Raw genomic sequence first — 144,179 nt, forward strand, 5'->3', positions numbered from 1 at the left:
AGTTCTTCAGGAATGCTTAATAACCAATTGTTGCTGTCAGGATGAGAGCGGCGAAACAGAATATTATTGCATACAGTGTAATGGTTTCTAATGGTAACATTATTCCTATCTTGCCAAAGGTGTTTAATTTCTTTCCACACGTTGTCTTTACTCTGCTCTTGTGCTATGTCTTGTAATGACGACGAAATGAAATTTCCAAATCCAACTTGTTGAATGTACATGACGCTGAAATTTGCTTTGCAGAAGTTGGTTGCGACGTCTTGCTGATTATTGCTAAGAGAACGAGATAGTGCGTCTGCTACAATATTTTGTGTGCCGGGAATGTGAACAATTGTAAAATTAAATTCCTGCAAATAAAGTTTCCATCTACTTAATCTGTCGTGTGTAAATTTAGCCGAAAGTAAAAACTGTATCGCTCTATGGTCTGTGTAAACGGTAGTATGTCTTCCATAAAGAAAATGCCGAAATCTCGTAAAAGCCCATACAACACATAATGTTTCAAGTTCTGTAACAGAATAATAGCGTTCAGCAGGTGACAGAATGCGACTCGCAAAGGCTATGTTTTTTAATTACTTTAGAACCATCTTCTTCAATTTCCTGAAAAATATGTACGCCTAAAGCGGTGTTAGAACTGTCGGTGGCAATGGAAAAATTTCTAGTAAGATCTGGGTGCGATAAAAGTGGTGCATTCAACAAAACATGTTTCAAATAACATTTTCGTGAACAAGATTCTGTGTATCTGAAGTATTGCTTACGTTATTGGAAGATGCAACCTGTAATGTATTTAGTCAAATTCAATCTGATGTGCTATTATTTTCGGGAGGATGCTGTGGCATTTCCACTATTTGAACTGTTCTGTTATTTCTTCCTGACGTATTACGTTCGGGATGATATCTACTGTCTGGTTCATTCATGATAATACGAGGGCAGTTCAATAAGTAATGCAACACATTTTTTTTCTCGGCCAATTTTGGTTGAAAAAAACCGGAAATTTCTTGTGGAATATTTTCAAACATTCCCGCTTCGTCTCGTATAGTTTCATTGACTTCCGACAAGTGGCAGCGCTGTATGGAGCTGTTAAAATGGCGTCTGTAACGGATGTGCGTTGCAAACAACGAGCAGTGATCGAGTTTCTTTTGGCGGAAAACCAGGGCATCTCAGATATTCATAGGCGCTTGCAGAATGTCTACGGTGATCTGGCAGTGGACAAAAGCACGGTGAGTCGTTGGGCAAAGCGTGTGTCATCATCGCTGCAAGGTCAAGCAAGACTGTCTGATCTCCCGCGTGCGGGCCGGCCGTGCACAGCTGTGACTCCTGCAATGGCGGAGCGTGCGAACACACTTGTTCGAGATGATCGACGGATCACCATCAAACAACTCAGTGCTCAACTTGACATCTCTGTTGGTAGTGCTGTCACAATTGTTCACCAGTTGGGATATTCAAAGGTTTGTTCCCGCTGGGTCCCTCGTTGTCTAACCGAACACCATAAAGAGCAAAGGAGAACCATCTGTGCGGAATTGCTTGCTCGTCATGTGGCTGAGGGTGACAATTTCTTGTCAAAGATTGTTACAGGCGATGAAACATGGGTTCATCACTTCGAACCTGAAACAAAACGGCTATCAATGGAGTGGCGCCACACCCACTCCCCTACCAAGAAAAAGTTAAAAGCCATACCCTCAGCCAGTAAAGTCATGGTTACAGTCTTCTGGGACGCTGAAGGGGTTATTCTGTTCGATGTCCTTCCCCATGGTCAAACGATCAACTCTGAAGTCTATTGTGCTACTCTCCAGAAATTGAAGAAACGACTTCAGCGTGTTCGTAGGCACAAAAATCTGAACGAACTTCTCCTTCTTCATGACAACGCAAGACCTCACACAAGTCTTTGCACCCGAGAGGAGCTCACAAAACTTCAGTGGACTGTTCTTCCTCATGCACACTACAGCCCAGATCTCGCACCGTCGGATTTCCATATGTTTGGCCCAATGAAAGACGCAATCCGTGGGAGGCACTACGCGGATGATGAAGAAGTTATTGATGCAGTACGACGTTGGCTCCGACGTCGACCAGTGGAATGGTACCGTGCAGGCATACAGGCCCTCATTTCAAGTTGGCGTAAGGCCGTAGCATTGAATGGAGATAACGTTCAAAAATAGTGTTGTGTAGCTAAAAGATTGGGGAATAACCTGGTGTATTTCAATGCTGAATAAAACAACCCCTGTTTCAGAAAAAAAATGTGTTGCATTACTTATTGAACTGCCCTCGTATGTTGTTGCTGATGTTCTTGCTGCTGATAAGACCGACTGTTATTAAACGTACGCTGAAAATTGTGCTCATTATTTTTACGTCTGTCATGATAGTCATTTCTATACGGTGCATTGCGCTAAGAGTTAAAATGTGTTTTCTGTACGTAGTTATTTCCTTGTTGCTGTGCGTTACTATTTGTTGGAGCTGATGCTATACGTGCACGCGGCGAAACATTAAAGCTTGGTTGACCTTGTAGATTGCATTGTTGGTTAGGTATGCTAACCGATTGGCTTTCATGCTGTTGCGGTGAAAAACGTCTATTGTTACTAAAATGTGTTTGCGACTGCTGAAAATTTTGTACATACTGATGATTAAAATTTTATCTGTTATTAAAATTACGCTGGTAGTTGTCATTTCGGGAGTGTCTAAAGAGAACTGTCACTTTCGGTAAAATTTGTCATATTGGGTTTTCTTTACTCTTTCTAAAACCTAGATAGAGCGATAGTTGAAGAGCTGTTTTAATAGATATAAAGGATAGTAGAAGAAAAGGCAGCAGTGCAGAAAACTAAAGATGAAATAGCACTACTACGGCTCAGGGCCCTGTGCACGCTACGGCACATATTCATTAAAGCGTAATGAATCCCCTGAGGTCTATTACGCGCTGCAAATAAATTTTAGCTTTTGCGTTACAGGCAATGCCGGTGAAAATTCAAAAGAAAATTGTTGTATCCAGTCCAAAGCTAGTTTCTGCATTACAGGCAATGACAGTGAAAGTACAAAAATAGATCGACGTATCCAGTTCAAAGCGTGTACCTGTGCTCTGTCATTTTTAAATACCTCAGATTTTTTTACACATATAAATTGCTTATAATCAACGTTATCGTCACTGAATGTGTGAACAGGTTCACGATTGCATAAGAATCTGTTTGTCTGTGTCTTTTCGGATTTTAAGTCGCGTAGTCTCTATAAATTACTTAAGTTATACTGGCTGTGTGAGTGTGACAAATGTTCGGAATGTGCCGTATGCTGTGACGTGTTATTGACTGAAATATTTTTTATCTCTGTCACTTCTTGCTGTAGAGTTGACAATTTTCTACGTAATGTATTATTAGACGAATCTATCTCACTGATTGTCTGCTGTAGATTTGGGAATTCAGGTGCTTGATTAAACGAAATCGGTGAAGTATCGTCTGATTTGCTGTCATTATTACTTTCAATAACGTCAATACGACTGGCCAATTCATCATATTTTTCAGTCAGTATTTTTACCTGATCATCGTTTTTAGTGTCACAAGCATTAATCTGTTTTTGTATTTTACGTGTGGTTTCGCTCAATCTTTTAACGTCTGCTTTGATGACATCGGGATCCTGTATTAGTTTTAATTGTTCAAGTCTGTCGGTCACTGTCTGAAAGTCTACTGTGTGTGTGTCTGTTTTTGATTTAAGATCGGAAATTTCATCACGCAATTCGGTGTTCAACTGTTTGATAGTATTAATTTCGTCTGATACTGTAGCAATATTGTTGTCTACGTATGTTTTTGCTTTCGTAAACAATTTACGTTTATCTTCCTGTCTCTGTGCCGTAATTGTTTCCATGACTTGTCGTTTAACTTTATTTTGTTCCTGTATGAATTTACGGTAACGCGTTTCACTGTTTTGTAGGTAGTGATTAAAGCGTTCGTCAATTTGGCTGTTCTGTTGGTCGAATTTCGCGTCTACTTTTGCATCCAGTGTGCGTGAAAGTTCTGCTGACATTAATTTAAACTCGTCGCGTAATTGTGTTGCGTTTTCAGAGCATTGTTTACCGACTGCACTAATTTCGTCTCTAAGTGATTCTGTTGTAGCTGTTTGCATATTCCTTAATTCATGAGCAACAGATCTAATTTCTTCACTACTTTTCCTAGCACAAGCCTCAATTTCCACACGTAATTGTTCTTTAGTATCATGACATTGCACTGCAACGGCTGTAATCTGTTCGCTAATCTGTCTGGAATTGTTGTCTAATTTCTCATTAAGGGTGTCATGTTTTTCATTAAGTTGTTTGAAATTTTCATTAAGTTGTTGTTTGAGATTTTCACTAAGTTGTTTGAGATTGTAGCCTTGTTCTTTTTTCTGTTGTTTGGAATCTTCATTTTGTTGTAGCAATATTGCCATAATTTTATCCAAGCCAATATTGCCTACTCTATTCTCTGTACTGTTTGATTGCGTACCTGCTTTTGTCGCGTTTTGTGTAACCATTTGGTCATTCTGTAATTCACAAAAAGGTTTGCCAGTCAGATGTGCACTGTTAGTCACTACCTCGGAATCAAATAAATCTGATGTACTTTGAGTACACAGTTCATTTTCATACGAAAAATTTGTTTGTTCATTACGTAAATTTTGCAAACCGGGTGTGTCAAGCTGGGCAGCGTTCATTGTAACAGAACGTGCCGCATCATCAATAGTCGTTAAATTAACAGAGGACACAACTGAGTTTGTTTGCTCATCACTAGGATAAAAATCAATATTAGTGGTCGGTACGCACTGATTGTCTACAATTAGGGGATTATCATCATTACACTGAGTGTCGCAAATACTATCAGTCAAATTATTCGAGTCGGCTATTTCACTCATTACACATCGCGATGTACTGTTAACAGTTTTTCGCGGCATTTTGACACAAATCAAAATTATTCAGAAATGAAAAAAGGACAATACAAAATGCAAGAACCACAATTACAACAAAGAGCAACTAATTGTCGATGATCTGTGAAGGAAAGGGTGACAAATTAGTAAATGTGTCGTGCCAGATGCAAACTACATTTAAGTAAATAAGAGCAGATATATGACTACTTCTCAGAAGATTCACTTAGAAATACGATCCTGGCAGGGTCGCCAAGTGTAACCTTCCCTCACAGAAAATATTAATGAAAATAATGGACCATGAACCATGAACCAAGTGTAACCTCCCCACAGAAAAATAATAATGACAGTGGACCATGAACCAAATGTAAACTTGCCACAAAATTAATATTCAAATGAATTTTTCTAATATTGTAACCTCTGAACAAAATTGGCTTCCATTTGTAATCTGTGTGCAGAAATGCATTCACATTTAATGTAACCTCAAAATTCAATTGGTAAATCCGTAAATAATAATAAAAAATATTAGTAACCTGGTAAATTTTATAAGGACAGCAGCACTGCCCTTCGGCCCTGTATTCTGAATTTAAAAAAAAAGAAAAGGAAAAATTCTTACCTCAATAAAAACTGCAACTACTTCTGCTCTTATTTAGATATTTTTTTTGACACAGCTTCGTCCAATATATATATATATTATTCTTAGAAGGAATGCATATGAAATATTCTTTATATTGAAATGAATGTTTTTCTTTAAAAAAAAGTTACTTTATATTGTAAAAATTATTATTGGGCGCATTTTTTTTGGAAAAATTAAATGACAATTAACGTACATTATTAGATATGCGCAAGGCTGCTTCTTTACCTTCTACAACAAGACCCATCCTGCAGAGTCCTGACCAGAGTCCCGCCGACTCACGCAGACTACTCAAGACTACTGTCGACTCGGTGGCGCAGTGGCTAGCACACTGGACTCGCATTTGGGAGGACGACGGTTCAATCCCGCGTCCGGCCATCCTGATTTACGTTTTCCGTGATTTCCCTAAATCGCCCCAGGCAAATGCCGGGATGGTTCCTTTGAAAGGGCACGGTCGACTTCCTTCCCCGTCCTTCCCTAATCCGATGAGACCGATGACCTCGCTGTCTGGTCTTCCTCAAACAACCCAACCCCAACTACTGTCGACTCGCTACTGAAGCCGATTGACTACTAAAGCCGACTGTCGACTAGCGCAGACTAGCGACAAGCAACAACTAACGACATACTGCTCTCTGGTCAGACTCTCTGTCATGCCTCGCCCGTCGCCGGCAAAGCATACGTCTTACATAACCCTCCACTTGGGGGGGGCAAAAATTTGGCAGCGATGGTGAGACAATTGGACTTGCCATGAGCAACAAATTTTTCCTAATTAACTAACTTTAAAATCACAGAATATATACATATATATAGGTGCAGAACATGAAATAAAATATAGTGCACTTGTACTGAGTACAGACATATCAGGCAATGACAAAATGTATACACAATGAGTACAAAACATGTTAACAAATGGCAAAAGTGCACACGCACTGTAGTAGTGAACATATCAGGAAATCACTAATGTATAAGCAATGAGTACAAATCATATTGACAAATGACAAAAGTGCACACACACTGTAGTTCAGAACATATCAGAAAATCACAAAATGTATATGCAATGAGTACAAATCATATTAACAAATGGCAAAAGTGCACACGCACTGTAAAACTCTTTAGCATTTTTACAACAAATAAACATATCAAGGAGTGAAATAAAGTGCAAACGCACTGTAGAAGTCTTTATCATTTTTACATGAATTTAAACGCATTGTATAAGTGTTTACCATTTTACAAGAACTAGGAAAGGAATGGGGAGGATTGCGTTATGGTTGTAGCACATTAGGTTGCACGCAGCTGCACTGAAAGTTCATATCTTTCTACAGAAGCACAACACCAAGTGAGACAATCTGAAGTTCTTTTCCTTGAAGTATTAATCAGTGTAGCCAAGACACTAAAATGTCGTAATAATATTCCATGTTATCATTTTGGTAGTACATTAGGTACACCAAACAGTGGGACCATAATAACATCTTCATCGCTCAAGGTGGTGGACAGCATGTCGTGTCAACACCACGTTCTTGTAAAGTACACCAGCGTAGAATTAGTGCAAAAACCAAATATAGTGCTCCATGATCATGAGGATAGACAGGACAAACGGATTTTGCAGTAATTTCTGGTAATTAGGTTGGAAGGTGAAGGACATTAAGTCACATACTAGTCTTCATTGAGAATTGCACTAGTCTAACAACTGATTTGAATAATTGGTGGCACTCATCGCCCAGTTACTGAACATTTCTGTACCATGTATGAAGTATTACAGAATAATGTTCATAAGTAATCTGTGTACAGAGAACATTGGCACTCATTGGCCAGTTACAAAACATCAGAAGTCATCATTCAAAACAGGAGCTAATGAATGGCATAGGATTAACATAATTCACTTAGTTATAGTAATCATTGGCACTCATTGTCCAGTTACAAAACATATAGCAAGTATTGAATAGTACAAAACATTTTTCATCATTCAAGTGACATACGACATATTTAAAATAATTATTGGCATTCATTGACCAGTTACAAAACATATAGCAAGTATTGAATAGTAGAAAACATTTTTCATCATTCAATTGACATACGACATATTTAAAATAATTATTGGCACTCATTGACCAGTTACAAACCATCAGAAGTCATCATTCAAAACAGGAGCTAATGAATGGCATAGTATTAACATAATTCACTTAGTTATAGTAATCATTGGCACTCATTGTCCAGTTACAAAACATGTAGCAAGTATTGAATAGTACAAAACATTTTTCATCATTCAAGTGACATACGACATATTTAAAATAATTATTGGCACTCATTGGCCAGTTACAAACCATCAGAAATCATCATTCAAAACATATTACTCAGAACTGATCATTCCAGTGACATAGGACATATTGAAAATGTAACATACTGTAACTATTATTCAATGTCTGTGACTAGAAACATTACTCAAAATTACTTAGAACTCCCCTTTTTTTGGGCTAGCAATGCATTGCGTTGAGATCGATAATTAATTACCGGGGCATAACAATATTTGCTTTTGAGTTATTGCTGCAAATGAAGATGTGTAACGTCATTCGTCATGAGTCAGCTGTAGCAAGGTTATGAAACAAATAGAGTATATGTGATCACATTTATGAATGACACAGGTTTAATGACCAACTGCTTATAGCACATTAATTTCATGAATAATTGCTCCTGCAAAAAATACAAAATGGATTATTAAACTGAAAGAAGAAACGCATATTATGCTGAAAAGTAGTGAACTTCGAATTAACAGGTAGTGAAATGTGTATAAAATATATATGTTCTCTAGCTGTCCCTTCCAAAACCTTCAGTCATCATACCATGCGACAGAAGACATACTGTCAAAACGAACTGCAACTAATACTTAAATAACTACATAGCATAAATACATAAACTTCAACATTATCCTCATCTGCAAAGAAAAACTTCATTATCGATATCATCATAACTCCATTATTATCATCACCTGTAAAGAAAAACTTCATTATCCATATTAGCATAATCTTCATCATTATTCATCACCATTCATTATCATCTGCAAAAAAGTCACTTCATTATTCATTATACAACTATTCCTTATTTCTATCATATTTCATCACTAAAACTAAGATGTGTAGTTCTGTCTGACAGCCTGCATCAATCGCCCCGTATTCTGAAAGAAAAAATTAGTTGAGACTGCTATTCTTCGATGTGTATAGTATATTCTTGTTAATGGTTGTTAATTCTGATCCATTTACTCTTCGTCACGAGGTATTGCATCTTCTTTCGTTCATTCCGAAGGTGAAATTCCCATTTCTGTTTAATTTATTTCTTTTACACGTTACTTCTTTCTGAAAATGATGAACAAAGATTAATGTCTTGCATTTAAATCATATACCTACTAAATAAAAATTGGTTTATAGTAACATAATTGAGCATACAGCATAGCATGACAGAAAACGTAATATGTCAAAAACATAGACAGTGTGCAGGTGCAAAAAAATGTACACATAGTATCACAATGAAGCAGCAAAAAAAAAGGTGTAAAATAGTCACGATGTTGAGATATCATAAGGCAAAATGTTAAAGTCAGCTGGTGTTTGTTATATCTTAAATATTTCATAGTACATACAAACAAAACAGGAAAACAATCATACATACATGAAAAATGGAGAATATGCACGGTCTGAGGCGTAACGCCAAGAAATGTGACCTTCTTTGTGTTCAGCTTCTATGTTGTGTAGTTAATAGAGGCGAGAATTGTAGACTTTAATGGAGAGAGAATTTAATAAAATTAATATGCCACTAGATAGAATTGCATAATTATTCATAAGATACATAAGTTTATCTGGAAAAATATGCACGGTCTGATGTGTAACGACAAGAAGAGCGACCTGTTAACCTTATCTTGCCGGGCACTTGCCAAGAAAAAATACGACCATTATCAGTAAATAGTCACATAAATATAATTGCATAAGTGGTCATAAAATGTGTAAGTTCATCTGGAAAAATATGCACGGTCTTATGTGTAACGACAAGAAGAGCGACCTGCTAACCTTACCTTGCCAGGCACTTGCCAAGAAAAAATACGATAATCATCAGTAAGTGTTCATGTGAATATAACTGCATAAGTGGTCATAAAAAAAATTAGGAAATGGCATTACAGTGTGATAAATCATAAAGTATGTTCATTCAATAAAAGGTTTGACGTTCGAGACGTGGTGGCTCCCTTTGGTTTTTCTGGTTCTCAAAGTTTCGACGTGTACTACATTGGGTTGAGGAATGCTGCGAATTCGATATGGACCTGCGTATAGAAGCTCAAATTTACTGCACCTACCTTTTACTTTGTTGGATAAATAGTGTGTACGTACTAATATCTTCTGTCCAACGTGAAAGTGACGGCGTATACAAACCTGTTTTTGCTGTCTTCTCCGGCGCTCTGCGGCACGTTTGATGTTGTTCAGCGCAATATCAATTATTTCATGGTGTCGTGGTCGACGAGATGTAGGAAAGGTTACTAATTCTTTAATTTTGTTAGGTGGTTCAACATTTTTCAGAATAACAGACGGAGATAGCATAGTAGATTCATTTGGTATGGAATTAATTACATCCTGGAATGAGAGTATGTGTGTGTCCCAATCAATATGTCTTTTATGGCAGTATATTGTACACAGTTTACCAATTTCTTTCATTAATCGTTCACAAGGGTTCGAAGAAACATGGTACCTGGATATATAGATCGGAGAAATGTTTCTAGCTCGCAACATACGTGTCCATATAACAGATCGAAACTGTGATCCATTGTCGGAAATTACTTTCAACACATGCCCTACATGAAATAAAAAATGTTTTACAAATGCTTTCGAAACAGTGTTAGCAGTAGCTTTGCGTAACGGAGTGAAGGTAACAAATTTTGAAGTGAGTTCAACAGCGACAAAGATGTAGCAAAAACCTCTATTAGTTCTGGGAATCGGACCAAAAATGTCTACAGCGGCCATGTGTCTTAATTTAACAGGTACAATGGGATGTAATGGAGGAATATGTGAAGTCGTATCTGATTTAGCTTTCTGGCAGATTTTACATGACGCTAAAACTCGTCGAATACGCTTCTCCATATTGGCAAAATAACAGTTCTGTCTCAGTACAAGAAAACATTTTCTGGCTCCGTAATGTGCGTAACTTAAATGAGTATACCAGATTAATTTGTTAACAAGTTCTTCAGGAATGCTTAATAACCAATTGTTGCTGTCAGGATGAGAGCGGCGAAACAGAATATTATTGCATACAGTGTAATGGTTTCTAATGGTAACATTATTCCTATCTTGCCAAAGGTGTTTAATTTCTTTCCACACGTTGTCTTTACTCTGCTCTTGTGCTATGTCTTGTAATGACGACGAAATGAAATTTCCAAATCCAACTTGTTGAATGTACATGACGCTGAAATTTGCTTTGCAGAAGTTGGTTGCGACGTCTTGCTGATTATTGCTAAGAGAACGAGATAGTGCGTCTGCTACAATATTTTGTGTGCCGGGAATGTGAACAATTGTAAAATTAAATTCCTGCAAATAAAGTTTCCATCTACTTAATCTGTCGTGTGTAAATTTAGCCGAAAGTAAAAACTGTATCGCTCTATGGTCTGTGTAAACGGTAGTATGTCTTCCATAAAGAAAATGCCGAAATCTCGTAAAAGCCCATACAACACATAATGTTTCAAGTTCTGTAACAGAATAATAGCGTTCAGCAGGTGACAGAATGCGACTCGCAAAGGCTATGTTTTTTAATTACTTTAGAACCATCTTCTTCAATTTCCTGAAAAATATGTACGCCTAAAGCGGTGTTAGAACTGTCGGTGGCAATGGAAAAATTTCTAGTAAGATCTGGGTGCGATAAAAGTGGTGCATTCAACAAAACATGTTTCAAATAACATTTTCGTGAACAAGATTCTGTGTATCTGAAGTATTGCTTACGTTATTGGAAGATGCAACCTGTACTGTATTTAGTCAAATTCAATCTGATGTGCTATTATTTTCGGGAGGATGCTGTGGCATTTCCACTATTTGAACTGTTCTGTTATTTCTTCCTGACGTATTACGTTCGGGATGATATCTACTGTCTGGTTCATTCATGATAATACGAGGGCAGTTCAATAAGTAATGCAACACATTTTTTTTCTCGGCCAATTTTGGTTGAAAAAAACCGGAAATTTCTTGTGGAATATTTTCAAACATTCCCGCTTCGTCTCGTATAGTTTCATTGACTTCCGACAAGTGGCAGCGCTGTATGGAGCTGTTAAAATGGCGTCTGTAACGGATGTGCGTTGCAAACAACGAGCAGTGATCGAGTTTCTTTTGGCGGAAAACCAGGGCATCTCAGATATTCATAGGCGCTTGCAGAATGTCTACGGTGATCTGGCAGTGGACAAAAGCACGGTGAGTCGTTGGGCAAAGCGTGTGTCATCATCGCTGCAAGGTCAAGCAAGACTGTCTGATCTCCCGCGTGCGGGCCGGCCGTGCACAGCTGTGACTCCTGCAATGGCGGAGCGTGCGAACACACTTGTTCGAGATGATCGACGGATCACCATCAAACAACTCAGTGCTCAACTTGACATCTCTGTTGGTAGTGCTGTCACAATTGTTCACCAGTTGGGATATTCAAAGGTTTGTTCCCGCTGGGTCCCTCGTTGTCTAACCGAACACCATAAAGAGCAAAGGAGAACCATCTGTGCGGAATTGCTTGCTCGTCATGTGGCTGAGGGTGACAATTTCTTGTCAAAGATTGTTACAGGCGATGAAACATGGGTTCATCACTTCGAACCTGAAACAAAACGGCTATCAATGGAGTGGCGCCACACCCACTCCCCTACCAAGAAAAAGTTAAAAGCCATACCCTCAGCCAGTAAAGTCATGGTTACAGTCTTCTGGGACGCTGAAGGGGTTATTCTGTTCGATGTCCTTCCCCATGGTCAAACGATCAACTCTGAAGTCTATTGTGCTACTCTCCAGAAATTGAAGAAACGACTTCAGCGTGTTCGTAGGCACAAAAATCTGAACGAACTTCTCCTTCTTCATGACAACGCAAGACCTCACACAAGTCTTTGCACCCGAGAGGAGCTCACAAAACTTCAGTGGACTGTTCTTCCTCATGCACACTACAGCCCAGATCTCGCACCGTCGGATTTCCATATGTTTGGCCCAATGAAAGACGCAATCCGTGGGAGGCACTACGCGGATGATGAAGAAGTTATTGATGCAGTACGACGTTGGCTCCGACGTCGACCAGTGGAATGGTACCGTGCAGGCATACAGGCCCTCATTTCAAGTTGGCGTAAGGCCGTAGCATTGAATGGAGACAACGTTCAAAAATAGTGTTGTGTAGCTAAAAGATTGGGGAATAACCTGGTGTATTTCAATGCTGAATAAAACAACCCCTGTTTCAGAAAAAAAAATGTGTTGCATTACTTATTGAACTGCCCTCGTATGTTGTTGCTGATGTTCTTGCTGCTGATAAGACCGACTGTTATTAAACGTACGCTGAAAATTGTGCTCATTATTTTTACGTCTGTCATGATAGTCATTTCTATATGGTGCATTGCGCTAAGAGTTAAAATGTGTTTTCTGTACGTAGTTATTTCCTTGTTGCTGTGCGTTACTATTTGTTGGAGCTGATGCTATACGTGCACGCGGCGAAACATTAAAGCTTGGTTGACCTTGTAGATTGCATTGTTGGTTAGGTATGCTAACCGATTGGCTTTCATGCTGTTGCGGTGAAAAACGTCTATTGTTACTAAAATGTGTTTGCGACTGCTGAAAATTTTGTACATACTGATGATTAAAATTTTATCTGTTATTAAAATTACGCTGGTAGTTGTCATTTCGGGAGTGTCTAAAGAGAACTGTCACTTTCGGTAAAATTTGTCATATTGGGTTTTCTTTACTCTTTCTTAAACCTAGATAGAGCGATAGTTGAAGAGCTGTTTTAATAGATATAAAGGATAGTAGAAGAAAAGGCAGCAGTGCAGAAAACTAAAGATGAAATAGCACTACTACGGCTCAGGGCCCTGTGCACGCTACGGCACATATTCATTAAAGCGTAATGAATCCCCTGAGGTCTATTACGCGCTGCAAATAAATTTTAGCTTTTGCGTTACAGGCAATGCCGGTGAAAATTCAAAAGAAAATTGTTGTATCCAGTCCAAAGCTAGTTTCTGCATTACAGGCAATGACAGTGAAAGTACAAAAATAGATTGACGTATCCAGTTCAAAGCGTGTACCTGTGCTCTGTCATTTTTAAATACCTCAGATTTTTTTACACATATAAATTGCTTATAATCAACGTTATCGTCACTGAATGTGTGAACAGGTTCACGATTGCATAAGAATCTGTTTGTCTGTGTCTTTTCGGATTTTAAGTCGCGTAGTCTCTATAAATTACTTAAGTTATACTGGCTGTGTGAGTGTGACAAATGTTCGGAATGTGCCGTATGCTGTGACGTGTTATTGACTGAAATATTTTTTATCTCTGTCACTTCTTGCTGTAGAGTTGACAATTTTCTACGTAATGTATTATTAGACGAATCTATCTCACTGATTGTCTGCTGTAGATTTGGGAATTCAGGTGCTTGATTAAACGAAATCGGTGAAGTATCGTCTGATTTGCTGTCATTATTACTTTCAATAACGTCAATACGACTGGCCAATTCATCATATTTTTCAGTCAGTATTTTTACCTGATCATCGTTTTTAGTGTCACAAGCATTAATCTGTTTTTGTATTTTACGTGTGGTTTCGCTCAATCTTTTAACGTCTGCTTTGATGACATCGGGATCCTGTATTAGTTTTAATTGTTCAAGTCTGTCGGTCACTGTCTGAAAGTCTACTGTGTGTGTGTCTGTTTTTGATTTAAGATCGGAAATTTCATCACGCAATTCGGTGTTCAACTGTTTGATAGTATTAATTTCGTCTGATACTGTAGCAATATTGTTGTCTACGTATGTTTTTGCTTTCGTAAACAATTTACGTTTATCTTCCTGTCTCTGTGCCGTAATTGTTTCCATGACTTGTCGTTTAACTTTATTTTGTTCCTGTATGAATTTACGGTAACGCGTTTCACTGTTTTGTAGGTGGTGATTAAAGCGTTCGTCAATTTGGCTGTTCTGTTGGTCGAATTTCGCGTCTACTTTTGCATCCAGTGTGCGTGAAAGTTCTGCTGACATTAATTTAAACTCGTCGCGTAATTGTGTTGCGTTTTCAGAGCATTGTTTACCGACTGCACTAATTTCGTCTCTAAGTGATTCTGTTGTAGCTGTTTGCATATTCCTTAATTCATGAGCAACAGATCTAATTTCTTCACTACTTTTCCTAGCACAAGCCTCAATTTCCACACGTAATTGTTCTTTAGTATCATGACATTGCACTGCAACGGCTGTAATCTGTTCGCTAATCTGTCTGGAATTGTTGTCTAATTTCTCATTAAGGGTGTCATGTTTTTCATTAAGTTGTTTGAAATTTTCATTAAGTTGTTGTTTGAGATTTTCACTAAGTTGTTTGAGATTGTAGCCTTGTTCTTTTTTCTGTTGTTTGGAATCTTCATTTTGTTGTAGCAATATTGCCATAATTTTATCCAAGCCAATATTGCCTACTCTATTCTCTGTACTGTTTGATTGCGTACCTGCTTTTGTCGCGTTTTGTGTAACCATTTGGTCATTCTGTAATTCACAAAAAGGTTTGCCAGTCAGATGTGCACTGTTAGTCACTACCTCGGAATCAAATAAATCTGATGTACTTTGAGTACACAGTTCATTTTCATACGAAAAATTTGTTTGTTCATTACGTAAATTTTGCAAACCGGGTGTGTCAAGCTGGGCAGCGTTCATTGTAACAGAACGTGCCGCATCATCAATAGTCGTTAAATTAACAGAGGACACAACTGAGTTTGTTTGCTCATCACTAGGATAAAAATCAATATTAGTGGTCGGTACGCACTGATTGTCTACAATTAGGGGATTATCATCATTACACTGAGTGTCGCAAATACTATCAGTCAAATTATTCGAGTCGGCTATTTCACTCATTACACATCGCGATGTACTGTTAACAGTTTTTCGCGGCATTTTGACACAAATCAAAATTATTCAGAAATGAAAAAAGGACAATACAAAATGCAAGAACCACAATTACAACAAAGAGCAACTAATTGTCGATGATCTGTGAAGGAAAGGGTGACAAATTAGTAAATGTGTCGTGCCAGATGCAAACTACATTTAAGTAAATAAGAGCAGATATATGACTACTTCTCAGAAGATTCACTTAGAAATACGATCCTGGCAGGGTCGCCAAGTGTAACCTTCCCTCACAGAAAATATTAATGAAAATAATGGACCATGAACCATGAACCAAGTGTAACCTCCCCACAGAAAAATAATAATGACAGTGGACCATGAACCAAATGTAAACTCGCCACAAAATTAATATTCAAATGAATTTTTCTAATATTGTAACCTCTGAACAAAATTGGCTTCCATTTGTAATCTGTGTGCAGAAATGCATTCACATTTAATGTAACCTCAAAATTCAATTGGTAAATCCGTAAATAATAATAAAAAATATTAGTAACCTGGTAAATTTTATAAGGACAGCAGCACTGCCCTTCGGCCCTGTATTCTGAATTTAAAAAAAAAGAAAAGGAAAAATTCTTACCTCAATAAAAACTGCAACTACTTCTGCTCTTATTTAGATATTTTTTTTGACACAGCTTCGTCCAATATATATATATATTATTCTTAGAAGGAATGCATATGAAATATTCTTTATATTGAAATGAATGTTTTTCTTTAAAAAAAAGTTACTTTATATTGTAAAAATTATTATTGGGCGCATTTTTTTTGGAAAAATTAAATGACAATTAACGTACATTATTAGATATGCGCAAGGCTGCTTCTTTACCTTCTACAACAAGACCCATCCTGCAGAGTCCTGACCAGAGTCCCGCCGACTCACGCAGACTACTCAAGACTACTGTCGACTCGGTGGCGCAGTGGCTAGCACACTGGACTCGCATTTGGGAGGACGACGGTTCAATCCCGCGTCCGGCCATCCTGATTTACGTTTTCCGTGATTTCCCTAAATCGCCCCAGGCAAATGCCGGGATGGTTCCTTTGAAAGGGCACGGTCGACTTCCTTCCCCGTCCTTCCCTAATCCGATGAGACCGATGACCTCGCTGTCTGGTCTTCCTCAAACAACCCAATCCCAACTACTGTCGACTCGCTACTGAAGCCGATTGACTACTAAAGCCGACTGTCGACTAGCGCAGACTAGCGACAAGCAACAACTAACGACATACTGCTCTCTGGTCAGACTCTCTGTCATGCCTCGCCCGTCGCCGGCAAAGCATACGTCTTACATAACCCTCCACTTGGGGGGGGCAAAAATTTGGCAGCGATGGTGAGACAATTGGACTTGCCATGAGCAACAAATTTTTCCTAATTAACTAACTTTAAAATCACAGAATATATACATATATATAGGTGCAGAACATGAAATAAAATATAGTGCACTTGTACTGAGTACAGACATATCAGGCAATGACAAAATGTATACACAATGAGTACAAAACATGTTAACAAATGGCAAAAGTGCACACGCACTGTAGTAGTGAACATATCAGGAAATCACTAATGTATAAGCAATGAGTACAAATCATATTGACAAATGACAAAAGTGCACACACACTGTAGTTCAGAACATATCAGAAAATCACAAAATGTATATGCAATGAGTACAAATCATATTAACAAATGGCAAAAGTGCACACGCACTGTAAAACTCTTTAGCATTTTTACAACAAATAAACATATCAAGGAGTGAAATAAAGTGCAAACGCACTGTAGAAGTCTTTATCATTTTTACATGAATTTAAACGCATTGTATAAGTGTTTACCATTTTACAAGAACTAGGAAAGGAATGGGGAGGATTGCGTTATGGTTGTAGCACATTAGGTTGCACGCAGCTGCACTGAAAGTTCATATCTTTCTACAGAAGCACAACACCAAGTGAGACAATCTGAAGTTCTTTTCCTTGAAGTATTAATCAGTGTAGCCAAGACACTAAAATGTCGTAATAATATTCCATGTTATCATTTTGGTAGTACATTAGGTACACCAAACAGTGGGACCATAATAACATCTTCATCGCTCAAGGTGGTGGACAGCATGTCGTGTCAACACCACGTTCTTGTAAAGTACACCAGCGTAGAATTAGTGCAAAAACCAAATATAGTGCTCCATGATCATGAGGATAGACAGGACAAACGGATTTTGCAGTAATTTCTGGTAATTAGGTTGGAAGGTGAAGGACATTAAGTCACATACTAGTCTTCATTGAGAATTGCACTAGTCTAACAACTGATTTGAATAATTGGTGGCACTCATCGCCCAGTTACTGAACATTTCTGTACCATGTATGAAGTATTACAGAATAATGTTCATAAGTAATCTGTGTACAGAGAACATTGGCACTCATTGGCCAGTTACAAAACATCAGAAGTCATCATTCAAAACAGGAGCTAATGAATGGCATAGGATTAACATAATTCACTTAGTTATAGTAATCATTGGCACTCATTGTCCAGTTACAAAACATATAGCAAGTATTGAATAGTACAAAACATTTTTCATCATTCAAGTGACATACGACATATTTAAAATAATTATTGGCATTCATTGACCAGTTACAAAACATATAGCAAGTATTGAATAGTAGAAAACATTTTTCATCATTCAAGTGACATACGACATATTTAAAATAATTATTGGCACTCATTGACCAGTTACAAACCATCAGAAGTCATCATTCAAAACAGGAGCTAATGAATGGCATAGTATTAACATAATTCACTTAGTTATAGTAATCATTGGCACTCATTGTCCAGTTACAAAACATGTAGCAAGTATTGAATAGTACAAAACATTTTTCATCATTCAAGTGACATACGACATATTTAAAATAATTATTGGCACTCATTGGCCAGTTACAAACCATCAGAAATCATCATTCAAAACATATTACTCAGAACTGATCATTCCAGTGACATAGGACATATTGAAAATGTAACATACTGTAACTATTATTCAATGTCTGTGACTAGAAACATTACTCAAAATTACTTAGAACTCCCCTTTTTTTGGGCTAGCAATGCATTGCGTTGAGATCGATAATTAATTACCGGGGCATAACAATATTTGCTTTTGAGTTATTGCTGCAAATGAAGATGTGTAACGTCATTCGTCATGAGTCAGCTGTAGCAAGGTTATGAAACAAATAGAGTATATGTGATCACATTTATGAATGACACAGGTTTAATGACCAACTGCTTATAGCACATTAATTTCATGAATAATTGCTCCTGCAAAAAATACAAAATGGATTATTAAACTGAAAGAAGAAACGCATATTATGCTGAAAAGTAGTGAACTTCGAATTAACAGGTAGTGAAATGTGTATAAAATATATATGTTCTCTAGCTGTCCCTTCCAAAACCTTCAGTCATCATACCATGCGACAGAAGACATACTGTCAAAACGAACTGCAACTAATACTTAAATAACTACATAGCATAAATACATAAACTTCAACATTATCCTCATCTGCAAAGAAAAACTTCATTATCGATATCATCATAACTCCATTATTATCATCACCTGTAAAGAAAAACTTCATTATCCATATTAGCATAATCTTCATCATTATTCATCACCATTCATTATCATCTGCAAAAAAGTCACTTCATTATTCATTATACAACTATTCCTTATTTCTATCATATTTCATCACTAAAACTAAGATGTGTAGTTCTGTCTGACAGCCTGCATCAATCGCCCCGTATTCTGAAAGAAAAAATTAGTTGAGACTGCTATTCTTCGATGTGTATAGTATATTCTTGTTAATGGTTGTTAATTCTGATCCATTTACTCTTCGTCACGAGGTATTGCATCTTCTTTCGTTCATTCCGAAGGTGAAATTCCCATTTCTGTTTAATTTATTTCTTTTACACGTTACTTCTTTCTGAAAATGATGAACAAAGATTAATGTCTTGCATTTAAATCATATACCTACTAAATAAAAACTGGTTTATAGTAACATAATTGAGCATACAGCATAGCATGACAGAAAACGTAATATGTCAAAAACATAGACAGTGTGCAGGTGCAAAAAAATGTACACATAGTATCACAATGTAGCAGCAAAAAAAAAAGTGTAAAATAGTCACGATGTTGAGATATCATAAGGCAAAATGTTAAAGTCAGCTGGTGTTTGTTATATCTTAAATATTTCATAGTACATACAAACAAAACAGGAAAACAATCATACATACATGAAAAATGGAAAATATGCACGGTCTGAGGCGTAACGCCAAGAAATGTGACCTTCTTTGTGTTCAGCTTCTATGTTGTGTAGTTAATAGAGGCGAGAATTGTAGACTTTAATGGAGAGAGAATTTAATAAAATTAATATGCCACTAGATAGAATTGCATAATTATTCATAAGATACATAAGTTTATCTGGAAAAATATGCACGGTCTGATGTGTAACGACAAGAAGAGCGACCTGTTAACCTTTCCTTGCCGGGCACTTGCCAAGAAAAAATACGACCATTATCAGTAAATAGTCACATAAATATAATTGCATAAGTGGTCATAAAATGTGTAAGTTCATCTGGAAAAATATGCACGGTCTTATGTGTAACGACAAGAAGAGCGACCTGCTAACCTTACCTTGCCAGGCACTTGCCAAGAAAAATTACGATAATCATCAGTAAGTGTTCATGTGAATATAATTGCATAAGTGGTCATAAAAAAACTAGGAAATGGCATTACAGTGTGATAAATCATAAAGTATGTTCATTCAATAAAAGGTTTGACGTTCGAGACGTGGTGGCTCCCTTTGGTTTTTCTGGTTCTCAAAGTTTCGACGTGTACTACATTGGGTTGAGGAATGCTGCGAATTCGATATGGACCTGCGTATAGAAGCTCAAATTTACTGCACCTACCTTTTATTTTGTTGGATAAATAGTGTGTACGTACTAATATCTTCTGTCCAACGTGAAAGTCACGGCGTATACAAACCTGTTTTTGCTGTCTTCTCCGGCGCTCTGCGGCACGTTTGATGTTGTTCAGCGCAATATCAATTATTTCATGGTGTCGTAGTCGACGAGATGTAGGAAAGGTTACTAATTCTTTAATTTTGTTAGGTGGTTCAACATTTTTCAGAATAACAGACGGAGATAGCATAGTAGATTCATTTGGTATGGAATTAATTACATCCTGGAATGAGAGTATGTGTGTGTCCCAATCAATATGTCTTTTATGGCAGTATATTGTACACAGTTTACCAATTTCTTTCATTAATCGTTCACAAGGGTTCGAAGAAACATGGTACCTGGATATATAGATCGGAGAAATGTTTCTAGCTCGCAACATACGTGTCCATATAACAGATCGAAACTGTGATCCATTGTCGGAAATTACTTTCAACACATGCCCTACATGAAATAAAAAATGTTTTACAAATGCTTTCGAAACAGTGTTAGCAGTAGCTTTGCGTAACGGAGTGAAGGTAACAAATTTTGAAGTGAGTTCAACAGCGACAAAGATGTAGCAAAAACCTCTATTAGTTCTGGGAATCGGACCAAAAATGTCTACAGCGGCCATGTGTCTTAATTTAACAGGTACAATGGGATGTAATGGAGGAATATGTGAAGTCGTATCTGATTTAGCTTTCTGGCAGATTTTACATGACGCTAAAACTCGTCGAATACGCTTCTCCATATTGGCAAAATAACAGTTCTGTCTCAGTACAAGAAAACATTTTCTGGCTCCGTAATGTGCGTAACTTAAATGAGTATACCAGATTAATTTGTTAACAAGTTCTTCAGGAATGCTTAATAACCAATTGTTGCTGTCAGGATGAGAGCGGCGAAACAGAATATTATTGCATACAGTGTAATGGTTTCTAATGGTAACATTATTCCTATCTTGCCAAAGGTGTTTAATTTCTTTCCACACGTTGTCTTTACTCTGCTCTTGTGCTATGTCTTGTAATGACGACGAAATGAAATTTCCAAATCCAACTTGTTGAATGTACATGACGCTGAAATTTGCTTTGCAGAAGTTGGTTGCGACGTCTTGCTGATTATTGCTAAGAGAACGAGATAGTGCGTCTGCTACAATATTTTGTGTGCCGGGAATGTGAACAATTGTAAAATTAAATTCCTGCAAATAAAGTTTCCATCTACTTAATCTGTCGTGTGTAAATTTAGCCGAAAGTAAAAACTGTATCGCTCTATGGTCTGTGTAAACGGTAGTATGTCTTCCATAAAGAAAATGCCGAAATCTCGTAAAAGCCCATACAACACATAATGTTTCAAGTTCTGTAACAGAATAATAGCGTTCAGCAGGTGACAGAATGCGACTCGCAAAGGCTATGTTTTTTAATTACTTTAGAACCATCTTCTTCAATTTCCTGAAAAATATGTACGCCTAAAGCGGTGTTAGAACTGTCGGTGGCAATGGAAAAATTTCTAGTAAGATCTGGGTGCGATAAAAGTGGTGCATTCAACAAAACATGTTTCAAATAACATTTTCGTGAACAAGATTCTGTGTATCTGAAGTATTGCTTACGTTATTGGAAGATGCAACCTGTACTGTATTTAGTCAAATTCAATCTGATGTGCTATTATTTTCGGGAGGATGCTGTGGCATTTCCACTATTTGAACTGTTCTGTTATTTCTTCCTGACGTATTACGTTCGGGATGATATCTACTGTCTGGTTCATTCATGATAATACGAGGGCAGTTCAATAAGTAATGCAACACATTTTTTTTCTCGGCCAATTTTGGTTGAAAAAAACCGGAAATTTCTTGTGGAATATTTTCAAACATTCCCGCTTCGTCTCGTATAGTTTCATTGACTTCCGACAAGTGGCAGCGCTGTATGGAGCTGTTAAAATGGCGTCTGTAACGGATGTGCGTTGCAAACAACGAGCAGTGATCGAGTTTCTTTTGGCGGAAAACCAGGGCATCTCAGATATTCATAGGCGCTTGCAGAATGTCTACGGTGATCTGGCAGTGGACAAAAGCACGGTGAGTCGTTGGGCAAAGCGTGTGTCATCATCGCTGCAAGGTCAAGCAAGACTGTCTGATCTCCCGCGTGCGGGCCGGCCGTGCACAGCTGTGACTCCTGCAATGGCGGAGCGTGCGAACACACTTGTTCGAGATGATCGACGGATCACCATCAAACAACTCAGTGCTCAACTTGACATCTCTGTTGGTAGTGCTGTCACAATTGTTCACCAGTTGGGATATTCAAAGGTTTGTTCCCGCTGGGTCCCTCGTTGTCTAACCGAACACCATAAAGAGCAAAGGAGAACCATCTGTGCGGAATTGCTTGCTCGTCATGTGGCTGAGGGTGACAATTTCTTGTCAAAGATTGTTACAGGCTATGAAACATGGGTTCATCACTTCGAACCTGAAACAAAACGGCTATCAATGGAGTGGCGCCACACCCACTCCCCTACCAAGAAAAAGTTAAAAGCCATACCCTCAGCCAGTAAAGTCATGGTTACAGTCTTCTGGGACGCTGAAGGGGTTATTCTGTTCGATGTCCTTCCCCATGGTCAAACGATCAACTCTGAAGTCTATTGTGCTACTCTCCAGAAATTGAAGAAACGACTTCAGCGTGTTCGTAGGCACAAAAATCTGAACGAACTTCTCCTTCTTCATGACAACGCAAGACCTCACACAAGTCTTTGCACCCGAGAGGAGCTCACAAAACTTCAGTGGACTGTTCTTCCTCATGCACACTACAGCCCAGATCTCGCACCGTCGGATTTCCATATGTTTGGCCCAATGAAAGACGCAATCCGTGGGAGGCACTACGCGGATGATGAAGAAGTTATTGATGCAGTACGACGTTGGCTCCGACGTCGACCAGTGGAATGGTACCGTGCAGGCATACAGGCCCTCATTTCAAGTTGGCGTAAGGCCGTAGCATTGAATGGAGACAACGTTCAAAAATAGTGTTGTGTAGCTAAAAGATTGGGGAATAACCTGGTGTATTTCAATGCTGAATAAAACAACCCCTGTTTCAGAAAAAAAATGTGTTGCATTACTTATTGAACTGCCCTCGTATGTTGTTGCTGATGTTCTTGCTGCTGATAAGACCGACTGTTATTAAACATACGCTGAAAATTGTGCTCATTATTTTTACGTCTGTCATGATAGTCATTTCTATACGGTGCATTGCGCTAAGAGTTAAAATGTGTTTTCTGTACGTAGTTATTTCCTTGTTGCTGTGCGTTACTATTTGTTGGAGCTGATGCTATACGTGCACGCGGCGAAACATTAAAGCTTGGTTGACCTTGTAGATTGCATTGTTGGTTAGGTATGCTAACCGATTGGCTTTCATGCTGTTGCGGTGAAAAACGTCTATTGTTACTAAAATGTGTTTGCGACTGCTGAAAATTTTGTACATACTGATGATTAAAATTTTATCTGTTATTAAAATTACGCTGGTAGTTGTCATTTCGGGAGTGTCTAAAGAGAACTGTCACTTTCGGTAAAATTTGTCATATTGGGTTTTCTTTACTCTTTCTTAAACCTAGATAGAGCGATAGTTGAAGAGCTGTTTTAATAGATATAAAGGATAGTAGAAGAAAAGGCAGCAGTGCAGAAAACTAAAGATGAAATAGCACTACTACGGCTCAGGGCCCTGTGCACGCTACGGCACATATTCATTAAAGCGTAATGAATCCCCTGAGGTCTATTACGCGCTGCAAATAAATTTTAGCTTTTGCGTTACAGGCAATGCCGGTGAAAATTCAAAAGAAAATTGTTGTATCCAGTCCAAAGCTAGTTTCTGCATTACAGGCAATGACAGTGAAAGTACAAAAATAGATCGACGTATCCAGTTCAAAGCGTGTACCTGTGCTCTGTCATTTTTAAATACCTCAGATTTTTTTACATATATAAATTGCTTATAATCAACGTTATCGTCACTGAATGTGTGAACAGGTTCACGATTGCATAAGAATCTGTTTGTCTGTGTCTTTTCGGATTTTAAGTCGCGTAGTCTCTATAAATTACTTAAGTTATACTGGCTGTGTGAGTGTGACAAATGTTCGGAATGTGCCGTATGCTGTGACGTGTTATTGACTGAAATATTTTTTATCTCTGTCACTTCTTGCTGTAGAGTTGACAATTTTCTACGTAATGTATTATTAGACGAATCTATCTCACTGATTGTCTGCTGTAGATTTGGGAATTCAGGTGCTTGATTAAACGAAATCGGTGAAGTATCGTCTGATTTGCTGTCATTATTACTTTCAATAACGTCAATACGACTGGCCAATTCATCATATTTTTCAGTCAGTATTTTTACCTGATCATCGTTTTTAGTGTCACAAGCATTAATCTGTTTTTGTATTTTACGTGTGGTTTCGCTCAATCTTTTAACGTCTGCTTTGATGACATCGGGATCCTGTATTAGTTTTAATTGTTCAAGTCTGTCGGTCACTGTCTGAAAGTCTACTGTGTGTGTGTCTGTTTTTGATTTAAGATCGGAAATTTCATCACGCAATTCGGTGTTCAACTGTTTGATAGTATTAATTTCGTCTGATACTGTAGCAATATTGTTGTCTACGTATGTTTTTGCTTTCGTAAACAATTTACGTTTATCTTCCTGTCTCTGTGCCGTAATTGTTTCCATGACTTGTCGTTTAACTTTATTTTGTTCCTGTATGAATTTACGGTAACGCGTTTCACTGTTTTGTAGGTGGTGATTAAAGCGTTCGTCAATTTGGCTGTTCTGTTGGTCGAATTTCGCGTCTACTTTTGCATCCAGTGTGCGTGAAAGTTCTGCTGACATTAATTTAAACTCGTCGCGTAATTGTGTTGCGTTTTCAGAGCATTGTTTACCGACTGCACTAATTTCGTCTCTAAGTGATTCTGTTGTAGCTGTTTGCATATTCCTTAATTCATGAGCAACAGATCTAATTTCTTCACTACTTTTCCTAGCACAAGCCTCAATTTCCACACGTAATTGTTCTTTAGTATCATGACATTGCACTGCAACGGCTGTAATCTGTTCGCTAATCTGTCTGGAATTGTTGTCTAATTTCTCATTAAGGGTGTCATGTTTTTCATTAAGTTGTTTGAAATTTTCATTAAGTTGTTGTTTGAGATTTTCACTAAGTTGTTTGAGATTGTAGCCTTGTTCTTTTTTCTGTTGTTTGGAATCTTCATTTTGTTGTAGCAATATTGCCATAATTTTATCCAAGCCAATATTGCCTACTCTATTCTCTGTACTGTTTGATTGCGTACCTGCTTTTGTCGCGTTTTGTGTAACCATTTGGTCATTCTGTAATTCACAAAAAGGTTTGCCAGTCAGATGTGCACTGTTAGTCACTACCTCGGAATCAAATAAATCTGATGTACTTTGAGTACACAGTTCATTTTCATACGAAAAATTTGTTTGTTCATTACGTAAATTTTGCAAACCGGGTGTGTCAAGCTGGGCAGCGTTCATTGTAACAGAACGTGCCGCATCATCAATAGTCGTTAAATTAACAGAGGACACAACTGAGTTTGTTTGCTCATCACTAGGATAAAAATCAATATTAGTGGTCGGTACGCACTGATTGTCTACAATTAGGGGATTATCATCATTACACTGAGTGTCGCAAATACTATCAGTCAAATTATTCGAGTCGGCTATTTCACTCATTACACATCGCGATGTACTGTTAACAGTTTTTCGCGGCATTTTGACACAAATCAAAATTATTCAGAAATGAAAAAAGGACAATACAAAATGCAAGAACCACAATTACAACAAAGAGCAACTAATTGTCGATGATCTGTGAAGGAAAGGGTGACAAATTAGTAAATGTGTCGTGCCAGATGCAAACTACATTTAAGTAAATAAGAGCAGATATATGACTACTTCTCAGAAGATTCACTTAGAAATACGATCCTGGCAGGGTCGCCAAGTGTAACCTTCCCTCACAGAAAATATTAATGAAAATAATGGACCATGAACCATGAACCAAGTGTAACCTCCCCACAGAAAAATAATAATGACAGTGGACCATGAACCAAATGTAAACTCGCCACAAAATTAATATTCAAATGAATTTTTCTAATATTGTAACCTCTGAACAAAATTGGCTTCCATTTGTAATCTGTGTGCAGAAATGCATTCACATTTAATGTAACCTCAAAATTCAAATGGTAAATCCGTAAATAATAATAAAAAATATTAGTAACCTGGTAAATTTTATAAGGACAGCAGCACTGCCCTTCGGCCCTGTATTCTGAATTTAAAAAAAAAGAAAAGGAAAAATTCTTACCTCAATAAAAACTGCAACTACTTCTGCTCTTATTTAGATATTTTTTTTGACACAGCTTCGTCCAATATATATATATATTATTCTTAGAAGGAATGCATATGAAATATTCTTTATATTGAAATGAATGTTTTTCTTTAAAAAAAAGTTACTTTATATTGTAAAAATTATTATTGGGCGCATTTTTTTTGGAAAAATTAAATGACAATTAACGTACATTATTAGATATGCGCAAGGCTGCTTCTTTACCTTCTACAACAAGACCCATCCTGCAGAGTCCTGACCAGAGTCCCGCCGACTCACGCAGACTACTCAAGACTACTGTCGACTCGGTGGCGCAGTGGCTAGCACACTGGACTCGCATTTGGGAGGACGACGGTTCAATCCCGCGTCCGGCCATCCTGATTTACGTTTTCCGTGATTTCCCTAAATCGCCCCAGGCAAATGCCGGGATGGTTCCTTTGAAAGGGCACGGTCGACTTCCTTCCCCGTCCTTCCCTAATCCGATGAGACCGATGACCTCGCTGTCTGGTCTTCCTCAAACAACCCAACCCCAACTACTGTCGACTCGCTACTGAAGCCGATTGACTACTAAAGCCGACTGTCGACTAGCGCAGACTAGCGACAAGCAACAACTAACGACATACTGCTCTCTGGTCAGACTCTCTGTCATGCCTCGCCCGTCGCCGGCAAAGCATACGTCTTACATAACCCTCCACTTGGGGGGGGCAAAAATTTGGCAGCGATGGTGAGACAATTGGACTTGCCATGAGCAACAAATTTTTCCTAATTAACTAACTTTAAAATCACAGAATATATACATATATATAGGTGCAGAACATGAAATAAAATATAGTGCACTTGTACTGAGTACAGACATATCAGGCAATGACAAAATGTATACACAATGAGTACAAAACATGTTAACAAATGGCAAAAGTGCACACGCACTGTAGTAGTGAACATATCAGGAAATCACTAATGTATAAGCAATGAGTACAAATCATATTGACAAATGACAAAAGTGCACACACACTGTAGTTCAGAACATATCAGAAAATCACAAAATGTATATGCAATGAGTACAAATCATATTAACAAATGGCAAAAGTGCACACGCACTGTAAAACTCTTTAGCATTTTTACAACAAATAAACATATCAAGGAGTGAAATAAAGTGCAAACGCACTGTAGAAGTCTTTATCATTTTTACATGAATTTAAACGCATTGTATAAGTGTTTACCATTTTACAAGAACTAGGAAAGGAATGGGGAGGATTGCGTTATGGTTGTAGCACATTAGGTTGCACGCAGCTGCACTGAAAGTTCATATCTTTCTACAGAAGCACAACACCAAGTGAGACAATCTGAAGTTCTTTTCCTTGAAGTATTAATCAGTGTAGCCAAGACACTAAAATGTCGTAATAATATTCCATGTTATCATTTTGGTAGTACATTAGGTACACCAAACAGTGGGACCATAATAACATCTTCATCGCTCAAGGTGGTGGACAGCATGTCGTGTCATCACCACGTTCTTGTAAAGTACACCAGCGTAGAATTAGTGCAAAAACCAAATATAGTGCACCATGATCATGAGGATAGACAGGACAAACGGATTTTGCAGTAATTTCTGGTAATTAGGTTGGAAGGTGAAGGACATTAAGTCACATACTAGTCTTCATTGAGAATTGCACTAGTCTAACAACTGATTTGAATAATTGGTGGCACTCATCGCCCAGTTACTGAACATTTCTGTACCATGTATGAAGTATTACAGAATAATGTTCATAAGTAATCTGTGTACAGAGAACATTGGCACTCATTGGCCAGTTACAAAACATCAGAAGTCATCATTCAAAACAGGAGCTAATGAATGGCATAGGATTAACATAATTCACTTAGTTATAGTAATCATTGGCACTCATTGTCCAGTTACAAAACATATAGCAAGTATTGAATAGTACAAAACATTTTTCATCATTCAAGTGACATACGACATATTTAAAATAATTATTGGCATTCATTGACCAGTTACAAAACATATAGCAAGTATTGAATAGTAGAAAACATTTTTCATAATTCAAGTGACATACGACATATTTAAAATAATTATTGGCACTCATTGACCAGTTACAAAGCATCAGAAGTCATCATTCAAAACAGGAGCTAATGAATGGCATAGTATTAACATAATTCACTTAGTTATAGTAATCATTGGCACTCATTGTCCAGTTACAAAACATGTAGCAAGTATTGAATAGTACAAAACATTTTTCATCATTCAAGTGACATACGACATATTTAAAATAATTATTGGCACTCATTGGCCAGTTACAAACCATCAGAAATCATCATTCAAAACATATTACTCAGAACTGATCATTCCAGTGACATAGGACATATTGAAAATGTAACATACTGTAACTATTATTCAATGTCTGTGACTAGAAACATTACTCAAAATTACTTAGAACTCCCCTTTTTTTGGGCTAGCAATGCATTGCGTTGAGATCGATAATTAATTACTGGGGCATAACAATATTTGCTTTTGAGTTATTGCTGCAAATGAAGATGTGTAACGTCATTCGTCATGAGTCAGCTGTAGCAAGGTTATGAAACAAATAGAGTATATGTGATCACATTTATGAATGACACAGGTTTAATGACCAACTGCTTATAGCACATTAATTTCATGAATAATTGCTCCTGCAAAAAATACAAAATGGATTATTAAACTGAAAGAAGAAACGCCTATTTTGCTGAAAAGTAGTGAACTTCGAATTAACAGGTAGTGAAATGTGTATAAAATATATATGTTCTCTAGCTGTCCCTTCCAAAACCTTCAGTCATCATACCATGCGACAGAAGACATACTGTCAAAACGAACTGCAACTAATACTTAAATAACTACATAGCATAAATACATAAACTTCAACATTATCCTCATCTGCAAAGAAAAACTTCATTATCGATATCATCATAACTCCATTATTATCATCACCTGTAAAGAAAAACTTCATTATCCATATTAGCATAATCTTCATCATTATTCATCACCATTCATTATCATCTGCAAAAAAGTCACTTCATTATTCATTATACAACTATTCCTTATTTCTATCATATTTCATCACTAAAACTAAGATGTGTAGTTCTGTCTGACAGCCTGCATCAATCGCCCCGTATTCTGAAAGAAAAAATTAGTTGAGACTGCTATTCTTCGATGTGTATAGTATATTCTTGTTAATGGTTGTTAATTCTGATCCATTTACTCTTCGTCACGAGGTATTGCATCTTCTTTCGTTCATTCCGAAGGTGAAATTCCCATTTCTGTTTAATTTATTTCTTTTACACGTTACTTCTTTCTGAAAATGATGAACAAAGATTAATGTCTTGCATTTAAATCATATACCTACTAAATAAAAACTGGTTTATAGTAACATAATTGAGCATACAGCATAGCATGACAGAAAACGTAATATGTCAAAAACATAGACAGTGTGCAGGTGCAAAAAAATGTACACATAGTATCACAATGTAGCAGCAAAAAAAAAAGTGTAAAATAGTCACGATGTTGAGATATCATAAGGCAAAATGTTAAAGTCAGCTGGTGTTTGTTATATCTTAAATATTTCATAGTACATACAAACAAAACAGGAAAACAATCATACATACATGAAAAATGGAAAATATGCACGGTCTGAGGCGTAACGCCAAGAAATGTGACCTTCTTTGTGTTCAGCTTCTATGTTGTGTAGTTAATAGAGGCGAGAATTGTAGACTTTAATGGAGAGAGAATTTAATAAAATTAATATGCCACTAGATAGAATTGCATAATTATTCATAAGATACATAAGTTTATCTGGAAAAATATGCACGGTCTGATGTGTAACGACAAGAAGAGCGACCTGTTAACCTTACCTTGCCGGGCACTTGCCAAGAAAAAATACGACCATTATCAGTAAATAGTCACATAAATATAATTGCATAAGTGGTCATAAAATGTGTAAGTTCATCTGGAAAAATATGCACGGTCTTATGTGTAACGACAAGAACAGCGACCTGCTAACCTTACCTTGCCAGGCACTTGCCAAGAAAAAATACGATAATCATCAGTAAGTGTTCATGTGAATATAACTGCATAAGTGGTCATAAAAAAAATTAGGAAATGGCATTACAGTGTGATAAATCATAAAGTATGTTCATTCAATAAAAGGTTTGACGTTCGAGACGTGGTGGCTCCCTTTGGTTTTTCTGGTTCTCAAAGTTTCGACGTGTACTACATTGGGTTGAGGAATGCTGCGAATTCGATATGGACCTGCGTATAGAAGCTCAAATTTACTGCACCTACCTTTTACTTTGTTGGATAAATAGTGTGTACGTACTAATATCTTCTGTCCAACGTGAAAGTGACGGCGTATACAAACCTGTTTTTGCTGTCTTCTCCGGCGCTCTGCGGCACGTTTGATGTTGTTCAGCGCAATATCAATTATTTCATGGTGTCGTGGTCGACGAGATGTAGGAAAGGTTACTAATTCTTTAATTTTGTTAGGTGGTTCAACATTTTTCAGAATAACAGACGGAGATAGCATAGTAGATTCATTTGGTATGGAATTAATTACATCCTGGAATGAGAGTATGTGTGTGTCCCAATCAATATGTCTTTTATGGCAGTATATTGTACACAGTTTACCAATTTCTTTCATTAATCGTTCACAAGGGTTCGAAGAAACATGGTACCTGGATATATAGATCGGAGAAATGTTTCTAGCTCGCAACATACGTGTCCATATAACAGATCGAAACTGTGATCCATTGTCGGAAATTACTTTCAACACATGCCCTACATGAAATAAAAAATGTTTTACAAATGCTTTCGAAACAGTGTTAGCAGTAGCTTTGCGTAACGGAGTGAAGGTAACAAATTTTGAAGTGAGTTCAACAGCGACAAAGATGTAGCAAAAACCTCTATTAGTTCTGGGAATCGGACCAAAAATGTCTACAGCGGCCATGTGTCTTAATTTAACAGGTACAATGGGATGTAATGGAGGAATATGTGAAGTCGTATCTGATTTAGCTTTCTGGCAGATTTTACATGACGCTAAAACTCGTCGAATACGCTTCTCCATATTGGCAAAATAACAGTTCTGTCTCAGTACAAGAAAACATTTTCTGGCTCCGTAATGTGCGTAACTTAAATGAGTATACCAGATTAATTTGTTAACAAGTTCTTCAGGAATGCTTAATAACCAATTGTTGCTGTCAGGATGAGAGCGGCGAAACAGAATATTATTGCATACAGTGTAATGGTTTCTAATGGTAACATTATTCCTATCTTGCCAAAGGTGTTTAATTTCTTTCCACACGTTGTCTTTACTCTGCTCTTGTGCTATGTCTTGTAATGACGACGAAATGAAATTTCCAAATCCAACTTGTTGAATGTACATGACGCTGAAATTTGCTTTGCAGAAGTTGGTTGCGACGTCTTGCTGATTATTGCTAAGAGAACGAGATAGTGCGTCTGCTACAATATTTTGTGTGCCGGGAATGTGAACAATTGTAAAATTAAATTCCTGCAAATAAAGTTTCCATCTACTTAATCTGTCGTGTGTAAATTTAGCCGAAAGTAAAAACTGTATCGCTCTATGGTCTGTGTAAACGGTAGTATGTCTTCCATAAAGAAAATGCCGAAATCTCGTAAAAGCCCATACAACACATAATGTTTCAAGTTCTGTAACAGAATAATAGCGTTCAGCAGGTGACAGAATGCGACTCGCAAAGGCTATGTTTTTTAATTACTTTAGAACCATCTTCTTCAATTTCCTGAAAAATATGTACGCCTAAAGCGGTGTTAGAACTGTCGGTGGCAATGGAAAAATTTCTAGTAAGATCTGGGTGCGATAAAAGTGGTGCATTCAACAAAACATGTTTCAAATAACATTTTCGTGAACAAGATTCTGTGTATCTGAAGTATTGCTTACGTTATTGGAAGATGCAACCTGTACTGTATTTAGTCAAATTCAATCTGATGTGCTATTATTTTCGGGAGGATGCTGTGGCATTTCCACTATTTGAACTGTTCTGTTATTTCTTCCTGACGTATTACGTTCGGGATGATATCTACTGTCTGGTTCATTCATGATAATACGAGGGCAGTTCAATAAGTAATGCAACACATTTTTTTTCTCGGCCAATTTTGGTTGAAAAAAACCGGAAATTTCTTGTGGAATATTTTCAAACATTCCCGCTTCGTCTCGTATAGTTTCATTGACTTCCGACAAGTGGCAGCGCTGTATGGAGCTGTTAAAATGGCGTCTGTAACGGATGTGCGTTGCAAACAACGAGCAGTGATCGAGTTTCTTTTGGCGGAAAACCAGGGCATCTCAGATATTCATAGGCGCTTGCAGAATGTCTACGGTGATCTGGCAGTGGACAAAAGCACGGTGAGTCGTTGGGCAAAGCGTGTGTCATCATCGCTGCAAGGTCAAGCAAGACTGTCTGATCTCCCGCGTGCGGGCCGGCCGTGCACAGCTGTGACTCCTGCAATGGCGGAGCGTGCGAACACACTTGTTCGAGATGATCGACGGATCACCATCAAACAACTCAGTGCTCAACTCGACATCTCTGTTGGTAGTGCTGTCACAATTGTTCACCAGTTGGGATATTCAAAGGTTTGTTCCCGCTGGGTCCCTCGTTGTCTAACCGAACACCATAAAGAGCAAAGGAGAACCATCTGTGCGGAATTGCTTGCTCGTCATGTGGCTGAGGGTGACAATTTATTGTCAAAGATCGTTACAGGCGATGAAACATGGGTTCATCACTTCGAACCTGAAACAAAACGGCTATCAATGGAGTGGCGCCACACCCACTCCCCTACCAAGAAAAAGTTAAAAGCCATACCCTCAGCCAGTAAAGTCATGGTTACAGTCTTCTGGGACGCTGAAGGGGTTATTCTGTTCGATGTCCTTCCCCATGGTCAAACGATCAACTCTGAAGTCTATTGTGCTACTCTCCAGAAATTGAAGAAACGACTTCAGCGTGTTCGTAGGCACAAAAATCTGAACGAACTTCTCCTTCTTCATGACAACGCAAGACCTCACACAAGTCTTTGCACCCGAGAGGAGCTCACAAAACTTCAGTGGACTGTTCTTCCTCATGCACACTACAGCCCAGATCTCGCACCGTCGGATTTCCATATGTTTGGCCCAATGAAAGACGCAATCCGTGGGAGGCACTACGCGGATGATGAAGAAGTTATTGATGCAGTACGACGTTGGCTCCGACATCGACCAGTGGAATGGTACCGTGCAGGCATACAGGCCCTCATTTCAAGTTGGCATAAGGCCGTAGCATTGAATGGAGATAACGTTCAAAAATAGTGTTGTGTAGCTAAAAGATTGGGGAATAACCTGGTGTATTTCAATGCTGAATAAAACAACCCCTGTTTCAGAAAAAAAATGTGTTGCATTACTTATTGAACTGCCCTCGTATGTTGTTGCTGATGTTCTTGCTGCTGATAAGACCGACTGTTATTAAACGTACGCTGAAAATTGTGCTCATTATTTTTACGTCTGTCATGATAGTCATTTCTATACGGTGCATTGCGCTAAGAGTTAAAATGTGTTTTCTGTACGTAGTTATTTCCTTGTTGCTGTGCGTTACTATTTGTTGGAGCTGATGCTATACGTGCACGCGGCGAAACATTAAAGCTTGGTTGACCTTGTAGATTGCATTGTTGGTTAGGTATGCTAACCGATTGGCTTTCATGCTGTTGCGGTGAAAAACGTCTATTGTTACTAAAATGTGTTTGCGACTGCTGAAAATTTTGTACATACTGATGATTAAAATTTTATCTGTTATTAAAATTACGCTGGTAGTTGTCATTTCGGGAGTGTCTAAAGAGAACTGTCACTTTCGGTAAAATTTGTCATATTGGGTTTTCTTTACTCTTTCTTAAACCTAGATAGAGCGATAGTTGAAGAGCTGTTTTAATAGATATAAAGGATAGTAGAAGAAAAGGCAGCAGTGCAGAAAACTAAAGATGAAATAGCACTACTACGGCTCAGGGCCCTGTGCACGCTACGGCACATATTCATTAAAGCGTAATGAATCCCCTGAGGTCTATTACGCGCTGCAAATAAATTTTAGCTTTTGCGTTACAGGCAATGCCGGTGAAAATTCAAAAGAAAATTGTTGTATCCAGTCCAAAGCTAGTTTCTGCATTACAGGCAATGACAGTGAAAGTACAAAAATAGATCGACGTATCCAGTTCAAAGCGTGTACCTGTGCTCTGTCATTTTTAAATACCTCAGATTTTTTTACACATATAAATTGCTTATAATCAACGTTATCGTCACTGAATGTGTGAACAGGTTCACGATTGCATAAGAATCTGTTTGTCTGTGTCTTTTCGGATTTTAAGTCGCGTAGTCTCTATAAATTACTTAAGTTATACTGGCTGTGTGAGTGTGACAAATGTTCGGAATGTGCCGTATGCTGTGACGTGTTATTGACTGAAATATTTTTTATCTCTGTCACTTCTTGCTGTAGAGTTGACAATTTTCTACGTAATGTATTATTAGACGAATCTATCTCACTGATTGTCTGCTGTAGATTTGGGAATTCAGGTGCTTGATTAAACGAAATCGGTGAAGTATCGTCTGATTTGCTGTCATTATTACTTTCAATAACGTCAATACGACTGGCCAATTCATCATATTTTTCAGTCAGTATTTTTACCTGATCATCGTTTTTAGTGTCACAAGCATTAATCTGTTTTTGTATTTTACGTGTGGTTTCGCTCAATCTTTTAACGTCTGCTTTGATGACATCGGGATCCTGTATTAGTTTTAATTGTTCAAGTCTGTCGGTCACTGTCTAAAAGTCTACTGTGTGTGTGTCTGTTTTTGATTTAAGATCGGAAATTTCATCACGCAATTCGGTGTTCAACTGTTTGATAGTATTAATTTCGTCTGATACTGTAGCAATATTGTTGTCTACGTATGTTTTTGCTTTCGTAAACAATTTACGTTTATCTTCCTGTCTCTGTGCCGTAATTGTTTCCATGACTTGTCGTTTAACTTTATTTTGTTCCTGTATGAATTTACGGTAACGCGTTTCACTGTTTTGTAGGTGGTGATTAAAGCGTTCGTCAATTTGGCTGTTCTGTTGGTCGAATTTCGCGTCTACTTTTGCATCCAGTGTGCGTGAAAGTTCTGCTGACATTAATTTAAACTCGTCGCGTAATTGTGTTGCGTTTTCAGAGCATTGTTTACCGACTGCACTAATTTCGTCTCTAAGTGATTCTGTTGTAGCTGTTTGCATATTCCTTAATTCATGAGCAACAGATCTAATTTCTTCACTACTTTTCCTAGCACAAGCCTCAATTTCCACACGTAATTGTTCTTTAGTATCATGACATTGCACTGCAACGGCTGTAATCTGTTCGCTAATCTGTCTGGAATTGTTGTCTAATTTCTCATTAAGGGTGTCATGTTTTTCATTAAGTTGTTTGAAATTTTCATTAAGTTGTTGTTTGAGATTTTCACTAAGTTGTTTGAGATTGTAGCCTTGTTCTTTTTTCTGTTGTTTGGAATCTTCATTTTGTTGTAGCAATATTGCCATAATTTTATCCAAGCCAATATTGCCTACTCTATTCTCTGTACTGTTTGATTGCGTACCTGCTTTTGTCGCGTTTTGTGTAACCATTTGGTCATTCTGTAATTCACAAAAAGGTTTGCCAGTCAGATGTGCACTGTTAGTCACTACCTCGGAATCAAATAAATCTGATGTACTTTGAGTACACAGTTCATTTTCATACGAAAAATTTGTTTGTTCATTACGTAAATTTTGCAAACCGGGTGTGTCAAGCTGGGCAGCGTTCATTGTAACAGAACGTGCCGCATCATCAATAGTCGTTAAATTAACAGAGGACACAACTGAGTTTGTTTGCTCATCACTAGGATAAAAATCAATATTAGTGGTCGGTACGCACTGATTGTCTACAATTAGGGGATTATCATCATTACACTGAGTGTCGCAAATACTATCAGTCAAATTATTCGAGTCGGCTATTTCACTCATTACACATCGCGATGTACTGTTAACAGTTTTTCGCGGCATTTTGACACAAATCAAAATTATTCAGAAATGAAAAAAGGACAATACAAAATGCAAGAACCACAATTACAACAAAGAGCAACTAATTGTCGATGATCTGTGAAGGAAAGGGTGACAAATTAGTAAATGTGTCGTGCCAGATGCAAACTACATTTAAGTAAATAAGAGCAGATATATGACTACTTCTCAGAAGATTCACTTAGAAATACGATCCTGGCAGGGTCGCCAAGTGTAACCTTCCCTCACAGAAAATATTAATGAAAATAATGGACCATGAACCATGAACCAAGTGTAACCTCCCCACAGAAAAATAATAATGACAGTGGACCATGAACCAAATGTAAACTCGCCACAAAATTAATATTCAAATGAATTTTTCTAATATTGTAACCTCTGAACAAAATTGGCTTCCATTTGTAATCTGTGTGCAGAAATGCATTCACATTTAATGTAACCTCAAAATTCAATTGGTAAATCTGTAAATAATAATAAAAATATTAGTAACCTGGTAAATTTTATAAGGACAGCAGCGCTGCCCTTCGGCCCTGTATTCTGAATTTAAAAAAAAAGAAAAGGAAAAATTCTTACCTCAATAAAAACTGCAACTACTTCTGCTCTTATTTATATATTTTTTTTGACACAGCTTCGTGCAATGCTGGCATATATATATATATATATATATATATATATATATATATATATTTATTTATTTATTTATTTATTATTCTTAGAAGGAATGCATAGGAAATATTCTTTAAATTGAAATGAATGTATTTCTTTAAAAAAAGTTACTTTATATTGTAAAAATCATTATTGGGTCATTTTTTTGGAACAAATTAAATGACAATTAACATACATTATTAGATATGCGCAAGGCTGCTTCTTTACCTTCTACAACAATACCCATCCTGCAGAGTCCTGACCAGAGTCCCGAGCAGAGCAGACACCCGACACGCGCCGACTCACGCCGACTCACGCAGACTACTCAAGACTACTGTCGACTCGCTACTGAAGCCGATTGACTACTAAAGCCGACTATCGACTCACGCAGACTAGCGCAGACTAGCGACAAGCAACAACTAACGACATACTACTCTCTGGTCAGAGACTCTGTCATGCCTCGGCCATCGCCGGCAAAGCATACGTCTTACACAGTCCCCTAGAACTTAGAACTACTTAAACCTAACTAACCTAAGGACATCACACATATCCATGCCCGAGGCAGGATTCGAACCTGCGACCGTAGCGGTCGCGCAGTTCCAGACTGAAGCGCCTAGAACCGCTCGGCCACACCGGCCGGCTTTCCCCGAGGACAAGCAGCTCTGCTGTATGGTTAAATGATGATGGCGTCGTATTGTGTAAAATATTTCGGAGGCAAAATAGTCCCCCATTCGGATCTCGGGTCGCGAACCACTAAAGAAGATGTCGTTATCAGGAGAAACAATAATGGCATTCTACTGACCGGAGGGTGTAATGTTAGATCTCTTAATATCGCAGGTAGTTTAGAAAATTTCAAAAGGGATATCGATAGATTGAAGTTCGATATAGTGGGAGTTAGTGAAGTTCAGTAGCTGGAGTAACAGGACTTCTGGTCAGGTGAATATGGGGCTATAATTACATCGTCAAACAGGGGTAATGCAGGAGTGGGTTTTATAATAAGACAACAGGAACGCGGGTAAGCTACTATGAACAGCATAGTGAACGCATTATCGTAGTTGAGATGGGCACGAAGCCCACCCCTATCACATTAGCACAATGCCAACTAGAACAGATAGAAGAAATCTAAGATGAGGTAAAAGAAATTATACAGATAGTTTAAGGAGACGATAATTAAATTGTAGTGGTGGACTGGAATTCGATAGTAGGAAATGGAAGAGAAGGAAAAATAGTAGGTGAATATGGACTGGGGGAAAAGGAATGAAAGAGGAAGCCACTTCATAGAATTTCGGACGGAGCATAATTTAATCATAGCTAACACTTGATTTAAGAATCACATAAGAAGGTTGTACACATTGAAGAGACCGGAAAGTTTCAGATTGATTATATAACGGTTAGACAGAGATTTAGGAATCAGATTTTAAATTGTAAGACATTTCCAGAGGCGGAGGTGGACTCTGGCCACAATTTATTGGTTATTAACTGTAGATTAACACTGAAGAAATTGGAAAAATGTAGTAAATTAAGGAGATGAGACCTGAATAATTTGAAGGAACCGGAGACTGTTGATAGTGTCAGAGGGAGCGATTGACAAAAACAGGGAAAGGAATACAAAAGAAACCGAATGGTTTGCTTTCAGAGATGAAATAGTGAAGGCAACAGAGGATCAAATAGGTAAACAGACGAGGTCTTGCAGAAATCATTGGATAACACAAGAGATATTGAATGTAGCTGATGAACGGAGGAAATTTAAAAATGCAGTAAACGAAGCTGGCGAAAAGGAATGGAAACGTCTCAAAAATGGGATTGACAAGAAGTGCAAAATTGCTAAGCAGGAATGTAGTGTAAGGATTTAGAAGCATATTTCGTTAGGGGAAAGACAGATACCACCTACGGGAAAATTAAATAAGCCTTTTTGGGAAAACAGAAATAGCTGTATGAATATCAAGAGCTCAGACGTTAAACCAGCCCTAAGCAAAGAAGGGGAAGCTGAGAAGTGGAAGGAGTGTATAGAGAGTTTATGCAAGGGAGATGAAATTGAAAGCAATATTATAGAAATGGAAATGACCTTAGATGAAGATAAGATGGCAGATATGATACTCGAGAATAATGTGAGAAAGCTGTGAAAAATATAAATCGAAACAAGGCCCCTGGGGTAGACGATATTCCGTGAGAACAATTGGTGGCTTAGAAAAGCCAGCCATGACAGAACTCTTTCATATGGTATGCAAGATGTATGAGACAGGCGAAATACCTCATACTTCAATAATAATGTAGTAATTTCAATTCCAAAGAAAGTTGTTGCTGACAGGTGTGAAAATTACCGAACTGTCAGTTTAATGAGTCATGGTTGCAAAACACTAGCACGAACTCTTTATAGAAGAATGGAAAAACCGGTAGAAGCCGATCTCGTGGAAGATCAGTTTGGATTCCGGAGAAATGTAGGAACATGCGAAGCAATACTAAACCTACGATTTATCTAAGAAGAAAAGTTAAGGAAAGGCAAACCTACAATTATAGCATTTGTAGATTTAGAGAAAGCTTTTGACAATGTTGACTGGAATACTCTCTTTGAAATTCTGAAGGCAGCAGGCGTAAAAAACAGGGGGGGGGGGGGGGGGAGAAAGGCTATTTACAACTTATACAGAAACCAGACGGCAGTTATAAGTGTCGAGGGCATGAAACGGAAGCAGTGGTTGAAAAGGAAGTGAGACAGGGTTGTAGCCTATCCCCGATGGTATTCAGTACGTACATTGAAGCAGTAAAGGAAACCAAAGAAAAATTTGGAGTAGGAATTAAAGTTCAGGGAGAAGAAACAAAAACTTTGATGTTTGCCGATGATATTGTAATTCTGTCAGAGACCCAAAGGACTTTGAAGAACAACTGAGGGCAATGGACACTGTCCTGAAAGGAGGATACAAGATGAAGATCAACAAAGGCAAAACAAGGATAATGGAGTGTACTCGAATTACGTCGCGCGATGCTAAGGGAATCAGGTTAGGAAACGAGACAAAGTAGTAGATGAGTTTTGCTATTTGGGCAGCAAAGTAACTGGTGATGGCCGAAGATATAAAATTTAGACTGACAATGACAAGAAAAGCATTTCTGGAGTAAAGAAATTTGTTAACATCGAATACACATTTAAGTGTTAGGAAGTCTTTTCTGGAGGTATTTGTCTGGAGGGCAGCCATGTATGAAAGTGAAACACGGACTTACAGTTTAAACAAGAAGTTAACAGAAGCTTTTGGAACGTGGTGCTACAGAAGAGTGCTGAAGACTAGATGGGTGGATTACATAACTAATGAGGAGATACTGAACAGAATTTGGGAGACAAAAAATTTGCAGCACACTTAACCAGAAGAAGATATCAGTTGATAGGGCAGATCACGAGACATCAAGGGATCACCAATTTAGTATTGGGAGGAAGTGTAGGAGGTAAAAAGTATAGTGGGATACCAAGAGATTAATACAGTAAGCACATTCAGCACGATGTGGGTTGCAGTAGCTATTCGGAGATGAACAGGTATTCACTCGATAGAGTAGCATGGGGAACTGCATCAAACCAGTCTTCAGACTGAAGACCATAACAACAAGAAGTCAGGTGAGAATAAGACGGAAATTATAAACATTATAATTGAGGACGTAGGTTGCAAGTGTTTCTCTGAGATGAAGAGGTTGGCAGAGGAGAGGAATTCGTGGCGGGCCGCATCAAACCAGTCAGAAGACTGATGACTTTGGGACAGTTTGATTTTAAAGCAACGCCTTTCAGGCCCTTATTACTGGTAATCACCCCGATGGTGGTGAGACAGGTAGACACCAGTAGTGCAGGGATTTGGAGGTCAAAATCAGGCAGGTAATTGCAACCTACCCCATCTGGAAAATTCCCTCAGAAGTCGCTGGTGAGACACAGGAACCTTCCAGCAGATCGTGCTTGAAATATGGAATACGAAACAATCGGACGTACCCTGGGCAACCTTAGGAGGAGTCCTAGTGGCAGATCCTTCCACGACCAGGACCAAGGTCAAGATCGACCTCAATTACAAGGGCTTTTCCCAAAGCCAACTCTCACAGTAGTATCAATTCATTTTGAAGGCGTATCACCAGGTAAAGAAGTATTATTGTCAGACATCTGCAGTAATACAGCCTGCGACATTTTGCTGCTACATGAGACCTACAGAGGACCACAAGACCGAATGCCGAAAATAGATGGAATGGACCTTATTGTTGAACGACCACATACAAAGTATGGTAGTGCTGTGTTTATCGAATCTGGCCTAAACATCATGTCAACATGCATAATCTCCAAAAATGATATAGAGATTCTGACGGTTAACATCCGGCCATGCGTGGTGACATCAGTGTATAAATTACCAAATGCTGAGTTCATGTTCATGGAACCCCCTAATCTGCAATCCAGTCAAAGCTGGTTGCGGGTTACTTCAGCTGCCATAGCACGTCTTGGGACTACCAGGAGACTAATAAGAATGGAGAAGATCGTGAGAAATGGGGTTGATACTACTGCGTGATCCAAAGGTGCCATCCTCCTTCAACAGTGGGAGGCGGCGTGGATAGTATAACACAAACAACATGTCTGTTAGGACCACATTGCCCAGTAGGCAACGAAAGAAGTTTTGGAGTCTCTCCCTCACTCTCAGCACCGACCAGTGAGCTGCACTGTGGCAACAGTGGCGAAGCCAGAAACTGCCCAATTTAAAAGACGATTCAATTTTAAGCGACTCCACTGAGAGAAGTTCAGCCATGAACTCCATAAAGAAGTCATACAGTTTTAGGCAAACCTGAGATGTATGATACGTTTATCAAATTAGTTAGAATGATCTCTCATAGACATATTCCTAGAGGCTGCAGAACGTGTTACATCCCTCCACTCGATAATGATTCAAGATCCCTCCTACAAAAATACGAACATCTTTTGAAGTTGCTCCACTCTCTGAAAAAACAACTCAGATAGGTGAGGATCTATTGAATGCTATATCAGCAACAAGATAAGAGAAATGGTGTGGTATAATGACACAATGAAATAGGAAACAGAACAGCCATAAGGCATAGAAGCTGCTGAAGGAACTTAACAATGACCTCACATGTTCTCCTCCAAGCCTACTTAATGTAACAGCTGATGAAACAGCACATCAACTGCGTTGAATGGGAAAACTGAAAGAAGAACTGTGAACTGGAAACGTCAAAGAAATACTCATGAGGAAGGCTACATTGGTACTCCCTTCACCATGGAAGAAATAGAAGCGACTTCTCAATCCATTAAGAACAATAAAGCCACAGTTCTAGATGATCTAAGACCAGAGCAAATTAAAATGTTTGAGCCAGTAACAAAGCAAAGGGTCTTAAATTTAATGAACACCTGCTTTTAAAAATTACAGATCTCTAAGATCTGGCGCAAAGCCAAAGTTCTGAAGACTGGAAAGGAACCAACCGATCCTAAGAACTTCCGACCAGTTTCTCTTCTTTGTCGACTGTACGAAGTCCTGGAATGCCTGGTCCTCAATCGCATCTTGCAACATGTTGATAAAAAACTTAGAAATGAGCAATCGTGTTTCCTCCCAGGAATGGGATGCTGTTGTCAAATCCTCAACCTGAGTCAGTATATAGAAAATGGATACGAAAGATGACAAATCACAGGAGTGGCATTCATAGATCTGTCAGCAGCGTATGACACTGTCAACCATAATAAGTTGGTTAGGAAGTTATATTCTGTTACAAAAGACTGCCGCTTAATACAGGTCATCTAGTGTTTGCTGTAAAACAGGAGGTTGTTTTTTGTCACTCTGCATAACAGAAAGAGCCGATGGAGCACCTTGAAGAACGGTCTCCCTCAAGGTAGCATACTGGTACCGCTGCTGTGTACCATCTAGACTAATGACCAATTAATCAACCCTGGTATAAGAACATTTATTTATGCAGATGGCACTGCAACTGCAGCCCAAGACAAAACCTTTGAGGAAGTGGAGACGAAGCTGACAGCAGTCCTCGAAGATCTTGGCAAATATTATGATGATGACCACGTGAAGCCAAATCCCAGAAAGACGCAGGTCTGTGCATTTCGCCTGAGAAACCGGTAAGGCAGGAGGATGTTAAGTGTTACCTGGAGAGGGAAACAACTAAGCCACTACTGTACTCCGAAATAAAGTTGGATCGTAGTCTCACATTCAAAGATCGTTGCCAGGAAACAAGGCTGAAAGTATCTGCTGGGAACAACATCACAAGTAAACGTACTGGGGATGACAGCCTAACGTGCTCTGTACATCCACTCTGCCACTATGCTTCTCTGCAGCAGAATATACAGCACTAGTCTGGCGCAACTCCACACAATCTAAACAGGTGCGCAGGGCACTGAATGAGACTGCATTGTGACCAGCTGCTTACGACCAACTATGGGTATAACGCCACCTGACATGCACAGAAAAACAGCCGCAGAAATTGAGCCTGGCATCCCCTCTTCAGACATGAGGCACAAAGACCTAGGCTGAGGTGAAGAAGGAGTTTCCAGATCTACATCTACATTTATACTCCTCTAGCGCCAAGCGGTGGGTGACGGAGGGCACAATACGCGCCAAAGTCATATTCCCTCCTCCCCACTCGCAGATCGCGCGAGGGAAAAACGACTGTCTGAACGTCTCAGTACGAGCTCTAATTTCCCTTATCTTTAAATGGTGATCATTGCGCCATTTGAAAGTTGGTGGTAATGATATATCCTCTACATCCTCGGCGAAGATCGGATTTCGCAATTTAGTGGGCAGCCCTTTCCGTTTAACGCGTCGTCTATCTGCAAGTGTGTCCCGCTTCAAACTTTCAGTGAGACTTGTAACGCTCTCGCGATGGCTAAATGTACCAGTCACAATTCCTGCCGCTCTTCTTTGGACCTTCGCAATCTCTTGAATCAGACCCAACTGGTAATGGTCCCAAACAGACGAACAATACTCTAAGGCCGGACGAGCTAACGTATTGTACGCAATTTCCTTTGTTGAAGGACTGCATCGCGTCAGGATTCTACCAATAAGCCTTGCCCGTTACTTGTGTGTAATCTACTCATTCCATTTGAGATCACTTCGAATAGTCACGCACAGATACTTGACGGATGTTACCGCTTCCAAAGACTGGGCATTTATTTTGTACTCGTACATTAATGGGGATTTTTGCCTTGTTATACGAAGTAGGTTACACTTACTAATATTGAGAGGTAACTGCCAATCATTACACCACGCATTTATTTTCTGCAAATCCTCATTGATTTGTTCACAACTTTCGTGTGATACTACTTTCCTGTAGACTACAGCATCATCGGCAAATAGTCTAATGCCGCTGTCAGTACCATCAACCAGATCGTTTATGTAAATCGCAAAAAGCAGCGGACCTATTACGCTGCCCTGGGGCACACCTGAAATTACGCTTGTTTCTGTTGAAGTCTCCCCATTCAGGACGACATACTGCTCTCTGTCTGTTAGAAAACTTTCTATCCAACCGCATATGTCATCGGATAGACCGCAAGCGCACACTTTTTGGAGCAAGCCACAGTGCGGAACTGAGTCGAACGCTTTTCGAAAGACGAGAAATATGGCAGCAACCTGAGAGCCGGTATCTAGAGCCTGTTGTATATCACGCACAAAGAGGGCCAGCTGTGTCTGGCATGGCCGCTGATTCCTAAAACCGTGCTGGTTTCTGCAGATGAGCTTCTCAGAGTCTACAAAGGTCATTATGTCTGAACACAAAATACGTTCCGTGATTCTGCAACAAACAGATGTCAGTGAAATTGACCGGTAATTATGTGCATCCGATTTTCTACCCTTTTTATAGATTGCTATGACCTGGGCCTTCTTCCAGTCCCGTGGAACTTTCCGCTGTTCCAATGATCTCTGATAGATGATGGATAAAAATGGTGCTATATTTGTAGCATAGACAAGATATAATCTTATGGATATACCGTCTGGGCTAGATACCTTCCTGGTGTCTAAGGATCTTACCTGTTTTACAATCCCAGATACAATAAACACTATGTCAGCCATCCTTGCGTTTGTTCGATAAATGAAAGGGGAAATGGTGCTGTAGTCCTCTACCGCAAACGAGTTTTTGAAAACTAGGTTTAGAATTTCGGCCTTCTGTTTCTCATCATCCGTTACATTACCCGTACTGTCAGCAAGAGAAGGTATTGCAGCGCTCACAGATTTTACGTGCGAACAAAATTCTTTGGGGTTATTTTTAGAATCTACAGATAAAATACTGCTTTTAAATTCGTTGAAAGAATCTCTCATTGACCTTTTGACAGCTTCTTTCATTCCGCATAATTTGCTTGTCAGCGGGGCAGCCACTACGATTAAAACGACTGTGCAAAATTCTCTGCTTTCTCAGCAACTTCTTTATATGTTTGTTGTACCAAGGTGGATCCTTTCCCTCCACTATATTTTTGCTAGGCACATACTTGGTGCACATAACATCAGCAACTCCGTCACCACCTGGAACTCGCCGAACACAGCTATGGCAAGATTCATTAACTGAAAGGGATAGGAAGAACATCAAAAAGGAACCTATCGCGATCTTTCATCTGCCAAATGTGACGTAGACGGCTGTAAACTGACTGAGGACAGGACTGTCAAGATGAAAGGCGAACCTGAGGAAATGGGGCTACACCACTGAGGAGGAATTATGGCGACCTACAGACATACAGCATCTCCTGGTCTGGAGAAACCTACCCTATCCTTGCATCACAGAAGACCTTTGAGCAGCAAGTTATAAGGCCATAAAAACCGCGGAATTCTGGATATTGCATTCCATTTGATACAAAAATATATGTATGTTGCTGTACTTTCAGTATCATGTATTACTTTACTGTACTTTTATTTTTCACGTTGCATTTTAATTAGTTTGTATATCTAAGTCCTGGGCAAATCTCGTCATTGGCGCCGACGTTTTGCGGTATCGGCTTCCGGCACTCTGCTCAATATATACTGAGAGCCCTTCACCTCGTATCAGGTGACGGAGTACATCCGGCGACACAGGATTTTCAATTGTGTCATCTGCTCAGACTCACTCAGCGCCCTTCAAAATGTTATGTGCGCTGTACACTGCCCATCCCTTGGTGCGACGAGTCCAAGAAAACTGTCACTTGCTCACTCTTGACAGCGCCACAGAGCTGTCTTTGCAGGTTCCTGGTCATGTCGGTCTGACAGGAAACAAGGCTGCTGACGCTGCTGCCAAAGCCGCAGTCCTCGTAGCTCAGCCCAATAGTCCTTACATTCCGTCCGATGATCTCTGTGTAGCCACCAGTCGGGAGGCGGTGTCACTTTGGCATCTTCCTCCCTTCGTGGGAATAAGCTCCAGGTCATTATGCCCCTCCCAGCGGCTCGGACGACCTCCTCTCGACCCTCCCCCCCGCGAGGAGGTCATTCTAACTAGGGCGCGTGTAGGGCACTGCCTTTTTAGCCATCGCTATTTGTTAGGTGGCGCTGCTGCACCACTTTGTATACATTGTGCCCAAGTTTTAACTGTCCGCCATTTCCTGACGGAATGCCATTTTTTAAGCGTTTACGTTCCCGCTTGGCTTTGCCGTCTGAGCTATCGGCCGTTTTAGCAAACAACGCGCGAGCTGTGGACCGCGTTTTTCTTTTTATCCGTCGTAGAAATATAGCGAAGGACATTTAAATTTTAGTTCTGCACCCTGTGGTGTAACAAAATAAGTGATGTTGTTATTCAATGGAAAAGTTGGAATTTGAGATTTAGCTTACTGCTTTATCAATCATAATTGGCGTAAGAATCATGGGTTGACCATTGTCACAAAATATTGCATTATGAAGTGTGAATAGTCTTTACTTGCAGTTTCGCGTTGCTTGAAGCAGTCACAGCTAGCGTGCTATTGATTAAGAAATTGCATTATCGTCTTTCTCTTTACTTCATGATAGTAGATACGGTCATACCCGGTCGTGAAGTTATTCTTATGACAAAACAATTTCCTAAGGGACCAGAAAGTTCTTAAGGGTTGAAACGTCCCCTTTGAACAATTTATATATGACTGTCCTTAAACTGACATACAATATTTTTAGCGCAACGCAATCTGACTTTCAAAAATCCCTGCAAAAGAATGGGCCCTGGCTAACATTAAACTATACCTTTCACAAATCACTTACCTCACAAAAATCTTCGCTGCTCAAGCTACTGCAATACAGCGAGCGCCACTACTGCCAGCTAAATAAAAGATTCAAACTATGGAAGGCACTAACTACTGATAGGGATAGTTAGCAAATGAAAGATATTAATAGAGAACAAACAATGTATTTACCTTGATATCATCATATATAAATATAGCAGTTCATGACAAATTACAAATCTCCGCCATCTCTCTCCCCACATCCACCACTGCTGGCGGCTCACCTCCAACTGCGCAACGCTACGCGCTGTTCACATCCAGCTGCCTAACACTACAATGGCGAGAATTACAACAATGCAAAGCAGCCACAGACTGCACACAGCACAGCCAGTGATTTTCATATTGAGCGCTACGTAACGTTGCCAATAAGAAAACATAAACAGCCTACTTACAGGGTGCAAAAACAACTGTAACATCACACAAGGGGAAATTCAATACTAAAGCTGATGCAAGAAGACGATAAAATAGTTTCCTTTTTGTCAATGTAACACGCGCGTTGGACTGCTGCTGATCTTGGTGTCTGTAATCTTAGTAAAATGCATAATTAAAATGAAAATAATACTGTGGAGAAGATAGGAATGAGCACTGCTAAATGATTCAGTATTCCCAGAACAAATATTTATTATAACCTTAAGCTTAGTACTACAATGACGGTTTCATGTCCATTGAGCGCTCTCTTATATAGCCATTGTACTCGTGAGTCGCTGGTGCGTCGTCACGATAAGGTAAAACAGTTCTTCTTTTCACACTTCACTCAAACTTAGACGGAACACGTTTTTATTTATTTAGTAAAAAATTAGATCAGATCGCCACAAATCTGCGTCCGTCTTACTTAAGAAAAACAGTACAAGTGTTTAGCGCTCAGGGCTTCATTTGTTGTCCAGCGAACAAAATAGTGAAGGATCGCATATCTATCCGTATTTTTCTGTTTACATTGCCGCCCAAAGACGACGAATTACATTATTCAGGAAATTCCACCGTCGCTATGCGACGCCTTATTATACATTAATCATTCTTTATAAACAAGTATTTGTCTGCTGAAAGTGTTAACTATTTGCTATTTTAATGAAGCCAAAAATAGCGAATATGACAACCTCCGTATCTTTATGGTGTCTTCACGTTCCTGTTTTTAGCTGTCTTCTCTTACGTCGATTGGGATTGACGTGTAGCAGTTTCCTAACTGCTGTCTTCGTGTTCTATAGCTTTGACACGGGCGCGTATGACCCTAGTTGTTTCTGCACCCTAAAAGAAAACAAACAAAATAAATAAATAACGTAAAAAGGAGACGAATACCCTGTAGCTGCCAGTTGTAACATCTACATCTACATCTACATCTACATGATTACTCTGCAATTCACATTTAAGTGCTTGGCAGAGGGTTCATCCAACCACAATCATACTATCTCTCTACCATTCCACTCCCGAACAGCGAGCGCGAAAAACGAACACCTAAACCTTTCTGATCGAACTCTGATTTCTCTTTTTTTTTTTTTTTTTTAATGATCATTAGTACCTATGTAGGTTAGGCTCAACAAAATATTTTCGCATGCGGAAGAGAAAGTTGGTGACTGAAATTTCGTAATTAGATTTCGTCCCGACGAAAAACGTCTTTACTTTAATGACTTCCATCCCAACTCGCATATCATATCTGCCACACTCCCTCCCTTATTACTTGATAATACAAAACAAGCTGCCCTTTTTTGCACCCTTTCGATGTCCTCCCTCAATCCCACCTGGTAAGGATCCCACACCGCGCAGCAACATTCTAACAGAGGACGAACGAGTGTAGTGTAAGCTGTCTCTTTAGTGGACTTGTTGCATCTTCTAAGTGTCCTGCCAATGAAACGCAACCTTTGGCTCGCCTTCCCCACAATATTGTCTATGTGGTCTTTCCAACTGAAATTGTTCGTAATTTTAACATCCAGGTACTTAGTTGAATTGACAGCCTTGAGAATTGTACTATTTATCGAGTAATCGAATTCCAACGGATTTCTTTTGGAATTCATGAGGATAACTTCACACTTTTCGTTATTTAGCGTCAACTGGCACCTGCCACGCCATACTGCAATCTTTTCTAAATCGCTTTGCAACTGATACTGGTCTTCGGATGACCTTACTAGACGGTAAATTACAGCATCATCTGCGAACAACCTAAGAGAACTGCTCAGATTGTCACCCAGGTCATTTATATAGATCAGGAACAGTAGAGGTCCCAGGACGCTTCCCTGGTGAACACCTGATATCACTTCAGTTTTACTCGATGCTTTGCCGTCTATTACTACGAACTGCGACCTTCCTGACAGGAAATCACGAATCCAGTCGCACAACTGAGACGATACCGCATAGGCCCGCAGCTTGATTAGAAGTCGCTTGTGAGGAACGGTGTCAAAAGCTTTCCGGAAATCTAGAAATACGGAATCCACTTGAGATCCCCTGTCGATAGCGGCCATTACTTTGTGCGAATAAAGAGCTAGCTGCGTTGCACAAGAACGATGTTTTCTGAAACCATGCTGATTACGTATCAATAGATCGTTCCCTTCGAGGCGATTCATAATGTTTGAATACAATATATGCTCCAAAACCCTACTGCAAACAGACGTCAATGATATAGGTCTGTAGTTACATGGATTACTCCTACTACCCTTCTTAAACACTGGTGCGACCTGCGCAATTTTCCAATCTGTAGGTACAGATCTATCGGTGAGCGAGCGGTTGTGTATGATTGCTAACAAGGGAACCTCCCCATTGCACCCCCCTCAGATTTAGTTATAAGTTGGCACAGTGGATAGGCATTGAAAAACTGAATACAGATCAATCGAGAAAACAGGAAGAAGTTATGCCGACACGGTAGCTCAGCGTGTTCGGTCGGAGTGTTAACAGCCCTCTGTAATAAAAAAAAACTGAGTTAATCGCTCAACAACGAACTTAAACGGATGTCTTACGACGTCCGCCACGAGCAGATACAACGGACAAAAGCGAAGAAAATGAGATTAAAAAAAAAAGTGGTTAGCGTGAGCAGCTGCGGAACGAGAGGTCCTTGGTTCAAGTCTTATTTCGAGTGAAAAGTTTAGTTTTTTATTTTCAGTCAATTATTATCTATCCGTCCGTCCGATGCGAGGTAACTGCACCGTAGTATGGGAACGCTATACCTAAACGGAAAAATTTGAAAACGTTAAAAACATATGTTTTGACAGAGCACAGGGAAAACTGTGCGATTGTGAAACTGTTGCATTCATTTGTTGCAGTTTATGTGACAAACTCTTATGTTTTCATCACTTTTTTGGGCGTGATTATCACATCCACAAGGAAACCTAAATCGGGCAAGGTAGAAGAATCTTTTTACCCATTCGCCAAGTGTACAAGGTAGGTGGGTCGACAACATATTCCTGTCATGTGACGCACATGCCGTCACCAGTGTCGTATAGAATATATCAGACGTGTTTTCCTGTGGAAGAATCGGCTGACCTATGACCTTGCGATCAAATGTTTTCGGTTTCCGTTGGAGAGGCACGTCCTTTCGTCTACTAATCTCACGGTTTTGCGATGGGGTCGCAAAACACAGCACTAAACTTATTATAGTGAACAGAGACGTCAATGAACGAACGGACAGATCATAACTTTGGCGAAAGTAAAAAAAAAAACACTTTTCACTCGAGGGAAGACTTAACCAAGGACGCCGGCCGCGGTGGTCTAGCGGTTCTAGGCGCTCAGTCCGGAACCGCGCGATCGCTACGGTCGCAGGTTCGAATCCTGCCTCGGGCATGGATGTGTGTGATGTCCTTAGGTTCGTTAGGTTTAAGTAGTTCTAAGTTCTAGGGGACTGATGACCACAGCTGTTAAGTCCCATAGTGCTCAGAGCCATTTGAACCATTTGAACCAAGGACCTCTCGTTCCGCAGCTGCTCACGCTAGCCACGGGACCACGGCGCTCGTGATCTAACACTACCCATGATGTTGCCTATGTTGCACATGGACTACTCAGTTCGTATATTTTGCTTATTTTTTTCGTAGTTCCACACAACTTCTTCCTGTTTTCTCGATTGATCTGTGCTCAGTTTTGCAAGGCCTATCCACTGTGCCAACTTATAACTAAATCTGAGGGGGGCGCGATGGGGAGGTTCCCCTGTAAGTAGGGAGCTATTGTATCAGCGTAATCTGAAAGGAACCTAATCGGTATACACTCTGGACCTGAAGATTAGTTGTGCAGCAGGAGACACGTCGAGGGATTTACAGCTGCTGTGACTGTGTGTTTCCTGCAAAGCCGGTTACTGTTTCAGTGAAGGCAAACTCGCCACCGCGTGGGACGGCGGTCTGGCGCAGTTTTGAGGGACGGGGCAGCGCGGCCGCCGCGGACAAACACGCCGGCCCTGGCTGCGCCCGCCTCGCCGTGTTGACCGTGGCCGCGCCAGTGGCGGTGCGCTGGCGCCAGTGCAGACACGTGGCGCCAGCTGTTTACCGCGCGGCGCGCATATCGAATGCCGCAGCTGCGGCGCCCTCCCATACCGCGAGCCGAGCCGTGTGTGGGGCGCGCCGAACGAGAATGGCCCCGCTCTGTTTGCCCTCCGGAGATTTCCAGACCGGCCCGAAATTGCCAGCCCGCCGCCCTCAGTTCCGCTCCATACATTTCGGATTAGAGACCGCGCGTCTGTTCCACACAACAGTGAGGCGTTCGTTAATTGGCAGCGCGGCGCTGCGAGGCTTTACGGCTACAGCTGGCGTCCGAGTCGTCCTTTGCGCGATAGTTGTGCACAAACACTGTGCTGCAGAACAGTGTTCCGCTGTTTGACTATTTGCGTTTCATATAACGTCCAGTCCATCTGCAGTATTTACTTTACTGTTTTCCTCGAACTTCTCCGATGCAGAACTGTTGCCAAGAACTGTCACTTGCAAACGTGCCATTGCGTCTGCTGCACGTAACAAATTATTATGTATCTGAGAGCAGGGTGGAAGTTAGTGCTCTGAAAAGCACTGCAGACACGTCTCTTGTACTGTGACACGCAAGAATTTCTTAGCCTTTACTGTGTTACATTTACACTACTGGCCATTAAAATTGCTACACCACGAAGATGGCGTGCTACAGACGCGAAATTTAACCGACAGGAAGAAGATGCTGTGATATGCAAATGATTAGCTGTTCAGAGCGTTCACACAAGGTTGGCGCCGGTGGCGACACCTACAACGTGCTGACATGAGGAAAGTTTCCAACCGATTTCTCATACACAAACAGCAGTTGACCGGCGTTGCCTGGTGAAACGTTGTTGTGATGCCACGTGTAAGGAGGAGAAATGCGTACCATCACGTTTCTGACTTTGATAAAGGTCCGATTGTAGCCTATCGCGATTGCGGTTTATCGTATCGCAACATTGCTGCTCGCGTTGTTCGAGATCCAATTACTGTTAGCAGAATATGGAATCGATGGGTTCAGGAGGGTAATACGGAACGCCGTGCTGGATCCCAAAGGCCTCATATCACTAGCAGTTGAGATGACAGGCATCTTATCCGCATGGCTGTAACGGATCGTACAGCCACGTGTCGATCCCTGAGTCAACAAATGGGGACGTTTGCAAGACAACAACCATCTGCACGAACAGTTCGATGATGTTTGCAGCAGCATGGACTATCTGCTCGGAGACCATGGCTGCGGTTCCCTTGACGCTGCATCACACACAGGAGCGACTAAAATGGTGTACCCAACGACGAACCTGGGTCCACGAATGGCAAAACGTCATTTCTTCGGATTAATCGAGGTTCTGTTCACAGCATCTTGATGGTCGCATCCGTGTTTGGCGACATCGCGGTGAACGCACATTGGAAACGTGTATTCGTCATCGCCATACTGGCGTATCACTCAGCGTGATGGTATAGAGTGCCATCGTTTACACGTCCCGGTCACCTATTGTTCGCACTGACGGCACTTTGAATAGTGGACGATAAATTTCAGATGTGTTACGACCCGTGGCCCTACCCTTCACCCGCCCCTACGAAACCTTACATTTCAGCAGCATAATGCACGACCGCATGTTGCAGGTCCTGTACGGGCCTTTCTGGATATATAAAACGTTCGACTGCTGCCCTGGCTACCACGTTCTCCAGATGCTTCACCAACTGAAAACGTCTGGTCAATGGTGACCGAGCAACTGGCTCATCACAATAAGCCAGTCACTTCTCTTGATGAAATGTGGTATCGTGTTGAAGCTGCATGGGGAGCTGTACCTGTACACGCCATCCAAGCTCTGTTTGACTCAATGCCCAGGCGTAACAAGGCCGTTATTACGGCCAGAGATGGTTGTTCTGGGTACTGATTTCTCAGGAACTATGCACCCAAATTACGTGAAAATGTAATCACATGTCCTTTCTAGTATAATATATTTATCCAATGAATAGCCATTCATCATCTGCATTTTCTCTTGGTGCAGCATTTTTATTGGCCAGTAGTGTATTAGTTTTGTTGGTGGGCACAGATACTGATTTGGGGCTGTGCAATGCTTGGAGTGCTATTGGAAATCTGGTCTTCATTTATTCCTTAGTCGATAGTATAGGTGAAAAATCACACAGTGCAATTGTTTTCGGTACCATCCACTTCATTACTTACTTGGCCTCCACGAGAACAATGACAACGAAGTGACAGTCAAAGATAATTGCAAGCTTCCGATAGCTGGTGGTTTGACACCAATCCACGGATGCTGGGGTGGCAATCATTAAAAGAAAGGCGTATTTCGTTGCGGCTGGATCTTTTCACAAAATTTCAAATACTTGCTTCCTCCTCCGAATCCAAAAATATTTTGTTGTGTCCCACCTACTTTAGGACAAGTGACGGTCTTTATAAAATAAGACAAATGAGAGCTCACATGGAAAGATTCAGGTGTTCATTTTGCCCAAATTCTTTTCTAGAGTGAGTGTGACGAAAAGTAAAGACCTGCCTACTGGTCCTGGACGGGCCGGTCGAGCCCGACCCACCGCCGTCTAAAGCCCTGCCGCTCTCCTGGTCGGCGCGACCCCTCTTGGCCCTGGAGCCGCCACTAATCGACCGAGCAGCTCCCCAGTTGCCCTCACGAGGGGGAGTGCACCTTGTACCAGTCCCCCAGCTGGCCGACAGCGACACTCACCACTCAGCCACGGAAGCGTCTATTTGAGAGTGGATTGGTCGAGCAATAGTCTGAAAGTGGTCTTGTGAAGCCTCTGCCAAGCAAAAAAATTAAAAATGTTCAAATGTGTGTGAAATATTATGGGACTTAACTGCTAAGTGTTGTTGTTGTTGTTGTGGTCTTCAGTCCTGAGACTGGTTTGATGCAGCTCTCCATGCTAATCTATCCTGTGCAAGCTCCTTCATCTCCCAGTACTTACTGCAACCTACATCCTTCTGAATCTGCTTAGTGTATTCATCTCTTGGTCTCCCTCTACGATTTTTACCCTCCACGCTGCCCTCCAATGCTAAATTTGTGATCCCTTGATGCTTCAGAATATGCTCTACCAACCGATCCCTTCTTCTATTCAAGTTGTGCCACAAACTCCTCTTCTCCCCAATTCTATTCAATACCTCCTCAATAGGTATGTGATCTACCCATCTAATCTTCAGCATTCTTCCGTAGCACCACATTTCGAAAGCTTCTATTCTCTTCTTGTCTAAATTATTTATTCTCCACGTTTCACTTCCATACATGGCTACACTCCATACAAATACTTTCAGAAACAACTTCTTGACACTTAAATCTATACTCGATGTTAACAAATTTCTCGTCTTCAGAAACGCTTTCCTTGCCATTGCCAGTCTACATATTACATCCTCTCTACTTCGAACATCATCAGTTATTTTTCTCCCCAAATAGCAAAACTCCTTTACTACTTTAAGTGTCTCATTTCCTAATCTAATTCCCTCAACATCACCCGACTTAATTCGACTACATTCCATTACCTTCGTTCTGCTTTTGTTGATGTTCATCTTATATCCTCCTTTCAAGACACTGTCCATTCCATTCAACTGATCCTCCGAGTCCTTTGCTGTCTCTGACAGAATTACAATGTCATCGGCGAACCTGCAAGTTTTTATTTCTTCTCCCTGGATTTTAATACCTACTCCAAATTTTTCTTTTGTTTCCTTTACTGCTTGCTCAATATACAGATTAAATAACATCGGGGAGAAGCTACAACCCTGTCTCACTCCCTTCCCAACCACTGCGTCCCTTTCATGCCCCTCGACTCTTATAACTGCCATCTGGTTTCTGTACAAATTGTAAATAGCCTATCGCTCCCTCTATTTTACCCCTGCTACCTTTAGAATTTGAAAGAGAGTATTCCAGTCAACATTGTCAAAAGCTTTCTCTAAGTCTACAAATGCTAGAAACGTTTGTATGCGTTTCCTTAATCTTTCTTCTAAGATAAGTCGTAAGGTCAGTATTGCGTCACGTGTTCCAATATTTCTACGGAATCCAAACTGATCTTCCCCGAGGTCGGCTTCTACCAGTTTTTCCATTCGTCTGTAAATAATTCGTGTTAGTATTTTGCAGCTGTGACTTATTAAACTGATAGTTCGGTAATTTTCACATCTGTCAACACCTGCTTTCTTTGGGATTGGAATTATTACATTCTTCTTGAAGTCTGAGGGTATTTCGCTTGTCTCATACATCTTGCTCACCAGATGGTAGAGTTTTGTCAGGACTGCTAAGTGTAGCGACCCTTTTTTCTATCCCGACTTCCGTATCTTGCATGAAAGTAGGAATGTTAATTTATCCGTACATTGACTGGTATTGAGGGGTTTTGTTTTATCCAGGCTAGTTCTTAAATTAACCCCAGAGAGTCACTACACGTATTGTCTTCTCAGTTCTGAAGGAAAACGCCATAAGTAAATTAATACTAGTGTTTTCAGTAGATTCTCGTTCACTTGTTTCAGTTACTAGTCTGCAGTATATTCTTGGTGAAAATCACGTAACCTAATTATTTATGTACCTAAATCGAAGTAAAGTTCAGGACGAATAGTCAGTTTCAAATTAACACGTTATTTTATTTAACAATGATTATTAATAAATCAGTTCATTCACACGATCGCATTCAAAGGGGTTCTTTGAATAAGTATGTAAACTGGAATCCCGTCAATATCAGAGATATTAAACAATGTTCTGTCACTTTCGATAAAAAGATTGTTCCCGTTCAATATCCATAAACTGTCACGAACTATGATTACTAGTCGCGTGAAGCAAAGCTTTTCCACTATCACAATGCAAAGTCCGAATCTGTCCAAAAATCGTTAGTTCCGCAAAATATTTAAATCTTCTTACGGAGTGACGTTAAAGTCAGAGACATTATTGATCACCTCCCCGTTCCTTTAATATGACAAAAGTTCTAATTCTGATCTAAAATTAATGCTTTCCAAAAAGCAATCTCGTCGCGATTTATTCTTGCGCCCTGGTTTAATATAGCTCCTATTGTTGCTTCCTAAAGCTGTACATCCTAATTGACTTCGAACAGACTAGAGGGTAGAGACTGGAGTATCATAATTGCATTGTATGTCTATTTATACTTTAGTAAACGCTATCTTTGGTGTTCAAGACCTACGTTCTGTGACTAGAATATTGATTTTCTCATATATAAGAATAACTAATAATTTAACCATTTCTATCGTTTTTCCCCCCTCCCATGCTCCCAAAATTTATGATTAAAATTCTTTTCTTTTTCTATTATTTTTCTACTATAGATTTCCATCTATTCGTCTCTTATTTCTATTTCGTAAATTACTACTTGTGGAGGGGCTTGGGACATTTTCTGAATTTATACACTCCTGGAAATGGAAAAAAGAACACATTGACACCGGTGTGTCAGACCCACCATACTTGCTCCGGACACTGCGAGAGGGCTCTACAAGCAATGATCACACGCACGGCACAGCGGACACACCAGGAACCGCGGTGTTGGCCGTCGAATGGCGCTAGCTGCGCAGCATTTGTGCACCGCCGCCGTCAGTGTCAGCCAGTTTGTCGTGGCATACGGAGCTCCATCGCAGTCTTTAACACTGGTAGCATGCCGCGACAGCGTGGACGTGAACCGTATGTGCAGTTGACGGACTTTGAGCGAGGGCGTATAGTGGGCATGCGGGAGGCCGGGTGGACGTACCGCCGAATTGCTCAACACGTGGGGCGTGGGGTCTCCACAGTACATCGATGTTGTCGCCAGTGGTCGGCGGAAGGTGCACGTGCCCGTCGACCTGGGACCGGACCGCAGCGACGCACGGATGCACGCCCAGACCGTAGGATCCTACGCAGTGCCGTAGGGGACCGCACCGCCACTTCCCAGCAAATTAGGGACACTGTTGCTCCTGGGGTATCGGCGAGGACCATTTGCAACCGTCTCCATGAAGCTGGGCTACGGTCCCGCACACCGTTAGGCCGTCTTCCGCTCACGCCCCAACATCGTGCAGCCCGCCTCCAGTGGTGTCGCGACAGGCGTGAATGGAGGGACGAATGGAGACGTGTCGTCTTCAGCGATGAGAGTCGCTTCTGCCTTGGTGCCAATGATGGTCGTATGCGTGTTTGGCGCCGTGCAGGTGAGCGCCACAATCAGGACTGCATACGACCGAGGCACACAGGGCCAACACCCGGCATCATGGTGTGGGGAGCGATCTCCTACACTGGCCGTACAGCACTGGTGATCGTCGAGGGGACACTGAATAGTGCACGGTACATCCAAACCGTCATCGAACCCATCGTTCTACCGTTCCTAGACCGGCAAGGGAACTTGCTGTTCCAACAGGACAATGCACGTCCGCATGTATCCCGTGCCACCCAACGTGCTCTAGAAGGTGTAAGTCAACTACCCTGGCCAGCAAGATCTCCGGATCTGTCCCCCATTGAGCATGTTTGGGACTGGATGAAGCGTCGTCTCACGCGGTCTGCACGTCCAGCACGAACGCTGGTCCAACTGAGGCGCCAGGTGGAAATGGCATGGCAAGTCGTTCCACAGGACTACATCCAGCATCTCTACGATCGTCTCCATGGGAGAATAGCAGCCTGCATTGCTGCGAAAGGTGGACATACACTGTACTAGTGCCGACATTGTGCATGCTCTGTTGCCTGTGTCTATGTGCCTGTGGTTCTGTCAGTGTGATCATGTGATGTATCTGACCCCAGGAATGTGTCAATAAAGTTTCCCCTTCCTGGGACAATGAATTCACGGTGTTCTTATTTCAATTTCCAGGAGTGTATTTCGAGGGCATGGGAGCTAATTTGGGAGCTATTTTGGTTTATTAACACCGAGAGGCGTTGCAGGTGTTACATAAGGTCATCAGTCCCTAAACTTACACACTACTTAACCTAAATTATCCTAAGGACAAACACACAACCATGGCCGAGGGAGGACTCGAACCTCCGCCGGGATCAGCCGCACAGTCCATGACTTCAGCGCCTCAGACCGCTCGGCTAATCCCGCGCTACTCTGCCAAGCACTTAAGTGTGAATTGCAGAATGTTGATGCAGATGTCGACAATAAATAAAATAATGATAATAATAATAATAATAATAATATAATTATTAAAAAATGAGTATAGCAATCTCTCTATATACAAAGGAGAGTATATGCGCGAATGTCTTTATGTTCAGCATCCTCCCAAACCCGTGGATCGATTTCAACCAAATTTGCTACAGAAATAGCAGCCCTCACAACTACCAACGAAGTGGGGTTTATAATTCCTAGCTCCAATAGTAGCAGCGATATTGACAGAAACTAGTTTTTTCCAACCCGTGTTGCATAGGGCTCCCTACATAACTTGTGTGACGTATGGGAATAGTATCAACCTGCCTTATCGACCTGATTTGCAGGGCAGCCTGCATGTCAGAGGGAAGAAACAATTTTGTGGCGCCAGACATATAGGCTGCTGTGCATGACAGGTGTGTTGCATTGGAATAGTATCCGCCTGCTTAATCGACCTGCTTTGCATAGCAGCCTGTAGATTAAAGGCAAACAATGGTTTTCAAAACCTTTACATTTGACGTGTACACTGCCCTCTATGACATAAGTGATGGAGTAATACAGATCTGCTGTGTTGACCTGTTTTGTATCAGCCACATGTGAATATGGACATGACGAGGGGGAGATTGACATGGGTAGCGGAGGGGACGGACAGAGTGAGAGGGGGTCAGGGAGGGATCGACAGAGGGAACAGTAGGGGATGGACAAAGAGAGAGAAGGGTCAGGAGGAGATAGAGAGAGAGGGGGGGAGGAAGAGGAGGAGGAGGAAGGTGTGGTCGCAGAGAGATGGATGTCAGAGGCAATGGACAATTGGAGGGCCAAGGAGGAGATGGAGGATAGAGTGGGAAAGAGGAGATGGACATACAGAGATGGGAGGATCAGGTCACAGAGAGATGAGGCAGACGAGGTGGACACAGAGGGGGAAGATGAGGGGATGTGTGCAATATATGTGTTGAACACTTACATGATCAGAGCCATGAGGAATAGGTTAGTGTATAACATATATAATAATTTTTGTGATTGGGTAGTCAGGGCCAACTTCATATATTGCTTCTTTTAATCTGCAAAAATATAATCTCTGTTTCTCCTAATATTCTAACAGCTCCTGAATTTTCCAGGTTTTATTGGATTTTAATAAGAGGAATAATAACACTATAACACATTATCTGGTTTTCCAGTGTCACGTAAACAAATGAGAAATCAGGGCTGCTTTAGAGCTCGGCTATTTTCTGGCATAACCTGTCTAGCTAGCTAGGAATGAAACAAGAGAGTCCACGTGTGTAAACACTTGGGGACGTAATTTGTTCGGCCAAATGCTTCTCAACGATGGGAAGCTTTCGAAAAGCCTTGTTTCGAACCTGAAGATTTCAGCTACTTGGAGTTACAGCTGCAACCATATTATTCCAGTGAAAGTTATTGATAGGGCATAAGCCCAAAACTGTGAAGTCGATAACTTCGTAGGAGTGCAGTTTTTCATGGATAGCTACGTTTTTGATAGAGCGCAGGAACTTGCTAGATCATCGTTGGAACCTATTTTACTGCTGGAGAAGGGAGAAAGGTTACTGTTTTAATCCTGTCAGTCAAAGCAAAAGTTGATAGAATCGCAAATATAGAATTATCATCTGAATCAGGAGGTAAGCGTCCTCTTGGCGTCTATAAGTTATTTTTGTGCAGAAAATTAACATTACGTGCAAACACAATAAGCGCAAAGGGAGAATTTCTTATCTCTGCAATCAAATAATGCCCCAAAAGGGTCTATAGGAAACCATTTTCATTTCTCCGTTCTTCTGGATGCGGTATTTGGATAAAGCACATAAACGATTGTAACAATTATTGCTGGTTCATACGCATATTGTGATGGTTTAGAACCATTTGCAGACAATTTTAGACACTCCTCCATACGCAACGAACTTTCTTCCATTACTGAATTCACTGTTCATTAATGCATGAGGATTTGTCTTGTCAGCATCTCTCTTCTGTTAGTCAAGCTGTACCATACATGTCTTTTGCCCTAATTCGATACAGCACCTCTTCGTTAGTTGCTCGATCTACACTCCTGGAAATTGAAATAAGAACACCGTGAATTCATTGTCCCAGGAAGGGGAAACTTTATTGACACATTCCTGGGGTCAGATACATCACATGATCACACTGACAGAACCACAGGCACATAGACACAGGCAACAGAGCATGCACAATGTCGGCACTAGTACAGTGTATGTCCACCTTTCGCAGCAATGCAGGCTGCTATTCTCCCATGGAGACGATCGTAGAGATGCTGGATGTAGTTCGGTGGAATGGCTTGCCATGCCATTTCCACCTGGCGCCTCAGTTGGACCAGCGTTCGTGCTGGACGTGCAGACCGCGTGAGACGACGCTTCATCCAGTCCCAAACATGCTCAATGGGGGACAGATCCGGAGATCTTGCTGGCCAGGGTAGTTGACTTACACCTTCTAGAGCACGTTGGGTGGCACGGGATACATGCGGACGTGCATTGTCCTGTTGGAACAGCAAGTTCCCTTGCCGGTCTAGGAATGGTAGAACGATGGGTTCGATGACGGTTTGGATGTACCGTGCACTATTCAGTGTCCCCTCGACGATCACCAATGCTGTACGGCCAGTGTAGGAGATCGCTCCCCACACCATGATGCCGGGTGTTGGCCCTGTGTGCCTCGGTCGTATGCAGTCCTGATTGTGGCGCTCACCTGCACGGCACCAAACACGCATACGACCATCATTGGCACCAAGGCAGAAGCGACTCTCATCGCTGAAGACGACACGTCTCCATTCGTCCCTCCATTCACGCCTGTCGCGACACCACTGGAGGCGGGCTGCGCGATGATGGGGCGTGAGCGGAAGACGGCCTAACGGTGTGCGGGACCGTAGCCCAGCTTCATGGAGACGGTTGCGAATGGTCCTCGCCGATACCCCAGGAGCAACAGTGTCCCTAATTTGCTGGGAAGTGGCGGTACGGTCCCCCACGGCACTGCGTAGGATCCTACGGTCTTGGCGTGCATCCGTGCGTCGCTGCGGTCCGGTCCCAGGTCGACGGGCACGTGCACCTTCCGCCGACCACTGGCGATAACATCGATGTACTGTGGAGACCTCACGCCCCACGTGTTGTGCAATTCGGCGGTACGTCCACCCGGCCTCCCGCATGCCCACTATACGCCCTCGCTCAAAGTCCGTCAACTGCACATACGGTTCACGTCCACGCTGTCGCGGCATGCTACCAGTGTTAAAGACTGCGATGGAGCTCCGTATGCCACGGCAAACTGGCTGACACTGACGGCGGCGGTGCACAAATGCTGCGCAGCTAGCGCCATTCGACGGCCAACACCGCGGTTCCTGGTGTGTCCGCTGCGCCGTGCGTGTGATCATTGCTTGTACAGCCCTCTCGCAGTGTCCGGAGCAAGTATGGTGGGTCTGACACACCGGTGTCAATGTGTTCTTTTTTCCATTTCCAGGAGTGTATGAATCAATTCTCTAGCGTTCTCCTGTAGTGCCAAACTTCAGAAGTTTATGTTATTTTCTCCTTGTCCAAACTGTTAATTGTATGTGTTTCGCTTTAGTATGGTATAATGGCCTATATTACTGAAAAACACTTTCTAAAAACATTTTTGTTCTGTGGTAACATATTCATCTTTATCAGAAAAACTTGTCTTGTTATTCCCAGTCAGCATTTTACACAGCCTTCAATTCTACCGTCTTCATTTACTTTGCTGCCCAAATAGTCTAAGTCTTTCATTGTCTTGTTTCGTAATCTAATTTCCTCAGGATCGGCAAACTGAATTCGACTACACTCAGTTACCCTTGTTTAATCTTACTTTATATCTTTCCAAGACACAGGCATTCCGTTGAGCTGGTGTTGCAACTTCTTCTCCGTCTCTGTCAGGACTGGTCTGTCGGCCCCAAAGCTAAAAATTTATGTTATCCTGTCTGAAAGCTAAATCCAGTCTTAAATCTCCTCTTATTTCCTTTACTACTTCCTTAGTGTACAGACTGAATAACTTCGGGGATAGGTTAAAACGTTGTCTTAGTGCCTTATCAACTACTGCAAACCTTTCATTTGTTTCGGTTCTTGGAAGTGCGAATTACCAATTACGTGATGCCTGAGAGTATGTACTATCAGCTTATCCCTTCTTGCAATCAAGTTGTACCATAAATTTCTTTCCCCTGGTATTCGATCCTTAATTATCCGATTTACTCATCAAATCTTCGTCGTTCCTCAGAAGGACAACATATCAAAAGTTTGAGTTCTCCTCTTATAGATGCTTTTTATTATTTACTTTTCTTTTGTGTGTAAGGCAATTAACGTATGATGTAAATAAATATGGTAGGCAGCATCTGCTTCTTCTTGCTGGCCTTCATCCCATATCTTCACGTGGTCGCCATGTTTATCTAGTTAGTAGTAGAGGATGGCCAGATGCTGTTCCTGTCGCCTCCCCTTCACTCCTGGGAAGGAACTTGGGTAACGCATCTGTCTGTCTCCAGTTTTATCTCTAGTGTGTGAGCGATTTCGAAATGTTTTTGTGGGTATTAGCCCAGTGTTCACCTAACGGGATGTGGGAAACCGCACTGCGGCCGGTCGGTACACTCACCTTCCTCGTTAATTTACCGAATGGATTCGATCTTTTACTGGCACCCCCTTCCCCCCGCCCCCCTCCGTATCATGAAAGTGACGTGCTAACGTGCACGGCTATCCAGGTAGGCAGCCTGAAAGCAGATAATTAGTCTGACTATCTCAATAAATGTTTAAAAAAAATTCTTGATGATCAACTGAGACCAGACCGAAATGCGAGCAAAACAGGTCGTCACCGCAGCTGCCAGCTGTCGATCAAGCCGGCGGGCATCGATGGCGCACCTGTTGGCCATTTATCACTGCAGTGTCCGCCTCGACATCCTCCCCCCCCCCCCCCCCCCCCCCCCCCAAGGTAGTAGCCCAGAGGCAAGCGCAGAGGGAAGAGGCTCTTGAGAAGTGGCAGAACACTCGGCAGAAACGAGCTGTGCTTCAGGACCTGGACCGCCGTCCCGAGCCTCTCTGGTAGCAAAGCCTAGAGGGAGACGCAGGTGAACGGTCTGGTCTCGTGCCTGCAGCAGGAGGGAAAGTAAAGTGAGCCATTAATACAGATAAATTCAACTAGTTGCCTTAGCTGATAATTAGTACTACCGTTCACGTAAAGTATTAACAGAAAAGGGGTACCACAAGAATCGACGTGGCCACAACTCAAGTGAAAGGATTTCCTAGTAGAGAAATTACTGTTCGATAAATTAATAATGAGCTGAACAGTTGTTGTTGGAAAGAATAGTGAAATAATCGCGTAGCTACAGGAGGCGTACGTACACGTAGTTAAAGCTACAAACGAAAGATAGGAATAATTCAATATTGCAATAAGTAACTTTAAATAATATAATCCGGTTAAATAAAAGAAACTGGCATGTGCTTTTAAATACGTGACACTGAATTTAGTGGAACTGAAGCTCACTATTATTACGATAAAACTTACGTAATTACACAATACGTGATTACACAATACTAGCAGTTTTTGATAAAACGCAAATTAATTGAAGTTTAATGAAATAGTTTATGATTCTTTATCAATTTTGAAAGTTAATTTCACTGGAAACTAATCATGTGCTTGATTATGAGCCTTCGAACACGTTACTGATAATGAACTCTGAACCAAGCCAGAACACTCCAGGGTGATAATATTCAGAAATTGTATTTATAATTACTACTTAACTATATTTGCCAGTAATTTACATTTATGTTTTTTTCTCAAACTGAAAGTGAACAGTGCCTCCGATTGTTATGTAAGACGAACAGCTAACTATATGAGGTATTTCTAATAATTGTATTTAATTAATCTCTAACTAGCAGAGCAAACTGGCAGACTTTTAATTTACTTATTCATTTCTTTTCTTTCACACAAGACACTCGGATTAGCACACACGGCGAAGGTTTCGACCCTGTCTAGTTTAAAGAACGTAATAGCAAAATGTCATTGTCTCATTTATTACCTGAAAAATGATAACAATCAAGTAAGGGGGTGATTTTGGTAAACATTTTTGGAATACAGTGATCAATAGATTATTATATTTTAACTAAAGTTCAGTCTTGATCACAACACTTATGTCTCAATAACATAGGTGACTGGCTTCGGTTATATTTATATAACCATCTTCAGACCCATGGCTTCCTTGGAGGATGGTAGGCGGAGTTCTCTTCAGCTGCTACAAAGTCAACTTGACTTCGTAGCATCTGAAGAGAGGTCCGCCTACCATCCTCCAAGGAAGCCATGGATCTGAAGATGGTTATATAAATATAACCGAAGCCAGTCACCTATGTTATTGAGACATAAGTGTCGTGATCAAGACTGAACTTTAGTTAAAATATAAGGGGGTAATGCTTAAGAGTTTCTACACAACGTGAATGATTTTATATGATCTTACAGTTTACTGTGGTCGTCGAGAAGCTGTTGTCGGTGTAGGCGACAATGCTCCAACAACTCCAACTTAATAGCGAGCGCACTTGCAGCAACCACAGCAGATTCAGGGACAGTATCTGGATGTAACACGTGTTTCCTTCATCTGCCCTCACTTGCGATGGAATAGTGCCTCCCAATAGGTATGCATTAAAAAGCTACACATAACCACAGCCACAACCACTTCCATCACACCCAGCTCTCAGTGAACATCTTATCTCGCTCGCTCTCTCTGACGTCACGTCCCACTGACCAGAGACAGTGCTATCTAGCTGGCTGTTACTCTTTTATCATTGGCAACTACCCAGTATCTTTACAATGTTTAACATTAGTAATTCTGCATTAGGTAACACAACATTTGACGTATTTACATTTCAAATAAATAGAAAATTATTACAGTTTCGCTTGATATCGATTCACAGTACATAAAATTGGCGAAAAAAAATTTGGCGTCACCCTAAACTATAAGCGTCATAGGACATTGGAGAGCATGATTGGCACCCATGGTAATCACACACTCTGCTGAGAACCATGTTCCACGTTTTGGAATATCTATGGGAGTGTCGTGAATCGCGGCGGCTTCAGTGCAATTACAGTGTTTGAATAAAAGTGTTATTTCTGCTCGCCTCATTGAGTATTTCTGTCAGGTACGTTCTGTACTATAATGGAGACGTTTTCCTACGTGTGGTCCGAGTTTCATCGAGCTATGCTACTTGGCAGTCGCGTATCATGTGACAGATACCTTTGTTCTTAAGTTTTCCACACCACTATATTTGTGTGACGCCAGGCGTAAGCGTAACACAGCCGCTGTGTGCACTCCCTCTGAAGTCTAACCTAAACGGTGTTCCGCCTGTGTCATGGGTGGCTCTGCTCTGTTCCGTGTAGACTGTGCCCCGTACCCCCTGGACGACAAAGTATATTCTGCGCACAAAGATCCTACAATTTCTTTTTAATCGCATTTTGACGTTGATAGTGTTCTTAAGTGCACAATAACCTACGGTGCGACAAATAATGCGTAAAAACTGGATAAATGTGCTCTGGTATTATGTGTCAGGGTTACATCAAAGTATACAACGGGGAATGCAAGCTTGGTGCCGGCCGGAGTGGCCGTGCGGTTCTGGGCGCTACAGTCTGGAACCGAGCGACGGCTACGGTCGCAGGTTCGAATCCTGCCTCGGGCATGGATGTGTGTGATGTCCTTGGGTTAGTTAGGTTTAATTAGTACTAAGTTCTAGGCGACTGATGACCTCAGAAGTTAAGTCGCATAGTGCTCAGAGCCATTTCAACCAGTCATTTTTGCAAGCTTGGTAATCTCCACAGGCTAGAACAAAATCGACGAGGTGCTAGTAAACAATGAAGATAAAATAGATACTGACTGATGAAACGCTGGCGTCCTGAGGCAACCCACTTCGATTTCTGCTTTATTTCACGTGGGTCTCAAATCGTGTAATCGAGCTTGGTGGCTCACTAGTTAACACAGTGCTCTGGCACACGGGAGGACGACGCTTCAAATTTCCGTCTTGTGATCTAGATTTAGGTTTCTCGTGATATCCCTATATCGCTCCAGGCAAATGTCGGGATGGCTCGTATGAAAAGGACATGGCCGATTTCCATCCCCATCCTTTTGTAATCCGAGCTTCTGTTCCGTCTCTAATGACCACGCTGTCTACGGGACGTTAAACTGTAATTACACGTATATCTGTAGCTTAAACTGGCTGGGTCGCATAAAAAGTCTTACAGCAGCTGAAGAATGACTTTACTGGACACGAAGTGTGTGTGACGGCCTGACGGATTTCGGATGTATTTCCATCTTCAGAAGTCCAAGTGCGTTACCAGTTGTGTACGAAACGTGAGATGACAGGCTAGAAGTGAAGTAGTCTGTGATCTGATTTTGTGTACACAATCGGTAACGCTCTTGTCCTCTTGCTACCTTTGCACTTGGGTTTCTGAAGATGGAAGCAATGCCGAATTGCGTCATACACACGTCGTGATCAGTAAAGTCATTTTTACCTGTTGTAAGACTTTTCATCCGGCCTTGAATGAAAGGCTGACCATAATATTTGAACAGCAGAGAGTGAAACATCTACATCTACATCTACACTCCTCAATCCACAATAAGGTGCGTCGCGGAGGGTACCTCGTACCACAACTAGCATCTTCTCTCCCTGTTCCACTCCCAAACAGAACGAGGGATAATGACCGCCTATATGCCTCTGTACGAGCCCTAATCTCTCTTATCTTATCTTTGTCGTCTTTCCACGAAATGTAAGTTGGCGGAAGTAAAACTGTACTGCAGTCAGCCTCAAATGCTGGTTCTCTAAATTTCCTCAGTAGCGATTCACGAAAAGAACGCCTCCTTTCCTCTAGACTTCCACCCGAGTTCCTGAAGCATTTCTGTAACACTCGCGTGATGATCAAACGTACCAGTAACAAATCTAGCAGCCCGCCTCTGAATTGCTTCTATGTCCTCCCTCAATCCGACCTGATAGGGATCCCAAACGCTCGAGCAGTACCCAAGAATAGGTCGTATTAGTGTTTTATAAGCGGTCTCCTTTACAGATGAACCACATCTTCTCAAAATTCTACCAATGAACCGAAGACGACTCTCCGCCTTCCCCACAACTGCCATTACATGCTTGTCCGACTTCATAACGCTCTGCAATGTTATGCCCAAATATTTAATCGACGTGACTGTGTCAAGCGCTACACTACTAATGGAGTATTCAAACATTACAGGATTCTTTTTCCTATTCATCTGCATTAATTTACATTTATCTATATTTAGAGTTAGCTGCCATTCATTACACCAATCACAAATTCTGTCCGAGTCATCTTGTATCCTCCTACAGTCACTCAACGACGACACCTTCCCGTACACCACAGCATCATCAGCAAACAGCAGGACATTGCTATCCACCCTATTCAAAAGATCATTTAGGTAGATAGAAAACAACAGCGGACCTACCACACTTCCCTGGGGCACTCCAGATGATACCCTCACCTCCGATGAACACTCACCATCGAGGACAACGTACTGGATTCTAATACTTAAGAAGTCTTCGAGCCACTCACATACTTGGGAACCAATCCCATATGCTCCTCGCATTCGGGAGGACGGCCATCCTGATTTAGGTTTTCCGTTATTTCCCTAAATCACTCCAGGCAAATGCCGGGATGGTTCATCTGAAAGGGCACGGCCGACTTCCTTCCCCATCCTTCCCTAATCCGATGAGACCGATGACCACGCTGTCTGGTCTCCTTCCCCAAACCAACCAACCAACCCATATGCTCGTACCTTAGTTAGGAGTCTGCAGTGGGCCACCGAGTCAAACGCTTTCCGGAAGTCAAGGAATATGGCATCCGTCTGATACCCTTCATCCATGGTTCGCAAGATATCATGTGAAAAAAAGGGCGAGTTGCGTTTCGCAGGAGCGATGCTTTCTAAAGCCGTGCTGATGCATGGACAGCAACTTCTGTGTCTCAAGGAAATTCATTGTATTCGAACTGAGAAATGTTCGAGAATCCTGCAACAAACCGATGTTAAGGATATTGGTCTGTAATTTTGAGGATCCGTCCTTCTACCCTTCTCTCATCCTAAGTATTTGGGCGTAACACTGGACAGGACCCTAACCTACAAAGAACACCTTAAAAATGTTGTTCAGAAGCTCAAAATACGGAATAATATTATTAGGAAATTGGAGTGTAGTTCCTGGGGTGGAGATGCATCAACTCTACAAACAGCAGCAACATCAATAGTCTACACCACTGCTCTGGCAGAGAAGTCACCATACCAACATGGTAGACGTGCAGCTCCACGATAACATGCGTATTATCTACCCCAATAACATGGCTCTCCGTCATCGTCAACATAGCACCGCCAAAACTAAGACGACAAAAAACATCTATTAAAGAATGGGAAAAATAACACAAATAGAAGACGTAAAGTGCCTACCTATTGAAGACGTCCTTAGAAATTTACCAAATCACCGATTGAAGTTACGAAACCCGATATGGAATAACAGCTACATAAGAGGATAGGATAGCATCAGCCTTACAGACTCTTGGAAAAAGAAATGGGAGAACTCAGTCAGTAATTATCACCTTATAACAAACACCATAAAGCACTAAAAGGGTTCGACTTTGCTACGAAAGACTGGGTTAAGCTCAATCGAATCAGAAGTGTCCACACTAGATGCAAGGCCACGCTCTATAAATGGGGATTCGTAGATAACCCAAGCTGTGACTGTGGACCACCAGAGCAAACTCTGGATCACATCAGAAAAGTGTGCCCTACTAGGAAATTCAGTGGATCAGAAGAGGTCTTCATAGAAGCCACACCTCGAGCTATGAAGTGGGTCCAAGACCTGGATATCGATTTGTAGCCAATAGCTTATAGTCTCGCATGACAATTTTTTGGAAATTTGTGATAAGGTCTAATGGAACCAAACTGCTAAGTTCATCGGTCCCTAAGCTTACACACTATGTAATCTAATTTAAGCTAACTTACGCTAAGGACAGCACACACACCCATGCCCGAGGGAGGACTCGAATCTCCGAGGGGAGGAGGGGGGGGGGGCTCGCGGACCGTGACAAGACGCCTCAGACCGCGCGGCTACCCCGCGCGGCCTGTCTCGCATGATACATGTCACGTTTCTGTATATCATATCACATTGACCACTAGCACGATAAGAAATATTTTATTCTCTAGTTCATTATTTTCAATATACTTGTATATATATTCTTTTGCAATGAAATGCGGGATGGTCGACCGGTTCTAGGCGCTACAGTCTGGAACCGCGCGACCGCTACGGTCGCAGGTTCGATTCCTGCCTCGGGCATGGATGTGTGTGATGTCCTTAGGTTAGTTAGGTTTAAGTAGTTCTAAGTTCTAGTGGACTGATGACCTCAGACGTTAAGTCCCATAGTGCTCAGAGCCATTTGAACCATTTTTTTAAAATGTAATGACAATTTTTGTAAATATGCTGCTGGCATGTCATACGATAAATAAATAAATCCGACATAGACAGCTTAACTACGTATCTACGCATGTGTTCTAGAATAGTCGCTAGCCCTCTACGTGACTTTAAGTCACACATGTATTAATCTGTGATGTTCCTTCCTCGATTCAGATGCTGCGAATATTGATTCTCAAAGCTCCAAAATTTTCTGTTTGAGATGATGGTTAAGACAATGTATTTATACCCCACGTTCTTAGAGACATAGGCGTATGAAATGTTGCAGTAATCTGTGGTGGCAGCGTAGATATTTCAAAAGCGGTTCAAATGACTCTGAGCACTATGGGACTCAACATCTGAGGTCATCAGTCCCCTAGACTTAGAACTACTTAAACCTAAGGACATCACACACGTCCATGCCCGAGGCAGGATTCGAACCTGCGATCGTAGCAGCAGCGCGGTTCCGGACTGAAGCTCCTAGAACCGTAGATATTTCCGGTACTTGGGTGTAATTAGTGACTGTGTTTTGAATGCGGATGCTTTCTCTGCTAGTGTTGCTGGTCGCTATTCACTATCTAGCAGCCTTCTTAATTAGTGCCAGCCGTGCTAGGAGCGCGGAAAGTTTGCAGGTCTCCGGAAGGGGGCGACGCCGAAAGAGGCGGGCAGCATTTCATGGGATTACCGCGCCGGTGCGGCGTTTCTTGGGCAGACCCCCCGCCCCCCCAGCGGTCGTTATTGCGGGCGGAACAGACAAGCTCGTTAAATTTGTTCAACTCGTGTTATAATAGCGGCGCGCGTGTTCCCTCTGTCTGCTGGTGCACCCACTGCACTGGGCGCGACGCTGTGTTTTCTGGCGCCCCCCTGCGGGGACCAGGGTCTTGACAGGCGTGGAAGGGAGGAGGGTTCCACGCTTTAAAGCTGCCTCTACAAGTCCCGCGACGTACGTCAGTGTGTGGCCGGAACGGTGTTGCCGTCAACGTTGCTTTAATGTGGCTGCAGTATACGGCAGCATCGTAGTAAGGGCCGGCCGTAGATCGCTGATGGAGCAGGCAGTTGCCGCTGTTGTCGACGAAGGGCAGAAAATACCTCTATGCCAGGGTCATATCTACCTCTATTAGTGTCTGTAAATGCTGCCTTACCACTCTCGCTCTTGCTTCCTCTTTCTCATGCCAAGGGCGCTGCAGTGCAAAATCACTGACCAGTGAAAACAGTATTATTTCACTTTAGATCGGACGCTGGCTTTCTTTAGGCCACGGGTGGTTATTTCACTATCGTATCTTGTACTATTCTTTCTCGTATCAATATTAGTAAATAAGTTTTCTCCTTTGCAGGCGTATTGGAACACTGCAGCTGTTGAAATTAAAGGCAGTTTACAATGAATTAGCTGCAACCAGTTGCTTTTGTAGGCATTTGTTTTTCCATGATATCTGAACATGCGTTGCATCCTATCTTCGGCTGTTTACATTCACTCACGTGTCGTGAACATTATTTCGTCATCACCTGTGTTGCAGAATTTTACCACAAAAGTTCTTAAGATAGCTGTTGCAAAATGTAACTAGAGGTACAATGTTGACGACGCGCTAGGGAGGAACGACAATGTGACGGTCAAAAAAACTCGATTTCTTTTATTTTGGAATTCGAATGTATGTACACTACTGGCCATTAAAATTGCTACACCAAGAAGAAATCTCCTGGAGGATTGTCACTGCACTCTTTGTGACTGCCTCTTTGATGCCATGAGTGCAAAAAGTTCAGATGTTGATAAGGTGGATTCATCTGTAATAGGAGGTAGCTGATCTGTTGTTCTGCTGGGTGCATACAAATCCTCTGCAAATATATCTCGGTTAAACGGAAATATTTCAGAAACTTGGAAGCCAGCTATGGCACTTTTAGAGGTACCCCTAGCAAATAGGTTTCCCAGAAAAGCTTGGCAATTTCATAAACTGAAACTACTCTTCCTGGGTTGTTCTTCAGCCACTTCCTCACTTCCAGCTTATATATAGTATGTCAAGTGGTCCAAAGAATGTCAAGTCTAGGGGCTGAAGCCTGTGGGTGCAATGAAGCGGAAGACACAACACAACAACTCCATTTTCTTTGGTTTTTATAAACGGGCACATTGCATTACAGCAATCAATAAGCTATGTAATAGAACGGGACAAAATGACATAGTCCTGTGTCACAAGTGTAATCTTTGGCCATAACCTCGAAAATTAACAGAAACACCATTAAAATACTGCCACAGATTTAAAGCTTTAACTTTCTAAGATGTCCTCCCGATAGTAGATTTTCCAAAAAAATAATCAATGCTGCACAAATTTGAAAGTTTGCTAATAGAAATATTGGTTTCGTCACTTCAAAAATGGCTTCCCGCGTTTCACGTTACCAAATGGAAGCAGACAACGATTAATGGTTTGTGGCGAAAGTCTAGCTACCACAAGCTATCAAGCAAACCAAAGATTATGATCCTGTCAGCTGCCAAATTAAAAAAAAAAAGCACTGTGTCCTTTTGCCCTACTATGTCAAAATGGTTCAAATGGTTCTGAGTACTATGGGACATAACATCTGTGGTCATCAGTCCCCTAGAACTTAGAACTACTTAGACCTAATTAACCTTAGGACATCACCCACATCCATGCCCGAGGTTGGATTCGAACCTGCGATCGTAGCAGTCGCGCGGTTCCGGACTGAAGCGCCTAGAACTATGTCATTTTGGGCCACTTTCCCCTAAGCTTTACATATCGTAAAACCACAGGTGACATCTCTTATGAATAATATTACAATAATTGCATGAAATAGAAATAATAAATGGCTCTATTTTATGCTTTGCAGTAACAGTTATACGAAAACTAATTTACATAACTCAACTGTGAAGTAAGTACAGTTATCGGTACATATTCGACTAAATTTGGCAAAACAAAAGTTCGTCAGGCTGGTAATATATTGCGTAAATATTCAAAAACATGAATCAGATACTACATGTCCGAAATTCGACACAACCTTGACTGAAAATAAAGCGGTATCGTAAATTTCCTTAATCTGAAAAGTTACTTGAAAATCTTGGTTTGTGCAATGTTTAGATACAAGGGAGACTATATGAAAGGAAGAAGTATTTCACGCCACAGGTAAGGTCGTTTTAAAAAATACCAAATATTGCTGGTCCTTTCTTCGAATTCAAGGCAATAAAGTGTATGCCGTGTGCAAGAAGTGATGCCATTAAGGAAAATATATGAATGGTCTTCTATGTAAGAATACGCATTTGTGTATTAAAGGCAATTTTATATAAACCTCCTTAAATTTTGAGTAGAAACTTATTAAACATCAATAACAGTGTCTTTTTTTCTTTATGTTCCCGTGTCAAACTTCATAAGATATTTTTACGTAATCATCATCAGTATTAAAAGCTTACCCACTAACGAGCTACAAAGGAATGTTTCGATCCTTGCTTCGAAAAGAAAACATTTTTGAGACAAAAGGCAATACAGTACTAAACAGCAAACGTTTCTCGACTGAATGTTTTCTCATTGACATGTCCGCTCTCAGACGAAAACTAAATTAAGGTGATGTGCCACCATTTTTTCTCGTCATTGGTGTCCAGGAACAAAAATGCCACTCTTTCGCAGAAATAGCGATGAGGCATTATCTGCATCGAAGAGCAGAATATTAGTTGAATTTTATGAGTATTTTTACAGATATGACTTCGAAGGAACTTTCTATACTTGAACATGTACTAGTTTCATTCCATCTGATACTACACTAAGTTAAAATTTGGTTTAGTTTTTATAAAAATCCATGAGAATTGCCAAGGCTAGCGTTATTGAATAAAAGCTACTATTATTGTCAGAACATTAATAGTCATAAAAGTGAGAGAAAAACTTCAGTTGTAGATTCTTAGTAGCAAGATTTTGTTAATTTGTGTCGATAATCAGAACCGAAATGTGGGATTTATGTGGATCGCCAGATCCAAGATTTAATGAATAACGAAGATTCTGAGGCCACAAAATATTCATTTTATATGACTCGCTACAAGAATTTTTTTAAATCACCAAAGTTTTCTAATATTTTCTGCTTCTTGTGTTAATAGCGTTTTAGTACCTCCACAGTAATCAGTAAATCCATAACAAGTAAACGTTTATTGTGTGCAAAAAGAGGACTTGATGGATGAAAACTCATGTAATTTGTGAAACCAGCATAAAAAAGATTTTGCATGTATTTTTCAAGGTTCGTCTGAAAGTGAAACACCTCTTACTGGATTGACAGATTAACTTCGTTTCCTGTGCGGCCCGTGAGTCAGTAGTCGGACAGTGTATCAAAGACGGGAGGGGAATTCTCTGAAAGAAAGTTAATTCTGGCCGATATGCGAAGTGCATACAAAAAGAACTGTTAGTACAATGTTAAAAGCAAAACGATAAGTATCGCATCAATATTAAGGGTTTCCCTAAAATAAAGTTTATCGTCGTGATACGTAAATACTGTTGCAGCAGGTCGCTCAGATGTGATGTTAAAGCCAGTGCTGTGTTTGTTCCATAAATAAGAGAGCTCAGCTTCAGTAACGCGCGTAATGACAGGATCTCCCCCTTTATTTCACCTGTCACTTGACTTTGATGTTTGTTTCAAAGCTCAGTACGGCAAAGAGAGCTACACGTATGGCTTATCACGTATCTATTATCTAAGTGACGTTTTCAAACGTGAGACCAATCGCTGTGCGTGCGGAAGCGTCAATTTGGTGGAGTCAAGTTATCTCGAATATGCTGTCCTGTGTGTCTGGCGGTTTTGCCGTTGCGAACATGAGAAAACATCGTTCTAACACCTAGTTTTCGTCAGAAAGCATGACGGATGACGAGACAGGGCGTGTGGCTCAAAAAGCAAGCAACAATACATGTGTATTTGTGGATGTAAAGTTACTGCCGTATCAGGAAATAATACGAACCGCAGTAATAGGTTTTATCTTGGTAATACCAACACATTTTCCGTATTATGTACACCAAAAGAAGGGTTACTTTGTGACCACCACAAAAAATTTATAAAAAATACAGATTTCGTTAACTGAAGTGGACGTTTATTAGCAACCTGTTTTTTTTAAAGATATGTAGATGTATAAGAAGGCTCTTGAACCTGAAAATAAGACAACTGTTGTGGAAAGTCACATTCTCACTAAGACTTAAATTTTTGGGTTAAGTCTGGCCGGCCGCGGTGGCCGAGCGGTTCTAGGCGCTTCAGTCTGGAACCGCGTGACTGCTACGGTCGCAGGTTCGAATCCTGCCTCGGACATGGGTGTGTGTGATGTCCATAGGTTAGTTAGGTTTAAGTAGTTCTAAGTTCTAGGGGACCTCAGATGTTAAGTCCCATAGTGCTCAGAGCCATTTGAACCATTTTTGGTTAAGTCTGACTAAAGAATTTAAAACAACTACGGAATCTGGTGTAACAAATTATTAAAAGCAAAAAATTTTTTCCCAAAATTTTGAAATACAGAGAACATGTCTAGATTAGAATATTTCCAAAAGGTGGACACAAACTGAGCGCCATCCTAGTGAAAATAATTGTACTTGTTTCAGGTCTTAATGTCACCTTTTCTGTTGCCTACAGTAGCACCTGAAGATGCTGACCTTTGAAGGCCGAAACCTGTTATGAATTTATCAGAAAAATGTTACGGTCTCAAAAATTAAAAAATCTACAATAACTCATCGCCGTCTTTGCAAACGGCATTTCGTTTTCTCCAAATACTGTTAATCAACGTAGGCATTTCCAATACTTCTAATGTTTCCTTTCACAACTGTCAGATCACACTCGAGGACCATTTCACACATGGAATCCACATTCCCTAGCATGGATCGGTATCTCTAACCGCGTAATTTATGTGAGTCGCCCTTTTGGTTCTATAAGGAGGGTCGATCTTCTTATAGTAGCAGAAACTACAAAATCATGTCTGCTAAGAAATTTTTTTTATCTCACTGAGATGGAGTGCCCCAGGGAAGTGTGATAGGGCCGCTGTTGTTTTCTATCTACCTAAATGATCTTTTGGATAGGGTGGATAGCAGAGTGCGGCTGTTTGCTGATGATGCTGTGGTGTACGGGAAGGTGTCGTCGTTAAGTGACTGTAGGAGGATACAAGATGACTTGGCCAGGATATGTGATTGGTGTAAAGAATGGCAGCTAACTCTAAATATAGATAAATGTAAATTAATGCAGATGAATAGGAAAAAGAATCCCTTAATGTTTGAATACTCCATTAGTAGTATAGCGCTTGACACAGTCACGTCGATTAAATATTTGGGCGTAACATTGCAGAGCGATATGAAGTGGGACAAGCATGTAATGGCAGTTGTGGGGAAGGCGGATAGTCGTCTTCGGTTCATTGGTAGAATTTAGGGAAGATGTGGTTCATCTGTAAAGGAGACCGCTTATAAAACACTAATACGACCTATTCTTGGGTACTGCTCGAGCGTTTGGGATCCCTATCAGGTCGGATTGAGGGAGGACATAGAAGCAATTCAGAGGCGGGCTGCTAGATTTGTTACTGGTACGTTTGATCATCACGCGAGTGTTACAGAAATGCTTCAGGAACTCGGGTGGAAGTCTCTAGAGGAAAGGAGGCGTTCTTTTCGTGAATCGCTACTGAGGAAATTTAGAGAACCAGCATTTGAGGCTGACTGCAGTACAATTTTACTGCCGCCAACTTACATTTCGCGGAAAGACTACAAAGATAAGATAAGAGAGATTAGGGCTCGTACAGAGGCATATAGACAGTCATTTTTCCCTCGTTCTGTTTTGGAGTTAAACAGGGAGAGAAGATGCTAGTTGTGGTACGAAGTACCCTCCGCCACGCACAGTATGGTGGGTTGCGGAGTATGTATGTAGATGTAGAAATAAAAAACAAACACCAACATCGAAGGCTCACAGCACATCTTATTTCACGAAAATTGAGACCTAACGCTTGCGTTTCGAAATATAGTCGCCAGGCAAGAGACGAATGTCGGGGGGGGGGGGGGGGGGGGAGGGGGGAGGGGGGGGGAGGTAGTGGCGTCACTGAGTACCAGCGACTAGAGCTTATAGTCGCGTGGCAGAAAACGGCATTTCAAAAAACGAAAACGCGCAAGCAATATCAGTGATACACAACTATTTATCAGTCAACATCGCAGCGACACCACCAAAAACACACTGCAGTATATCTCGAACAGCTGCGTCACTCCAGTTGCTCGTGTGAGCTCTGCATGATTAAAGTGTTAGGTTCAGCTCACTGCAGCGTGAACAACTGCGATAAGCCACCAAACACTGTCGACGCAAAGTTTATCTCTCACCGCTGGATACCATTCAATCAGCGGTTGCTACGTGATTAGTGATAAGTTACACTACGATATTTATCCCCACGAGAGAATACGCTGCAGGGAAACACAAAAAATACCCAACACGTGTGGCGCATCGGACTATAGTGTCCTGACATACGTGACGCGACGGCGTTCCGTAGCAGGTCGCTTCGCGTGAGCACCGCATTCCTCTTCCCAGCCGGATTGGACGCGGCGGTGGACGTCCTCATACCAGGTTTCACACGCCTGCAAAATACAAAAATACAAATATCAGGCACAATATTGTACAGTTAGCAGACGAAGTAAACAAATAACAATAAGATAAAATACGAATTGCTGACTCCTACGAGGATGTGCTGAAAAGTAATGTCTCCGAATTTTTCATGTGATAATTCTTTAACCTTTGTAAATCAAACAAACGTTATTAGCATTCTACATCATTCACTACTGGCCATTAAAATTGCTACACCAAGAAGAAATGCAGATGATAAACGGGTATTCATTGGACAAATATACTAGAACTGACATGTGATTACATTTTCACGCAATTTGGGTGCACAGATCCTGAGAAACCTCTACCCAGAACAACCACCTCTGACCGTAATAACGCCCTTGATACGCCTGGGCCTTGAGTCAAACAGAGCTTGGATGGCGTGTACAGGTACAGCTGCCCATGCAGCTTCAACACGATACCACAGTTCATCAAGAGTGGTGACTAGCGTGTTGTGACGAGCCAGTTGCTCGCCAAGCATTGAGCAGACGTTTTCAGTTGGTGAGAGATCTGGAGAATGTGCTGGCCAGGGCAGCAGTCGAACATTTTCTGTATCCAGAAAGGCCCGTACAGGGCGTGCAACATGCGGTCGTGCGTTATCCTGCTGAAATGTAGGGTTTCGCAGGGATCGAATGAAGGGTAGAGCCACGTGTCGTAACACATCTGAAATGTAACGTCCACTATTCAAAGTGCCTTCAATGCGAACAAAAGGTGACCGAGACGTGTAACCAATGCTACCCCATACCATCACGCCAGGTGATACGCCAGTATGGCGATCACGAATATACTCTTCCAATGTGCGTTCACCGCAATGTCGCCAAACACGGATGCGACCATCATGATGCTGTAAACAGAACCGGGATTCATCCTAAAAAATGACGTTTTGCCATTCGTGCACCCAGGTTCGTCGTTGAGTACACCCTCGCAGGCGCTCCTGTCTGTGATGCAGCGTCACAGGTAACCGCAGCCATGGCCTCCGAGCTGATAGTCCATTCTGCTGCAAACGTCGTCGAACTGTTCGTGCAGATGGTTGATGTCTTGAAAACGTCCCTATCTGTTGACTCAGGGATCGAGACGTGGCTGCACGATCCGTTACAGCCATGTGGATAAGAGGCCTGTCATCCTGACTGCTAGTGATACGAGGCCGTTGGGATCCAGCACGGCGTTCCGTATCACCCTCCTGAACCCACCGATCCCATATTCTGCTAACAGTCATTGGATTTCGACCAACGCGAGCAGCAATGTTACGATAAGATAAACCGCAATCGCGATAGGCTACAATCGGATCTTTATCAAAGTCGGAAACGTGATGGTACGCATTTCTCCTCCTTACACGTGGCATCACAACAACGTTTCACCAGGCAACGCCGGTTTGTGTATGAGAAATCGGTTGGAAACTTTCCTCATGTCAGCACGTTGTAGGTGTCGCCACCGGCGCCAACCTTGTGTGAATGCTCTGAAGAGCTAATCATTTCCATATCACAGCATCTTCTTCCTGTCGGTTAAATTTCCCGTCTGTAGCACGTCATCTTCGTGGTGTAGCAATTTTAATGGCCAGTAGTGTTGTTCTGCGTGTCTACATACTTGCAGCCTTCTGCCGCTAGCGTGTAACGTTACGGTGTGCGACGTAACTATATCGGCGCGTGAGGAACACTAGGCCGTAATAGTGATTCGAATTCGAAGGGTTCGTCCACACTTGCAGCAGCCTCTCCTTGAGCACGGCAATGCCGGACCACACACGAGCGATGCGACGTCTGCGACCATCCGACGCCTCGGGTTCACCGTCACAACTTTTCCCCATCCGATTTTCATCTGTTTCCGAAACTTACAGAAAATCTTCGAGGACTTCACGGGAAAAGCGCGGACGGGATTAACGTGGCCACTCAAAGAGAAATTCAGTTTTCACCAAACCGCGATTATTGATAGGAGCGTACCTCCTGCACGTTTTGAGCCTACATATTATTTTTAACTGAAAAAATGATAATATTTTTATAATATCTTGGAAATATGTGCATTTTTCTGAAATCTTACATAGTGACTAATGCTCCGTACCTAAGTGAGTACAATGGCCAGTGCTATAGCAACAGATTGCATGATTGTGGTTCCGATTTCCGGCGATTTTTTACCTATGCACCTTGCTCCCTAATATCTGTAGGAACACAAGGCGGCTTCAGCAGACATTTTCCTATCGGACTTTTGCACTCCTATTAGGCCAAATATGAGAGATCAGGGGCGGTTTTAATATTTTTTTTTTTTCAGTCACACAGTTCACACACCACCAACACTCGCTACGTGTCTGGCACTATATGACTCAATCTTATGAAAATATTTTTGTTATATCAATTCTTACACACGAACAAATATCTGTGTTATTAAATCGTTTGGTATTTAACTAATTTGCAAATGAAAATGATAATCTTATTTTATTACATTGAGTAATTACTAAATAATTTTTCTTCCGGCTAAAGATTTCGTCAATTTGCTAAAGAACTCCAAGTTAACGTCGTGTTAAAGTGTTGTCTGTAAGTTGTGTGTCACTAAATCACAGTTCATACAACAGATCCTATACAACTATTGATTATGATGGAAATAGTTATCTTCAGCAAAATGATCATTAAAACCACCGAATATCAGCCGCGCACCACACCGACGTATGTTACCTGAAACAATATTCTTCGCAACTCGTGCGTAATTAATTTCGGCTCCATACATCAGCTAGAAAAGTTTGTTATAATGATCGTGCTATGAGCACTGTTTTTAAAGAACCAATCTGATTCGAATCATTTTCATTAAAATGAGTTCGGGACCACCGGTGCACATTTATTTTTATACATTTGTATTACGTTCGTCATTTATGTCTGCAGAGTTGCGTAATTTGAATTTGCCGCTGAGATAATTGTTAAGATGGTGGCAGACCATTGATAGAGACTTTCTATTGTTAAACCAAATAAGTAAGTATTTGAAATGCTTATTAAACTCTATAAACTCCACTTTCGTATTGTGCACTATTTAGACTTCATCAAGCAAACATTTGATTTGTTTCTAAGGAAAACACAGACAAAAACGCGATACAAATTGCTATCATCAATGGCTGCGCTCCTTGCAGCGGAAAGCAATAATTAACACAGATAATGCTTACTGAGAGAGGAATTAAAGTTACAAATAGTTATTCACTCATATTTATAATAATAATGAACTCTTTTCTCAAGTAATAATTAACAAACAATTACAATTTCTTAACAGACCTCAGTTTGATATGCGTCCGCAACCTACAAAAGCCAACCAACGAAAGGTAAAAACAAAGGAAGACAAACGCAGATCATAAAAGAAATTTACAATTATCATTGTCTTTGTATGATGCACATAGATATATCCAGTTACATCATAGAATATTATATAAATAATTAATACTTATCATCGTTTTCACTATTTTTTTATATGTCGAATAGATAATGTTTATAACTGTTACAGACATAATTTCCTCTCGTCGCACTGTAGCTAAAATTTATCTCGTGGATGTTACAGCGGCTTCAGCAGACATTTTTCTATCGGACTTTTGCACTATTATTATGCCAAATGTGACAGGTCAGGGGCGGTTTTAATAATAAAACTTGTTTAATGCAAAACTGTCACACGGGGATAGAATATCGGATGATAGCTCTGTGTATGAAAGGGTCTAGACGTCAGATTTATCTGTTATATTATGCATGTTTCTGGAAGTAACTGACTCCTGTTTGGGCGAACACGTGCACCACTTTTCCCGGCGAGTAGCGTCACCACTTTTCCCGACTGGGCACCATCGTCGCGCTAATGGTCCACAGAAGAAACTATCTAACTGAAATAAAAGGGAGGGAACGCAATTTTCTAGGCCAAAATACATCCTTCAAAAAATGACATTGTAAAGTACAGTACTCTCCGTAGAAGTGAGGTAACAAGAATAATACAGAATAAAAAACTTACCGTACATCAGACGACTAAAAACCTTTTGCTAAAAAATAATGGAACAAGCTTCCTCTGTCAGTCTCACTGACAACAACAACGGCGACGTATGTTTCAATTAGTCCGATCACTTCTCGGCACGGAGCAGCACACTTCAGGGCAAAACATATACAGTAGCCACTTTTCCAGCCCTGACTACTTTACCACACGTTAGCCTACAGATCTCACTACTAACTGGTAATATACAGAACTTAGTATGTTATATTAATTAATAATGGTATTTGCAATATGAGGCCCGATCACAAATGTTTGAATATAATTTTTCTATTACGCATTGCTTTCTATTACAAAAGCCTCAATTTTATTTCATATTATTTGCTACAAAAATGTACTACATTTGAAGATGACAGTGTCTGTAATGCACCTTCACGAATCCGTGTTATTTCCGCTTCATATTTACACCACATCAGCTGACCGGTGCTACTTGCGCACTTTCGTGAGTCGTCGGCTTAGGACGACGACATACCATTGTGGCCCTTACGTAAGCGGCAAACGTTACTCAGCTCACGATCGAATTCACCAACGTCAATAGAAATGGATCACTTCTTAAAATGTTACTGTCTCTATAGATGATTTTATATGTTACTGGCCAAGAAAAATATACTTTTAAGAAGTTCTTAACCTTATCTGACGTTTTTGGGTTCTGCTGTTAGTTGTTAGTTGTTACTGAGCAAGAAATATACCTTTAACGAGATCTTAACGTTAGTTAACTTTTTTTCATTTTCCTAGAAGCATCATCATCATCACCATCATCATCATCATCATCATCATCATCTTGGACAGTTTCCAATCTATGGTCGAGTCTGTTTGGGACATAAACCTCTCCATCGTCTTCTGTTTTGCCACCATCTCTCTGTCTTCGCCTTGGTCCAGTCGTCTCCTTTCTTCTGGACGCATTCCTCCACTCCTTTCAGCCACCTGTCTCTCCGTCTTCCTCTTGGTCTCTTTCCTTCCAGTTTCATCTCGTGTATCCTCCTCGATATCCTCTTCTCTTCTATTCGGTTAACATGCCTGTACCATCTCAGCCTTGATTTCTATATCTCCTCCTGTAATGGTTCCACCTTCATTAACTCTCTGATCTTCCCATTATTTTGACCTGTCTATCTTTGTCACTCCAATACTGCTCCTCAAAAATTTCATCTCACTAATTTGTACTTTGCTTTTCTCTCTTCTTTTCATAGCCCAGGTTTCGGATGTACGTGTCAGAATCGGTATATAACCTTTTTACTGATATGGGGTACATTCTTGCTCCACATCAGGCTTCTGATACTCTTCCAAAATGCTTCTGCTTTTCTCTCCCGCTGATTTATTTCTCTGTCGTTTTTTCCATCTTCCAGTATCAGGCTTCCTAGGTACCCGTGGTCTAGGGGTAGCCGGCACGGTAGCTCAGCGTGTTCGGTCAGAGAGCTGGCTGGCCTCTGTAATAAAAAAACTGAGTGAAACGATCAACAAACGAACTTGAGCGGTGTCGTGTGACGTCCGCAACGAACAAACACAACGATCAACAACGAACAAAATGGAGAAAAAAAAAAAAAAAACAAAAAAAAAAAAAGGGGGTAGCGTCTTTGATTCATAATCAAAACGTCTTCGGTCCCGGGTTCAAACCCCGCCACTGCCTAAATTTTGATAAATTATCAGCATTGGCGGCCGAAGATTTCCGGCATAAGAAGTCAGCCTCATTCTGCCAACGGCCTTGTCAAAGAAGGCGGAGGAGCGGATAGAGGTTCAGGGCACTCTCTTGTCCTAGGGGTGGGAAATTGCCCCTAAAGGCGGAAGAATCAGCAATGATCAACGACATGAGGATGCAGAAGGCAATGGAAACCACTGCATTAAAGACACGTAACGTGTATCCACAGGACATGTGGCCTGTATTTGAAGATGTGTCATGATGATCTCTCCATTGGCAAAAGATTCCGGAATAGTCCCCCATTCGGATCTCCGGGAGGGGACTGCCAAGGGGGAGGTTACCATGAGAAAAAGATTGAATAATCAACGAAAGGATATCGTTCTACGAGTCGAGGCGTGGAATGTCAGAAGCTTGAACGTGGTAGGGAAACTAGAAAATCTGAAAAGGGAAATGCAAAGGCTTTCTGGTCAGATGAGTATCGGGTAATATCAACAGCAGCAGAAAATGGTATAACAGGTGTAGAATTCGTTATGTATAGGAAGGTAGGGCAGAGGGTGTGTTACTGTGAACAGTTCAGTGACCGGGTTGTTCTAATCAGAATCGACAGCAGACCAACACCGACAACGATAGTTCAGGTATACATGCCGACGTCGCAAGCTGAAGATGAAAAGATAGAGAAAGTGTATGAGGATATTGAAAGGGTAATGCAGTATGTAAAGGGGGACGAAAATCTAATAGTCATGGGCGACTGGAATGCAGTTGTAGGGGAAGGAGTAGAAGAAAAGGTTACAGGAGAATATGGGCTTGGGACAAGGAATGAAAGAGGAGAAAGACTAATTGAGTTCTGTAACAAGTTTCAGCTAGTAATAGCGAATACCCTGTTCAAGAATCACAAGAGGAGGAGTTATACTTGGAAAAGGCAGCGAGATACGGGAAGATTTCAATTAGATTACATCATGGTCATACAGAGATTCCGAAATCAGATACTGGATTGTAAGGCGTACCCAGGAGCAGATATAGACTCAGATCACAATATAGTGGTGATGAAGAGTAGGCTGAAGTTCAAGACATTAGTCAGGAAGAATCAATACGCAAAGAAGTGGGATACGGAAGTACTAAGGAATGACGAGATACGTTTGAAGTTCTGTAAGGCTATAGATACAGCAATAAGGAATAGCGCAGTAGGCAGTACAGTTGAAGAGGAATGGACATCTCTAAAAAGGGCCATCACAGAAGTTGGGAAGGAAAACATAGGTACAAAGAAGGTAGCTGCGAAGAAACCATGGGTAACAGAAGAAATACTTCAGGTGATTGATGAAAGGAGGAAGTACAAACATGCTCCGGGAAAATCAGGAATACAGAAATACAAGTCGCTGCTGGAAAAATGTGAAGACATCGAAAAAGATATGATTGTCGGAAGGACAGACTCAGCATACAGGAAAGTCAAAACAACCTTTGGTGACATTAAAAGCAACGGTGGTAACATTAAGAGTGCAACGGGAATTCCACTGTTAAATGCAGAGGAGACAGCAGATAGGTGGAAAGAATACATTGAAAGCCTCTATGAGGGTGAAGATTTGTCTGATGTGATAGAAGAAGAAACAGGAGTCGATTTAGAAGAGATAGGGGATCCAGTATTAGAATCGGAATTTAAAAGAGCTTTGGAGGACTTACGGTCAAATAAGGCAGAAGGGATAGATTACATTCCACCAGAATTTCTAAAATCATTGGGGGAAGTGGCAACAAAACGACTATTCACGTTGGTGTGTAGAATATATGAGTCTGGCGATATACCATCTGACTTTCGCAAAAGCATCATCCACACAGTTCCGAAGACGGCAAGAGCTGACAAGTGCGAGAATTATCGCACAATCAGCTTAACAGCTCACGCATCGAAGCTGCTTACAAGAATAATATACAGAAGAATGGAAAAGAAAATTGAGAATGCGCTAGGTGACGATCAGTTTGGCTTTAGGAAAAGTAAAGGGACGAGAGAGGCAATTCTGACGTTACGGCTAATAATGGAAGCAAGGCTAAAGAAAAATCAAGACACTTTCATGGGATTTGTCGACCTGGAAAATGCGTTCGACAATATAAAATGGTGCAAGCTGTTCGAGATTCTGAAAAAAGTAGGGGTAAGCTATAGGGAGAGACGGATCATATACAATATGTACAACAACCAAGAGGGAATCATAAGAGTGGGCGATCAAGAACGAAGTGCTCGTATTAAGAAGGGCGTCAAGACAAGGCTGTAGCCTTTCGCCCCTACTCTTCAATCTGTACATCGAGGAAGCAATGATGGAAATAAAAGAAAGGTTCAGGAGTGGAATTAAAATACAAGGTGAAAGGATATCAATGATACGATTCGCTGATGACATTGCTATCCTGAGTGAAAGTGAAGAAGAATTAAATGATCTGCTGAACGGAATGAACCGTCTAATGAGTACACAGTATGGTTTGAGAGGGAATCGGAGAAAGACGAAGGTAATGAGAAGTAGTAGAAATGAGAACAGCGAGAAACTTAACATCAGGATTGATGGTCACGAAGTCAATGAAGTTTAGGAATTCTGCTACCTAGGCAGTAAAATAACCAATGACGGACGGAGCAAGTAGGACATCAAAAGCAGACTCGCCATGGCAAAAATGGCATTTCTGGCCAAGAGAAGTCTACTAATATCAAATACCGGCCTTAATTTGAGGAAGAAATTTCTGAGGATGTACGTCTGGAGTACTGCATTGTATGGTAGTGAAACATGGACTGTGGGAAAACCGGAACAGAAGAGAATCGAAGCATTTGAGATGTGGTGCTATAGACGAATGTTGAAAATTAGGTGGACTGATAAGGTAAGGAATGAGGAGGTTCTACGCAGAATCGGAGAGGAAAGGCATATGTGGAAAACACTGATAAGGAGAAGGGACAGGATGATAGAACATCTGCTAAGACATGAGGGAATGACTTCCATGGCACTAGAGGGAGCTGTAGTGGGCAAAAACTGTAGAGGAAGACAGAGATTGGAATACGTCAAGCAAATAATTGAGGACGTAGGCTGCAAGTGCTACTTTGAGATGAAGAGGTTAGCACAGGAAAGGAATTCGTGACGGGCCGCATCAAACCAGTCAGTAGACTGATGACCAGAAAAAAAAAGGTACTTGAAACTCTCCGCTCTCCTCAATCGTCCTCACCAATTGTTATTCCAGTTGTTCCTCTCTCCTTCGTTCTTGATATGATAATCATCTCATGCTACTGTGCTCATTATACTATCCATCACTACAATGAAGAGTAATGGTGAAAGTGCACTTCCCTACCTCAAGCCATTCTTCTGTTCAATCCAAGATGATCTCTCTCCTCCCACTTTCACACAGCTCACACTTCCATGGTGCATTTCCCTTAGCCTCCAAATAATCTGTTTTGCTACTCCTCTGTTCTCCAGGACTTTCCACATTTTGCTTCTACGTACACTGTCATACACTTTTTCAGTGTCCAGAAAGGTCATTAATAGATCTATTCCATATTCATAATGCTGTTCCTGGAGTTGTCTTACAGCAAAAATTAGATCCACCGTGGACCTTCCTGTACTGAAGCCGTGTTGCTCTTCTCTCATACCTCATTCTAATTTTTCCCGAATTCGTGCTTCCAAAATTTTTTCAAAAATATTTGCACAATGACTCATCACTGTTATCCCCCCATAGTTCTTGCACTCTTTTCTATTCCCCTTCTTAAAGATCGGGACGATTATTCCCTTCTTCCAGCCTTCTGGGATCATCTTCTGTCTACTCGATACAGCCATTGTATCCCCACCTCTCCCGCTGCTCTCACCATGTCTACACTTACCTCATCCAGACCTGGTGACTTTCCTCCCTTCATCTTACCCTATGCCTCTTCCACGTCTCCCCGTGTAAGGTCTTTTTCTATTTGCTTTTTCTCCTCTTTTTTTTCTCCTCGGCTTCCTCCTCCTCATCCAGGTCTCCATTCTGGTTCAGTAGTTCTTCCACATATTCTTGAAGTCATCCTTATTCTCTACATCTTGGCCACTTTTGTTCACCATTCGGGCATAATCTGTCGTACTGTTCTTCCTCTTACTTTTGATCATCCCACACAATACCTTTTTTTTTAACCTTCATTAACCTCCCTCATCATTCTGGTCCACTGTTCCATCCACTTCCTTCTCTCCTCCGCTACTACTCTCTTTGCTTCTTTCTTTCTTGTTGATACTCTTCACTTGTCTCTATTGTTCTCATCTGGAACCATACGCTAAAGGCTTTAGTCTTCTTTTGTACTATATCCTTTGTTTTATCATTCCAATGTCTTTTTGTTGGTTGTCCTCCCACATACTGCTTCTGCCGCACTTACTAATGTTCCCTTGAATCTACGCCATTCCTCTTCTGCCGTTTTTGGTTCATCCTTTGGGATGCGTTCCTTTACTATTGGTAGGTACTGTAGCCTGCTTTCTTCCTCCTTCAACTTCCATACCCTTATCCGTCTTTCCTGGTGTTCTGTCTATTTATCCTTAGTCCCTCTCGGGTTCATTACCAGCAACCGGTGGTCGCCATCCAAGGCCTCTGATGGTATTACCTTAATGTCAATGATGTTCAGGAAGGAGTCAACTATCGACTTTCTCTTTAAGCCTTGACTGTACCAGGTAATCTTGTGGCTCTCTCTTTTCCTGAACCAAGATTTCCCAATCAGCAAGCCATTCCTTAGACGGAACTCCAATAGTTTTTCGCCTCCCTCATTCCGGCAGCCCCAACTCTCTGGTCCAAGCACACTTTCACAGCCTTGTCTGTGCCTAGTATGCTAGACACATACTATTCTAAAATACGGCTGAGAACCGTCGCCCGAACTCGAGCTGCGACGCAGAACCGCAGTTTGACGACCACAGACCTACAGTGGCGGTGTCAACAAACTGGCCTCTCGTTGGGAGACATGTTTTCTTCCTCGGGGTGACTGTGTTGAGAAATTAATATGTAGACATGAAGAGCAAAGCTGACCAATGTTAATAAAGTTTGCTTTATTTAAAGAACTTTCATAGTTTCCACGTAAAGAAAAGGCTTTACTTCTCAGCATGCCCCCGTGGTTTAAATTAAACAAACTTTTTTAACATTGTACATCTTTATTCTTCATGTCTACATATTTATTTCCGGTAGCATTGCAGTTCCGTCAGAGACAGTAGAGAACTTGGAAGATCATGGATAATACCTTGAAGAGAGATTGTAAGATGAACAACAGAAAAAGTAAAGCCGCGATAATGGAGTGTAGTGAAATTAAATTGGTTAGCGGTGAGGGAATTAGATTAGAAAATGAGACACTACAAGTAGAAAACGAGTTTTGCTACTTGGTGAGGAGAATAAGAGATGATGGCAACAGCAAAAAGACAAAACCCAGACTGGCAATAGTAGGAGAAATCGTTTTTGTTAAATAGAAATATTTTAATATAAAATGCACGTTGAAGTGTTAGGAAGCCCTTTGCCAAAGTGTATGTATAGAGCGTAGCCTTATATGGGAGTAAAACTGCGAAGTGCTGTTTATACAGCACTCATCCTGAGGCATGAAGAAATAATTATTTTGATAACGGTGGCAAGTGTGTGTGTGTGTGTGTGTGTGTGTGTGTGTGTGTGTGTGATGTGGTGGGGAGGCGAGAGATTGTAGGAGGGGACTAAACCTGCAGTAAGACGCTTCAAGTGTATTTGAGTAGCAGTAATTACGCAGAAATGAAGATACTCCCACAGGATATGCTAGGGTGGAAGAAGTTAACATCACAACAAAAAAGCCTGTTCACTGGAGCAGGTTAATATTGACACAGCAGCTTATTATAACTCAATGAAAATAATCGCTGCCAGTGACACCAGTGAAACTGTACTGTCTTATGCGCTGCACGTTTAATGTACGCACCTGCAGTGTTTCTGGAAGAATGAGCACAGCGATAACTAGCGGACCTCTCATCTGCAGGTGTCCGGGAGAGCCACTGCACGAATGTTGTGATTTCCGGGCCACCGTACACAGGTAACAAAAGCACAAGGCGCTGGCTGAGCCATTCCTGCTAGCTGTTACACGCCAGGCCGCTGTGGAGTGTGGCAGCACTGTCTGGCGCATGCACGGAAACAATCTCTACCTGTATCTACATCTACATCTACATCTACGTGACTACTCCGCAATTCACATTTAAGTGCTTGGCAGAGGGTTCATCCAACCACAATCATACTATCTCTCTACCATTCCACTTCCCAACAGCGCGCGGGAAAAACGAACACCTAAACCTTTCTGTTCGAGATCTGATTTCTCTTATTTTATTTTGATTATCATTCCTACCTATGTAGGTTGGGCTCAACAAAATATTTTCGCATTCGGAAGAGAAAGTCGGTGACTGAAATTTCGTAAATAGATCTCGCCGCGACGAAAAACGTCTTTGCTTTAATGACTTCCATCCCAACTCGCGTATCATATCTGCCACACTCTCTCCCCTATTACGTGATAATACAAAACGAGCTGCCCTTTTTTGCACCCTCTCGATGTCCTCCGTCAATCCCACCAGGTATGGATCCCACACCGCGCAGCAATATTCTAACAGAGGACGAACGAGTGTAGTATAAGCTGTCTCTTTAGTGGACTTGTTGCATCTTCTAAGTGTCCTGCCAATGAAACGCAACCATTGGCTCGCCCTCCCCACAATATTATCTATGTGGTCTTTCCAACTGAAGTTGTTCGTGATTTTGACACCCAGGTACTTAGTTGAATTGACAGCCTTGAGAATTGTACTATTTATCGAGTAATCGAATTCCAACGGATTTCTTTTGGAACTCATGTGGATCACCTCACACTTTTCGTTATTTAGCGTCAACTGCCACCTGCCACACCATACAGCAATCTTTTCTAAATCGCTTTGCAACTGATACTGGTCTTCGGATGACCTTACTAGACGGTATATTACAGCATCATCTGCGAACAACCTAAGAGAACTGCTCAGATTGTCATTTATATAGATCAGGAACAGCGGAGGTCCCAGAACGCTTCCCTGGTGAACACCTGATATCACTTCAGTTTTACTCGATGCTTTGCCGTCTATTACTACGAACTGCGACCTTCCTGACAGGAAATCACGAATCCAGTCGCACAACTGAGACGATATCCCATAGCCCGCAGCTTGATTAGAAGTCGCTTGTGAGGAACAGCGTCAAAAGCTTTCCGGAATTCTAGAAATACGGAATCCACTTGAGATCCCCTGTCGATAGCGGCCATTACTTCGTGCGAATAAAGAGCTAGCTGCGTTGCACAAGAACGATGTTTTCTGAAACCATACTGATTACGTATCAATAGATCGTTCCCTTCGAGGTGATTCATAATGTTTGAATACAGTATATGCTCCAAAACCCTATTGCAAACCGACGTCAATGATAAAGGTCTGTAGTACGATGGATTACTCCTACTACCCTTCTTAAACACTGGTGCGATCTGCGCAATTTTCCAATTTGTAGGTACAGAACTATCGGTGAGCGAACGGTTGTATATGATTGCTAAGTAGGGAGCTATTGTATCAGCGTAATCTGAAAGGAACCTAATCGGTATACAATCTGGACCTGAAGACTTGCCCGTATCAAGCGATTTCAGTTGCTTTGCAACCCCTAAGGTATCTACTTCTAAGAAACTCATGCTCGCAACTGTTCGTGTTTCAAATTCTGTAATATTCCTTTCGTCTTCCCTGGTGAAGGAATTTCGGAAAACCGCGTTCAATAACTCCGCTTTAGCGGCACAGTCGTCGGTAACAGTACCAACAGGATCTCTCATATTCCTAATATGGCGCGGTTACGTTTGTTGATAAGGTGGCTTAATGTATACCACTGATTCCACCTCGTTAGACACGGTTATAGGAAACGAAGAAACTAGTAGTCAGATCGGGTTGTATAAAAAACAAATTTTTCTGTTGCTATCCTCGATTTTCTGTTTACTTATTTCTTGCACGACGCGTTTCGGGAAATGATTCCCATTTTCAAGTGCGTTTTTCGTGTTTTGTGCCATTTATATACCACACTTTCCATTGGCGTGTTACTGTGTTGTTCTGCTGTCTTTACTGTAATACATAAACATGCGCAGTTTAGTAATTAACGATCGATCTTCGAGTTGAAGACGAATTAGGAAAAAAAAGTTTCTCACTGGTTTTTGTAGTCCTCATACGCAGAAACACAGAAGTATTAAACATTAGTCGTTTGCAATATGTGTTAGTTTTTGTACAGGTGGAGTGCAAGAAAACTATGAGTAAATTTTTCTTCGTATTTGTCGTAAACACTAATTGAAGACTGATGGGTACTCACAAAATTGCGTGTGTTTATTCATTACCTGACGAAAAAGTGAAGAAAATAGTAGAGGAAGAAGAAACGAAATGATACGTCATGGGTTGAGAGGGTGTGTGATGTTATTTCAGTGATTAAAATACTGAGTCAGAATTGCACACTACTTGGCGGTATGAGACCAGTTGTTGTACGACGCTGCGGCCCCTTTGGCCTCAATACACAGTATGATTTGGTTACGAAGAGTAACATATAGCTGCTGCATCCCCTCCCCAGGCAACAAGGCTTACAACAGTTCCAACTGGTCTTTGATATCCTGGACACTTGCCAGTGGGTCGGAGTAACATCCGACGTGATCTCATACTTGTTCTATCCGGGACAAGTCTATGGTTTTTGCTGGCCACGTGGGTTCCTCACAATCACACAGACAATTCCTATGGACACATGCCGTGTGTGGACGAGCATTCACTTGTTGAAAAATAGCACCATCACGCTGTAGCACGAGAGTTGGAAATCCTCTATTCATTCACCCAGCGACCTACTGACGCCGCAATGGAAGATAACAGACAGAAGGCCGAAATACTGTTCACAAGGGGAGATCGTAACATGGTCCCTCCTTTCTGTCGTCGTACGAACCTCGAAATGGCAGACATAGAGGCCGGCCGGGGTGGCCGAGCGCTTCTAGGCGCTACAGTCTTGAACCGCGCGACCACTGCGGTCGCAGGTTCGAATCCTGCCTCGGGCATGAATGTGTGTGATGTCCTTAGGTTAGTTAGGTTTAAGTAGTTCTAAGTTCTAGGGGACTGATGACCTCAGAAGTTAAGTCGCATAGTGCTCAGAGCCATTTTAACCATTTGCAGACATAGAGATAACCGATCGCGGCATAGAGAAGCAACTATAACCGCTTAGCAGCGGAAAGACATCAGGACCAGATGAATTGCCCATAAGATACTATAAAGGTTGTGCGAAAGAACTTGCTCCCCTTTTAGCGGTAATTTATTGTACATCGCTGAAGCAACGGAGGGTCATAGCGACTCGAAAAATGCGCAGGTCATTCCTGCTTTCAGCAAGGGCCGTAGGACAGATGCACGTAATTATAGGTCTATATTGTTGACATCAATATGTTGTAGAATTATGGAACATGTTTTATGCTTAAGAATTATGCCGTTTTTAGAGAGCGAAAATCTCCATAAAAATCGACATGCATTCCGCAAACAGAGATCTTGTGAAACTCAGCTCGCTCTGTTCCTAATGAGATCGATAGCACTGTAGGTTGCTGCCACGTTCCTTGACTTCAAGAGGGCATGTGACACCGTCCCGCCCTGCCGTTTAGTGCAGAAAGGTATGAGCTTACACAGCACAGGAGCAGATTTGCAACTGCATTCAAGACATCCTTACAGATAGCACTCGAGACGTCGCCCTTAACGGGACAAAATTGACAGCTGTAAAGCTAATTTCCAGAATACCTCAAAGAAGCGTGGTAGGGCAGTTACTGTTTACAGTATACAGTGTGAAAAGTATTTAAACCGACAAACGCTGGGAGGTTGTAGGGGATATTAAAACAAATATTTTTCCCTAATGTCATTTTTTCCTATGAGGATTATTTAAACCGGTGGAAGCCGTATTACGCTCTTCAGTTGTTAGAGGGCGTATTACGCTCTTCAGTTGTAGGCAACTGCTGTCCACCAGTGTAGTAGTGCATTGTCTCCGTTTACTAATGGAGCTATACACCTGGAGTGAGTACACAGAGATGCTTCGTGCGTACTACGTAGCGCACCACAATGGACGAGCTGCACAGCGGGTTTATCAACAACAATGTCCTAATCGCCGTATCCCCCATCACACGCCCTTTGCTGCTGTGTACCAACGTCTGCATGAGACCGGGTCGTTTAGCAGATTACCTGGACAGGGACGCCGTCGCACGGTAACAAAACTGCAATTTGAGGAAGCTGTCTTGTAGCATGTGGAGCGGGATCCTTGAATGAGCACAAGTGCAATTGCACGTAACTTGGGGATGAATCAGGCGAATGTAAGAACAGTCATTCGAGAGCACTTGTTACGTCCATTTCACGTACAGCGTGTCCACAACCTGGAACCAGTTGATTATCCACTCAGAGCACAGTTTTGGTAGTGGTACCTGGAAAAGTGTGAAATGCATCCTACATTTCCATCCTCTGTGTTGTTTACCGATGAAGTAACGTTCGGGCGTGATGGAGTCTTCAACATGCACAATTCGCATGTTTGGAGTGAGGATAACCCAAATGCCACAGTTACTAGCGCTCATCAAGTGTGGCTCTTCTTTAATGTGTGACAGGGTGTTGTTGGTGACTGTTTAACTGGGCCGTATCTGATACCTATGCCATTAAATGGCAGGCACTATTACAATTTTCTCGCCAGAGCTTTGCCAGAATTGCTGGAAGACGTCCCGCTCCCTACAAGACAACGCATGTGGTTCCAACATGACGGGATGCCGGCACATTTCAGTCGTCATGTGCGTTGATTCCTGGACCGAGGGTTCCCAGAAAAGTGGATTAGCAGAGGTGGTCCTGTACCATGGCCTGCTCGATCCCTAGATATGTCCCCCCTGGACTTTTTGTGTGAGGAGAGATGGGCAACCTTCTTTACGCAACTCCTGTTGCGTCAGAAGATGATCTGGTTGCCCGAATAGTAGCAGCAGCAGGAACAATTCAAGATGCTCCTGGGGTTTTTGCCCGTGTCAGACAGAACATGATCCGACGTTGTAACCTTTGTTTACGTGCCAATGGAGGCATTTTTGAAAATCTACTGTAATTGAAATTGTGTTGTGTTAATGTGTTGTCTCTTGGTCATAAAAAAATGTAAAAGTGTTTGTTAGTTTGATTAATTTTCCGCCAGAGAAATCTTCGTCTACTGGTTTAAATACCCTTCCTGGAAAAAAATGACATTAGGGAAAAATATTTGTTTTGATGTCCGCCGGCCGGAGTGGCCGATCAGTTCTAGAGCTTACAGCCTGGAACCGCGCGACCCCTACGGTATCAGGTTCGAATCGTGCGTCGGGCATGGCTGTGTGTGATGTCCTAAGGGTTAGTTAGGTTTAAGCAGTTCTAAGTTCTAGGGGACTGATTACCTTAGAAGTTAAGTCCCATAGTGCTCAGAGCCATTTGACCCATTTGATGTCCACTACAACCTCCCAGAGTTTGTCGGTTTAAATACTTTTCACCCTGTATATAAATGATGTATTAGAAAGTGTCGCTGTTCGCTGATCACGCGCTTGTCTATAAGAAGGTAGCACGGCCAGAAGACAGTATCGATTTGTAAACTGACGTACAGAGGATTGATGATGGTGCAGGCTCTGGCAGTTGATCCTGAACGTGAATAAGTGTAACGTACTACACATACATAGGAAAAGAAATCCACTATTACACAACAACACTACTGACTACAAATTGCAGGAAACAGCATTTACCTTAAAATATCTAGGAGTAACTACCCACAGCGACCTTAAGTGGAATGACCACATAAAAGAAGTAGTAGGAAACTCAGATGCCAGATGGAGATTAATAGGGAGAATCTTAAGGAAGTGAACTCCTCCACGAAGGAAGAGGCTTCTAATGCGCTCGTTCGATCGATTCTCGAATACTGTTCGTCACTATGGGATCCTTCCCAGGTAGGGCTGACAGGAAAGACAGAGAAGATCCGGCGAAGAGCGGCACGTTTCGTCACGGATCGTTTAGTCTGGGCGAGAGAGAGCGTTACCGAGATGCTTAACAAACTCCACCGGCAGTCGTTACAAGAGAGGCGCAGTGCATCCCAGTGAGGTCTGCTATCGATATTTCGAGATAAAACTTTCTGGGAAGATTCGGACAGCAAATTACTTCCTACCGTATAGATCGAGCGAAATTCCAACGACGAAAAAATTCTACGAATTAGAGGCATGCCGGCAATCATTCTTCCTCGCGCCATTCGCGAGTGGGACAGGGTAGGGGGATGACCAGTTAGTGGTGTCAGGAGTACCCTCCAGCACACACCGTGAGGAGCGTTGCGGAGCACGACGTAGATGTGGCTGTATGTGAGACACGAGGGCGCAGGCCGTCTGTCACGTACCGCTATGCTGGCATAGTTTTCTCAGTCACTACCGGTCGTGACATGAAGTCACACCCAATGGCTACCAAGCACCGTGCCGCAGTCAGTAACACCACTGTACCTCTGCAAAACGTCTGAAGACTGGGACCTCTCCCGAGTCACCCCGATATTCGCAGGCGATGGTAATTTGCGATCGTACAGAACAGCGATTCAGTGGTTAACGCCGCACGACACGATTCACCAGCAGTCTGTGGTTCCAGATCACGGCACCGCTCCAAATCTAGCCGTCTGTCCTCGGTGTCAGCGGCAGCCTCTGTCTGGGGCGATAATTCCGTGGTCCGGTTGCCGCTAGTCTCGTACCAGTGTGACAAACACTGTTGCTTTGAGTCCATTACCTGTCCTCGAATGGCAGACGCACATGTGAGGCACTAACCATGTGTCCATCTACTGCATGGACAAGGGACTTCAGCTGATGATATACAGGGTGAAAAGTATTTAAACCGACAAACTCTGGGAGGTTGCAGGGGACATCAAAACAAATATTTTTCCCTAATGTCATTTTTTCCTATGAGGAGTATTTAAACCGTTAGAGGAAGATTTATCTGGCGGCAAATTAATTCAACTAACAAACACTTTCCCATTTTTTTATGACCAAGAGACAACACATTAACACAACGCAATTTCAATTACAGTAGATTTTCAAAAATGCCTCCATTGAGACGTAAACAAAGGTTACACCGTCGGATCATGTTCTGTCTGACACGGGCAAAATCCCCAGGAGTATCCTGAATTGTTCCTGCTGCTGTTACTATCCGGGCAACCAGACCCTCTTCTGATGCAACAGGAGTTGCGTAAACAAGGTTGCGCATCTCTCCCCACACAAAAAAGTCCAGAGGGGACATATCTGAGGATCGAGCAGGCCATGGTACAGGGCCACCTCTGCCAATCCACGTTTCTGGGAACCGTCGGTCCCGGAATCGACGCACATGACGACTGAAATGCGCCAGCGCCCCGTCATGTTGGACCCACATGCGTTTTCTTGTAGGGAGTGGGACGTCTTCAGCAATTCTGGCAATGCTCTGGCGACAAAATGGTAATAGTGCCTGCCATTTAATGGCGTAGGTAGCAGATACGGCCCAATTAAACAGTCCCCAACAACACCGACCCACACATTAACAAAGAACCGCACTTGGTGAGCGCTAGTAACTGTGGCATGTGGGTTATCCTCACTCCAAACATGCGAATTGTGCATGTTGAAGACTCCATCACGCCCGAACGTTGCTTCATCGGAAAACAACACAGAGGATGGAAATGTAGGATGCATTTCACACTGTTCCAGGTACCACTGCGAAAACTGTGCTCTGGGTGGATAATTAACTGGTTCCAGGTTGTGGACACGCTGTACGTGAAATAGACGTAACAAGTGCTCTCGAATGACTGTTCTTACATTCGTCTGATTCGTCCCCATGTTACGTGCAATTGTACGAGTGCTCATTGAAGGATCCTCCTCTACATTCTGCTAGACAGTTTCCTCAAAATGCAGTTTTCTTACCGTGCGACGTCGTCGCTGTCCAGATAATCTGCAAAATGACCCGGCCTCACGCAGACGATGGTACACAGCAACAAAGGTCATATGGTGCGGGATACGGCGATTAGGATATTGTTATTGATAAACCCGATGTGCAGCTCGTCCATTGTGGTGAGCTACGTAGTGCGCACCAACCATATCAGTGTACTCACTCCAGGTGTATCGCTCCATTAGTAAACAGAGATAATGCACTACTACACTGGCGGACAGTAGTTGCCTACAACTGAAGAGCATAATACGGCCTCCACCGGTTTAAATAATCCTTAAAGGAAAAAAAGACATTAGGGAACAATATTTGTTTTGATGTCCCCGACAACCTCCCGGAGTTTGTCAGTTTAAATACTTTTCACTCTGAGAAAAAGTACCACCACAGCTGTACCTTGAGAGTGTCTTTATTCTATCACACAACTAGTTTCGGCGGCACATTTCCTCCATCCTCAGGCTCCACCACTGCCACAGGGTATTTGTTTTCCCCAGTGCATTTACTGTGCGCTCCTTGTTACTCCCCATGTGTTCTCGTACCCTTTTGGCAGTGGTGGGGCCTGAGGATAGTGGTAATGTTACGTCGAAACTAGTCGTGTGATACAATAAAGACATTCTCAACATACAGCTGTGGGAGTACTTTTTCTCATATATGATTACGATATGTCTGGTGTAAAACACGGCGATCATCCATTGTTGTTGACCGGAATCTTGGCAATACGAGTGTAATGCGCTCACGTTTCCTTGCAGTCCAACAATGGGCCGCTATCACATCGGAATGGCCCCACGAATACGGATACTGTACGATTCGGCTAGCCGGCGAAATCGAAATCCTTAATGAACTCCCTTTCAACTCTACCAGGTGCTGATAACGCCTTCTCCTACGAGTATGCAGCCTCTCCGTGTCCTTGACAGTGGCCACTGAACAAGTGACAATATTCAAGCCCGTTTATGTGCTCTGCCATGCCTCGTAACAACATAACACGAAAAATGCTAATGTACGCTGGTGGCTGCTCTACCTTCCGCACACAGCGCGATTTGAATGATTTACTCAACCGCCGTGCACGTGTACCAGGTTACATCCGACCGTGCTTTCTGGGCTCTTCACTGCTTTTCGTCAGGCAGTGCACATTGCAGTGAAGCCAACAGAACAGTGGAGCACCGCGCACATTCAAATCATCACTCATAAAAGGCATATTGTTGTTGTTGTTGTTGTGGTCTTCAGTCCTGAGACTGGTTTGATGCAGCTCTCCATGCTACTCCATCCTGTGCAAACTTCTTCATCTCCCAGTACTTACTGCAACCTACATCCTTCTGAATCTGCTTAGTGTATTCATCTCTTGGTCTCCCTCTACAATTTTTACCCTCCACGCTGCCCTCCAATACTAAATTGGTGATCCCTTGATGCCTCAGAACATGTCCTACCAATCGGTCTCTTCTTCTTGTCAATTTGTGCCACAAACTCCTCCCCAATTCTATTCAATACCTCCTCATTAGTTATGTGATCTACCCATCTAATCTTCAGCATTCTTCTGTAGCACCACATTTCGAAAGCTTCTATTCTCTTCTTGTCCAAACTATTTATCGTCCATGTTTCACTTCCATACATGGCTACACTCCATACAAATACTTTCAGAAACGACTTCCTGACACTAAAATCTATACTCGATGTTAACAAATTTCTCTTCTTCAGAAACTCTTTCCTTCCCATTGCCAGTCTACATTTTATATCCTCTCTCCTTCGGCCATCATCAGTTATTTTGCTCCCCAAATAGCAAAACTCATTTACTACTTTAAGCGTCTCATTTCCTAATCTAATTCTCTCAGCATCACCCGACTTAATTCGACTACATTCCATTATCCTCTTTTTGCTTTTGTTGATGTTCATCTTATATCCTCCTTTTAAGACACTGTCCATTCCGTTCAACTGTTGTTCCAAGCCCTTTGCTGTCTCTGACAGAATTACAATGTCATCGGCGAACCTCAAAGTTTTTATTTCTTCTCCATGGATTTTAATACCTACTCCAAATTTTTCTTTTGTTTCCTTTACTGCTTGCTCAATATACAGATTGAATGACATCGGGGAGAGGCTACAACCCTGTCTCACTCCCTTCCCAACCACTGCTTCCCTTTGATGTCCCTCGAGTCGTATAACTGCCATCTGGTTTCTGTACAAATTGTAAATACCCTTTCGCTCCAAGTATTTTACCCCTGCCACCTTTAGAATTTGAAAGAGAGAATTCCAGTCAACATTGTCAAAAGCTTTCTCTAAGTCTACAAATGCTAGAAACGTAGGTTTGCCTTTCCTTAATCTTTCTTCTAAGATAAGTCGTAAGGTTAGTATTGCCTCACGTGTTCCAACATTTCTACGGAATCCAAACTGATCTTCCCCGAGGTCCGCTTCTACCAGTTTTTCCATTCGTCTGTAAAGAATTCGCGTTAATATTTTGCAGCTGTGACTTATTAAACTGATTTTTCGGTAATTTTCACATCTGTCAACACGTGCTTTCTTTGGGATTGGAGTTAGAAGGTGTAATAAACGAAATAAACGAAAAGTTTTTGAAGATGGGAGTAATCTCCCAGACGGGTCGTGGAAGAGGTAACTATAAAGAAAACAGAAAAATTTATTTTGCAAACATACCCATTGTCTTTACAGTCGTAAGCTTTCACAAGTCCTTTCACAGGATAAAATAAAATTGAGGACCAGATACTGGAAACAACTGTAATGTTTCAAGAAAGCAGAATAAGTAATCCGACAGTCTTTTCCAAACGTCCAGAAACACTACCCTGCAACTAGGAAGGTGAGAATCATAAAGCGCGACCTGCAGTTCAGTGTGGCGCGATAAATGCACACCGCCTCTGCGCAGAGGTCCGCGAGAGAGAGCTTAGCATATTCATGGAGCCTGCTGGCGGGCAAAGATTACGGAAAACAGTTACTAATGGTTAGAAATAGCCAGCCCACTGCTTGCAGAAAATTGAAATTACCTCATAGTAACGTCGGAGTTTCCTTAACATTTGCACTATTATTTATGAGATAACCGTAATGGACATCAGTTATAATGCTTTAGTTATTACATATGTTGCATTATTGATCCCAGCAGGTGATATTTCGCAACTGAGCCGACAGTGGAGAGGGGAATGGACTGTCGAAAAGAACGACGGCTCCGAATTCTTTATGTGAAAACTCTATAACGCTTTTTAAATATAACGTGCTTTATGAACTTTCTACATCTTTACTGTTCTAATCTACATATTATTTCTCAACATAATCGCCCTTGCAATGAACACATTTCTCTCAACGAGAGATACAGTCACTGTAGGATGTTCGACTTCGTTGGCCGAGGCACAATACCGCCTCTCCTCGCACCGCTTCGTCACCATCAAAAGTGAAGTCCTCGAAGGCTTCTGCAAGTTCTGGAATCAGATGAAAATCGGACGGGGAGAAGTCGAGCCTGTGCGGAGGATGACGGATGAGATGTGAACCCAAGGCGTCGGTCTGCTGGCAGACGCCGCACCACTCGTGTGTGGTGTGACGTTATCATGCTGAACAGCGGCTGAACGAACACTTCGAATTCAAAACTCTGTTACAGCACAGTGTTTCTCACGCACCGCTTTAGTTACGCTAAACACCACCACGTTACACGCTACAAGTCGCAGCGCTCTGGAGGCAGACGGCTGCAAATATGTAGACATGATGAATGGCCATGTAGAATGTTAATAACGTTTCTTTTACTTAAAAAGCTCTAAGAGTTTTCTCATAAAAATTCTGAGGCGTTACTTTTCTGCTCGCCATCGTAGGTTATACCGCTGCGACATTGCAATTGTTTATAGTGTAGGTATTGAACCGCTTTTTCCCCTCCTTCTCTCGCATCACCACTTGAACCGCTTGGTGTGGTGTCTTCTCCTCTTCCGGCTTGCTCGCCTCAGGAAAGGAGCGAGGGAGAACGGCACGTAGAACTTCGGAAAGCGTGACTATTCAGCTAGTGTCCCAGTGTGGATTTGTAGTTTTAACTCAATTTTTTTTCTTCTCGAAATGAAAGTCTGGTCACCCTCACCAAAATTCCGACAGGTATGTAGTACACTAGTATTCAAAGTTCAAAAGATTGGTTTTACATTAAGAAAATCGAACAACACTGAATATGTCGAACTGCGGTTTGTTGATCCTTCTGAAATAAAACTGCAGTCGCTCTGCATCCACTCGTCTTAAACAGTGTGATTTCGTATACAACTGTAATTGTGCTGAATGACCCATGCAACCTAGCAACGGAATCAATAAGCTACTGCGTATTGCCGATTACTTCAAAATTCAATATTTTAATACTTAGCACGGGTGAGTCTTTAAGTCTCCGCTAATTATTTACGCACCACACTATTGTCTATCGTGCGGCTTTTCAAATCTACGTGTCTTCAATTAATTCGACAAAGTCAATCGAACGCAATGCATCTGAGCGCGTCCTATACCAAAGTGTTATTTGTGTTCCCTCTGTGACTTTAAACTGCTCTCGTCGACATTATCATGCGACATAAACTGGATTAATGTACCAATTACACAATGTAGCACTTTTCCCTAGAAATAATGCTCAGAAATCACCAAGACCAATTATTGATTCCTGCACACGTCTTCGTCCAACAAAATACAATCAAGCTAAAGCGCTCTCTCCTCTATCCAGCCGGCCGCGGTGGTCGAGCGGTTCTAGGCGCTTCAGTCCGGAACCGCGCGACTGCTGCGGTCGCAGGTTCGAATCGTGCCTCGGGATGGGTGTGTGTGATGTCCTTAGGTTAGTTACGTTTAAGTAGTTCTAAGTTCTAGGGGACTGATGACCTCATATGTTAAGTCCCATAGCGCTCAGAGCCATTACCTCTGTCCAAGGAATAAACGCGGCACTTATGTCTCACCTTCCTCTGACGTGAAAATCCAAAACATTTCAATAATGGTATCTACGCACTTCAAAGCCAGACAAATGTAAAAACAAATATTCTGTTGTAAACAGAATTACATCCCGTAATTAAATCACCATGTTCCAAAAATTTAGTTACGAGATCGTCAACTTTGCAAGCAAGAGTAAATTTGATGTTTTGGTACTTATCTCGAGTGCAATTAAACTCTTTCTCGAAATTCATGTAAAATGGAGAAAGTTAAACTTTTATTGATTAGTGGACGCCACACTCAGTCACGTTATAGCATGTTGCACTGTACGCAGGAACTTCAAGAGCATATTTTTCGTTTCCAGCATCTTTTATAAATGTTTTGAAGTTACAGGATGATTCTATTTGCCACTGAGTGTAAATTTCCAACTTATTCTTCACTTCGAGGCACATCTGAGCAAACAACCTGTTCTTAAACCCTCTCCTTCTTCTACTTTGCACCAGTTCTTCTAGGTAATCCTTCGCCTCCTCAGCAAACTACCTCCCTTGACGTCTGTTTCCTGTGATTTCTACTTCCTCAGTTCTCCATGTTGGCAAGATCAGCCAATACACTACCCACCACCTTTACGGTGAATTTCCCGTATTATTGCTGTATACAACCTTCCTTTCATTATTATCATTGAAAACATGTCCTCTGCGTCCTCCCATAATGCTGTGCATTACCTATTCACTGCGGTTTGATAAAGTTGATCTCACTGACGGGAATGGAAACCGTGCAGATTTTCTTAACGGAAGGATATTAAGTGATGGAACTTTCACATCATTTTTTGCTCATTCCCATCAACTCCTTATGGTGCGTCAGGCTGTAAGATCCTCGCAACTCCCCATACCCCAGCACACTATACCGTTGCTCGTCCAGCCACAGAAAGCCTCTTTACGAGTCGTTCACAGGCAACGAGGCCGTTTTGGATCCGTGTCAAGTGCGTGCTGATGCCCCGTCGATTTGGGCACATGCAGACTCAGATACAGGGTTCTAACCACAGCCAAGCTGGTTACTACGGATGTTCGGAGTTGTTTTAGAATTAGTGCAGTGCGGGAGAGATGGCACTCCGGCTTATGTTTCTAATACGTTATTTTCCGACATTTTACATGGGCTCCACAGCTATGTAGCTGTATTCACGGGTACGTCTAGGCAGCGGAATTCCGTTGGCTGCCCTGTTGTTTTCCTCGATCCTGCCCTCACGATTCGGCTGCTTCCATACTTCACTATCTTTGATGCCGGATTATCTGCGATCTACATATACATCTACATTTATACTCCGCAAGCTACCCAACGGTGTGTGGCGGAGGGCGCTTTACGTGTCACTGTCATTACCTCCCTTTTCTGTTCCAGTCGCGTATGGTTCGCGGGAAGAACGACTGTCGGAAAGCCTCCGTTCGCGCTCGAATCTCTCTAATTTTACATTCGTGATCTCCTCGGGAGGTATAAGTAGGGGGAAGCAGTATATTCGATACCTCAACCAGAAACGCACCCTCTCGAAACCTGGACAGAAAGCTACTCCGCGATACAGAGCGCCTCTCTTGCAGAGTCTGCCACTTGAGTTTGCTAAACATCTCCGTAACGCTATCACACTTACCAAATAACCCTGTGACGAAACGCGCCGCTCTCCTTTGGATCTTCTCTATCTCCTCCGTCAACCCGATCTGGTACGGATCCCACACTGATGAGCAATACTCAAGTATAGGTCGAACGAGTGTTTTATAAGCCACCTCCTTTGCTGATGGACTAAATTTCCTAAGGACTCTCCCAATGAATCTCCACCTGGTACCCGCCGTACCAACAGTTAATTTTATATGATCATTCCACTTCAAATCGTTCCGTACGCATACTCCCAGATATTTTACAGAAGTAACTGCTACCAGTGTTTGTTCCGCTATCATATAATCATACAATAAAGGATCCTTCTTTCTATGTATTCGCAATACATTACATTTGTCTATGTTAAGGGTCAGTTGCCACTTCCTGCACCAAGTGTCTATCTGCTGCATATCTTCCTGCATTTCGCTACAATTTTCTAATGCTGCAACTTCTCTGTATACTACAGCATCATCCGCGAAAAGCCGCATGGGACTTCCGACACTATCTACTAGGTCATTTATATATATTGTGAAAAGCAATGGTCCCATAACACTCCCCTGTGGCACGCCAGAGGTTACTTTAACGTCTGTAGACGTCTCTCCATTGATAACAACATGCTGTGTTCTGTTTGCTAAAAACTCTTCTATCCAGCCACACAGCTCGTCTGATATTCCGTAGGCTCTTACTTTGTTTATCAGGCGACACTGCGGAACTGTATCGAACGCCTTCCGGAAGTCAAGGAAAGTAGCATCTACCTGGGAGCCTGTATCTAATATTTTCTGGGTCTCATGAACAAATAAAGCGAGTTGGGTCTCACACGATCGCTGTTTCCGGAATCCATGTTGACTCCTACAGAGTAGATTCTGGGTTTCCAAAAACGACATGATACGCGAGCAAAAAACATGTTCTAAAATTCTACGACAGATCGACGTCAGAGATATAGTTCTGTAGTTTTGCGCATCTGCTCGACGACCCTTCTTGAAGACTGGAACTACCTGTGCTCTTTTCCAATCATTTGGAATCTTCCGTTCCTCTAGAGACTTGCGGTACACGGCTGTTAGAAGGGGGGCAAGTTCTTTCGCGTACTCTGTGTAGAATCGAATTGGTATCCCGTCAGGTCCAGTGGACTTTCCTCTGTTGAGCGATTCCAGTTGATTTCTATTTCTTGGACACTTATTTCGATGTCAGCCATTTTTTCGTTTGTGCGAGGATTTAGAGAAGGAACTGCAGTGCAGTCTTCCTCTGTGTAACAGCTTTGGAAATAGGTGTTTAGTATTTCAGCTTTACGCGTATCATCCTCTAATTCAATGCCATCATCATCCCGGAGTGTCCGGATATGCTGTTTCGAGCCACTTACTGATTTAACGTAAGACCAGAACTTCCTAGGATTTTCTGTAAAGTCGATCTTGAGGGCACTGAAAAAGTTGAGATGTAGCATGTCTGTTCCGACTGCCTCAGTGCTCTTCAGTACCCGCAACGCTCATATCCAGCCGATAAAGTTGTCCAGGACATCCAGGATGCCCTCCTCCGACTACAAAGGCTGGGGAAGGAGGCTTCTTCCTGCTGGGTACCAGGGGACATGGGTATTGTGGGGAACGAAAGGGTGGATGTAGCTGCCAACGAGACGTGTCGTGTTCCTTGATCGGTTCTGTGTGCCACCCCCTGCGCGCTGTCGTGTCGATGCTGAGGTCAGGATGGGGACGTGAGTGGCTGCGTCAGTAAAGCTCTCAACGCGGCCGTGACGTACCTTCCTCCAGCCACGCAGGCGGGATGGCGCCCCTCGCTACTCGTCTTCGCATAGGCGACAGCCCCCTGACGCACGGCTTCTCCCTCCAATGTGTGGCGCTTGTGGGGTACAGATCGCTGTGCGACACATTTTACTAGACCGTGCTTTATTTTCAGACCAGAGGGCAGCAGAAGGTTTGCCTATAAATCTCCCTTCTCTTTCATGTGACATTCAAACGAATGTGGTTAGAGTTTTAAGTTTAATGGTATGTCCCACTTGTTTGCCGACATTTCAGGGAGATGTTCCAGATGTTTTAACAGGGTGACTGGCCCACGCATGTTTTTATATGTGGTCAGCCAGCTACAATCCCCTATGCTACTATTATTGCTTCTCTGTTGTTTTACTTATGTTTTAATCCCAGGTACACCACCTTGCACCCTTTCTCCGTTATCTTAAGGCGTGTGAGATAGAGTGATTGTGTCGGTGAACGCAAGTGGGCTCTAAGCACTATGGGACTTAACATCTGAAGTCATCAGTCCCCTAAACTTAGAACTACTTAAACCTAACTAACCTAATGACATAACACACATCCATGCCCGAGGCAGGATTCGAACCTGCGACCGCAGCAGCAGCAGCGCCGTTCCGGACTGCAGCGTCTAGAATCGCTCGGCCACAGCGGCCGGCCGTGAACGCGAGTGATGTAAGGGTGCGCGAGTGTCATTTTGTAGGTTGACTCCCCACTGTATTTAGTCATTTCACTCACATTCATTTTTCTGAACTGTAAATATACAAAATATAAACTGCCTCAAAGATGAAATTTTAATGACCATACCCCATATGTTTAGTCGCGTTCCGTTCAGGTGTTCATTATGTAACACTCGAAATGTCCGTTAGTGTATATCTTAACCTTGTAAAAATCGCTGTAATTCAAAGACTTTCGCTCTACCTGTGTAGCTGAGGTACGAGGAAACGTCCACTGTCTTCGCAGTTCAGCAGAGAACTCGGTCTGTTTACAATGTTTGGTATGCCAACGTGCCTTAAAGCGGTTCTCCAAGCTACGACTGTGCCCACTTTGTCACTGTATGGTGAAAAAGATTCTCATCTCCTGAAACTGGACGCCAAATCGACATGCTCCACAGTTAGATCGTTCGGACATTCCACCGCTACCGTGTGACGTAAAACATTGAATACCTGGCTCAGAATAGTCAGCGAGAGTGAACATCGGTAGATGGTGACTGCTAGCTGCCTAACAGGCAGATACCGCGCGACAGAACGGCGAGTTGCCTAGCTTCAGGCAACTGTGGACGGGGGAAGGGGGACCTGTGTTGGGCCGGACAGCAGACAGCCCTCTCCAAGCGATTAGTCCGGCCTCTAGGAGGCTAAACACCCCAACATCGTGGTGGGCGAAGAAGCATCTGTGACGCAACCGCCTCAAATTACGCCCCATTCTCTTCACAAACAGGTGCAGACGCGCACGTGTGTGGAGGCGGGTGGGTACCAATGTGTGTGTCACACATTTGACAGCAAGGGTTCAGCGGTGTACCGTAGGTCTCTAGAAGAGCGTAGCGTTCCAAAGGATTGGAAAAGGGCACAGGTTATCCCCGTTTTCAAGAAGGGACGCCGAACAGATGTGCAGAACTATAGACCTATATCTCTAACGTCGATCAGTTGTAGAATTTTGGAACACATATTATGTTCGAGTATAATGACTTTTCTGGAGACTAGAAATCTACTCTGTAGGAATCAGCATGGGTTTCGAAAAAGACGATCGTGTGAAACCCAGCCCGCGCTTTTTGTCCACGAGACTCAGAGGGCCATAGACACGGGTTTCCAGGTAGATGCCGTGTTTCTTGACTTCCGCAAGGCGTTCGATACAGTTCCCACAGTCGTTTAATGAACAAAGTAAGAGCATGTGGACTATCAGACCAATTGTGTGATTGGATTGAAGAGTCCCTAGATAACAGTACGCAGCATGTCATTCTCAATGGAGAGAAGTCTTCCGAAGTAAGAGTGATTTTAGGTGTGCCGCAGGGGAGTGTCGTAGGACCGTTGCTATTCACAATATACATAAATGACCCTGTGGATGACATAGGAAGTTCACTGAGGCTTTTTGCGGATGATGCTGTGGTATATCGAGAGGTTGTAACAATGGAAAATTGTACTGAAGTGCAGGAGGATCAGCAGCGAATTGACGCATGGTGCAGGGAATGGCAATTGAATCTCAATGTAGACAAGTGTAATGTGCTGCGCGTACATAAAAGAAAGATCCCTTATGATTTAGCTGCAATATAGCAGGTCAGCAACTGGAAGCAGTTAATTCCATAAATTATCTGGGTGACACATTAGGAGTGATTTAAAATGGAATGATCATATAAAGTTGATCGTAGGTAAAGCAGATGCCAGACTGAGATTCATTGGAAGAATCCTAAGGTAATGCAATCCGAAAACAAAGGAAGTAGGTTACAGTACGCTTGTTTGCCCACTGCTTGAATACTGCTCAGCAGTGTGGGGTCCGTACCAGATAGGGTTGATAGAAGAGATAGAGAAGATCCAACGGAGAGCAGCGCGCTTCGTTACAGGATCATTTAGTAATAGCGAAAGCGTTACGAGATGATAGATAAACTCCAGTGGAAGACTCTGCAGGAGAGACGCTCAGTAGCTCGGTACGGGCTTTTGTCGAAGTTTCGAGAACATACCTTCACCGAGGAGACAAGCAGTATATTGCTCCCTCCTACGTATATCTCGCGAAGAGACCATGAGGATAAAATCAGAGAGATTAGAGCCCACACAGAAGCATACCGACAATCTTTCTTTCCATAAACAATACGAGACTGGAATAGAAGGGAGAACCGAAAGAGGTACTCAGGGTACCCTCCGCCACACACCGTCAGGTGGCTTGCGGAGTATGGATGTAGATGTCGATGCAGAGAGCGCTGCTTCGGACCGGTGTCATGTACGCATGACGGACGCTTCTCACTGCAGTGCATGGTAATTTGGTGGCTGTGCAGTACGGGGGTGACGATGTTCCAGGTTGTCGTCCAGTCCTACAGTCATCGTTCCAGCGATGGGCTATCTTCCAACACGATAACGCACGAGATCGAAACGCCCACTCAGTGAACACTTCCCTCCTGAACCGAGACAGGTGGCACAGTGGCTAAGACAGACGCTGGACTCGCATTCAGGAGGATGACGGTTCAAATCGCCCTGCAGCCATTCAGATTTACATTTTCTGTGGGCTCCCTAAACGGCTTAAGGCGAATGTCACAGTGAGTTCTCTGAAAGGGCACGCTCGATGTTCCTTGCCAGTCCTGCCTTGTACTTCATCTCCGACTACGTATTCGTCGACGAGACGTTAAACCATGATCTTCCTCCCCTTTCCCACTTGGCGGCAATTTTTGGATCCTCGCTGGGAATGGAGGCCACTTTGGGGCCTCATCTTGTAAGCTGCCTTGCCCACACTGGCACTACCGAGCGAGGTGGCGCAGTGGTTAGCACACTGGACTCGCATTCGGGAGGCCGACGGTTCAATCCTCTATCCGGCCATCCTGATTTAGGTTTTCCGTGATTTCCCTAAATCATTTCAGGCAAATGCCGAGATGGTTCCTGTGAAAGGGCACGGCCGATTTCCTTCCACATCCTTCCGTAACCCGAGCTTGCGCTCCGTCTCTAATGACCTCGTTGTCGACGGGACGTTAAACACTAATCTCCTCCTCCACCTCCTCCTCCACACTGGCACTGCAACCCCTCTTCATAACAGGACCATTCTTTTTCAGGTCATTGTCTCCTTACTCGACAACCAAATCATCACCATTTACCTCAGCTTTTCCGTTCACTAACTGTAAATGTCGAGGGCCCATCTCCTCAAGAGGATGCGCCATCGCCGGCCTGGGTGGCCGAGCGGTTCTAGGCGCTACAGTCTGTAACCGCGCGACCACTACGGTCGCAGGTTCGAATCCTGCCTCGGGCATGGATGAGTGTGATGTCCAGACATCGTTCACTGCTAGGATACTGCGAAACGTCGTCATTCTCCAAAGGAGATTGCATATAAAGCACTAGTGTGGCGGAGCGTAGTCCACTCCTCATGTGTCTGGGAACCATGCTAATTAGGACCAGAAGGAAATTTTCAAGGAGCGGTCTCAAGTTCGCTTGACTCACGGGAGAGCGTCATGAATGTGCGTGGAGGCCTGAAATGGCACACGCTTGAGCATAGACGTCAACTGTTTCGCTAAAACCTACTGACCAAGTTTCAAGAACCGGAGTCCAGGGAGGGACCTAGGAAGACAATACAGCCGTCTACGTATCGAACCCGTAAGGGCGCGGAGACAAGGTTAGACTAATTGCGCCAAGCACTTCGTATCGTACAGATAAAGATATGGAACGGCGCAAGAAATGCGCGTGACTAACACACCGGAATACATACACATGTACATACATAAATGCTTGTTCCATAGATCATGAATACGACATTTCGTAATGATGTGGAACGTGTCACATTATAATAAGTTTTCTTTACACAAAATAATAATAATTATTTTTTTACTGTCACTACTTCATATCTAAAAATTTATCTATTGAGTAGAAGGAGTTGTCATTCAGAAAGTCTTTTAACTTGCTTTTAAATGTTGGTTGGCTTTCTGTCAGACTTCCAATGCTATTTGGCAAATGACCAAAGATTTTTGTGGCAGCATAATTCGTCCCTTTCTGTGGCAAAGTGAGATTTAGTCCAGAATAGTGAAGATCATCTTCTCTTCTTTTGACGAGTACTAATTTTTTCCGGCAATGTATATTTTTTAGTGTTGTCTCGATGACAACAAATTTCATGACGCGCGTCTAACGTTACAACTTACATTAATCACTTTAATAAACTCGCACTAATTATTCCTTTTCGATAACTTATCTGTTGTGGTATTAAGTTAAAGAGAATGGCAAAAGAATAGTCTTCTGGAGAAAAATAAAAAAAAATTGACTGAAGCGAATGAGAGACTGCACAAGCACGTCTGAAACTCACAAAGATCCGTTTGTGGATTCAGCTGATCTACCTGTATAGGCTACGATAAAGGTTTACTGTAATTTAGGACTGTTTGTCTGTCAGCCTTAAAAATCAAATTAAATTAGATCCACGTTGTTAACAATATTGTTTACTTCCTTCGCAAAAACTCTGGCGTTTTTAGTGCGCCTAGATACATTTACAGCTCCAGAGATAACCGAGAGTCCACTGTATTTTAAACATTTTAACAGTTACAACCGCAACGATAAAAGCCATGCATCTCTATTCAAATCCAATTTCATCATTCCGCTTTAATTCGTTGCACGAACTTCAATTTACTGCTCGCGTCAATACGTAATAAAATCGATGTCGGATAACGCATTTGTCAGGTACAACAATATATTTATTTGTAGCGTATGCTGCGCAGTTTGTGGAATATTCAGCTTGTTCAGATCCGAAATACTATTTCACATATGGAAGTCTCGTTCATTCCTGCACTGAAACCGCCTACGGCATGTGAAGCAGTGAACATCGTATACCATCATCATCATCGCCTCCCCCTAACACACTCCTACTTCTTGATCATCCACCTATTTAACCTGAATGGAACAAAGAAGGAATGACTGTCCCTGCTTCTATAAGTCGATTTTTTTCATTTTACCTCGAAGGTAATGTCGTCCATACGTGAGTGGCGGTAATATGTTGGTTTACCAAACGTGCTTGGAATTTTTAGTTAGGCATACCGGTCATAAAGTGTAAAGAAATCTATGTGATCAAGACGGAATTGTGAAAATAAAAGTGTTAAAAATAAAAATGATCGCGGACTCATATATAGACTTCATGTCTTCAATTGATATGCTTGGAATTTTTACAGTAAGCTACCCCGTGATACGTAGTCTCTAGTGTAATCATACAACAGTGGGACTTACCGCCCGTATACCCGCAATACGTTATGTTTGTTTTTGTTGAGGGTCAGCTGTCAAACTGTGCACCAGACATCGATACTCTGCCGGTCTTCCTGTATTTATCTACAGTTCACTATCGTAGCAACTTCTCAGTTTACAACAGCGTCATCCGCGAGTAGCAACTTGGAGCTTTCGAAGTTATGTACTAAGTGATTTATATATCAGTGACGAGCGAAAATATAGATCAGGTCTATATTAAACATTTTACAACATATACAGAACCTCCATCGCGTTTGTGAATGTTGTTTAAGAAATCAATGAAATTCCCATTGAAAAGGGCGTAAAAAGAGGTGACTCTATATCGCCAAAACTGTTTCCAGCAGTCCTACGAAAAGCAGTGTCTAATCTGGATTGGACAGAAAAGAGGATACAAATTCTCGGAAAGAGATATAAAATCTTACGTATTCTCATAATATTGTTCTGTTTGAAAATAGTATAAAATAAATTCAAATAACGGTTAGTGAACTTCAATTAGTCTGTCCTGAAGTTGGTCTCAAAATGAACTGTGACAGAACGACGATCATGATGAAATGAATCGACACTAGAGGGAAATACACTACTGGCCATCAAAATTGCTACACCAAGGAGAAATGCAGATGATAAACGGGTATTCATTGGACAAATATGTTATACTAGAACTTACATGTGATTACATTTTCACGCAATTCGGGTGCATAGATTCTGAGGAATCAGTACCCAGAACAACCACCTCTGGCCGTAATAACGGCCTTGATACGCCTGGACATTGAGTCGAACACAGCTTGGATGGCGTGTACAGGTACAGCTGCCCATGCAGCTTCAACACAATACCACAGTTCATCAAGAGTACTGACTGCCGTATTGTGACGAGCCAGTTGCTAGGCCACCATTGACCAGACGTTTTCAATTGGTGAGAGATCTGGAGAATGTGCAGGTCAGGGCAGCAGTCGAACATTTTCTGTATCTAGAAAGGCCCGTACAGGACCTGCAATATGCGGTCGTGCATTATCCTGCTGAAATGTAGGGTTTCGCAGAGATCGAATGAAGGGTAGAGCCACGAGTCGTAACACATCTGAAAATTTGTCCACTATTCAAAGTGTCGTCAATGCGAACAAGAGGTAACCGAGACGTGTAACCAGTGGCACCCCATACCAACACGCCGGGTGATACGCCAGTATGGCGATGACGAATACACGCTTCCAATGTGCGTTCACCGCGAATGCGACCATCATGATGCTGTAAACAGAACCTGGATTCATCCGAAAAAATGACGTTTTGCCATTCGTGCACCAAGGTTCGTCATTGAGTACACCATCGCAGGCGCTCCTGTCTGTGATGCAGAGTCAAGTGTAACCGCAGCCATGGTCTCCGAGCTGATAGTCCATGCTGCTGCAAACGTCGTCGAACTGTTCGTGTCGTGCAGATGGTTGTTGTCTTGCAAACGTTCCCATCCGTTGACTCAGGGATCAAGACGTGGCTGCACGATCCTTTACAGCCATGCGGATAAAATGCCTGTCATCTCGACTGCTAGTGATACGGGGCCGTTGGAATCCAGCACGGAGTTCCGTATTACCTTCCTGTACCCACCGATTCCATATTCTGCTAACAGTAATTGGGTCTCGACCAACGTGAGCAGCAATGTCACGATACGATAAACCGCAATCGCGATAGGCTACAATTTGACCTTTATCAAAGTCGGAAAAGTGATGGTACGCATTTCTCCTCCTTACCCGAGGCATCACAACAGCGTTTCACCAGGCAACGCCGGTCAACTGCTGTTTATGTATGAGAACTGTCAGCACGTTGTAGGTGTTGCCACCAGCCCCTACCTTGTGTGAATGCTCTGAAAAGCTAATCATTTGCATATCACAGCATCTTCTTCCTGTCGGCTAAATTTCGCTTCTGTAGCACGTCATCTTCGTGCTGTAGCAATTTTAATGGTCAGTAGTGTATATCTGTTGGAAATATGCGACTACAAAGGGTCTCAGCATATGTCTATCTGAGTCAACTTGTAAATATGAAAGGAGATCTAAAACCAGAAATATTTCGACGTAGTAAATTAGGCTGGCAAGGTTGCGGAAGATACTCGCCAGCTTCGAAGTCTAAGTCATCGACCGAGCTGAAGAAAACAGTTTTTGACCAATGTTTACTGCCAGCAACAGCTTATGGTTCAAATGGCTCTGAGCGCTATGGGACTTAACTTCTGAGGTCATCAGTCCCCTAGAACTTAGAACTACTTAAACCTAATTAACCTAAGGACATCACACACATCCATGCCCGAGGCAGGATTCGAACCTGCGACCGTAGCGGTCACGCGGTTCCAGACTGTAGCGCCTAGAACCTCACGGCCACCCCAGCCGGCCTAATAGCTTATGGCTGTGACACATGTACATTAAATGATTCGTTGTTAGTCATGCAAAGAGATATGGAAAGTTCAATGTTGGGCTGCACAAAGCAATACAGAAAGATATCAGTTGATACCAAACAGGCAACAAAGATTAATGACGTAATGGAAAGAGTGAGTACCTTGAAATAGCAGTGAGCTGGTCGTGTCGTCCAAAGATGGCAGGTGGACGACACAAGTATTACATTGGAGCCCAATTCACCAAAAAAAAGACCAAGTGCAGATCACCAGATGGGTGGGCAAGAGATTTAAGAAAGACAGCCGCATTTAACTGGCGACGGGAAGCCCAATAGTGGCAGAAGTGGAAGAACTTATGGGGAAAATATGTTGCACGCTGACTGAAAGAGACGTCATCACCAAGTGACCGAATAGGCTGATGATGATGATGTGGAAGAGTAGTAGGATCCAAAATATTATGATCAGTTGCTTAATTGGGTGTTGGTAGACCTCTGGAGCGCAGTACAGTAGCGACTGTGAGTGGACTCGTCAAGTCCTCGGTAAGTCTGCAGAGGTACGTGGCACCAGGTCACACTGGTCCAGTACATGACGTGCCGGTGGTTGATTGGCGCGCAGCTGTCGCCTGTTAGCATCCCAGACGCGTTCTACTGGGTTCAGATCATGATAATTTGATGTGTTTATTCTTAAATGAAGCGAGGTTAAGAATAAATATCAAATGTGTGTGCCCCATCGTGAGCGTGGGGTTGATCTGCTATTCTGTGCAACGGATTAATCTGAGATGTACCCTCTACCCTGTGGCTCCTGCAAGATGCAATTTCCACCCCCACACTACTACAGAAGTCAGACAGACGCTCCTAACGTTCTAAAGAGAAATGCCTGAAAAACTTTCAGCAATAAATATCTTCTGGAGTCGTCCGCTGTAATGGAATTGACACAAAAATTCACAAACTTTTTTACGTAACTAGTGGGATACTTGGGTACTGGAGTAGAGCTAGTTAGTGTAAGAGAAACATTAAACTAACGAAAATTATTATTTATTTTGCAAAAATTCTGAGAAATCACAATGGCACTTTTAGTTATGAATTGAACAAGTTATATCCTGGTTCTTTTCGGAATGTGAAGTTACCTCTCAAGGATAGGATTCGCTAATGAAATTTCCATACAAAGTTTAAGATTGTTATTGACTTGGCAGAATGCCTGAGAGGCGCGCCTACTCAACTTGAATAATTATCCATAAGAATGTTGCTAGGTACGGTCGAGGCTGTTTCGTGTGAAATGCAGTGAAGTGTACTGTTGTGGAGGAAATATGGGGCTCGCAATAGCTGTAGCATACAATACCGTAAGCTGCGATGACTGCTGTCTGCGCCGCTCGCTGCTGACAAATACGACAGCTCTCGTTCTATCTGGATTGACTTTCGCCAATCAAACTCTCCCTACGCCCTGATGAAGTTAAGGATTCCTACTCACCCCTAGTCTAACTATTGGCATGGTACACCGGTGAGATAACCAGTCCACCGCAATGCCACTCAAAAATTCGCTCGTAGGTGTTTAACTATAACTCTGTCCGTTCACACCGCACTATAAGTGTGTCGGCCAACACAGTGAACAACACTTAATCGCAAGGACTCAATATAGAGTCGACTTAGATTCACTCTCGACAGAGGTGCTCTCCCAGTGAAGTACTGAGGAGAGACTTGTTCCTCATTCCAAGAGCGACAATGGAACGGCGCCTCTCCACGCCATACGTGAAGGGGTATATCTTTCAGTCTCTTCCATTACTCCTTCAGCTCAAGGCGTCAGAAATATCGTCTGCCAATCAGCATTGCTCTTCTAAAATGTGAGAATGACGTTTCGTTTAAGGCGACCAATCCGGAAATCTGTAGTATCGGCGTTTGGCATTTGCTGTCTCCCTGTGAAAATCTCTGTAACTGTGTGCTATGTGTAAAGAATGCATAGGTTGGACACTCCCACACAATGTAGCGGAATTTGCTTTAAAGCTCAATGCGGGGTCATTCCCCCTCTTTCACTCGGGCACACGCTGTCTGCTCCATGGGCGGCCGAGGTTGACTCTTCCTCTGAAGGGACCGGCCTCCCGGTGTGTGGTCTGCCTCTCTCGAACTAAAAACTCCTGTGGCCGTCGTGTCTGGAATGTATGTGTGTGCGCCAGCCTCGAGTATTTCAACCCCGGTGCGCACTTGTTATTTGCATATCGTTTACATGAATTCATACAACATTGACTTTATCTTATCGAGTTCGGGTTCGAATGAAGCGTCTTGATGTGTGGAATATGATTGTGAGGGCGGAATATGTAAGTAATGAAGGTCAGGAGACCGACGTCTTACACCATTTAAGTACAATAGAACCGTAATAAGAAGTAAACTGTGTTCTGGTGGTGGAACAGAGTGGAGGGAATGAGGGGAGTGTGGAAGTGTGAGAGAGAGTAGGTCACTTCCCCCCTTAAGAGGTTCGCAAGCTCAACAGGTAGCTGGTGATTCCCCAGTCTGTTTACCCAACTACAGAATAAGAAGCAAGTACAGGGTGTTTCGCAAAGCTATACCAACCCTTCCTCGCAGTTCACCTTCAACACTACACAGCCGTGAATACCGAGCGGTGTACTGACCTCACACCCCACGCTACCGCATCCAACGACGGCACTGGAGGAGGATGACACGGCGATCGGTGGTACCAATAGGCGCGTAAGAACCTGTTGACGGCGGTCATTGTTGTGTAGTAGTAACACCAACGCGATTTTTGAAGAATCGAACTCTGATGTAAAAACATCCGAAACCGTGATATTAGTTAAGAAGTGAGTTAACGTGTTACACACATGCCGTTAATAACGCTAAATCTTTGTAGTTGAAGACGTAAAACCCTACTTATGTTGGGATTCACTAACAAGGAGACGGCACGAGCGTGGGGTCGGGGATGTATCCGAAATTTTGTGTGGTGAAAGGGGACCCTCACGTGGTTAAAATATTAGGACGCACTACCCAGAAAATCCCGGGAAACATCGATCCAAAGTTTCTTAGGTGCCTTATGAGTATAAAATGTTAGTCCACTGCCGAGCTGTCGTCTGGCCTTGATATTTAGGGCTCGGACTCTTACGTCAGAGATCTCGGGTTCTATTCCTCCTCTGGCACTTTTTTCTCTCCTGTTTCATTTTCTTTTGTTATTCCACCAACTATTCAGAAAGTTTCCCAAACCTACATTATCTTTAACAAATTAGTTACGTTATTGAATAAAAATTTTTTTTTTTGTCCAACACAGTTCATGGCTGTGGATTTTCCATTTTTCATTGTAAAGTATATAAGGAGAATCAGAATAACAAATTAGATTGGGAGACATTCAATTTTTATACATATAATAATTATAAACAAGAACTGCAGTGGTAATTATCGTAAAAACGAACAAAGCAATAATTTTGCGACATCTTGCGCAACATATAAAAGCGGATTTTTTACAATCAGAGGGCGTTTGCAACACGTCAGTACAAAAATTTGCCCCATTAACATTTACGAAAATGTTTTGAGTTTCTGATAATTTTGAGGCAAACTAGGCATATTGAATCATGTCTCGGAATATTGGTGACGATAACTGATGGTGAATTATAGAATGAATTTTTATACAGTCTTCCTGGGAATTAATTTCACGATTCTCCTGTAAGAATGCGCTGCAATTTTGCAAGCAACAGAAGAAAAAAGAAAGTGCCAGAGGAGGAATCGAACCCGAGACCTCTGGCGTAAGAGTTCGACCTCTAACAATGTAGGCCAGACAGCGGCTCGCCAGTGGATTAACATTTTACACTCATAAGGCACCTAAGAAACTTTGGATCGAGTTTTCTGGGGATTTTCCGAGTAGTGCGTCCTAATATTTTAACCACGTGAGGTGTTACGGGTCCTCTTTCACTACACAAAATTTCGGACAAATCGCGGACCCCACGGTCGTGCCGTCTCCTTGTTAAGTGCTCTCATTATCTGTTGCGTACCAAGCCAGAGGCACACAGTAAGTACCACAGGAGTCCTTCACCACACAGGCGCAGCCGCTTGCCTCAGTTCCATAGGCAGACAGCAGGTGGCGCTCACAAGGCCAGACCTCTTCCCGCTTCTGCGTCATTTCCTTCAGCGTGTCATACGCGAGTACGTCCGCCGACTGTGTGGGCAGCTGCCTTTGGAGGCGCTGCCGACCGCAGACTGCTCTGCTTGCACCTGGTACGGACAGACATGAAAATCGTTCCGCCGACAGGCACTGAAACACGATGCGCTGCGGACACACTGGCATTTCCAGACTGGCAGCTAGACAGTTCGGTTCACGGCCTGCAGCCACCTCAGTACAGTTTGCTGAAGACTGTCTTTCGACTCAGCTGTCGCTGTTTACGAACTAACTGGACTATCAAGTGTGTCTGTAGTCACTCAGTTACAGTTACAGAGACAGCAAGAATTATTTACATTTCATTGCATCAAAGTTTAGGACATGAACTGCCACACATCGAATTGTACCAAAGTACCAATTTGCAACGTACTATTAATAAGTTTCGTTTGTCATTTCTTATTTTGTTGCCATATTTCTGTTACAGAGCTGCACAGGTCAAACAAGTGCTTCATTAGCAAATGTGCAATCTGCTACCCTCAAGGAACTACAGCAGGAAAATACTTCTCTGCTACCGTGGAGGTTTGGGCTGCATTAAAAGTAACACTCAGTTGGTAAAATTCACCACATTATCTCGTGAACTATGTGTCATACCAAGCTATAATTTTGCACGTACGTTCACTGGTATATGTTTCTATGGTCTGCAAAACGTGTTGCGAATAGAATAACAGGCAAGTAAATTTAAATGCCATGCCTGATACTGAATTTCTTTCCTTTCGTTGTTTTGTGGAAGTGTCAGAGAAATCTTTGAAAAATATTTGAAATTATGTGTTAAGTTCGTTGGAAGTTCAAATGGTTCAAATGACTTTGATCACTGTGGGACTTAACATCTGAGGTCATCAGTCCCGTAGAACTTACAACCACTTAAACCTAACTAACCTAAGGACATCACACACACCCATGCCCGAGTCAGGATTCGAACCTGCGACCGTAGCAGTCGCGCGGTTCCGGACTGAAGCGCCAAAAACTGCTCGACCACCGCGGCCGGCTGTTTGTTGGAAGTCATTAAGTGCTCTCATTGTCAACTGCTGCGTGAATATGATCTGGGTAACTTGCACACCATGGACTATATTGACTCAAGATATATACGGAGTTTCTAACTTTGAAGGTAATTTTTATTTACTTAATTTACCCTATGCAACGGCCTTGCCGCAGTGGATACACCGGTTTCTGTGAGATCACCGAAGTTAAGCGCTGTCGGGCGTGGTCGGCACTTGGATGGGTGACCATCCAGCCACCATGCGCTGTTGCCATTTTTCGGGGTGCACTCAGCTTCGTGACGCCAATTGAGAAGCTACTCGACCGAATAGTAGCGGCTCCGGTCAAAGAAAATCATCATAACGACCGGGACAGCGGTGTGCTGACCACACGCCCCTCCTATCCGCAGCCTCAACTGAGGATGATACGGCGGTCGGATGGTCCCGATGGGGCACTTGTGGCCTGAAGACGGAGTGCTCTCTCTAATTTACCCTATTGAGGTAACCCTTTAATCAGGCACTTCATTTATTGAATATAAAATTTAAAATTGTTTTTTTGGAAATTAGGTTGTGTATTGTTTTGGTTATTTTCTACATCTACATCTACATCCATACTCCGCAAGCTACCTCATGGTGTGTGGCGGATGGTACCTTGAGTACCTCTATCGGTTCTCCCTTCTATTCCAGTCTCGTATTGTTCGTGTAAAGAAGGGCCGTCGGTATGCCTCTGTCTGGTCTCTAATCTCTCTGATTTCATCCTCATGGTCTCTTCGCGAGATATACGTAGGAGGCAGCAATATACTGCTTGACTCCTCGGTGAAGGTATGTTCTCGAAACTTCAACAAAAGCCCATAACGAGCTACTGAGCGTCTCTCCTGCACAGTCTTCCACTGGAGTTTATCTATCATCTCCGTAACGCTTTCGCGATTACTAAATGATCCTGCAACGAAGCGCGCTGCTCTCCGTTGGATCTTCTCTCTCTCTCCTATCAACCCTGTCTGGTACGGATCCCACACTGCTGAGCAGTATTCAAGCAGTGGGCGAACAAGCGTACTGTAACCTACTTCCTTTGTTTTCGGATTGCATATCCTTAGGATTCTTCCAATGAATCTCAGTCTGGCATCTGCTTTACCGACGATCAACTTTATATGATCATTCCATTTTGAATCACTCCTAATGCGTACTCCCAGATAATTTATGGAATTAACTGCTTCCAGTTGCTGACCTGCTATATTGTAGCTAAATGATATGGTATCTTTCTTTCTATGTATTCACAGCACATTACACTTGTATACATTGAGATTCAATTGCCATTCCCTGCACCATGCGTCAATTCGCTACAGATCCTCCTACATTTCAGTACAATTTTCCATTGTAAGAACCTCTCGATATACCACAGCGTCATCCGCAAAAATCCTCAGTCAACTTCCGATGTCATCCACAAGGTCATTTATGTATATTGTGAATAGCAACGGTCCTACGACACTCCCCTGCGGCACACCTGAAATCACACTTACTTCGGAAGACTTCTCTCCATTGAGAATGATATGCTGCGTTCTGTTATCTAGGAACTCTTCAATCCAATCACGAAATTGGTCTGAAAGTCCATATGCTCTTACTTTGTTCATTAAACGACTGTGGGGAAATGTATCGAACGCCTTGCGGAAGTCAAGAAACACGGCATCTACCTGGGAACCCGTGTCTATGGCCCTCTGAGTCTCGTGGACGAATAGCGCGAGCTGGGTTTCACATGACCGTCTTTTCGAAACCCATGCTGATTCCTACAGAGTAGATTTCTAGGCTCCAGAAAAGTCATTATAGTCGAACATAATACATGTTCCAAAATTCTACAACTGATCGACGTTAGAGATATAGGTCTATAGTTCTGCACATCTGTTCGACGTCCCTTCTTGAAAACGGGGATAACCTGTGCCCTTTTCCAATCCTTTGGAACGCTACGCTCTTTTAGAGACCTACGGTACACCGCTGCACGAAGGGAGGTAAGTTCCTTCGCGTACTCTGTGTAAAATCGAACTGGTATCCCATCAGGTCCAGCGGCCTTTCCTCTTTTGACCGATTTTAATTGTTTCTCTATCCCTCTGTCGTCTATTTCGACATCTACCATTTTGTCATCTGTGCGACAATCTAGAGAAGGAAGTACTAATTTGTTCCGATTTGGTTATTTTTTTTGTTTAGTATATATATATATATATATATATATATATATATATATATATATATATACTAAATTGACTTACTGCGTTGAACCTTTCATGTAAGATTATGGCCGTTAATAAGGAAACTGCTACGGCATTTTAAATTTTTATATTTGGTCAATAATCATTTGCAATACTGAATATAAACTTTCTGTTGTCTCTGGAAACTGTTAGATAGGCAACCTGCAAGGAAGGCTAGGTGTCCAGCTGCCCATTTTTTGCCACTCAGTAATTTACGAGGCGAATAAAAATTGTCCCGTAACACTTCCTTGCGATATCCCCGAAGTTAGTTTCACGTCTGAAAATCTCTCTCCATTAGCAATTCCGATAATTATTTGCATTTGCTTAGAATATGTCCAATGATTCTTTCTTTCATCTACCCTTCTTACAATTAATTTTGCGTGCTCTTCCTCCTGGAAGCATAGCCATAGATATTTTCGGCTGTGGCAGTTTCCCATGTTTCATAGCCAGTAGTACGATAGAGTATCTTTACAAAAAAAAAAAAAAAAAAAAAAGAAGAAATAATGTCTCCTGACTGATTTGATGCGGTCTGCCACGAACTCCCCTCGTACGCCAAACTCTTCATCTCCTCCTTCGTTGTCCTCCAACAGTTGTTACCCTCTACAGCTCCATCTAGTGCCATGTGTATAGGTTATTCCCTGGTGTCTTAACACATCTTCTATCATCCCGCACCTCTCCTTACCGGTATTTTCCATAGGTTATTTTCTTTGCCGATTCTTCGGGGAACCTCGTCATACCTTACATTACCAGTCCGCCTTATTTTCAAAGCTCTTCTATCCTGGTCTGGTTTCCCCAGAGTCCATGTTTCAGTATCATACAATACTGTGAACCACCCGTACATTTTCATAAATTTCATCCAAATTCTAATCTATATACGGTACTAGTAGACCTGTGTTGGCCAAGATTGTCCTCTTTCCCTGTGTTAGTCTGTTTTTTATGACCATCGTGCTTCGTCCATCACCGGTGATTTTGCTTCGAAGGTAGCATAACTTCGCAAAGAAGTAATCAGTAATGGGTACTTCCACCTATTCATTACCACACTTGTTGTTTTGAGAATTATCAGTCTGTCTCAGAAGCAGGTCTTCTTGAGTATCGCTATATTTTTTTCCGGCGTAGCGATACACACAACAGCATCGTACGGGAACACTCTCACGACGCTGATCCGTTAGATTTTCTTACGAGCAGCTAACGGTAACCGTCCTATGGCGTTTCCTTGGGCTATGCCCGAAGCTGCTCTCACATTTGATTCCTTCAGACATCGCGGGCGCTTTCTGGTTGGTCCTGGATCCCTGACGCCCAGGCTGGTGATCGGCAAGTATACGGCACCATAGATACTCATTTTTCTAGCTTAATTCTTCCGACCATTGGCTGTTCTGCTGCCAGAAATTTAATCTCCTTTCCTCGGGTCGATCGTCACCACACCGGAATCTGATAATGAGTTTGCTTACGGAGGCAGATTAGCCTTGCTGTGTGCGATAGTCGCGGCTTGTTTGAGGAGAGGGGGTAGTTGTGGCAGGGTCAAGCCTTAGGCTGGTTCACAAGCGGACGAAGTCTTCTGTAATATCCTCCAGCATCACCACGGGCTGTAACATTCTAATAAAAGTTGAAACCAGCTAGGGAAGCCTGTGCGCTTATGTCGTAATACACTGTTTGTTGCAAGATGAACGAGGAGGGGACAGAAACATTGGAACAGCAAAGACATCTACATCTACGTGGGAACACTGCAAATCACACGCAAATGCCTGGCAAAGGATTCATCGGACCACCTTAGCAATAATTCTCTGTTATTCCACTCTCGAGCAGCGTGCAGGAAAGAAAAAACAAAAAGCCGTACCTTCTGAAGCGACCTCTGATTTCCCATATTTTATTATGATTACCGTTTGTCCCTATGTAGCTGGCAACATTTTCGCATTCGAAGGAGAAAGCTGGTGACTGAAATTTCGTGAGAAGATCCCGACGCAACGAGGGACGCCATTGTTTGAATGATGTCCACCCCAAATCCTGTATCATGTCCGTGACACTCTCTCCCCTATTTCTCGATAATACAAAACGTCTTGCTCTTCTTTGAACTCTCTCGATGTGCTCTGTTACTCCTATCTGGTAAGGACACCACACCGCGCAACTGTACTCTAGAGGAGGACGGACAAGCGTAGTGTAGGCAGTCTCTTTAGTAGATCTGTCGCATCTTCTAAGTGTTCTGCCAATAAAATGCAGCACATTACCAGCCTGATGGAACGTACGAAAACAGTGACCATTCAAAATAGCTTACAGCGCTCTCGGAATGGATAAACACAGATTTTGTATGGTTTCCAAATGAATCTTATACCATTCTTCTTGCTAAATAGTGGCCCGTCCCGGTGACGATTGTGGGGGCGGATACTGATCACTCATCGTTCTCTCAAGAGTATGCAACCTCCCCCTCACTGATCGACCTTAATGACAGTGAAAAATTAAACCGCGTGCACCTAATGGAAATTTGGGAAAAGCAACCGTCACCGAAGTTAATTTGTCGGTAAAGAGGGAGGAAAGGGTTACACCTAAATGAAAGAAAAAATGCAAATAAAATTGGTGGAAATTAATTTTGAGGAAAGGGTAAAATTAATAAAGAAAGTAAATGTGCGGTCGTTACGTTAACAATTAATTGACGTTAATTAGATATTTGAGATTTGGGGACAATAACGGTCGCCAGTCCTATGGACAATTACTATAATAACTGAAAATGAAAGATTAATGCACATATAATTAGCACTAAAAGCGTGGCAACTGAAGGTTTACACGTGTTGTGTGAAAACGGAATGTTTGTCAGAAATAACAAATTTCGCTACACTCTGACTTAACTTAGCAAAAGAATTAATACAACCGGAAAATTGAAAGTTAATTTAGTGACTGAAATTAGTAGTGTAGTTTGTTTCTGAAGCACTACGAAATTCAATAATATAAGGTCAGTCTTGGGCTACCTTAACAATCATTTCAAAAGCTAATTGAATCTACGCAATTTAGAAATAAGAGATTTAACTTTGAACTTGAATTAAATGATTCTGAACAATTAACAATAGTAAAATTTAGTACGTACCAAGCTGAGCTGCAGTCACAGGTAAGCTAAAATATGGTAACAAAACTCGCACTCTTAATTTGTGCCTGTGTAACCTAAATATTGTAGCCAGCTACGAATACTTTAACTAAACTTTGAAATTAAAGCAGTGAAATGGAATGATATTACTTTAATGCTGGCGTTTGAATTTCAACGACACTCGGGTTCATTCCAGAAAAGGAAGAGACTCTGCTTGGTAATGCAATTGCGACAACGAGCAACAAAGGTTCATGCTATGTTGCTGTAATTTTGTGACGCAAATTGAACCGTTTGAAAAGCTGAGGTCTGCCATACAGTTCTAAAACTTTACGTGCTTTCAGTCTTCCTTGTTGGTTGATTGAAGATTTGAAGCCGTCGATCGAGGAGGTGGCGACAGTCAGTTATTGTCGGCCGTCGCTGTTGTAGAAGCTGGATGTTGGCGCGCCTTCTTCTCGACACGGTCACCAGGCAAAACGGGCTCTTGATGTGCGCCAGCTAATGCTTCCCGTCCACGACACCGTCTCAGAAACTATCATAGCAAGTCGAGCGCAATTACATGCTGCCAAACCCCGAAAGCGCGGCAACTCGCGGGAGCGTCACACGACACACCTGCTCCACCGCCCTACTCCAGCCAGACTCTCTCGGCCCGCGCTCCATGCGGCAGAGTTAACACTACCAAAGATCCTAAACACTTCGGTTCTCCACACGACCTATCGATGTAATCGTTCGATAGCATAGTTTTCCCTAGGCCAGACCCAGCGTAAAAATACAAATAATATTTACAAAGCAAACCAATTATACATCGACATAAATGCATAAATATGTATATATACAAGTATTAAACAATTACAATATATAAAGACACAGAAAAGTCATATCTTCAGGTAACAAAATAAGAAAATAAATTTATAGTACAGTAGATGGAAATAGGAGGATATGCATTTCCGGCGTTACAAGTAGACCGCGTAGGCCATATGCAACTGAAACCTGGTTAATGTGTTGGCCAGCGCAGATGCGACAATTCATCCTCGTGCTCACAAAACCAGGTCTGATCGATGAGAGCTGTGTGAAGAAAGGAGCGCAGTCGTGTCAGAAGACAGCATAACCACTGGCAAGAGAAGATCGTGCCGAGGAATGAACCTGATCAACTTAAATAGCTACACTATCATTGACAGTAATGCCACCTTGCAGAGTAACCGTGAGGCCCATGGAATACCACGATACGATTGCCCAACTCATCACCAAGCCCCCGCCATGTTTCACCCTTGGGACGTAAAGTCGGGCAGTAGTCGGAAACAGTATGAAACGCGACTCATCTGACCAAATGACTGTCTTCCTCTACTGCATAGTCTAGGTTTCATAACTTCAGCATCACCACGCTATGTTACGGGCATTTGCAGCGTTGATGAGCGGTCCTCGAACTGCAACTCGCCCCACAACTCCCTTCATACGGTTTTAGAGCTGACAATGTTTCAGTCGTTGTCCCCTTAATTTTCGTCACAATCCTCTGCAATGACCGTCCGTCACGATCACACGACACACACGTTCGTCAGCTCTGTGACTTAGCGGATAATGCTTTTCCGCATTCCCTGTGTCCTCTATAAATCTTCGAGGTGGTGCCTCTTGAAACACGAAACACTTCGGGTACCGTGATGACAAAAGCACCTTCCTACGTTCACTCAGCTCCGACATAACGCACTCACAAGTACTCAGAACACCTTCTGACGACGATTGACAGTTGCAACGTACTGCCGGCCGGCGTGGCCGAGAGGTTCTAGGCGCTACAGTCTGGAACCGTGCGACCGCTACGGTCGCAGGTTCGAATCCTGCCTAGGGCATGGATGTGTGTGATGTCCTTAGGTTAATTAGGTTTAAGTAGTTCTAAGTTCTAAGGGACTGATGACCTCAGAAGTTAAGTCCCATAGTGCTCAGAGCCATTTTTTGCTACGTACTGAAGAGATTGCACAAGTGCTGTTCGCCGTGAAACACAACAGCGCAACCTGCAGGCTTGGCTACCGTCTGTATTGATTATGAAGAACCCACTTTTCGTGGTGTTTCCATTATTTGTCCAACTCCTGTCACTGTCTACCATAAGTTCACGTTCGAATCCCGAGATCTGGAAGTTCTTTCTGTTTTCTTATTCTTATTGATCATTCCCCAATTTGATGGGCACCTGGTTCTTGGAAAAGGAGGTTTATTAAAAGCTTTAAGACACGAAAATTATGGAAGTAACAGACAAGACTCTTGATTTAGTGATAGTTTAGCACGTATGGTATTCTGGTAAAGGCGCTCATATTGGTGCTACTGAGAGATGGCTGGAAGAGGTCTCCATACCACCTGACGAACATTTCCGGGACTATGTTCAAAGATCTGGAAATTTGAGAACGAAGCCCGACGTTGAGTTTGAAAGTAGGCTGTTTAGGTTTTTATATTGGTAACGCCACGTGGCGCACGGTATGAAAATCACTGGCTGTGCTGTGTGCAGTCTGTTGGCTGGTTGGCATTGTTGTAATATTTACTATTGTAGTGTTGGCCAGTTGGATATGAACAGCGCATAGCGCTCCGCAGTTGGAGGTGAGCCGCCAGCAGTGGTGGATGTGGGGAGAGACATGGCGGAGTTTTGAGAGCGGATGTGTCCATCAGAGACAGTAAATTTGTAAGACTGGATGTCATGAACTGATATATATATGACGACTTTTGAACACTATTAAGGTAAATACATTGTTTGTTCTTTATCAAAATCTTTCAGTAGTTAGTGCCTTCAGTACTTTGAATCTTTTATTTAGCTCCCAGTATTGGCGCTCGCTGTATTGCAGTAGTTCGATTAACGAAGATTTTTGGGAGGTAAGTGATTCATGAAAGGTATTGGTTATTGTCAGTCGGGGCCTTCCTTTGTAGAGATTACTGAAAGTCAGATTGCGTTCCGCTAAAAACATTGTGTGCCAGTTTAGTGTTGATCAGAATAAATAGAGAAATGTCTGAGTACGTTCAGTTCTGCTCAGCTGTTTGAAAATCAAATAACGTAAGGGGTTTACCAGCACAGTAATTGAGTAATTTTGCTACGGGGACGTTTCATATGTTGACCCTTAGCCGAGGATACCTCACTGGAATCTTCTGATTTTTTCTTGTAGTTTGTGTAATTAGTGTAGCTTTTGTTTATTGCTAGCGAGTATTTATAGAGAGAATTTCCTTTGTAGTTTTAGTTTTTCATTGTTGTACAGTAAAACAGTTGTGGCATGCTTGTAGATTTGCATCAAGTATTTCGCACCTGCACTTGCAATTTACTAGATATTATTTTCAGTGCTATGTTAATGTGTTTTCTTATTTTGCTCTTCAAATTGTGCTTTTATGTGTTATCGTGTGAAATATTGTGACAATAATGGCGTGTGAAAAACGTAACACTAGGCTCCAAAGTAAACTGAGAAATAATAGTGACGACGAGCGCAGCTTATCAGCACCGCTGTGTAATGAATTAACAGACATTCAATGTAGTAATTTGGTAACTGTACATAGGGAAATGGAGCGGGCGGCTCACCTCCAACTGCGCAGCGCTACGCGCTGTTCACATCCAACTGCCCAACACTACAATAGCGAATATTACAACAATGCCAACCAGCCACGGACTGCACACAGCACAGCCAGTGATTTTCATACAGAGCGCTACGTGGCGTTACCAATATAAAAACCTAAACAGCCTACTTACAAGTTGAGCTATAGGGATTGTCTGATTATTAGGAGAGAAGATTCGAGAAAAGAATTTGTTAAAAATGGGATAAAGCTAAAGGATCTTGCTGTTCAGGTGGACGAGACTGGGCACATTAAAGTGGGATCGACGGCACAGGTTTTTTTTTTTTGTCGTAGATGGGTATCTGCGTTAGAGAACAGGTTTTGAGGGCAAGCGGCGGTGCCTTTTAAGAGGAATTCAGAGCTGTCGGCTTGCGCGTTTCTGTAGAGCGTGTGAAGACGCACTGCGGGTATACTTGCAGGCAGCGAGCCAGTTCCGTTGGTGAGTCCGTCCCGAAAACAATCTGCCGTTTAGGTTTGACATTTGGCTTTGCAGCCTGCTTCATATTGCCTTTGCAAACTGCTAGAATACTTACGGATCGATGGAATCGTTATGAAGTATATTTGTTGCGGGAATATATCGGCGAAAGAACCTGTGCAGATTTCTCACAACTCACCACAGGTCTGTCTGGGTCCTCGTTCTTCCAAGGTCGTCTAGCGCTACCAGAAATGGGTCCAGAAATGTTAGCGTGGACTCATTCACGTTTACGATTGAGAAACACAGAAAAGTTGTGGCTTTTTTTTTTTTAGTGTTCTTCGACAGTCATTCTGTTAACCGAAATATCGCCCTTCTGTTTCCAATACCTACAAGCCTTAGAACATAAGAATAACGCAATAGATTTTTCCACGAAATTTCGGAGTCTTATAACCGAAATATCGCCCTTCTGTTTCCAATACCTACAAGCCTTAGAACATAAGAATAACGCAATAGATTTTTCCACGAAATTTCGGAGTCTTATCTATTTACGTACGAAAGCTACTCGTAATATCTGGTATAGTTCCGGCGACTGTAAAACAGTGATCGTTCTCGGTTAATATACATCCGATTATTGTACACCGCTGTCAATAGATAAATCCTAATTTCCTGGAAAATTCAGTTTCTTTCTAACGTTTGGGGACATACAGTCGTAAATTATAGATAAATATTTGCGTTCTAGTATCTGTGTATCGAGTTGTTTTAGCTATGCTATTTGAAATAGCAAAGACGATCCTACGATTTAAGAAGTGAGTAGCTAGTGTATACATGTCTTGAGTGTACCGAAAGGAAGTTCTTCATCGACCTCCTCCATGTTGGGCTGTCCAGTCAGCCAGAACAGCCCTCAGTCATCCCTAGTTTTGCGATCCCATATTTTAGGTCTTTTTAAATTAAGGTACACAAAATAGAAATTTTACAAGTAAAAATGTTCTTCTCTTTTCTTCCTATGTTCTGTCTGAAAAGCATTTTTTGCCACGAACAGTACTACAGCAATGATTTTCTGGATATAGACTGTATCTGCATTCCCTCTAATCTCCAACGATTAAGTATTACAGTTCTCGAAGTAACGTGAAACGAAGGATGTAAATGTTATTCAGACAACATTTTGTGCTACTTTCATTTTTCCTGTAACCCATTTCTGGCCTCTTACTTTACTGGATTCGATATGGAGAGTCCATGGGATAAATTACCCTTAGAGCGTTATTTGTCTTCTGTGATTGTCTTTTTGTGAAGAGTGCTTCACCCAGTCAATGAAACATTAACTACTAACGACGAGCACAAGTACAACTACGAATTATCTGTGTGGTTTGCACCTTATTTACAGCAGTCCCTCCATAGACTGTGGTGCTTCTCTGCAGCGAGATTCTAAATTTCCATTGTACATTTCAGGAACTTGTAGACGGCACATTTTCAATAGTAACTCATGTCCCTAAATATAAGGTTTCCTTGACGCAGGATCAGGAACGGAAGACAATTCATTCCACGCTACCGCCTCGGTTTGGTGATAATAACACACTAGATGCCGGTAACTACTGAATCTGTATGCTACTCATTGGTGCGGTACCAGAGCGCACTGCTAACCAGTGATGTTTTGGAAGTAGAGAGAAGCGATACTAAGCATGGAAATTGCTGTTGTTGTTGTTGTTGTTGTTGTTGTTGTCTTCGTCGTCTTCAGTCCAGAGACTGGTTTGATGCAGCTCTCCATGCTACTCTATCTTGTGCAAGCTTCTTCATCTCCCAGGACCTACTGCAACCTACATCCTTCTGAATCTGCTTTGTGTATTCATCTCTTGGTCTCCCTCTACGATTTTTACCCTCCACGCTGCCCTCCAATACTAAATTTGTGATCCCTTGATTCCTAAGAACATGTCCTACCAATCGATCCCTTCTTCTAGTCAATCTCTGTCTTACCATCACATAATGTATCCGAAATCTTCCAGTGTCTCCAGTCGTCTTCCATGTATACAAGCTTCTTTATCGATTTTTAAACCAAGCGTTAGCTATGATGAAGTTATGCTCTGTGCAAAATTCTACCAGGCGGCTTCCTCTTTTCTCGTTCATCTAATACTTTTCCTTCTCTTCCTTTCCCTACTATCGAATTCCTGTCCCCCATGACTATTAAAATTTCATTTCCCTTAACTATCTGAATAATTTCTTTAATCTCATCATACATTTCTTCAGTCTTTTCACCATCTGCGGAGCTACTTGGCATATAAACTTGTACAACTGTGGTAGGCGTGGGTTTCGTGTCTATCTTGGCTACAAAAATGCGTTCACTATGCTGTTCGTAGTAGCTTACCCGGGCTCCTATTTTTTTATTCATTATTAAACCTAGTCCTGCATTATCCTTATTTGATTTTGTATTTGTATCCCTGTATTCACCTGACCAGAAATCATCTTCCTCCTGCCACCGAACTTCACTAATTCCCACTGTATCTAGCTGTAACCTATCCGTTTCCCTTCATAAATTTTCTAACCTACGTGCCCGATTAAGGGATCTGACATTCCACGGTCCAATCCGATCCATAGAACACCAGTTTTCTTTCTCCTGATAACAACGTCGTTCTGAGTAGTCCGCCACCTCCTACCCCGGAGATCAGAATGGGGGAATGGTGGACTATTTTACCCCAAGGATATTTTACTCAAGAGGACGCCATCATCATTTAACCATACTTTAAAGCTGCATAGCCTCGGGAAAAATTAGAGCTGTATTGCTTTCAGCCGTTCGCGGTACCAGCGCAGCAAGGCCGTTTTGGTTAGTGTTACAAGGCCAAATCAGTCAATCATCCAGACTGTTGCCCCTACAACTACTGGAAAGGCTGCTGCCCCTCTCCAGGAACCACACGTTTCTCTGGCCTCTCAACAGATACCCCTACGATACGGCTATTGGTATCGCTTAGGCACGCAAGCCCCTCCCCCCCCCCCCCCCCCCCCACCACCACCACCACCACCAATGGCAAGGTCCATGGTTCATGATTGATGGGGTTTACAAGACTATTGCCAGAAGATAACTGCAGAAAATTGTAGAGCAATATCCGAAGCATCGGTCTGCTATCGGATCGTTGAACATATTCTAAGCTCGAATATGGTGGATTTAGAAGAGAGAAAAAGCTTCTGTCCACAAGACAGTATTGACTTAGGAGACATCGACATCGAACCCTTAGTAGCGAGATTCACGTGTCCACCTTGGTCAAAAGGGAGAAAAGCTGGAAACGGCCCGACGAGGATGACTCAGTTTGATGTGACCAAAGCAAAATTATGTGTAAATTGAACCCTCCCCCCCCCCCCCCCGTTCAAAGAGAAGAACGCCCAACATTTACATTCGTGGTTGATTTAAAACATTTAGCTAATTCATTTGAATAACTATAGGTGGCTATAATAATAAAACTAAATTATTTTTCTTGAAGAATTAATTGTTTGTTCATAGAGGTAAATTCATACTGTTGTTTATACATTTAAGCACAATTTAGTTTTGTTCAAGTACTATTTTGTCACAAGAAATTTATTTTTTGAAGGATCTGCAAGCTTTTGGGAAAATGTTTTTGCGATTACGGAAACATGTGCTTAATTAATGGAGCCTACATGATTTTGTAGTCAAAAGGTTAAGCTATCCGTCACATTCACCATGATCTCTCCAAGTACTGCACAAAAAACAGAAAAATTAAGAAACAATAACTATGCTAACTAGTCGCTGTCTCCGACTCCTCAAGTTTTTGGGGTGCCCACTAGGTCGGGTTAAGGGAAGACATTGAAGCAAATCAGTAGCGTGCGTGCGAGATTTACTACCAGCGACTGCGATCATTTTGAGAGCGTTACAATAATGTTGTGTGATGTCTGATGGGAAACTTCGGAGGGAAGAAGACTACATATTCACGAAACGCTGTTGAGGACGTTTAGAGAACCGGAATTTGCCGCAGACCTCAGAACGATCCGGCTACCTGAAACATTCCTCTCGTGTGGGGACCTTAAGGACAAGATGAGGGAGATCAGGGTGAGTGCAGAAGAGGACAGGCAACAACTCTTCCTTGGACGGATCTGCGAGAGGAATCGACTAGCAATGGGTACAGTGTACCTCCCGCCATGCTGTGTACAATTGGTCTGAAGTATGTGTGGAGATGTAAATAATGGTCAATCACCGTCAAAAAGCTTAGAACGTTGCCGAATGCCTTCGGAAAAAGCACGCCTTACGAAATACTGGTAGAGTAGAAGCGTTTTTGATAGTGAAATAGACACACAGTATAAAACGATAGACTTACACCGAAACGAATCAGCAGATATTAAAGTTAAGCAGTTAATAAATGAGAAGACAGGAGGGACGGTAAACAAAATAACCCAAATTAAACTATAGAATAAAATATTACTAGGACTAATTGATAATTTGTGATAACGGAATTCCAATGGGTAAATATGAATTATTGCTGCAGAAAAGATATGTGCTTGAAATAACATCAGACTTTCTTACCTGGCCAATGGCGAACGAGAGGCTGATTTCACACTGTTAGAAACACAAGAACTAAATTTTCATTCTAGGTTTCTCAAAGGAAAATGCTGCATTTGCCAAATCAGTTGCAGTTTTATTCCATTAACTAATGGATAATTCTTAAGTGCCTTAAGTGCGTGTTCCAAATAGTAACAGTTCAACAGGAACAGTGCCATATAATTTCATTACTAATTAAGAAAAACTTTCCGAGTACGACACACACACACACACACACACACACACACACACACACGGTTCTACAGAAGGCGATATCTGGCCACGAATGATCTCAGAATCAAATCAAAGTGATACTGGAGAAAATTGCCCATAAGATGTTAACTGCATAAAACCATCGTTACGTTTTAGGTCCAAGTGGTCCTAATGGGAACACAATATAATTTTTTTTTTAAAACGCAGAATACGATAATTTTATCGTGCATAGCACGCTAGAATTTAAGAAGAATTAAATCACGAAAAGTGAGGAGAGCATCATACATCAAGATAATAGTGTTTATGTATTGCAGTATGGAACATGAAGTTGTGGAAAAACTTATGGTAGGTGGTTATGCTGAGTGTAGGACAGTCACTTAAGAAGATGAATGTTATTGGACCAAATGCTTTGTGCAGGATGGTCGAAACGAAACTCGCCCAGAAAATATTTCATGAACCGTAAGACAAACAACTCAATTTACATCATCTGTTCACAGTTGCCATCTTCCGGTGTCTGAAATATTTTCTGGGGAAGTTTCGTTTTGCTCACCCTGTACAAACAGGACTTCGTCCTCCATAACTAACTGCAATTATCTGACATTATTCTCTGAAGGATATAGAGTTGAATCTTGTCTTGGTATCAGTTCCCGTATTTTGTTTGGTACTAGCTGTTACCAGTGGCTGCAATACATAACTTTTTTTTTGTTTTGTTTTTTTTTTTTTTTTTTAAGATGAGAAATGGTGAGTAAGCTGTTACTGTACACCCAATAACGTCAGCTGCCCTCACCCGTTTTTCAGTTCGGGTACGCATAGCCCGTGATGTGCGACTGCTCCCCCTCCCAACTGCCCCAACACGTGATACAGCGACATGCACACTGTCCTAACCGAGCAATGGGTAGAAGCGCACATCTGTGCATTGTGCTATTGAAGCAGCTATACGCTACGCAACGTATACGTTCTGCAACATATTTAACCAGGTAGATACTACCTGCAGGAAAATTAAAGAGACCTTTGGAGAAAAGAGAACCACTTGTACGAATATCAAGAGCTCAGATGGAAACCCAGTTCTAACCAAAGAAGGGAAAGCAGAAAGGTGGAAGGAGTATATGGAGGGTTTATACAAGGGCGATGTACTTGAGGACAATATTATGGAAATGGAAGAGGATGTAGATGAAGACGAAATGAGAGATAAGAAACTGCGTGGAGAGTTTGACAGAGCACTGAAAGAACTGAGTCGAAACAAGGCCCCGGCAGTAGACAACATTCCATTAGAACTACTGACAGCCTTGAGAGAGCCAGTCCTGACAAAACTCTACCATCTGGTGAGCAAAAAGTATGAGCCAGGCGAAATACCCTCAGACTTCAAGAAAAATACTAACGCGAATTCTTTACAGACGAATGGAAAGACTGGTAGAAGCCGACCTCGGGGAAGATCAGTTTCGATTCCGTAGAAATACGGGAACACGTGAGGCAATACTGACCCTACGCCTTATTTTAGAAGCTAGATTAAGAAAAGGCAAACCTACGTTTCTAGCATTTGTAGACTTGGAGAAAACTTTTGACAATGTTGACTGGAATACTCTCTTTCAAATTGTGAAGGTGGCAGGGGTAAAATATAAGGAGCGAAAGGCTATTTACAATTTGTACAGAAAGCAGATGGCAGTTATAAGACTCGAGGGACATGAAAGGGAAGCAGTGGTTGTGAAGGGAGTGAAACAGGGTTGTAGCCTCTCCCCGATGTTATTCAATCTGTATATTGAGCAACCAGTAAAGGAAACAAAAGAAAAATTCGGAGTAGGTATTAAAATGCACGGAGAAGAAATAAAAACTTTAAGGTTCGCCGATGACATTGTAATTCTGTCAGAGACAGCAAAGGACTTGGAAGAGCAGTTGAACGGAATGGACAGTGTCTTGAAAGGAGGATATAAGATGAACATGAACAAAAGCAAAACGTGGATAATGGAATGTAGTCGAATTAAGTCGGGTGATGCTGAGGGAATTAGATTAGGAAATGAGACACTTAAAGTAGTAAAGGAGTTTTGCTATTTGGGGAGCAAAATAACTGATGATGGTAGAAGTAGAGAGGATATAAAACATAGACTGGCAATGGCAAGGAAAGCGTTTCTAAAGAAGAGAAATTTGATAACATCGAGTATAGATTTAAGTGTCAGGAAGTCGTTTCTGAAAGTATTTGTATGGAGTGTAGCCATGTATGGAAGTGAAACATGGACGATAAATAGTTTGGACAAGAAGAGAATAGAAGCATTCGAAATGTGGTGCTACAGAAGAATGCTGAAGATTAGATGGGTAGACCACATAACTAATGAGGAGGTACTGAATAGGATTGGGGAGAAGAGAAGTTTGTGGCACAACTTGACTAGAAGAAGGGATCGGTTGGTAGGACATGTTCTGAGGCATCAAGGGATCACAAATTTAGTATTGGAGGGCAGCGTGGAGGGTAAAAATCGTAAAGGGAGACCAAGAGATGAATACACTAAGCAAATTCAGAAGGATGTAGGCTTTAGAAGGTACTGGGAGATGAAGAAGCTTGCACAGGATAGAGTAGCATGGAGAGCTGCATCAAACCAGTCTCAGGACTGAAGACCACAAGAACAACAACAACCATGCTTAATGTTCACTGATGTAAAAAAAGATGTTCCATTCCCTACTTCGCCATATTATGAGACTATTTTTTCCGTTTTCTTTCTTTTGCTTTGTAAAATAGCCTATGTTCTTCCTGAAAGTTCAAGCTATCTCCACACCAAATTTCACTGAAGTCGGCTCAGTGGTTCAGGGGTGAAAACGTAACAGACATATTGGCGTGGATATGTGGTTTAAATACGTTAAGGACTATGCACTGATGATCCAAAAATATTGTGACCGCCTGCTTAATAGCTTCCGGTCACAAAAACTGACAACGGTCGGGAGAGCAGTGTGGTGAGCACATGCCCCTCCGTATCTGCATCCGATGAGCAGAGTTGTGGATGACACGGCGAACGGTCGGTACCGTTGGGCCATCAAGGGCTGTAGACCGGTGTTTGCTGTTTGTTTTACGCAGTAGCTCGTTTGTCCTTCTTTTGAACGAAGTACACCACTGATTCTGCGTATCAGTGATCCGACAGTTCGTTGGCAGGTTTGTGGAGGTATGTGGCGTTAAAGGTCTAAGCACAGGCCACGTAATTCGTGGAAATAACGAACCTCCGATCTGCGTATGCGGTGATGGTACATGATAGTGACTCACTCGGGTTCCATACGAATTACATGAGGCGAATTTGGTCACCAAGACATCAACGTGAGTTCAGTATAACGCTCTTCAAACCACTGTACCACGGTCCCGGCTGCGAGACACGGACAGTTATACTGCTGAAAGATGACATCTACATCTACATCTACATGATTACTCTGCAATTCACATTCAAGTGCTTGGCAGAGGGTTCATCGAACCACAATCATACTATCTCTCTACCATTCCGCTCCCGAACAGCGCACGGGAAAAACGAACACCTAAACCTTTCTGTTCGAGCTCTGATTTCACTTATTTTATTTTAATGATCATTCCTACCTATGTAAGCTGGGCTCAACAAAATATTTTCGCATTCGGAAGAGAAAGTTGGTAACTGAAATTTCGTAAATAGATCTCGCCGCGACGAAAATCGTCTTCGCTTTAATGACTTCCATCTCAACTCGCGTATCATATCTCCCACATTCTCTCCCCTATTACGTGATAATACAAAACGAGCTGCCCTTTTTTGCATCCTTTCGATGTCCTCCGTCAATCCCACCTGGTAAGGATCTCACACCGCGCAGCAATATTGTAACAGAGAACGAACGAGTGTAGTGTAAGCTGTCTCTTTAGTGGACTTGTTGCATCTTCTAAGTGTCCTGCCAATGAAACGCAACCTTTGGCTCGCCTTCCCCACAATATTATCTATGTGGTCCTTCCAACTGAAGTTGTTCGTAATTTTAACACCGAGGTACTTAGTTGAATTGACAGCCTTGAGAATTGTACTATTTATAGAGTAATCGAATTCCAACGGATTTCTTTTGGAACTCATGTGGATCACCTCACACTTTTCGTTATTTAGCGTCAACTGTCACCTGCCACACCAGACAGCAATCTTTTCTAAATCGCTTTGCAACTGATAATGGTCTTCGTATGACCTGACTAGACGGTAAATTACAGCATCATCTGCGAACAACCTAAGAGAACTGCTCAGATTGTCACCCGGGTCATTTATATAGATCAGGAACAGCAGAGGTCCCAGGACGATATCACTTCAGTTTTACTTGATGATTTGCCGTCTATTACTACGAACTGCGACCTCCCTGACAGGAAATCACGAATCCAGTCGCACAACTGAGACGATACCCCATAGGGCCGCAGCTTGATTAGAAGTCGCTTGTGAGGAACGGTGTCAAAAGCTTTCCGGAAATCTATAAATACGAAATCAACTTGTGATCCCCTGTCGATAGCGGCCATTACTTCGTGCGAATAAAGAGCCGTCAGGGAAGACATCAAGCACGAAGGGATGCAAGTGGTACGTAGGTGTCAGCGTGTGTTCGGTTACTACTACTGGTCCCATGCTAGCGCAGGAGAATGTCTCCCGTAGTATAATATTGCCTCCAGCAGCCTGCATCCGATCGCGCTGTACGTTTCAACCCGCCGTTCACGTCAATGACGACGTTTGTGGAGATGACCATCAACCTAGTACAGCAAAAACGTGATTCACCCGAACAGTCAACACGTTTCCTTTGGCCGACGGTCGAATGCCAATAGTCCCGTGACCACTGCAGTCGTAATTGACGATGTCTTTCGGTCAACATGTGGACACCTAACGGTGGTCTGCTGTGTGGTTCCATGTTCAACAAAGTACAATGAACGATGTGCTTCTAAACACTTGTGTGTGCACCAGCGTTGTTCTCTTTAGGTAGAGATGCCACAAATCACGATCTATCCTACTTTACAGAGCAGACAGACTTCTGAAGCCCACGTTCGGTGAAAAGTCGCGGACGTCCGATCATTCAGTGTCTAGTGGTAGTTTGACTGTTCTTCTAACCCTTTCCGTAGATGCCCACGACAGTGGCACACAATTGTCGACCAGCTTTCGGTTTTCGAGATAAACGTTCACAGGCTCTGCGTAATAATAATCTACCCTTTGTACAAGTCGATTATCTCAATGGATTTTCCCATTTGCAGCCCACATCTTCGTTAGGATGATCCCCCATCCGTGTCTGTTCCGGACCACATCCTTCTGTTACCGCGTCATGTGCCCGCAACGCCACCCGGCTGCATCCAACGCCGCCGTGGGCAATGGTCACAATTACAATGAAATGAACACCCTTAGCTTCATACAGCTGTGGGCATACATCAACGGGGACAGATGAAAATGTGTGCCCCGATCGGGACTCGAATCCGGGATCTCCTGCTTACATGGCAGACGCTCTGTCCATCTGAGCCACCGAGGACACAGAGGATAGCGCGCCTGCAGGGATTTATCTCTGGCACGCCTGCAGCGAAACCCACATTCTCAACGTATTGTCCCGCACTACATTCGTAGTGCCCCCGCCCATTATACTCATTACTCGCGGCGCGTTGCCGATTCCCGTAAGAGTTCGGGCACTGTTTGTGCATTCGCACAGAGGAAGATGATGGTCAAGTGGTCGGTGAGCCATAACTATATATATACTAAGATGGTATCTGTTCTTTCGGACACGTCCGAAAGAGCAGATACCATCGGTGACCATGCAGCTCGTTAGAATGAAATTACAATTACTACGAATGTAGTGCGGGACAATACGTTGAGAATGTGCGTTTCGCGGGAGGCGTGTCAGAGATAAATCCCTGCAGTTGCGCTATCCTCTGTCTCCTCGGTGGCTCAGATGGACTGCCGGCACGGTAGCTCAGCGTGTTCGGTCAGAGGGCTAGCTAGCTGCCCTCTGTAATAAAAAAAACGGAGTTAATGGATCAACAACGAACTGAAACGGGTGTCTTTCGACGTCCGCCCAGAGCAGATGAAAAAAAAATGGATAGAGCGTCTGCCATGTAAGCAGGAGATCCCGGTTTCGAGTCCCGGTCGGGGCACACATTTTCGTCTGTCCCCGTTGACGTATGTCAACGCCTTTAAGCAGCTAAGGGTGTTCATTTCATTGTAATTTCATTCTAACGAGTTGCATGGTCACCGATGATATCCGTTCTTTCGGACAAGTCTGAAAGAACAGATACCATCTTAGTATATGAATGGTCATAATGTTATGGCTTATCAACGTATAAGTATTGTATTCATTGCGTTGAATCGTCTTAAGTAGAAATATCAACCAATAAAAGCATTTCTGATATACACTCCTGGAAATGGAAAAAAGAACACATTGACACCGGTGTGTCAGACCCACCATACTTGCTCCGTACACTGCGAGAGGGCTGTACAAGCAATGATCACACGCACGGCACAGCGGACAAACCAGGAACCACGGTGTTGGCCGTCGAATGGCGCTAGCTGCGCAGCATTTGTGCACCGCCGCCGTCAGTGTCAGCCAGTTTGCCGTGGCATACGGAGCTCCATCGCAGTCTTTAACACTGGTAGCATGCCGCGACAGCGTGGACGTGAACCGTATGTGCAGTTGACGGACTTTGAGCGAGGGCGTATAGTGGGCATGCGGGAGGCCGGGTGGACGTACCGCCGAATTGCTCAACACGTGGGGCGTGAGGTCTCCACAGTACATCGATGTTGTCGCCAGTGGTCGGCGGAAGGTGCACGTGCCCGTCGACCTGGGACCGGACCGCAGCGACGCACGGATGCACGCCAAGACCGTAGGATCCTACGCAGTGCCGTAGGGGACCGCACCGCCACTTCCCAGCAAATTAGGGACACTGTTGCTCCTGGGGTATCGGTGAGGACCATTCGCAACCGTCTCCATGAAGCTGGACTACGGTCCCGCACACCGTTAGGCCATCTTCCGCTCACGCCCCAACATCGTGCAGCCCGCCTCCAGTGGTGTCGCGACAGGCGTGAATGGAGGGACGAATGGAGACGTGTCGTCTTCAGCGATGAGAGTCGCTTCTGCCTTGGTGCCAATGATGGTCGTATGCGTGTTTGGCGCCGTGCAGGTGAGCGCCACAATCAGGACTGCATACGACCGAGGCACACAGGGCCAACACCCGGCATCATGGTGTGGGGAGCGATCTCCTACACTGGCCGTACACCACTGGTGATCGTCGAGGGGACACTGAATAGTGCACGGTACATCCAAACCGTCATCGAACCCATCATTCTACCATTCCTAGACCGGCAAGGGAACTTGCTGTTCCAACAGGACAATGCACGTCCGCATGTATCCCGTGCCACCCAACGTGCTCTAGAAGGTGTAAGTCAACTACCCTGGCCAGCAAGATCTCCGGATCTGTCCCCCATTGAGCATGTTTGGGACTGGATGAAGCGTCGTCTCACGCGGTCTGCACGTCCAGCACGAACGCTGGTCCAAATGAGGCGCCAGGTGGAAATGGCATGGCAAGCCGTTCCACAGGACTACATCCAGCATCTCTACGATCGTCTCCATGGGAGAATAGCAGCCTGCATTGCTGCGAAAGGTGGATATACACTGTACTAGTACCGACATTGTGCATGCTCTGTTGCCTGTGTCTATGTGCCTGTGGTTCTGTCAGTGTGATCATGTGATGTATCTGACCCCAGGAATGTGTCAATAAAGTTTCCCCTTCCTGGGACAATGAATTCACGATGTTCTTATTTCAATTTCCAGGAGTGTATTAAACTGAGCAGACTTTTTTATAAAACATTAATTACAATATCTTTCTTTCGTGTTCCAATTTTGATGAAATAAAGCCTATACATTGCCCCAAGCTACGCTCATGTTGCCTGTGAAAATCCTAAAAAAAATTGTCAAGTAGTTTCGGAGACAAGCGTGTTCAAACAGATAAACAGATAAACATGGCAGTTATACTGGTTTATACCGGCCTTGGTGGTCTCGCGGTTCTAGGCGCTCAGTCCGGAACCGCGCGACTGCTACGGTCGCAGGTTCGAATCCTGCCTCGGGCGTGGATGTGTGTGGCGTCCTTAGGTTAGTTAGGTTTAAGTAGTTCTAAGTTCTAGGGGACTGATGACCAAAGATGTTACGTTCCATAGTGCTCAGAGCCATTTGAACCATTTATACTGGTTTATATTGGTATAGATTCCCCAAAAACAAGATCGTCGGTGTATGAGCTGTTTCGTAAAGAGTTGCGCACACTTAAGCTGTTATATAGCCATACAGATGGATGTTATCAAGCGCGATGAGAGCTTTTTTGCGTCGGGAGGAGGGAGAAGGAACGGCTGCCAGGACGGAGTTGCACACGCTCCCAGGAGACGCCTTCGCCACAGGGTTATCAGGTATCGGCCTGGGGCGCTAATGACGTGCTCGATAGCCTACCCCCCCTCCCATCCCCTCCCACTTACCCTCCCCCTTCCCCGCCGCCTCGCCCGGCTTCCAATGTCTCCTGCCCCTTCCTCCCCCCACCAACGCCGCCCACATCAGATATCGACAATGTTGCTATGAGGATGCTCTGCGCACACTAACGTAGACCAAAGGCACAAAGGGATAATGAGGAAAACCGTCGCTGATGATGCTGGAAAAAGTGCGGACAAACCGCTTTTGCTGAGCGATGATCGTAAAATAGATGGAAACAAAATTCAATCAAGTAACAGAGACCGCCAACAAAGTGATGCAATCACGGTATCGGTTTCGTTTTAAACACTCTTCATTAACAACACATTAAGCGCTAAGCTGAAACGTTGAGCAGTTCCTGTTGTAACAAACGGGAAGTGTATTCTACTGAGAAAGGACAGTCGGAAATGAGCACAGATTCAATAATGTGACGTTGCTTACTTCATAGCTAAAGAATACCTCAGAGTATACATTAAGAAATAAATTAGCTATTGAAAGCTAATTCTGTACTCTGTATTAATAATTAACTTTCGCCAAATTAACGGAAGCTATTTCTATTTGCTTATGCTATATTTAACATGCTACAATCAACAGAAAAAAAATCTAATCATAGCATGTAAGCTTTCACGGCCGGCGCCGTCATTAATTAAAACTTCCGGGCTGAATTGCCGTGGTCCATATATAAATCATCTTCTCCTTCCTATTGACGTTTCGTTGCCGGCTGCGGGCAACATCTTCTGAGGTGAGTCGGCGACTGGCTGCTAGGCGCTGGAGGACCCGCTTATACAGAGCGCTTAGATGGCGCCACCACTCGTCACGTGCTTTCGACTTTATAAAACTATCTCTGGCTAGTGCCATCTCTCTCGATTACAGGTAATCGATTGTCACTTCGTTGGTACAAAGTCGAACGTCATATCTTGTCTAGTTTTAATCCTCCTTCTTTTCTATTAACATTATTTCCGTGCTTGTAGATCTCTATAGCTTCTCTATACATGCGAGTATAATAATGTGAGGTCCTAAATTTTATTTCGTGATCACCGTATTTGAAAACCTGTTCCGCTACAGCTGATTTCTCAATCTGTCCCAATCTACAGTTCCTTTTGTGTTCCGTTAGCCGGATATTAACACTCCTTTTAGTTGTTCCAATATAAACCATGCCACAGCTACACGGAATTTTATACACACCTGCGGTAGCTAAGGGGTGTCGTGCGTCTTTCCCCGATCTTAAACTTTCACTAATTTTCTTGGTAGGTCGAAAGATTCTCTCCACTTGAAACTTGGCCAAAACTTTACCAATACGGTCTGTGATGTTATGAATAAATGGAAGAAAAACTTTTCCAGCCGACGGTTGTTGTCGTGTATTTTCGGACACTTTTCTTCTAGGGTGGAGTGCTCGATCTATTTCCTTGTCAGTGTACCCATTCCTCTTGAAAGCTGTTTGCAAATGGCTTAATTCATCTTGCAAGTTAATTGGCTCACAGATGTTATTAGCTCTGTCCACTAAAGTTTTTATGACTCCTTTCTTCTGCCTAGGATGATGATTCGAATTCTTATGTAGGTAACGATCGGTGTGTGTGTCTTTCCTATATACCTTGTGCCCTAAAGTCCCACCTGCCCGTTTAATAACCAATACATCCAAAAAATTTAGTTGTCCATTACTCTCTTTCTCCATGGTGAATTGTACCCTTGGATTGAAACTGTTTATGTGCACCAAAAACTCACTCAGTTCCTCTTCAGCATGATTCCATATCACAAAGGTGTCATCCAGCTCTATCTGGAACAGCATTGAAGCAGTAGGCCTCGGCATCGTGTCCATCGTCATCGCCGCCACCGCATGCCAGTTTACAAACATAGAAAGGAGAAGAAGTTTCATATATGGACCACGGCAATTCAGCCCGGAAGTTTTAATTAATAAAGAAAAAAATCTGTTTTTTCTCATTTACACGAAGGCTGTTCGGAAAGTAAGTTCCGATCAGTCGCTAAATGGAAACCACAGTGAAAATCAAAAATGTTTTATTTTCAACAGTTTGCTACACACTGCAGCTGCTTCTCTACAAAGCTCTACATTTGCCACAGCTTTGTACCAACTTTTCAACACCCTCGCCGTAGAACGCATCTGCCTATGCTTTCTGACAACTCTCTATACTGGACTGCAGTTCGTTGTCTGAGCCAGAATGTTGTCTTCATAGCTTGAGATGAAACTCAAGGGGAACC

This window comes from Schistocerca serialis, chromosome 7 (assembly GCF_023864345.2).
Source record: "Schistocerca serialis cubense isolate TAMUIC-IGC-003099 chromosome 7, iqSchSeri2.2, whole genome shotgun sequence".
In the NCBI taxonomy this organism is placed as follows: Eukaryota; Metazoa; Arthropoda; class Insecta; order Orthoptera; family Acrididae; genus Schistocerca; species Schistocerca serialis.